This window comes from Prinia subflava, chromosome 1, assembly GCF_021018805.1.
Source record: "Prinia subflava isolate CZ2003 ecotype Zambia chromosome 1, Cam_Psub_1.2, whole genome shotgun sequence".
Classification (NCBI taxonomy): domain Eukaryota; kingdom Metazoa; phylum Chordata; class Aves; order Passeriformes; family Cisticolidae; genus Prinia; species Prinia subflava.
In genome coordinates, this window is record NC_086247.1 from 43,615,943 (window position 1) to 43,737,838 (window position 121,896).

The window sequence follows — 121,896 nt, forward strand, 5'->3', positions numbered from 1 at the left end:
GCATCTGCACCCTGTGCTCAAGTGGAGATGGCTTTCCCTGAGGAACCTGGGGGCTGTGCAGGAGGGTCATCACCTGCCAGCCCACAGTCCTCATCCCCAGCTGCTCTGAGGCTGAGCCTCCCTGAGCAGCCTGGCTGCTTCCCCTCTTCAGTCCTTTTCCAGGCAAAAAATCTTCTGCTTCTCCATTTGCCAAAATAAGGACTTGCTTTTTATGGCATGACTGATTTTAACCTTTAACAAAGACAGTCACCAGGGTGAAGAGACACCTCCAATTTTTCCAGAGTGGCACAACTCATCACAGGTTGTTTCCAAGAAGCTCTTTGCAGTTTCATTTCTTCCCCAGCCTGGACTGAGAGATTGAGACCAAGGCTCACAGGTAGGAGTCGTGAGAGGCCCTTTGGTCCCGTTGGGTGTAGGCACACAGCTCCAATCAGCTTTGGTACAATTTACAACCCTGGGAGTGATGGAATTGGGTCCCAGAGCCTGGTGCTGCCCCGCTCTGACTCACTGAGCACCTCCAGGCAAGACATTTAGCACCAGGCTGTGATTCCTCTCATTGCTCTGCACATTACACCAAAAAGGGTCTCGAGGAAGTCAATGGAGCTACTTGTGGAGCACTTGTACTTAGTAAGTGTGTCACAATCTGGCCTTCCCTTAGGTTTCCCCTTTTATAGGAAATTACAGACTCATTTCCAAGGTTGTGGGGCTTAATTAGTTTATGTTTGCAGAACACATCTTATTGCTGGTGAAAAGAAATAACCATTATGATGATGATGATGTTTTCAGTGCATGGCAAGGTCTTGGGTCTGTCTAGGCTTTGCTTCATTTATTCTGTATAAAATAAAAAAAAAAAAACCACCAACAAAAAAAGGTCCTTCCTTTGCAATTATTTGGAAACCTATTTCTAGCAATGGTGCATTCTTTCTTCAAGCAGTCAAAATTGTTAGGGAACACCCCCCCCAACCCCCCCTCAAACTTCTTGTGCAAAGCTCTCCAGAGTCTGAGCCTATGGCGCAAAGCCAGTTGCCACTGCAGGGTGATGGAGACTGACCAGCCACAGCAGAGCTGTGATGTGAGTGGTGTTCAGACTGACTTGTTGTCTGACACTTTCCCAAACATAAATACCTTTCCTCTTCCTGTACTTTTTTAACCCTCAGATGTATCATATATTTAAAACTTGGCATTAGCAAACAGCTTTTTTATCAGCTGTAATAATTTTTTTTAATTCCTTTTTTTGTTGGGGTTTTTTTGTTTTTTTAATCCAAGTATGGTTCTCATGGTGTAGTAAATGACATTAGGCTTTTGTAAATTCTTGCAGAATATAACAGATCATTGATTTTATAACACAGTCACTGCTTTTGCATTCTGATGAGATTATTAGTAGCAGCCTAGAATACAACATCCCTGCATACTGTTAGTTAAAAAAATAAAAGTTTACTAAATGGTCTCTTGTCAACTGTATCTGAAAATCATTATAGTTTCTCTAGTTTCCTTTACATGGAGGGTTTCTTCTGTGAGCTGTTGGGTTACATTAGTATGAAGTTACAGAATTATTGCAGGGATGTTGTTTATTTCTCTTTAGCTGTTTGTTTTTCCTCAGAAAACCAGTTTTTTAAAGTATTTATAAATTGGTTGTAAAAATTGTTCACGTGCTCAAGACATGCAATATTGTATCTGAGCTCAGTAAACATATTTTTCCTTTCATACTTTACCTGAAATTACATGAGACACTTTTATCTCCTGTCAAAGCAAACACAAATCAAGCCATTTTCTGATCTTTTCACACATCTTGTGTTGTAGCCTTCATTTGCCAATGAAGACATGAACCACCTGATCTTTTCAGGCCAAATTCCTTCTCTCCCACCCTGCACTGCAGCTCTCTGTTGTACATCCAGTGTGCACCTGCCCCCAGCTGTGTGCTGGTGACCCACACACAGCACCAACACAGAACCCTGCTTCAGACACTGCTCACTGGGCAGAGGAGAAGGGAGGGCTTAAGCCTGGATATATTCTTAACAGGCTAAAATGCTGGAATTAAAATCCAGCTACTGGCATGCAGCATTTTCTCTGCTTCCACACTGTTATTAACATACATCTGTATTAACACCATGACAGTCCACCCTACAAATTGATACAATACCAAATAAAGAGCCTGCACTGTGCACCGTAATGACTCTACAGGAGCCATTACATCTGATGTAGTCAATATTATACATTTTTTAAAAATGTATGAATGCATATTTAACTGAGAGATCTGATCTGCTCCAGCAGTTCTGGTCTATCAGAAACATAATATGCATTTTAAAAAACTGCTTGCATACATTTTACGTTTTTACCTGAGAAGCTGCATGCAGGGACATATTTTATTTTCTGTGTCTGCCCCTGACATGTTTGTTTCAAAACAAAACAAAAATAAGCGGAGAAGCTGATGAAGACTGGGCTTTGTTGCCTCATAGTGCCACCTCCAGTGTCTCCATTCCCTTTGCATCTCTCTCCACGGCTTTTGCTCCATGTCTCTGTGGGTGCCTTTGCTGTTTGAACAGGTGTGAGGAGCGAGCATCCCAGCAGAGCATCCCTGAGCCTCTGCTGCTTTACACCACTGCAGCTGCTGGCTGTGCCACCAGCCCAGGGCCAGCTGCATGCACTGCATGCACCCACACAGGCATGCACTGAAGGCAGAGCGTGTTGAGATGCCACCAGCACTCACAGGCCACCTCAGCTGCACGGGGAGAGGGTCAGAGGAAGGGGACCTCAGCTGTAAAATCCTGGTGGATACATCTCTCTCTCTTGCATGAGTTCATATCCCCTGATTCTGCAGACAGAGCAAATGCTGCTGTGGCCCTGCATTCATGGGGTAGGAGCAAATTGATCTGGGGAGCTGATTTTAGGATGCCACAAGCATCAGCCCAGGCTGGGGTCTGGGCTTGAGGACAGGGCCACTGGAGGTTTCCCCTCAGTTTTGCAGACATTGCTTGTGGGAGGCCCCAGCTCTTCTGAACATGCTGCAGCTCCCCCCTGCAGCTGCTGGCCTGCCTGACCTGTTTTCTGTGTTGTGGGCAGAGGAAACACAAGTTCAGCCATCCTCACCAGAGACAGGGAGTGGAAAGAAGGTGTACAGAAAAAAAAAACCACCTATGTATTTCTATTTTTGAAAAGTGACCTTTGCTTTTATCACTATCATGCAATCCCACCTGTAACTGCAGGCATAGGTGTCCCCATATTCTCACCAGCCTAATGCAGAACAGGATCTAAGTCTGAGAATTCCTGGGGACTTGCAGGCACTTTTCCTCCCCCGGAAGCATTCCCCTCCTCTCACCCTTACAGCCCTCTTTGGCTTTACACCTTTACAGAGCTCTGCCATTCACACACGTGCATGAAAGAACTAAGTAGTGCAATCTATAGAGGAGAATACCTTATTAATTATCCCTGTTCAGCCATGGAGATGGATCTAGTTTTGAGGCTAAATATAGCTTGCCCACATAGTGAGGATTTAGAGTGCAATGTCACCAGTGTTCCCAGCTCTGTGGCAAATCTCGCTCGTAGATTTTCCCCGAAAGCATTCCTTCCTGGATTTGGGTGATGATGTGAGCAGTTCAGGCTTCTAAACAAAAGCTGGTTTCTGTCACATGCATCTGTGGTTTGAAAGCATGTAACTGAAAGGCTCTGGCATTGCAGTATTAAGAGTCGGATCTGCTTAGCTGTGTCTGTAGTTGTGGTTCTTTTCACATCAGGCATCATGTGGAGGGGTGCAAGTGCACACTTGAAGGGACACGTGGAAGCCAAGTGTATAGTGTGGGCAAAGCAGGCTGGTAAAGGCATCTCTTCAAGCACGTACAAAGGTGCATTTCAGAACAGCCTGGAGAGCACTGGCAGCTCTAAGTGATTTGGAGACTGTGGGTAAATGTGGATTTCAGAGAAGCAATAAATGACAGTAAGGGGTTCGGGGCAGTTTTAAGGGGAAAGGCAGTTTCTTGCACCCTGCACTTCTTTGCTTCTTGGGTGAGAGGATCTGGGTGTAGAATACTGTTAAAAATGTCCTATGTTAATAATAAAATTAAAAAGTGCTGAGGGTTTGCTCAGTGCTGTTTAAGACCAAAATATAACTGCCCATCACTGAGAGAGCTTCAGCACAGAAATGTACACTAGCTTAAAGAGGTGAAAACTCAGAACAGCACAGAAGAAAAATGTTTTACAAACAGCCCTTAGAGTTATCTTCCTTTCTCTTATCAGAAGGGAAATTCAGTGTGCAAATACTATTAAAGAAGAAATTTATGAAATAATGAGGAATCATTTCTGTCAAATGGATATAAGATGCTAATTGGTGATATGCTGAATCCCAGAGATGCTTGACATTCAAAAAGTGAGTGAAGTACAGCAGAGCATTTGTATAGGCCATCTGGAGATGTTCACCATATTCTACACTTGATGAGAAAGTGGCATCAAACTGAAATTGCTGATTCCAAGACCTAAATATGCATCAATCCAGGCTTCAAATTTCATAGATTGCTGGGAAGATCACGGATAAACAGCAATCTGGCACATTTCCAACTAGAGCGAGAAAAATGTTTTCTGCTTTCTTCCTTACAAAATTATTAAAGATTTGAAGACCATCCATAAACTTTAGTTGCAGAAAGTTCAGAGATCACATTCCCAGTTGCACATATTTCTAACTCCTGGGGTAATTTGATCATGAAATCTCTGTGCAGACAGGGATATCCAAAATTCCATGTCAGCAAACAGTGGCACAGAAGAAATATCTGCACAGATAGAAGTGGCACAGAAGAAATATCATGCACAGCACAGTCAGAAACATCATATGAACCTGTGTGGTGATGTCTTCAGTTCTTCCATGAATTCAGGATTTCTCTGATAAGAGAACAAAATCAATGTAAAAGAAGGTAGTAGCAGTAGCTGTTGAACACCCCCTTCTCTGGTATTTCTCCCTAACACAGGGCACTAAAGAATTTTTGTTCTTGCTATGAGTAGCTGTTACAAGGCACTTATGCAGCTTATTAAACCTTAAGATGATCCAGATGGTAGTGTCGGAGACATCACTTTGCAGAAGCATATATTGCTACTTACTTCATGCATTTCCATCAGATCCTAGCAGTACTGGGAGGCTATTTATGTTCTGAACCCACGGTGCTAGGTGCTGCCCCAACACAGAGCTACAAGTGAATCACAGCCCAGAGAGCCTGCAAGCCAAGAACAGAGGGTGCATAGAGGGGCACTTTCAGATAAAAGCAAGGCAGAGCAGTCAGCACAGCAGCTGTAGAACTGGTGCCAATTTTTATAGGTACCTGAGAGGAAAAAAACCCCAAAACATAACAACTCAAAGAAAACAAAGAAGTGAATCTGCTGATGTTGCCATAGTGCTCTTCCTACTCTTGAAAAATAGCAACAGAGAAAGTGAGGTAATGTTTGCTTGGATGTGGCAGCTGGGTGGGTGGGAGCTTCTCAGATGGGCCAGGGAGCAGTCAACATCTCACAGGGCCAAGGACATATAGGACATCATGGTATTTTTTGGAAGGCAGAAATTTTTAGAAAATTACATGAACACAGATTTAGATATGGCATTGGCACATATAAAAAGAGTTATGTCAAAGCTGGCCCAGGCCACATCTTGATGATGGTGTAGATGAAAAACAGAGCAAGCAGGGAGACATTTGAAGGAAAAAATAAGATCTCTGTTCCTGTCATCTGAGCCTTGAACTGGTGGCTGGTTATCCTTAAGGAGATATCAGAAAAGCAGACAGTATGAAGAATCTGGCATAGAGATGTGCAAAGGACTGAAAGTCAAAATTGTTTGGCCAGGAAAGATGAACAAGAGATCATCTGAGAGGGACAAGAAACTTCTAGATGATGTCTGAAAGAAGAAGAAAGAGAACAAAGGCAAAGGAGGCTCAATGAAAGCAGAGGAGGTGCAGGAGATTTCAGGATAGTGCACTTAAAACTGCTGCCTGAAAATGGGCCCAAAATCTCCTTATTTACTTATTACTTTGGTTACTCCTTAGCCAACATAGTCTTCTCTCCCCACCCCCAGAAACTGTCATGCTGTCTGGGAAAGTGTGGGCTTTGACCCTTTGTGCACACTTTCTGGTGTCACTGTGGCACCCAGGTCATGCCAGCTCATAAGGGTGAGATGTGGGGCTAGAGAATAAAGGAGTGGGGAAAGAATAGACCTTAAGCAGATTATTCAAGTTACTTCTTTCAGCTATAAATAATAGCTATAAGTAATATAGTATAAGGTATATATAGGAAACTATAAGCAATAGAGCACAGCTGTCAGTAAAACTAGATTGCACAAGGAAAGAGTAAGCAATATAAACACACAGTGGACTGAATTTGCTATTTTCAGGTTTATCTGAAGTTGCTCCAGTGCGTTCCTACTTAGCAAACCACCCTTTCACTGTCTCCTCTTACTGTCTTGCAAGTTTCCTCAACAAGGTTCATATCTTACAGGCATTCTGCCTTGTAGAATGGCTTTGCATGGGATGAAGATACAGAAAAAAAATTGCATCATCTGCAGTGATTCCCAGGGACAGAAATCCACCAGTCCAGCAAAGTCTTAAATAAACCTATTGAAAGCCTGGCATCAGACCTTTGTTACTCCATGCAGATCTCTAGAAGCAATATGCAGAAAGGACAGTGTGTTTCTTTTTTAGCATACTTGAAGGCCTAGGACAAAGTGCTCTGATCTTTCCATTTTTGTTGGATTTAGGGATGCTGGGATCTTTGCCTCACAGGCTAGAAATACTTTTCCTAGTATATATTGGATAAATAGATATCCTGGATATGTACTGGGTATATACTAGATGATTACCACATCAGCAGCAGAGGGCTGCACAGTCCCCCTGAGGCTCTGATGTTACCTATGTGTTGATGATGTCCAGCTTTCTCCCAGTTTGCTGGATCAAAGTCCTTTTCTGCACACAGACCAGGTCTGTAGGAGAGCAGCTGCAGAGACCACCTTGCCTGCTCCTCTGCCACAATGAAGGAATAAAACCAGGAAAAAAACAACAACTGGAAAATTTTCCCAACCTCTTCTTTAAACTTCCTCAGTGGTGGCAACTCCATAATTCACTTGAACAATCTGTGAGCACATTTCAGTGCTCTTGTTTCCAGAAAGATTTTCCCCGATGTCTAAATATCATTTTCATTAATACCTGTTGAATTTAGCACTTCCTGTCCTACCAATTAGACTATAGCCTTAGCATTAGGCTTTGATCATTTATTGTTAACACAGATTTCAATGGATTTATAGAGTTGTCAGACACAGTATTTGTGAACAGCTTTCAATTGGGTAATTAATCATTGCCTCTGTTTTCTGTTATTGTGATTCCAATTCTGCATGTGTATACATGATTGATTTTTAGACACACAAATGGTGCCATTAAAGACAATGACACTTGTGGATTTACAGCTGAGCACGTACTTATAGTTTTGCAGAATCAGGATATGGTAGTAACCATGTTGTTCCATAAAAATCCTCTAATTTCAGTCCTGGAATTCAGCTATCTCAGGTCATATATAGTCCTTAAAACTAGAAGTGCTGAAAAATCATTATTGACATTCACTGTCTTTAAAAGTCAATAACTGGCTTATGGCTACACCAAAATTCCTATAGTGATGATATTGTCTTGACAGAGCATATTGTTATATTAAAGATAGCATGTGCAAAAATAACTTACAAAGTACTTGTGCCCCTAAAATATTTTTATAAATATTATCTACTGGAGATTTTAAATATTGTTTCATAGTAATTGCAAATTAGAGCAATTTTTTTTGAAAACAAATGTATTAATGAAGACTGGTTTGCCCAAGACACACATAACATTAGGTTATGACCTCATATTAGCACTTCTGTGTTTGACTTTGAAATATGCATTATTTTGACTATTCCATGGGTTTTAAATAAGAAATATTCAGTCTATTTAGGGGTGTTGCTGAGAGAAGTTATTATAAAACCATTCTGTTGCTATTTGAGCAAAGACTACTGTTCTATGATGAAATTGCACTAACTGAATGGTCTATCTATTGTCCTTTGTTAAAATCTGATCAGAAATGTTGAATTTCCTGGAATCCTTGGTTCTTAATGCTGGTGAAATTTGTTCAATTCATAATTTTGTGACAGAATAGTTCTGAGATTAGATAAGGGGCAGATCCCTTGCTCCTATCATGAGGATATAAGAGTTAAACTCCACAGGGCAAAATAAAATCCTGGAGGACAGCAGAGATGTACCTGAAAACAGCCCTGATTATCCCTGGGGTGGGCTCAGTGACCCCTTAGAAAATGCAGACCCTCAGATTTGAAAATTGCTAGAAAGGTCAAAGAACTGTTGATGTACAGGCTGGCTTATGCAGAGCTTGGGATATAACTCAGAGGTTCAATGCAGTGAAGGTGTCTGCCAGCACAGGCAAGAAACTGCAAGAACCTGTATTTCTCCTGCTTTTCACTTCTCTGGTTCCAAATGGCAAGAGAAACCCTTGCCAGCAAGGAAGGACAAGACCACAGCATGCAGCAAAGTGGCAGATCTGTCCTAACCTCCTCAGGTTTGTGAGGTGAAAGCACATGGTCAGTGTTTTCTCCACTTTAAGGATGGGCAGCTGCAGAGGCTCTTGTGCTGAGAAGCTGCTCTGTTCTGCTCAGCCTCAGCTCCCTGCCAGCCAAGGGCACCAGGCAAAAGACAGTGAGCATTTCCCTGAGCTTCGGGATGTGTCTCTGTTGGTGCACTGAGATGTGTGCGTGTGCCTGTGCTGAGCTTGAGGAAGCTCATCAACAGGCTATGCTATTTGTCTCTCAGAGCCCCAGGGCACAGCAGCATCACGGCACAAAAGCACCTCACTGCTCTCCCGCAGCTCCAGGATGTTCCCACCAGGCAAAAATGCCACAGACCTTAGCTATGAATGGGTTAAATATATGGCTGGTTAAATATATGGCTGGGGCTAAGGAATTAGAAGGACTGACTACTGCCCTCCTCTTTGTACAGCACTGATGGTGGCTGAATCTGTTGCAGTATAGCTTGGGCTGAGCTCTTCCCTTTCCTGACAATTCAGCTGGAAATCCTACTATGCTGATCATCTGCTCCCCTGATTATGATACTGCAGGAAAGAGATGAGGTGTGAGCGAGAAAATGCCATTTTTTCTGGGGCCCTTCTCTGCCCCAGAGGTACTCTGTGACTTTTCACTGCTGTCAGGCAGGAGGGGATACTGCCCTGCCAAGTCAATCCACCCATGTAAAATACCAGACAAAGGCCGTGTTTGCTTCTGCACCACCTTAGCAGCAAATGCTTTTGTTCTGGCCATGAATGACTTTGCTCTTGTAAGTCTCAGGTGCTACTTGGAGGTTGCAGCCTCTCAGGTTTCCCTCTGGGCTCAGTAGAACCACAGGCAAAGGTCCTCCCTTCAATGACAGTGCTAAAAGAGTGAAATAACACGATGTGGTGCAGAGAGTTTGGTAAAGCCCATACCCTTCCATGGTCTGCCAGTGGGCATTGGCCCTGCCAGACCCTCCCAGCTCACCAGCTTGTCTGCAGGACTCTGTCTTCCACCACAACCACTGCACAAAATCACACAGAATGCACAAGTGCCGTGGGGGCCACCAAGGACAACAGAAGCCCCACCACTGCCCTCCCTCCAGGAAAGCACTGCCCCCCAAGCCCAGCAGCACTGGAAGTACCTGTCCTGTCTGCTCTGCAGCACTGCCATCCCCATGGGGATGTCCCTTGCACTGCTTGCCAGAGAGATGTCCTAGCCCACTCTGACATTTATTATCTCACTTTTATCCATGGCTTTCAACGATGAGATGGCCATGACTGCTGCCTCCATCTCCCTCAGCAATATGCTGCCTTAGCTTTCCACAATCTGACACTAAGCTAATGTCTCCCTGTGGAAAAGGGGTAAAGATGGGGGAAAAAAAGCAGGCATGAAATGGAGAAGGGTAACTGGTATTGCCTACTGAGAAGGATAACATGCACAACTACATGAATGTGACACTGAAGGTGTGAATGCAAAAGGGCAGGTAATATGGAAGTTAGAGCCCTTGCTTTTAAGCAAGAGATAAATACTGAATTAAGTTGCAAAGTGGTGATACAAAATACTCTGTGTCACATGACCCCTGTTCATGGATTACTTACTGTTCATGGTACATGTAGCTGGGGCCAGAAAGAAAATCACTTGGAGATCTCTGTTAAAATTTCTTCTTCTTCCACCATTGCTTTATCTGCTTTTATTCTGATGTCATTTATACTTGTCTTTTTCTGAGCAATAGTGACACATCATCCATACAAGGTGCAAAACCAAAACAGTCTCCCAAATTTAGATGCCAATGCTCACTAATAAACATGAGGCTTTTTTAAGTGAGTTGCGCAGTGCTATGTGCTTCATTTGGATATGTTAGATCCAACCTTGCTTTGGTTAAAGAGGTGTTTAATTAAAAGGACAAAATGTTAGCAATTCAGTAAATATCACATTAATTTAAAATCATGTCATTACTAAATGTGCATTAATGAAAGATTCATAAATTGCACTCATAGTTGTTATTTTAAAGATTGCTTAGCTCTTAGGAGTGATTATGCAGTGGTTGCAGTTTGTCTTATTTTGCAGAGGCTGCCCTGCTCATCAGCAGCCATCACATTGCAGCATCTGGGGTACAGCAGCCCCTCCACTCCGGCTGCCACTCACAGCTTGGCACTGCAGCGCTGCCGTGTTGGCTGCAGCACTCCCCAGGCTGCCTGCAGCACCCTTCCCAGTGCTCCCAGTGCTCCCAGCAGTGCTCCGTGCAGCCGGTGCTGTGAGCAGTGGAAAGAGCTGCTGGTGAGGAGAGGATCCTGAAGGTGCCAACAGTGGCATCGTAATGAGTGCAAGACACTTAGGTATGGGTTTCTTAATGCTGCTTTTCTGGAAAAATCTGACATAGGGATGGCGCTTTCCACAGGGCGTTTACACCACCCTATGACATCCTAGAAGAAGTGTGAGCTGTAAATGCTGCTTGGTTCAATAGGTTAGATTCAATAGGTTGGAAGAGAACTTCAGTTCTCCAAAATTTAAATAATTCTCTAGTAAATCCCATCTGTTATTCAGAGCAATTTCTTTGAATCCCATTGGTCTCACCCCTATTATCTTCTCCAGCTTCCACTGCTCATGGTGAGTCAGCATGGTCTAAAAGCCTGAGTGCAAAGAGCCAGAAACGAGACATTTTTCCAGGAGGAAAAGTACATAAGCAGGATGTCCTTTCCAGATGCTGAGTTAGGGAATTTCATCTCGCTTAGCTAAATTCCCCTTGCAGTTTCTGGTAGGTGCAAAATTTTTCTTTATGTTCTGTCATAAACTCCTCTTCTGTTCTGCACTGCTGAGTACTTACCTCCAGCTCCAGGTTGCATTTCAGTGGTAAGCAGAGTCCTATTGGTTTGTGTTTCTTTGTGTTTGCAAATGCTTGGAGGCCCCTCTCCATAAAGGTGGTGCATAAAATGTACACTATATTTTAGTATTATGAGCACCATCACTTGCAGAGGAAGCTCTAAATATATTTCACACTCATTGTAGCCTATCAAATTAATGTAATGATGAACATTAAGACCTTTCAGAAATCAGCTGAAGGATGTAATTTTTTTTCTCAAATGCCTAGAGAATGGCATAAATCCATATGCAGAGATAGTCCAAAAAGCCCCATCTTAGTCTTCCTAAGATCTGTCTCTAAGATTTTTGTTGCTCCTATTCTTTTCCTTACTGGGTATGAAAAGACAGGTAGCTGTACTAGATTTACACTGTGGCCAGGTAGATGGCAGAAAAAGTCACCTCTGTAATTCCTCAGTACAATTTTCAAAGGTGGAGACGTGATGTTGGGCTTGGGGGAGGAGGGTGGTGTTTGTAAACTGGATATATTCAAGTCTATACAATTGGGATAAAGAAGGACCTCATCATTCGGTCATGAAGAAGATGGAGTTGGTCTCTTATATCAGTGCATGGTGAGAGGGCAAGAGACAACAGGGACAAGTTGCAAATATGACATTGTCACATGGATACAAGGAGAATTTCCCCAGGAACACACTGAGGCAGTGCCACAGGCTGCTCAGGGGGCTTGTGCAGTACCCATCCTTGGAGCTTTGCAAGACCATGCTGAGGTCCCTTCCAACCTGAATTATCCTGTGACTCTGTGAAATCTTCCTGGCAGAAGCAGTAACAACTGCATCAATAGTTATGGCTAAACAGACTGCCACATCATGTTTACAAAAAATCCTTTCTGGGATTGGGAAAATTTCTAAATATTTTTTTTCTAAAATCCCTTTTTGCAACTTCTCCAAACTTGCTAAGGAAAAAAAAAGTTTTCCTGTGGGCTGAAAAAGAAACTGTTAGGAAATTGGTTTGCATCGAAAGAGGGGGACAACTAGGAGAAAATCAAACATCGGGTGCTCAGCAGGTACTAATTGGGTGGTTAGTTGTGAAGAAACTGTTTCCCTCAGGTACTGAGATAAGGCAGCACACAAATGACTTGAAATATGGATGTGACCCAATACCTCCCTTTTAATTCAATCTTTTTCCAGCCCATCGCTGGAATTTACACAACGTTTTATTGACTATGGTATCAGAAGCTATCAATTTGCTGCAGCCTCATAAAAATAAAATAGTGATACAGAAGAGAAACTGCTGTGTCAGACACACTTCAGCTATTCCCAGCTTTCCTCACCCCTTCATCTACCCTCTCATCATAAACATCACTATTCTGTTTGCCTCTTGCTTCTCCTAACCATTAAAACAGGGAACCAAAACCACAGCCCATAGGCTGTTAACATAAGATCCAGAAATGTGTCAAATATTTGGTGTCTGAAATATTTCTTGGCTCCAACTAGTAGAAAGGAACAAACAAGAAAGCAAATAGCATAAAATCAGGTGTGTCTGTGGGCAAGAGACAGATAAAAGCAGAGCTATATATTTAAAATGGAGCAAGAGTGTTTTCTCACACCATGATTGCTGTGGTAATTACCATTTTAACGCTTATTAGTGCAAACAGCTGTGCAAATTTCATATAAGTGGTGGAACATTAGTAATACTCTTTAATTAAAAAATTTACAAGGGTTTGTTTTTTTCTTCAATGAGTTAAATGTATTTTGCATATTGTGCTTGATCCCTTTTGACATTAGAAGCTCCCAGAGACCAGTAACAGGATGAACAACAATAATTTACCTCTTGGTTTAATTCCATGTGTATTAAAAATACCTTTGTTTGGTGAATTCAACAGTAATTTTTGGAATAATACCTTTGTTTTGGCCCTGAAAAGTACATATTTTCAGCAATTGTGATGCTGTTTACTGCACATCATGCATGGTCATATGTCAAAAACAGAGCATTTAACAAAAAAAGTAAGATAGGTTTGGGTTGGGGTAGTTGTAGTGCTTCTGTTGTGACTGCAAAGTGGCTCTGGTAAAATATATTTAGTAGTGGAAGCTGTAGGTATTTGGACAAAAATTATGGCCCTGTGTGGCTTGAAGCCACAAGGAACCACAACATATTGTTTTCCATAAAGAGACAATTTTTTTAGGAAAAAACACGAGATGAGATCCTAAAACTGCAGACTTCCCCAGGAAGTTTCAAGTCATTCACTATGGCATTTGCTGACAAGAATTGTTCCCATAAGTATATGCCCAAGGAGATAAACTTTATGCTGTATGCCAACTTTACGATGTGATAAAAGTTTGTGTTTGAGGTACCTTACTGATTATCTATTAGGTGGAAGAAAAAGAATAAAACAACCAATTAAACAGTAGTTCTTGTATCTGTATCTTAGCTAACCTGGTAATTGAAAAATGGCCCAAATTTTTTCCTCCCCCACCCATTTCCATGTCGCATTTCAAGAACTCTGTCCAAGAATATCACTATATGAAAAAAACCCATCATCTCAAAATTATTAAAATCTCTGTGGGAATTCATGATTAATTTTAAGGCCTGGCAGATTAAAATACATTATTATGTACACTCTAGTGCATCCTTTCAGATATTTTCAGAATCTGATTTTGCTCTCTTGATACACACCAATGATTCTACATGTATCTAGTAGATTGCAAGGAATAGATTAGCATTAAAGAGGCAGTATTGTGTTGTTAGGTTGTTATGTGTAACTTGTGCTCATACATTAAGAAAAATGTAGCTGGCATTCCCTTGGACATGACCAGACCCCTTAAAAAAAGGAGAGAATTATTAGTAGTTGGTTGTAATGCATTTGTAGAGCACTTCTGAAATTCTGACCTTTAGTGCATTAACTGGCTGTTTTTACCCAGCTCCCAGGCAGAGTAAGATCTACAGTGCCCTGTTTAGGGAATGGAAATAATGAATTTATTAGTGAGATTTGTTAAACTTTCGATTCCTAAACATTCTACCTTTAGCTCTGGACCTAGCTTTCTAATGATTCTGTTGTTCTAAACAGCAAAATCTACAACATTCAACATTGAGAAGACAGAAGAAGAAGGTGGGTTTTATTCAGGACAGACTGACTGTTTGCTCATTAGTGCAAAGTCATTCATTCACAGTTTAGCTTCATGAATGTTAAGGTTCCCACTTCAAACCTAGCAGCTGTTCTATTTCTGACTAGAAATCTGAAGACCCAGTTAGCATCAATGTTCCATCATTTAGAAACATCTTTATCCTCCATCCTGACCAGGTAAGTGGGAGCTTTCTCAGGTAATTCTAATGTAAATATCTTTGATACTCTTCCACGCTGCACCAACAGCTAGGCCTCAACCTGTGTGAGTTGTGGGCACATAGACAGGACAAAGGACTCTGGCAGCCTTGTGGCTGACTCTGCAGTCTCCTGTTTATGTGCTCAGACATCACACAGGGTTCAGGATCAGACCCAGCTGACCTGTCATCACAATTCCCATCCTTTTGCCTGGCTCTGTTATGAAGATATTCCCTCCCTTTCAAGTATTTCCCCCCTAGGTACAGCATATATGGCTTTCCTGAAATTACTGGTGTTTTGCACCCATTGTCCCATCAATCAGACCCTCCTGCAGCAGAGATCTCTGCAGGTCATTATTTAACATGGCCACAAATGTCACGCCATCTGCAAACTCTTTCGTAATGATTTTATCTTTTCTTCCATGTCACTGATAATGTTAAATGATAGACAGCCAAGAACCAATACCTGCAGAACACCACCAGCTACCACAAACTATATCTTGAGACATATCTTTTAACTAGCTTTAATGCATTTAACATGAGCCATAGTAGTTTTCTGTTGCTGTACTCTGTTCATCAAAATACTTTGCACAACTAAGTAGAATACTTTACAAAACTTCATGTATACTACCTCAATATAATTATCAATTAAATTAGCAATCTCATAAACATCTTATTAAGTTAGTTTTACAAGAATAGTTTCTATAAAACCATGTTAATTGTCACTAGTTAAACTACATTATCTATCAATCAAATTCTCTGTCAGTGGTTCCATTTCAAAACTCAGGGCTAACCTCAGACTGAGAGGCCTGGAGCTAATGGGACCATAGTGTTTTCTCTTTCTTTAGACACTGGCAAAATTATGTCTTTCTGTTTCTCCTCTGCAACATGTCTTGTTTCAAAAATTACTGAAAATCAATCTAAAGGAACAAATCTAAATAAGACATCTGAAATCTCTACATAAATCAACTGATGATTTTAAATATTTAGCTTTCATAATGGCTGTCTACCATCAGCATAACACTTTGCTGGGAATGCTGAAGAACAGTTCTGCAACAGTTTCCTATCATTTGTATATAGATCTATTTTTTCCCTAAATGAAAAAGAGACAACTTTTAATGTTTCCACCATTTTGTACTACAAATCTTTATTCTAATAGCTTCATCTTCTTCATTATAAGCAGCCTTCAAGACATTTTTTTTATTCTTTTAAGTCTAAGAAGATTCTTCTTTTATTTTTCTTTTAATTTTTCATCTGTAAATTTTCTCTTGTTCACTAGCTTGGATTCTAGTTTTTTTTCATTTTCTGCTTAATGTATGTTCATTAATATTGGCATCTCATTTTATAACTTTCTCCTTTTTGTTTCAGTGTTTATAGTGCTTATATTTCCATGCTTTCTTAACTCATATAGCCTTTTTTTCTGGACTTATGTGAATTTGGTGAGGTAACGATTTCTCAAACAGTTCACAGCAACCATTCATATTTTTCTGCTTAAATTACACAGCTCAGATATTTTAGGCTGTGTAAAATACACCTTTTTTAAAGCAACAAACAGATGTATTGGGGGGTTGGGCTGTGTTCTATTTTCATATAACAAACACAGACAATTTACAATCCTGAGCAGTTGTCAGATTTTATTTCAGGCATAAATGTCTCTTCTTCTATTAGATTAATTCCTTTATAACTTTCACCATGTTGGATACAACCCACATGGGTTTTTTTGTTGTTCTGGAAACTATGAAGCTTTCATCCACGCTTTTTAAAAATTCCAAGGACGTTTTTAGTTCTAGCAGCCAGATATTTCCTGCACATGTCAATCACACTGAATTCTGTTCATGTAATATAGCTTTTTTTCTCCTACATCTTATATAAAGAAAGATGTTTAAAGGAATGACCATCCTGTTCTCTTGAGTGATTTGGAAGCCCAGAAAAGTTGTCAATTGTCACTTCATCTTATTCTGCATCTGCTATACTTTTGATCATAAGCACTTGAGATAATTTCCTTCAGAGCTGCCCATGACTCAGAAGCAAGTGGTGGTGTTGTTGATGCAGACCACTTTTCTTCCTGCTCCTTTGGTCATCTGTCTCTTCCTAAAAAAACAAACCAACCAAAAAAAATCCCCAACCAACCCAAAACCCCACAAAAAACACCCCCAAAATTTGAATGCCAAAACCAAAAACAAACAAACAAAAAGCAAAACAAAACCACAACAAAACAAAAAAAAACCCCACCCTTATCAAACCAGGCATGAAATTATTTTTATTTCATAATAACAACTCAGTCAAATAAAAGAGTTATTTGGGTTTGAAAATCACAATTGCTTTATTGATTCACAGAAACATTTTCTACATAGCATTACTTTTGGACTCAGGACATCCCCAAGCCAGGGGGACTGTCCAACATGTGCTTTCACTTCATTGCAGAAAAACATAAGCAATAGCAAAACGCAAGGCAATGCAGGATCAGGCTAAAATGAGAATAAATTACACACACTGTTGTTTTCAAAGATAGTTCCCACTCCAAGTGCCTCAGTCCCTGGCATCTGAGCAGCATGAGAGCATCTGCACTATCAGAGGCACCACACATCCCATTCCCACTGTAACTTACTAAGATCTCTCAGTCTGGAGTTCATTCCCTCCTCTCTCAACCTTAGGTGCCTCTGAGGTAGAAGTCAAGGACTGGCTGATATGTGGGCTGCTCCTCCAGTTCCTACTCATGAGCCCAAATTAGAGACTATTTTTGCTGGTGTGACTATTTTCTTCCCTACACCTCAATGCACCTGTTTGTATGAAGCAGAAATGGTGAGAATAGAGGGTGTGGAGAGAGAATTCTGTGAGGGCTCTGACACCCTAAGGGACATGTAAAAATATGATTATGGAACATGTTTCTGCAGGTCCAGCAGTACCTTCTGAAAATGTATCGTTGCCTGCTGTGAAGGTCAGCAGCACTGATGAAACTTAGCATCTGGCAGGCCCTGATCTATTGTCAAATACTACTTTTTTGTTTGTTTCTTTGTTTGCTTCCCCCTTACCTTGCATGTGAGTTAAGTTTGTTTCTTAGTTAATGCAGATCTGAAGGAAACCTCTCCTTCCTCTGTCACTTTTCTAGTTGACTGAATCTTGGAATTCAGTTGGGCAGCCTCAGGATCTCCAACAATCCCCACAGCTCAGCAGGTAGAGCAGCTTTATGTCATATCACCCTCCCATCATGACTGGGTTGGCTGCATGGGCAGAGAGAAATAGTGTGCACCTCCTCAATCAGAGGGATAATGCATGTATCTTTAAGGGCTGGAGAAACTACTCTGCAAGGCATCAGATATCGGATTAGAACAAATTTGTGACATTTTCTCAGTACCCAGATCTGGGACTTGCATCCCTACTACAGTTGTTAAATGAAAAACAGGAGCAGGTTGAGGGGCCGGTGCAGTATCCTGCACCATGGGGCTCATCTCCTCACCAGCAAGCACAGGAGAAATAGAGAATGGGGAAACACAATGAAATTGCAGGACAGTTATACAAGATCAATCTAGACACAGGAGAGAGAATAAAATCAAATAGAGGTAGTGGTCACCTCTTGAGATGTATCTGAAGGTTGTTCTGGAGGTAAACTTCAAAACAACTGAAAAGCTCTTTCCTTTGTTTTTGTTTTCTTGGCTATGTGGGTCAGAGACTGGAGAAATGTATGCAAGAAAGTAAGGCAAAACTGAATGTGATTAGTCACAAAATGGAAATGAAGATTTAGATGAGAATCACATGAGAATCAACCAATAATGCTTAAAATCACTTTAATTTCTAAAAAAATAAAAACTGGCATTGGTGTATGTTTTACTGCCTTTGACACTCTTTTTTTACTGAAAAAAGCCCAAACCCACAAGAATTCAGGCAGTTTGCAGTCTGCGTTCTTTCCTCAACAATGCAAATGGCAAACTTTTTTCCTGTGTAGAAAATCCCAAACTATCTCACTGCACCACCTGTCCACTGCACCTCAACAGCAGGACTATCTCAACTTCTGAGAGACCTCCTCTTCCTGCCAAACACGTGTGATCACAGCTTTTCCACCAAGCTGTCCAGGTAGCTGTCCTACCTTGGTGGGAGGTAGCATTATTTTGTGCTGCTGCTTTGCACCAAAACTGAACTTCACTTTTGTCTGCCAGGTGGGAAGAAGATGAAACATACGGCATCTGCAGTGACTCAATAGGTACATTTAGTGCTTGGCAGTTTAAATATCTCTACAAGGAGTTTTCTCCTGGGTGCTTATCTGCCAGTGACCCAAATGGGCTAAAGAGGAGGAACTTGGCCATGGAGGAGGTCAGGGTGTGGAAGTTACAGTGCTCATGGCAGGAGGTGATCAGAAAGCTGATGCTGTGCACTTTCCTTCTCCTCAGTGAACTGATTCACTCTGAATGGTTCATTTATTTATGTGACCATCTAGGGGGAAAAAGTCTTTAATTGCAGGCTCCATAATGTGTTCTTCACATTAAATTCCAAAGTGCTGATTTCAGTGAATTCTGTTTAGAGGTCCATATAGTTTTGTTGGTGAACTGTGCTCATTCTTTAACTGTCTTGGTTTTGTTGACATTATATTTTTTATAACACTATAAATCACCTTTGGAAGGCAGCTAACTGTTACTAGCCCCTTTGGACAGAGGAAAAACAAGTTAACAACACTAAAAATAGTAATATACATTTACCCCAGTGAAATCTATGTTGGGATAAAGTATAACTAAATATAGAAATGAGAAGTGAATTCCATATTTTGAAGTAACGATCACCTTCTTAAACCCAAGTGTTCATATTTTAGCAAAGGTAGATATATTTCTTTCTCTCATCTATTTCCCCCTTTGAGCAAGTTGGGGTTTTTCCCCCCAAAATACATTATCTTTCCTTGTCTTCTGACAGCTTTTGTGGCTGTTCATACAACAAAAAGGAACAACAGTGCAAAAAAGGCCATCCAAAAGTTTACAGTCTTTCAGTGCTTCCAGAGATCAGCTTCAAGAGTGCAGAGACCTTCATGAGGTCTAAAACAAAAAGATCAATCTCAAAAGTCAGCTTCTCCACATGTTAGAGATTAGTTCTTCAGGAAAGAAAGCCCTGCCAAGGATTTCTCTGACACAAGTGTGTTTATTACGTGAGTAAATTTGCTCACACCTCTTTTCCAGAAACCCAGGTGGTGTGTATCACACACACTCATCTTCTAGGTTGTGAACTACATTTTAACCCTCTTTCAGAGATGCTTAACTCATGGATGATGGTGAAAAACAGTAAGGTGAACTTGCTTTGCAGCCAAGATTTTAAAAGCATAATAACTCTACTTTTTAGATAGTCAGAACTTATTGGACCATTGAAAATGACCCAGTTCACTGAGCACAGCCAAACAGATGGAATTCCAGCCTTGCCATGCTTGGGTGATTCTCTGAACAATACAAAATCTTCCTTCAAATCTGTCTCCACCAAACTTCCTGCTTCATGTACATAATATTTGGTTATGTTTTGGTCACTTATCAGTTCAGCTCAACATAATTTGGGATAGAGCACATGACAAGTCATTGGCCTATTGTTTGGGGTTTTTTCCTTAGAGCTTTTAAAACTTTGGCTGTTCTGTTTCAGCCTTTAGAAAACATATAAAAAAGGATCCTATAGTATGGTATTTGTTGGAAAACGTCCCACCAGGCTCTGGTCCCTGAAATGCAGTGCCTATTTTCCCATTTTTCATTTGACTTTCCTACCACTGAATGCTGACAAAACATATTTACTGCACTTTTGTGATTTACAGCAAACTCCTTGCTCAGCATCTCGAAAGAACATGGTGGCCCTGTGGCCATGTCTCTGTCTCACCAAAGAGAAACCACCAAAGAGCACTATCTGTGAGCTGCCTGCTGCAGCAGGGAAATGAGGGGGAAGATAGAGTAATTATGGCAAAAGTAAACATAAATACAGTCAGAAGGCTGCCATCACTTCCTATGGGTCAAAAGCAGAGAAAGATGAAGGATGGAAGGCTTAGGGTAAGGTATTAATTTGCTAATTCAGTGCTGAGCATGGCAGAGACCTTCTCTTGTAACTGTAGTGTTTTTTCCTAAGAACAAATTGTAGTATTTTTTCCTGTAGTGTGTTTTCCTAAGAACAAATTGTCCAGACTCTGGTGCTCATGGACTGACAGCAATGAGCGAGCCTGGCTGAGGTGGGCTTCAAGGTAAGTGCAGGAAGCTGTGCTCAGAAGTACTGTAGGGTATAAATATTCCACCATGCCTGAACACCTTGGAAAAAGGTCTCAATTTCAAATTAATTTTGAGGTATCTTCAGCAAGCTTCCCACTCCTCTTGCTTAAAAAAGTAGTAGAATCTCAGTATTTGTTTCTTTCTAAGTGAACTGGGAGTTGATTGAATAGATACTGCTTGGTGTCCTGGTTTTGTCTGGGATAGAGTTTCTTTTTTCTCAGTAGCTAGTACAGTGCTCTGCTTTGAATTCAGTATGAGAGTAATGCTCATAACGCACTGATATTTTAGTTGTTGCTTACCTTGAGCACTTAGTTGCCAGTTGGGGTTAAACCATGACACTTGGGAAAAGAAGAACCCATACCAGTACATCAAAGGTATCAAACTAAGAAAAAACAGCCTGCTGAAGCCATTCAGCCTGGGCTGCATCAGATCACATAGCTGTGGCATGAATAGGGAAATACTCATCCACTGTGCAAGGAAAAGGCATCATCTAAAATAGAGAGGTGACTAAAACGCAAGAAAAGGAGCATGGTCTGGGCAGGTGCAGAGACGGGCTGGGAGGCTCAGGGGAATGAATATCTTTTTGCATGTGAGACCATAGGACATTTATTTTGTGTAAAAAACAAAGGTTCTGAACAGATATTTTCCCACTAGCTGTGTGCATCGATAAGGCAAGTAAAAAAGATAAACACAGGGATAGAGAAGAGTCTACAGGACAATGCAGGCAGAAGTACACATGATATAGTCTGATTAGGAGGGTTTCTACTCCACTGGAAGGTGGCTCTGAAACACTTAAAGAAAGCTCACTGGCTTCCTGCTAAACTGGGGTAAGCGAGGCCAAGCAGAGCTCAGTGGGTATGTCTGGCATGGTTTCAGGTAAGGGGGGGCTCCCTGACCCAGGAGTCATTTCTCAAGTGAAGATGCACTTGTAACTAGTGTTTGCTATTTATCCTAGGAGAGACAGCTATCAGGAGTAAAGACAAAATCTTTCCCCTTTTCCAGGTTGGTGATGGCCCTCTCCCTAGGCAATGCAGCCAGGTTTGTCATCTACTTTTGCTATACCTGTTTAGCAAATGAAGGGCTGATAGTCAAATGCATTCTACCTGCACCTTGTTCACTGTCTTTTCTTTAAGAACATGTCCCTGAAGCCTCTCTGTGTGATAAAGGGGGACACCAGAGGTACCTGTAATCTATTAACCCCAGCACCAATAAGTGGTGATAACAGCATCCTTGGTATGTGGGCAAGTCCCTGTCTTCCTGGAAAGGTTTTAACCAGTTTGTGCCTCCCTCTTTTGTTCCTCTGTGTGTGTACAGTAGTTAGGCTACAGAGAGCTCTGCTGCATGCAAATGGCTGCAGCCACACCTGTAATGGCCCTGTTCATCACACAGCCTTGGTCAGCAGCCCCTCCTCGGACAGGCATCAGCGCTGAGTCATGAGCACATCTGCTCCTTCTCAGGGAGCTGGCACAGATACCTGCTGCTTTACCTCCTGGGTGAACCAAGACGGGAAATAAAATGCAAAGAACTTACCGATCATCAAAAACAGTAACTCACATGAGAGGAGTTGCTGGTAGCTGTCAGCTCAGACTATAAAACACTTGGGGATGCTCCAGTGGTGGGGTGAGGTTTATGTCCATCCCCTGAATACTCCAAGTACTCCTGCTTGTGGTACTCTGGGACTAGGTGCACTATAACACTAGGTGAGCCACACCATGGTCCTGTGGCAGGCAAAGATCACACAGGTTTGTCACCATACACTGGCCAGATGGGATGCTGGGGTAGCCTGACTACTGCCTCACAGAACCATTTTCAGTCCTGTCTCAACCACAGCAATTGCCAGCAGGCTCTCCTGGCTCCATGCAGCCCCTGAACCTTGCAGCAGGCACCCTGGAGTCCAGGGGCAGCCATCCCCTGGCCGCCACCATCAGCACAGTTTGACTCACTGGCTCATAACCCCTTCGATGGGCTGCCCTCACTGTGCAGAGGGCAGGGCAGGTACTGCCAGCCACCCTGGCCTGGAGCACCTTCCCCTCTTGGTAGGGTTCACATTCTCTGCTGAAGGCAAATAATCTTTGTTAAGCCTCTGCCCTAGCCACGGTGGCATCCGTTTAACCAATAGAGAGGCAAAAAGCAATCATCTTGTGTGATCCAGCGGGAAGCTGGACAAGGAGAGACTATTCACAATATATTAATGCCTGGCTTGAGCCTAGTAATTGTTATAATTAGGTGGCATTAATTAGTGCTGGAAAAGACTGTCACGTTTTATACCAAATCTTCAGCTAAAATATAGGAGCAGAATACTTTTCTTGAAAAAAATTCCACATATATTTTCTTGTTTTACTAGTAGGGATTTTTAATCAGTTGAATGAACTTGTATGTACTAGTTAACTTTGCTGGAGTTTAGTGGTTGTATTTAAAGCAGATTTTATCCTAGAATGATATTAATTTGATAGGATCCCTGATCTGTAAAACCATTGGTTATCTTGGTCTCTCCTGATAAGAAAAAAAAAGTGCCGAGGGTTTCCAGTTGGTGAGCACATTTGGGCAGAATCTTTCACACGTCACAAATTGCAGATGGGAGGCAGTGATCTCGAACATGCAGTCACATTGCGTGACCATCTGACACCTTCCATTTAGAAAAATAATACTTTCCTCACAGCATACGCTCCCTGCTGCAACCAGCACCAAAAATTATGCCTGGGAGAGCTGTTCCTCCTAGACTAAGGTCTTAAATATTTCTTAGGCTGCTTTTAAAAGATTCATGCAGCAGCACCACCTCACTCACATCCTGCTAAACCAGAGAAAATACTGAAATTCTTCCCCAGACGGTGTTAATCACAAAATAGCTGAAAAGAACAAAAGGAGGAAAAAGACAGCAGGAAAATTATATACTCACACTAGCAGAGTGAACAATGGAAGGCTCTTGTTGTATGTGTAATTCAAACATGTCCATGTAAAACACCGCATGGAGTTATTTCCTATTGCTACCAGTCTCTCAGCTGCATAAAATCCCATAACTATGTGGAAGTTCAGCTTTCAAATGCCCTGGTTTGTGGATAATTCCTCTTGACCATGTGGTGTACTGATGTTCATTCATTTGAAATAGCAATGACCATTTCAGTGTGTCCTTTGCTATATATTGAGGTGTCAGTAGTGATAAAAAAATCTTTACTGTTTAAGGACAAAGCCATGTGAATTTAAAGGGTGACATCTCACACTAGCCTATTGTGTTCTCTTTGTTACTATGTCCCAGACAAAAAACCCAAAACAAACAACAAGAAGAATAAAAATTAACCAACACTCATTCCTTTTACCCAAATTACAAGACTGACAAGGAACATATATATTAACCCATGTTATTATCAGCTGTAGCTTGGTGGAGCTGAACAAGGAGACAGCTCCTTCTGTTCTGCCTGAAGAGTGTAATCCTAAAGACTTGACCATGTTTTCTTATTCATCTGCCTAGCAGATGTGCCCCACAGCCACACCAGCCAAGTACTTCATTTCTGCAGTGCCTTCCTTCCCTCCTCACACCATTTCAGTCTCAGTGCCATTGAGGTCCGTGAGGAGGAGGTGCCAGTTCAGCTGTTAAAATGTTGATGTTTTCCTAGAGGGTGGGGTGCTGGTGGTTGTTGTACTGGTGACATTTACCAAACTGATGGGAAGGCAAACATCTCACCTCATTTGGTACAGGGATATGCTGTTCTGGCTGCTGTGCGTGTAATGTGAGCCACAGAAAATGCCTGCAAGGACCTCTCACATCTGCCAGCAGGGCTGAGTGAGGACCTAGGGCATGTCTCCTCCCAACACTCTAGCACGGGCTCCTCAGTTTTATTGGCAGTTTTGTTTCCCTGCAGATTTCCAACCATTTCCAGCATCCTGAACCCCCCCTGTAGAAATATGGGTGTTGCAAACACCCATCATGCAGAAATAGCAATTAGTGTCTGCCACCATGGGCCAAGTGTGTGCTCATGGACCAGAGAAGAAAGGCTCTATCTTCTTTCCTGTTTTCTGGCACATCCAGAAGATGCACCAGAAGCACTGGAGAGACCACACCTCGGCACTGGTGAGGTTGTAGCTTGAGGGCTCTGTCCAGGTCTGGATGCTCACTACAGGAAAGACAGTGATGTGCGGGAGCATGTTCAGAGAAGGGCAGTGAAGCTGGTGAAGGGTCTAGAGAGAGATGGGGCTGTTTATCCTGGAAAAAAGGATGCTCAGGGGAGACTTTATCATTCTCTACCACTGCCTGAAAGGAGGTTGTAGGCAGGTGGGGATGAGTGTCTTCCCACTGCAAGCAACAGGATGAGAGGACATAGCCTCACACTGGACCAGGATGGGTTCAGGCTGAGCATCAGGAAAGGGTGGTTAAGTACTGGAATGGGCAGTGTTGGAAGCTGGAGTCACCATTCCTGGAAGTTGTCAAGAAATGACTGGATGTGGCACTTAGTGCTAGGGTTTAGTTGGCATGGTTGTGTTCAAATCAAAGATTGGACTTGATCTTGGAGATCTTTTCCAACCTTAATGGTTCTATGATTCTATGATTTTTTCAATGCCCCAAGCTGTAAACAGGCTCTTTGAAAGCCAGCTTGAGAGATTAAATTCCCCAAGCTCCTGTCTTGTACTTTGCAGCTCAGATCTCCACAGACTTCCTCCTTCCCACAGCATCCTCTCCTGCAAGGTCTTCCTTGCTATGCTGCAGCTGTGTGAAGACTGTGCCCCTTTCACGAGGCACACATGGCTTGTGGGCATGGTGTTACCCACTGCCTCTCTGCTGGTAGAAGAAGGTGAGCTCCCTCCCTGGCACAGTGGCGTGTGCTGCACCTCTAGAGCTGGGGTTGCATGCAGCATGTGTGTCTACACTGGGATCTACAGGCAAGGAAAGCACTGTGCATGGAAGCTGGGAGGACAAGGATGTACTGGTTCATGGCAAACAGGCAAGATGGGCATGAGGGAGATGTGCAGCTGCCTATCTCCTCCTCTAGCCCCCACTGTGGATGTGCACACCATGGTGGCCAGTGCCAGCATCTTGATCCCTTTCAGGTGGGTGTCCCCTGTGTGGTGTTTGGCTACACAGAGGCCCCTCCTGCCCCTTCCACCAGCCTTGCTGGATGTGCTGGTGCCTCCTGGCCCACAGTCAGCTACTCCATCTACCCACGTGGTCACAGACTGCCTTGTACAGCACGGTGGAGAGCAGGGGTTGCAGTTTTAGGGTGTTGCAGGACTGGTTCACTTTGGGCACTGAGACAAATTTTTTCCCCTTGGAGCTAAAATTATCTGATTCTGAAGTATGACCCTCCTGGGATTGTTTAAGCAGAATATGGACTTAAACCTTTGATTTTAACAGTTTATAGGCACTTACACAAATCACCACAGACTGTGACTGTTGCCTTGTAAGGAACACAGGCCTCAGGTTTTCTTCCCAAAAGCGGGGATCAAGTGGTGGTTCTAATGTCCACCACAGGAAGAAAAAAACCTCATGACTTTCCAGAATAAACTCTCCTCCCCGGTGGTAGTACTGCCTGCAGGGTGAAGCCTGGGGGTACTCAGAATGGGAGCCAAGTCCTCCCTGTGGCTCAGAACAGGCTATGCTAATTTGGGGCAGGCAGCTGGATACCCAAACCCCAGAATTTTCCGCCTTGAATCTCACTTTTCTGACCTATTAGATTAAAAGGTGTGACCTGCTTCTTATGTCTCATCCTTGTGCCTGCCAGGAGTCATCACTGTGTCTGGATCAGTAAGGCTGAGCCAACTGGTGAACTTGTCTCATTATCTTCTTGCCGAAAACTTACAAGCGTTACTTATTCTTGGATACTTGTAATTTTTATGCTCTTCCTACCCAGAAGATTAGCTCAGGCATAGCAGAGCTCAGAGCACAAACCCATCTTTTGGCATTAACTTATCCTGGGCTGGCTGTCATTTTACAGTACTTGCACAAAAAGAGTAACTAGCAACAGCACTTACAAATCATAGATTATATTGTATTGGTTTAGCTCATATTGTTTGCCTTAAATTTATATTGTGCTTTAAATGTCACCCATTAAAATTATTAGGGGAGGGTTTGCCCTCAGTTTACAGCCCCTCTCCCCAACAGATCATAAGAGAAGCTGCTGCACAGCTGTCCTCACCTCATTTTAGTCATTCTGTAGAAGTCAGAGAGAGTGTCCAGAGAGTGGTAACACAGCCTGGAGCTGTTTCACTTCCGGAGATTTCAGTTTGTAACTGCAGGTATGAAACCAGGCAAAGTGCCTTCTAAAGATGCATTTCCTTTCATTCACCCCCACCCTCAATTCTTGACTTCTGTTTGGGTACAGCTATGCAAAAGCAGATAAGGGACCAAAAAGCCCCACTTTGCCTTTGGCAATAGATTATTTTAAGTTCCCAGCTCAGCCTAAGGAAGGTCATTCCTTTTTCTAGGAGAGTACTTTAATTAATGTATTCCTTCTGACTGTTGTTATTCTGTCTCATGTGTTGCTTTGCATTTTTTTGTCTGTCCTCATATTTCCTCTAAAACACAGTTCTTAAGCAGCTTCAGCCGTGCATACAGAACTTTCTGTGGATGTTCTTAATCTGTGAAAACAAGATCTGTAGCAGAGACAGTAATGCAGCCCTAAGCACAGAGATGCCAGTGACACTTCTTCAGTGCCTTTAAACTGGTGAATGTGATCTTATTTTGGCTAGTGACAAATCCCAGTGATGAAATGTCAGCAGTGTTTACACAGAAGTCAGACAGTGCAAAATTAACCCTTTCCAGCACTACTCTCAGTGCAGAACAAAGCTGTTGTTTCCTTCTGTGAGGATGAGGCTGACAGAAAATAAAGAAACTGGTATGGAAGGATTGCCATAGGCCCATCTGGAGGGTCAGCAGAGACCATGCAAAGCTGGGCATACTCTGTGTGACAAACTGAACAAGCCATGAATTTCTTTTGAGTTGTCCTGGGCAGAGTTTTCCTGACACACCTGATGAGGACAACATCACAATTTGTGCAGATTTCCTTGACGTGAGTTTGAACCAAAATCACAGCTATCTTCCAAGGTCATCTTTGCCATTACATACATGATGCCCATGTCTCTCAGCTTCTGTAGGACAGTTTAGGTGTGATACAAAGCTAGACAAAGCTTAAGTGAGAAACTGGAAATATATTTTGCCATGTAACCCTCTGACTGCTCATTAATAGCATGGATAAAGCCTTGTGCAAACCTGATGTTGTATTGTTGTTAACCAAAATAGCTGTAAAGCTGAACTGAAGGAATAGGTCAGCTTTGAGTTTATGTGCACAGCAATACACAAAGGATTATAGACTTTGTTTTTTTCTTGTTGGCTTTGTTTAGAGCAAAGAGAAGTGCTAGCTGTGCCTGAGAATCTGTAGGGTTCCCTTCACTTGTAAGAGAAGAAAGTGGAAAGTGTTATTGAGGAAAAAATTATATAGTCTGAGCTATTAACCTGTCTTTTTCAGAGATTTTATTGCAGCAGCAACACCTTTCCTCTTCCAGATGTGCTGAGCAATTCTAGTTCCCCCTGAAGTTCAAGGTATGTGCAGACAGTTGCTTTGAAAATTATGTTGTATCATACTCACCACGTGAGCTCAATCTTTAAAATGCTGATTGGAAGCAACTGCCATGTGGCTCTTGATTCTGAAATAAACATAACCACCGATGGCAGACTTACTGTGGCCTGTGTCTCAGCTCATGCTTTGGCAAAATGCAGCTACCTTTTATACACAGACAAGTAAGATAAGGCATAAAGCTTCACACCTGATGCAATACACACTGAAAAGGCAAAAAACAGTGAGAAGAAAGAAAAATAGCGGAGAGGGTCTGAATGTTTGCTTCCTGGCATAGTTTTCCCTTTTAGGAATTTGATTTAGGTTTCAAATGCCCCTTATAAAGAAAGAAACTGCAGTCTTGTTCCTGAGGCTTTAAAGTAGCCAGACTCCTCTCTCCTTGCTTTTTGGCCATCGGTTGTGCTCTTCAGAGGCCATTTCATCATGTTGTAAGGTAAGACAAGACTGTGACCCAGATTCTGTTCTCTTGGGTGCTGTGGCTCAGCTGTATATACTAATGTTGCTTGGGGTTTCACTGTTTCCACCCTTCCTACTGTTCAGGTAAATTTGATTTCCCACTGCAACACATAAAGAGCAACAATACATGCTCCAAGGCATCATCTCACACCTCTTTGTCCTCAGCCACGAGAAAAAGTCCCTTTTAAAGGCACTTTTCTTGCATTCATCTGGCTTCTGCTCTTCTTTACATTATGTAATATTTTCTTTATGTTTTCCTATGATTCTTTCCCCAAGATCTTAGACAAACCACAGAACACTAAACAGGCTTGCAGTTACTTCCCAGGGCAATAAAAGTTAAGGGTCAAATGAGGGAGAAAACATGACTTCAAGGTAGCCCCATAAAACCTCGCTCATTTCAGGGGCAGCGCAGGAGTCTGCAGTAGAGATGTCTGCCTAACAGCTGGTGTCCATGTCCTACAAACACTTTTCCTGCTGGAAGCATGTTGGAAGGCATTTTAAGGGCAGTGCCAGTTAACAAGAGTCAGCCCAACAGTCAGTATGGAAAGATCATTGGAGTCCTGAGTGCAGAATAATTCCTGAAGGATCCTTTTATATTTCAGGTGACATAGTATCCTTCAGAGTTTCTTGGTGCTTTAATCAAATAACAGTATCTCATGTGCATATGGTGGTGTACATTTTTCGCTGGTTCCTCAGAGGCTCCTCCCTGTCCCTCTTGACTTGGCAAACAACTGGAATTACATATCCCTTACACTTGTTAATTGAGAGAACACATTATTGACTGCACCTCTTGCTGGTTACTTATGGAGTAGGGAGAACAAAACAAGCATGGCTTGAGAGGAAAAACCCCCTCTTTGGAGCAGTGGCCAAATTACTTATTGTGATGAGAGACAATAATAATGCTAAAAATGAAACAGACAATGTAGTGCTGACAACCTTGTTCCTGAGAAAGGGATAAAGGATATGAAAAGGTTCTGAAGTTATTTTCCAACGAGATCATTCTGCTCATGGCAGAAAAGACAGAAACGTGGCAACAGCGGTGGCAGCACACTAGAGCTGGGGAATAACAGCTCATCACTTAATTCCAGTGTCTGAAAGGGTCATATGACCACCTGATTCCATTTCAGCAAATCATCTTCTATGCAAAGCTTGTGCCTGTTTGTTGTTCCTTTCTTAGCAGCAGAAGAGATGCTTCTGAATGTGCATGTCTGCCCTACACTAATATTTTTTAAGTTTTATGCACGACATCTCTGCGTGAAGTCCCTTTCTTCAGACAAATCAAGAATACTTTGCAAATATTTTTTTTATTGTGATTCTGGTGGTCACAGCATAGGGAGCATCCAGAAGGATGCAGCTCACTGGACTGGAGCGATGGGGAGGGTGGAATGCAGCCCCCCGCACGCTTCACCAGGCTGTGCCCTGCCAAGCTTTCTCCTGCCTTGCCTCCTTGGAGCTGCCCTGTGCTGGTGAGTTAAAAGAAAACTGCAGCCGTATCATGGGGGCCAACAATGTGGAGGTACACTGTGAGAAGCACTTGTCACCATGAATAAACATTGAAATGTATTTTTTTTTAAGTTGCTAATTCCGCTTGGCATTTCTGAGCCCGGCACTGAAAGCATCCATCTTGTTAAAAGTGATGTCATTTGTGACAATAGTAGTACTAAAAGAGACTGCAAACGAGTTTTCAACCTGATTTAATAATGATTTAACAACCAGGAAAGTAATCAATATTTTAGGGATAAATTTTCTACCGTGCCTTTAGTAGACTCCATTTTTGCCCATACCGAGCCGTGTCTACAGATCTGCTGGTGCAATATCTGAGTGCATGTGTCAAAAATGTACATGTGAAAAAATACACCTGCAACACATATGGCACAGCACGAGTTTATACTGTGAATTCATGAAGTGAATTAAAAATCCCTTTGTCTTTACCCAGTGTCTGATAAAACCAATCCTATCTATCTCTCTGATGAATCTACAAAATAAATATCTGTTTTCTGTTACATATCCTTGTGTTTAAAAACAGCCAAAAAAAGCTGTGGTGTTTTTGATATAGTGCAATATCTAGTACAAGGCACCAAAATGTCATTTACTGATAGAATTGGATGACATTTGAATTTCACATCCTGGTCACAAAATGAGATTATGGCATTCTAAAGCACTTGGGTAATTGATGTGCAGATGCTTTTTTTAAAAAGTGGATTTTTCAAACTGAATAGTTTACAAAGAAAAAAAAAAGGAAAGAAGCTCAGTTTTCTTTGTTTTTAATGCTGATTCATTCCATAGCTATGCCACTAAAAACAGAAGCCTTTGAAATGGCTTTGGGGTCTTGTTTGTTTCATTATTTTGGGTGAGTGAATTGTTTGTACACAATTTCACTCCTACATAAGAAATATTCATATAAGACCATCTAATCACAGAGAAAGTTCCTGGAAAAGTAGGTTTGGAATCTATGTCCTTCTATCTTGTGAGAAATGGACTAATATTTTCTGGACTGGGTAATAATTAGATTAGTTAGTCTTAAATTAGTCAATATTTTAACTGAGAAGTGCTCTGAAGTTTTTAAAGGTTAGTCACTCAAAATCACTATTCCCCTAAAAAATATTGGTCCTGCAGCAAAATTCTCTGTATGGCCTCATTCCCCTGAGGTTCTTTTTAATATATCCCCAAGATAGATAAATATTCACATTATTATTTATAGTAAGTCACACTAATGCTAATAGTAGCATAATGAACTTTGGTTGGTTTATAAGCAGCTTAAAAAGAAGCTTAGATGATCTTTTAGATAATTAGAAAATAATTAGACACAGAATATCTAAAGGGTTGATTTCTAAGGGCCTTGTTTCATGTATGTTCAATTCATTAAGTCACATTCCCCCTTTGAAGTTAATGGGAGTCTCTTTCCCTACAGCACCACAGATTTGACCCAAGGTCGTGGATGCCACAATACTGATGAATAATTGTGCCACCTTTTTTCTCACAAATAAATCCTTGTGGATATTTGGCCAGTGAATGATTCGTGGTGATAATGTTAAAAATCTTGTTTATGTCTAGCAGGAATAACAGCTACATTTTCATTTTAGAGCACATGTGATAAACATACCTTTGGAAACCAATGCTCAGCTCACCTGGAGCTGGATTAAGGTCTATTTTTTGTGGGAAGGCAGTTGGATTATTCCATGCAGGGGATGCTCTGAACTTCAAAACCAGACATCATACACAATTTTACAAGTGTGAAAGAACCAAATTGACGTCTCCCTTTTATTTTGATTCAGACATTTTCAATCTGGAGGTGGCCTAGCTGTTATAAAACACAGAAAGGGAAGCCAAGACAGCACGGATGGGTTTATGTTGTGGAGGCTGGGAGGGCAGGGACAGGGTAGTGGGAGCTCGTGGAGTCCCCACTTGAGCAGAAAGCCTGGCCCAGAGACCAAGCTGCAGGTGTGTAGTCGTGGGCCAGGCATTATGGAAAGTGCCACACGTGACAGGAAAGGGATGTGGCTGTGGATGGTGCTGTGATCCTCTGCTGCTGTGTGGTGCTCAGCTCTGCGAGGGGAGAAGGGGTTCCTCACCTGCAGGACAGATGTCAGGTGGAGCAGCACTTCCTAGCAAGTGGCAGGAATTATTAGGGAGGTGTGAACAGCTGTGGATAGAGCATGGCTTGAAATGGAGTTACATTGCAAGGGACAAAAAGTGAAATTTAGGAAATCCTGACACTGAGAGATTTTGCTTCAATGATGTGCTACAGTAAAATTGCTCTCTGGTGGGGGATCTGAGATAGAGGTTAACAGTAAGAGTCCCAGAAAGCTAAACATTTCCTTTCCTCTGGTCTTTAATCCAAGTTTATTTCAGATTTGCAGAGGAACCAGACCTGTATGAGAAGGAATATGCATTTTCTATCTACCATCCACTATGCCTCATACAACAATGGTTGTGACCCTACTAGTCATCCCAGATATTACTGACTTGGAGGATCTGTGCATCCATAAAAGCATATGTACCCGCATGAGAAGGAATGTGAGAGTCTGTACTCCCATCCCTAGTGCAAAGCACCAGCCCAAGATTTCCTAGCTGACCAGCTCTGAAATCTGTGAAGCAGAGGAGATACTTCTTTGGGCATGGTGCAGACAGACCCTTTTGGAAAGTAGCAGGGTTTAGGCATGATATCACAGGTATGAAGACAAATGTTTCAGTTGTCTTTATGAGCACGTTTTCAGTAATTTAAGTGGGGGTTACGTGTACTTGTGTACAGTGAAGCCTTCAATGAAGCAGGCAATGGTACTTGCACCTCTTAGAGAGGATGGTGCAGCTGCTGGGAGGTGCAAATAGTCCATGCAGGCTTCAGAGTGCTGTCTTTTTCTCCTACCTATCAATCAGGCTCAGCAGCCAAGCAGGGCGTACCAGTGCACACCAGGGCATCCGTGCTGGGAAGTGGGATGGCTTGGGAAGCCGTGGTCATCTGTGATGCTGAGGAAGCTCCAGCTCCCCACTGAGTGGGAGAGCAATGCCAGGCACCAGGTGTTGCACTGGTGAGCTATTCAAGACACACACAGAACGAGAATGAAAATAAATCTTGGCTCTCTGCACAGGGCTGGTGCGGCTGTCCAGTCAACACTGGAGTACTAGTTTCCAGTCAACTGGAGTCTTATTCTTCCCCTGAAGAGCCCTGAAAAAAGTTATATTGAAATAAACCTGACAAGAACATATGCCAGAAAAGGTTTCCACTGGAATATATTACTTCCATGACTTGATATCTTCCTACAAAAAATATCCCAGAGGTCTTCACTAGCTTTCCTACTTTATTTTCTGAATGTGTGAACCCAGATCCTCCCAAAGCTACCCATTTGCCCATGTTCTCTCAGTCTGCCAAGCAAAACATTTGCAAAGCACCTTGCTAAACCAGAATTTTTAACAAATTCCTCTTCTATATGAAATGAAACACCACAATCTTAGACCCCAGCAAGCACCCAAGTTTGGAAATTTTCATTTTTATTTGGAATAAGAAATATTTTGAATATGTAAGGATACAAACACATATATTTATTTCAGATGTTTTTATTCTTAGTATATCATATATGTGTTCTTAGAAAGGAAGAGGAGTGGGTATGAAAAGGAGAATCATCACACAGATCTAGGGGCTCACTGACGGGGAGGAGAGGAGAGGAGAGGAGAGGAGAGGAGAGGAGAGGAGAGGAGAGGAGAGGAGAGGAGAGGAGAGGAGAGGAGAGGAGAGGAGAGGAGAGGAGAGGAGAGGAGAGGAGAGGAGAGGAGAGGAGAGGAGAGGAGAGGAGAGGAGAGGAGAGGAGAGGAGAGGAGAGGAGAGGAGAGGAGAGGAGAGGAGAGGAGAGGAGAGGAGAGGAGAGGAGAGGAGAGGAGAGGAGAGGAGAGGAGAGGAGAGGAGAGGAGAGGAGAGGAGAGGAGAGGAGAGGAGAGGAGAGGAGAGGAGAGGAGAGGAGAGGAGAGGAGAGGAGAGGAGAGGAGAGGAGAGGAGAGGAGAGGAGAGGAGAGGAGAGGAGAGGAGAGGAGAGGGCCACAGGACTATACAAACATACACCATTAGTTACAGGCTGCAACATTCATGATGGGTTCCCATTGTCTGATTTTGCTGAAGGTGTGCCGAGCCTTTGAAAGCCTGAAAAGTACAGGAGCAGGGGGTGACAACTGGTTTAACAATTACAGGACAGTACAACCACATCACGTGTTCTCGGTCCTTGGTCTGACCCAACCCCTGACCTGTTACACAACTCAAGCAAATTCTTTAACTGTTCCAGTCGAAATCCTGCAGCCTGCACCCAGGCAAAACAGTCCCTGCAATAATATTCTGTCTTGCTGAATGTTTTATGGGTAACCACAATAACACTCTTTCCTTCCTCTTGCCCACAGCAAGATCTTCTGGTACCCAGTCCCCTGAGGGACAAGGCTAAATGTGCCACAATTTGGCAACAGGCTGTGATCAAATCCAATACCAGTGTATAGAAGTGGTGACCCACTTTTCCTCTTTATTTTCTCCTCTCCTCTGTGGTTCTCAAAAATCACTTGCCTCTAGCATTGTCACTTCTTTAACTCCCAGCCTAGAAGATCTGCTGTGCCAGAGCACCCCATGACTCAGAGAGATCCAAAAAGCCTGAGCTTAGCAGCATGCCTACTGAACTGAGACAAATAAGATGAGCAGGTCAGTCTGACGAGCTAATCAGAACTCTCCTCTAGGAAAGATTATGCTTCCAGGACATACTCCACATATTGCAGAAAGCATGTGGAATAGTGCCAAGGCAGAGATACCAACTCCAGCATAACCCACGTTCCCTCAGTCTTGCACATCCTCAAGGACAGTTTGTCTTTTGACCTAAAACTACAAACCTTTAGAAATATAAAATATTTTCCCTTCCTTCTCAGTGACGGAGTGTTTCTCATCCCATCATTTTCTCTGGTCCCAACACTGCAGCTACTAAAGAAATAGCTCCAAGTGCCCTAGACAGAGTAGGTATAAGACAGGCCCTCTGATATTCCTCAGTTCTCCATGTGAGCCCACAAGGCCTACATTTGTGACCCTAGTGAGTCTTGGAAGGTTGCTTAGCTATGGCAATAGAACTGAAGTTATTACCTCCCTGTCTCAGGCAGGAAGAGCTCATGCTGTGACAGAAGAGCTGCAGACGGCACCTATTGAGTCTATGCAGCTTCATGAACATCATTCCAACTTCAATTCCAGAAACATTACCTAGACAAACATTCTCAAGCCTGAAACTCATTGTTCCTCTCTATTTTTTTTTTCTTAATCACCCTATGGCACATTTCTCAGTCTTGAAAGCAAAACAGAAGGTCTCTGTTGAAAGAGCAAATAAACTGCTGATTTACACTCCCATGTTTTCTAACCTGAGCTCGTCTTACCTAGACAACCATACAATGCTTATTTTTACTACTATTCAAATTTAAAAATCACATCATATTGGCTACATGGTGCTCTGGGACTGACCCACTGTTCAGATCTAGCAGTCATTTCCATTCTGTGCATGGTCTGGCCTTCTGTGGCTTTGGGAAAATGGCAGAGAACTGATGAATAGCAGCCGCCCTCTGCTACTGTGCATATTGATCCACATACTGATGGTTAACACATTTGGAAACAGAACTCCTTTGGAAAACAGAAATTACACAGCCCTTCTAAGAAGTACCATTAAATGACATAGCAAGATTTTGCTTTGCTTTGCTTCCCTTATGTTTTACTTAGGAAAATTAGTTTTAAGTCTCCGTTTCCAAAATTTGAAGATTGCTATTTTGCTTTGGGCCACAAGTGAAACAGCCATTTTCAGTTCCACTCTTCTTTATAATTCTTGCACTGGACAGGAATAGTAAGACTTTGCATACTGATACTCACATGCTAAGGAGAGATCTGTAAGAAGAATAATGCTGTTCTTATCTGCAATATGGCTTTTTAAAAAGACTCACCTACCACTGTTCTTTGGTTGTTGTTGTACCAAATTTACATTCAGGTCTAACACTGAAAATAAATAAGCAGTGGCTTGTGTGTGTGTGTGGTGTGTGTAGTGTAGCAGATACTGGGGCAGATCGTCAGCTGGTGTAAATCAGCCTAGGTCCATTGACTTTAATGGAAACTTGCCAACTTACCCCAGCTGAGAATCTGATTATTGTTTTGCAAGTTCTTGCATTAAAGATAAGCATTCACACTCTGCTCTGTTACACCGGTGTAAATGGGAGTAACTTCACTGAAGACTCTGAAGCCTTGCTACATGTACCTTACCTGAAAAGCAGAATTCAGTTCAAAATTTTAATGAATTTTAAAGCAGTCTTTAGCTCTACTACATTTAATCCCTCCCTTTTTCCTTTAAAAATAGAATAGAAGGTAAGAAGGAAAAAAAATATCAGTCTGTCATGGAAAATCTCAACAAAATCTTTTTTTCTCTGACTCTCATTTCCAGGCTTTGTGCAAATAATTTATTTGATTTGACACCTACTGCACAAAAGGTTGCCCCTTCTGTTCTATCAAAGCTGGTATCAAGAAAAGAGAGAGAAAAATTGCACAGCTGGCAATACAGAGAACCCAAAAATATACAAAGATGTACCAGAGGGAATAGTCATCAACATAAAGTGAACAAGCACCCAGACTATTGATTACATGCTGCTCACAGAACACTAGGCATTTCTGCCAACTTCTTTCCACTCTTACGCTGAGCTGCAGACAGCATGTTGTACTTTGCATCATCAGTTTTGATGAATAATGCACTGATAAACACTGCAGCCAATATTCTGGAGGAGCTGAGAAGCCAGATGTCATCTGGACCTCCAATAGTTTTAACCCTGGGTCTCTGACAGACACTGAAATAAACACTAGATATGCACTGCAGTATGGGCAATGCCCAAATGTGAGGTTAGGCACAATGTTACTCTGGCAGGCACATGAAAAACGAAGGGACCTTGTAATCCTTTCCCTAACAACTTCCCGAGGCACTGAGACAGTGAGGAGGCAGCACCCTGGTGTGAGCTGCTCACTGGAAACACCTGCCAGGTGCAGCATCCCGGTGTGAGTAGGGGTGTCTGGACAAAAGGAATGCCATTATCTGTGTCAGCCTGGCCCTGCAAGACACTGCTGGCTCCCCACTGCAGGGACTGAGCGAGGGGCTCGGCAGACTTAGCCCCCTGGGAGGCAGGATCCTCGCTGGGAAACACGGGTGAGCTCCTCGCATGGCTGCGGGCTGCGTGCGTTAGGATTTCAGGATGGCAGTCAGCTGGGCATCTTAGTAATGCACCAGAGTCCTTCTGCTCACAGGCAGCAACACATAGCAAGGGTTCTCAAGCCCTTACACTTTATTTGGTATTTATTTTACCTGCATCCTCACCGGTGAGGCTCAACTGTTTTAAGCAACAGGCCCTTTAGCCCCCCCCCCGGCCCTGCATAAGGCCAATGCTCAGGGGACCTTGAGACCTGTGAAGGTTTCATTTCACCGAGTCTCAGCAGCACCAGGTTCCATTTAAAACTGCACACAGTTTAGCAATATCAGCAGTGAGATTATGCAGTTTTGGAAGTAAACTATTCTACCCACCCACCTCAATAATCCAAGATCTCAGCATGCCATGTAAGAGTAAAACTTACTTTTTTAATAAATGAGGAGAAAGGCTCTCTCTTTCTCAGAATTACAGTGTAAAGGGCTGATTGCTACCTTGAAATTCTGTTTAAGGAAGATCTGCTTATATAAAAAGCCAAATTAGGCTCTCAAAGGCTGAGTGTATGGCTAAGCAATGGAAGAGTGGTTTCTCTCTGCTGGCACTGCAACACTGCTAAGGTCAGGAAGCCCCCTCATGGTTTGCTCACCAGGAGGAGGGTTGTATTATTTGAAGCATCCTAAATGTTCTGTTTTATTTTACCACCAGAATTTTCCAAGAAAAGCTGCCTGATGAAAAGAATATATGTGGCTTAAATATGGGAATGTTTTCCCTCTATTTACGTTCACCACTTTATTTTGCACCTGAGTAACCATAGTTGGCAAATTCTCTAAGACATGCCCTATTCCCACATTGAGGGGAAATCCAAAAATAGGTAAAGTGCTCCTTATAATGCTTTTTCTTTTCCATTCAGCTTGTCAAATAACTGACAAATGTGAAGCATGAATAAGGACCTCTTCAAGGTATGAAATTATCCAAAAAGAAAACTGGCATGCACGTGAGAAGTGGTTAAAACAAAGTAGCAGATCAGGAAATGCTTACATAGATAAGGGGTAAGCTGTAAAAAGGCAGAGGCAGTAACTACAGTGGAATTTCAATTATACTGACATTGATGGGCATAGCAGTAGTGGAGTCATTAAGGATGGATGTGTGCTTCTGAGTGCAGTACCAAACATTTTTTTTCTCAGTTTGAGGAGCAATCAACAAGACCAGGGGCTATTTTGGACTTAGTCCAAGGAAATGAGACTAGGTGAAATGAATAATGTGGAAGATAATAAACCCTTAGGGCTAGGTTATAATATCATCACATTGGAAGCACTTCTGAAAATATTTGTGAATGGTTATAAAAGTACAATAATTCTGAGGACAGAATGAGCTGTAGAAAGTTGATTGGAATCAACTGTTTGTGGACAATAATGGAAAAGCATGCAGTATTTAAGAAATGGAGACTGCTATTTCTATTCAGTTTATTAAAATCAAAGTCAAAATGATAGCAAAAACAAGCTAATGTGGCCTCAAAAATGTAATAAAGGTATCAAAATGCTTTCCTTATTTAAAAGGCCAGGCATCCTTGAAAAATTGGAAGGTTTGGCAGTTTTAAAATGAATGAGAACAACATCGAGAGAACACCAACAATGAATAATATCCATTAAATATTTCAATCAAGACTGAAGCCAAGTTGCTCGACTGTATGCATGCAATGTAAATGGCAAAGAAGAAGAAGAAAAAAAAAGAAAGCTGATAGTGAAACATGGAGCACTCGTATCTATTTCCACAAATAAAAGGACCAGTTCTCAGCCTTTCATTCTGAGGGTAGCTCCTGTGGCTATGGCAGAGAGAGGACATGACTTGGGGCTATTCAGGGAGTACACTCTTAAGGAAGCTGCTGGCAGTGGGAAACCAGGATAACTACTTTCATACGGAAGGATCTGATGCCACCCTTGTGGTGCTCAAGACCCCTTCAAAGTGGATGCATAAGAGTTGGCACAGGTAATATTGTGGCTGTTCTCATTTGTCATGACAACATGGACGATTCAAGAGGAAGAATTGTATCTTGGTCCATACAAATTACTCCAAATGGTTAAATGGTCAGAGATGTGGTTCAAGCACACACATTTCCTTTCACAGAGATGCAGCCAGGTACTGTGCCTCTCCTTGGATGGCTGCTGCACCGAGGTGGTGGGTGCTGTCACCTCTCCCAGCAAGGCAACTCAGCCCTTCCCAGCTTACTTATGCTTTCAGCTGCCATTTCTGAGCAAAGTGGATCTTCTCCTGAACACCACAGCTTCTCATACCAGACAGGTCCCTTTTACTTCTGCTCAGCTAGTTGTGGGAGGATCAGAGTCATATGGCTAAGTGTTACTCTGGGAAGGAACAGGAAGATGTTGCCTGATAAGAGACCCAGCAGAGAGATGGACAGACAGCAGACACATGTGAAAACTGGAGGCTGTGTGGTGGGTAAAGGGGAATGTGCTGAGGGAGGTACGTTGACTCTTCCCAAGGAGAAACAGGGTGCCCTTGGTGAGAGCATGCTGCAGTCAGCAGAGAGAGCCCGGCCAGGCAGAGCCCAGGCTGGTCATGCCTGACTGAGCAGCACTTTGTGCCCCTGTAGGGATGTGTTGTTCAGCTGGCAGCATCTCCTGCAGCTGTACACAGCCTGTGACAGGGGCTGCTGCTTATCCCTGGGAAGGAGGTACCAGAGCCCTCCTTCTTCCTTCTCCACAGTCATGTATTTCTCAGCTTACATCACCAGCCAGCTACACCATGAAGTTGAACTCCAACCTTCTCCAGCATCCAGAAAGGCTGGAATTACCTCTTTCAGTTCAAACTTGCAAAGTGGAGAGCTCAAGATGCCAAGGTACATATTATATCCCAGATCTCAAAGCAGGCCTCATGGCTAGCACCCAAACCCCAAGACAACTCTTCTGATCTTACAGCATGCTTAAGATGAGAACAAAATGGTGACCTCTCCTCTGCTTCACTGATGACTATCAAACACACTCAGAATCTAAAAAAAAAACCAATTTAATTGTGGGATTTTCCTCCAGCTACAAATTCTGGCCTCCATGTTCTCCAAGTACTTTTAGAACAAAAGACTGCCATGTTGTTTCAAAGATCAAGATTAGAAGTGGTTGACTTTGTCTAGTTACACGTTGTGGTAATGAACCCGGCACAAATTAAGCTTACCAAGTCCCCAAGTACATGGAGACCTTTTATTTTAGTCTTGGGGTGTGAAATGTGTCCAGATATGAGGAAAGATCATTCCTTTGTGTGATATCCTTCACCCACCTCCTTGGAGAGAGAGGATGGCACCGTGTGGAAATAGAGTTTATTGCATGAATCCTCTCCCCCTAAGCCCTTTGGCACCTATCAAGCACTGAGCATCCCCCACCTCTCCCTGCAGCTGCTGCACCACTGATTCAAATGCCTCACTGGAGCTTGCAGGACCCCTACTAGCCTCTACTGTAAGCTGGCCTGAGGAGATGGTTCACACTGTGCTCACAAAACCCACAAAACTCAGTGGAAATTTCAGCCCTGAGATAATGATCCAAATTTACATGAGCCCATAAAGCACTCTAAAAAATTAGCAGGGAGAGTGCAAGATCATGCATACCTGTGCACTATTACTTGTCACCTAGGCAGGGAAGCAGTGAGGAGGATGTAAAAGAAGGAGGTTAGTGCATCAGCAGGGCTACATTTCTCTCTCAAGAAAATTCAGAACTATGGAGGTCCAAACAACTGTTCCCAAAGAAAATTGATACCTTTGTTTATAAGTAAAGTCTGGAGAAAATAAGATTGGCAGTGATCCATAAGACACTGGAAAGCTCAAATCAGGATGTCCTCCTTTTCTCAAAGCATTCATATAAATTAAGAACAAAGAAGGGATTGCAAAGGTAGTGTTTTAATTTTTAAAAAATTCTACTGCACAGCCTGGCTACAAAGAAGAGCAAGCCCCAGCCTTTGTGGCAGTAGAACCTGCCACATATTTGCCCTGGGTAATGAGCTCAGAGGAGGAGATTTGAAAGAAGACTTTGCATTGTTCGAGGAGGCTCTGGAGCAGAGGGAGGGTGGAATTCCATCTGTTCACTTCCGCGCGGTTCAGTGAGCTGCTTCACTTTTAATGGTTCACTAGGCTGTGACACTTAGCAGAAATTACGGTAAATGTTTTTTAAAACCTTTACATTATCATTTAAGAAGCCGCATGACAAGATCACTGAAAAGCTAACCCTTTGATCTCTGTCTCTTGTGAGGTTTTTTTGTCTGATAATGGAAACAATGTACCATGTGCCATTGAGGCTGGATAATGTGTTGATGTGCATTCGTTCGCTGTGTCCCCTGTCCTGGTGACATTCTCTGTGGGGTTTTTTTTGTCATGCCGTTGCAAAAATAAAAGCAGATTTTTGCCCTTATAATCTATAGTCACCTCGGCAGTTCCCATATAGCTCTTGGCACGTTAGGAGAGCTGACAAACAGCTCACACTCCAGCTCAGATGGGAAGTACCCCATGTTACCGATCAGGTGGAATTCCACTTTGCCTGCTTGAGTGACTCTGTGAACAATGTAAATCATTAAGTAAGTCTTTGAAACAGTGCAGAAAGGTGATGGGGGAAGGGAGCTCTGTATCTGGTGCTTGTTCAATGTAATTTCACAGGAGGACTGTTTATTTTTCATAAACCTTAGAAAAAGACCAAGTGGTAGTCAACAAATTCAGTTTGACTTGAACACTGGGACAGGAAATCATGGCAAATGCTTCTACTCTTCTGTGTTTAATTAGCATTTAGGACACTTTTTTCTCCTTACATTTTCTCCTCTCCATCAGAGTTTTCAGCACTTTATTGGTCTTTTCCATCTGGAGAAAAGTCTATGGAGTGCCTGGAAGACTTGGAGCAGCCATTTGGATGTCTTCACTGCTGTAGAAATTGGCTAAAAGTACCAAGTGAAAACCCTTATCTTTTTGCAAAGAAGGGAAACAAGTACAAATGAAGTCAGGCTCCCCACAGACCCATGGCTCACAAAGCTCTCTGCTGCCTTTGCCCTAGTCAGAGGAAAAGGTTCACAGCTTCTTCAGACAGACAACACTCCCCCATCAACTACACTGCATAGGCACCACGTCTCAAAAACAGGTAGCCTGAAAAAACCAAAAGTCTACAAATTCCAGACTTTAGAGATCATTCTTATGTTTCAGACCTTTAAGAACTAAATATTAAAGGCTGTTTTGGTGTTGGGGACAACTACGTGCAGATTCAGAAACACTTTTATGCTTTTGTCAGTTTTGTCTGATCCAAGTCATGGATGGTCATGAGTTCATAGCACGAGTTCAAACTACATTACATGAAGATATTCCATAGGAAATAGATATCTCTGAGAGAAGGATTCCTAACTGGTATGGTGTCCACAACACTGACTTCATTCTGTTCACATTTTACCAAGGAGCATGTTTGTCAGCACATTTTGCAAGTAGGAATTTGGCCATCACAAGGAAAAATTCTGCAGCAAAATACAGTTAAATGAACCCAGTGAATTCTCTGCTACTTTGTTGACCCTCTTGATGAAAAACACCCATTTTCTTCCTACAAGGGGGAATATGCTAGAAAAGCAAAAGGGTGCTCAGACTATTAATGAAAAACCTGATAACTATTTGCTGAGAAGAGACAGGTCACAGGAGAAGGAGAAGGAGAAGGAGAAGGAGAAGGAGAAGGAGAAGGAGAAGGAGAAGGAGAAGGAGAAGGAGAAGGAGAAGGAGAAGGAGAAGGAGAAGGAGAAGGAGAAGGAGAAGGAGAAGGAGAAGGAGAAGGAGAAGGAGAAGGAGAAGGAGAAGGAGAAGGAGAAGGAGAAGGAGAAGGAGAAGGAGAAGGAGAAGGAGAAGGAGAAGGAGAAGGAGAAGGAGAAGGAGAAGGAGAAGGAGAAGGAGAAGGAGAAGGAGAAGGAGAAGGAGAAGGAAGGACTAAAGCTGAATTTCATGTGGAAGAATATGATACTTTGGATAACCCAGTAGTAATTGAAAGGGAAGGAGGGAGACAGGCTGGTTGGGATTCTAGCTCTGAGTATCTTAATCTTGTCCCCTCTACCTGTTGACTTCAGTAAGGTACTAGTGACCTTGAGAATTTGCCTAACATTAAAACAGCACAAACAGATTAAACAGAAGCAAGCAGCTAAATGTTGGCACCACAGGTCTGTTTTATATTGCTTTCTGCATCACCTCCATGCTGTCCTTTGCCCCTGATCTGAGATCAAGCACACAGGCTGGGGAAGCCCCCACACAGCTCTGCTCATAATGTGATTGCTTCTGGCTGTCTCTGATTTGTCTCAAGAGGGCACAGAGACAGCAAGACACCCCCATCTACTCTTCCTCAACTGTGCTGAAATGTAATTTCAAATATTTCTTTTTAAGAAGTTGCCAAGTCTTTTTTTTTTTTTTTCCCTCTTGGGGATTTGCAAAAGCTCATTTGAACTCCAGTGTCCCTCTGTTAGTGCAGTGGCCAATGAATGCTTTATTTTACAGGGACATGCTGCCTCTCAAACTAAACGTGGAATCCTTCCTGCAGAAATAACCCTATCTCATGAAATTGGAAAAGCATGGCCAATATAGAGCAAATAAATCTATCTGCATGTGGACTTTGACTGGTATCAAACTGGCTCATTTATTGCCACAACTCTTTGCTGGGAGATTTTTGTTCTGCTGTAGAGCTGCTAAATTCCCCTTGAGTACTATTAGTGTTGCTGCTTTTTATGTCTCTCTCCATGACACTACTCAATGCAAGTTATAATTAACTCAGAGAAACTAGAAGGGGATGGACTCTGTCTGTTTAGGGGGAGAGGGGTACAGACTGGGAAAAAATAATGCCAAATAACCTTTGAGCTTTCTAGTATCCCCTGAACCTCAATTATTTTTAGAACTCACCTTTCTACTGAGAGGCAGCCAAAAGCCTGTTGTCTGCTGCAAACTACAGCAATCAGAAATGATTTCTAGGGCTGAGGGAGGACTTGAATAACTTGACTTGTAAGACCTTTGTACTGGCCTTTTGCATAAGACTAGTTTTTAGCACTGGAGAAACAGAGAAGCCACCCCTGGCTGACATCTTAGTATCAAAGGTGAAAGTGTGTCCATTTTCCAGCAACGCTGGACAGTCTGGAGAACAATTTACTGCTTAACTATTAAAGATTTAAACACCAAATGCTGGACCTACACTAGGCACATGCAAGCCGAAGGGCTCGTATACAGCTGAGGGGTGCAAAGGCAGGCTGAGAGAGGGTAGCACAGGATTTCTGAAGGTGCATGCACATAAGGAGGAGCCTAGCAAAGTTTCTTGCATTTCTTAAAGTACTGAACTGTGGAAGAAGAAAACAATAGAAAAGCTAGCATACCAGTTCATAGTGATCATAAATGCTTTGGGCACAGAAAGTATTCCTCTGGCAGCAAACAGTGAGTGCTAGCATGGTCTTTGTGCTCAGCTCACAGAATCTTTGGAAGTTGACACAGAAAAATAAAGTGTCCTTACTGATTTTGATGTCTCTCCTGCAGGTAAATTCAGCCACAAGCAACTTTGTATAGCTGAGTAAACCTACCAACTTCAGCAGGACCACTTTCATGTGCACATTACTCACACGGGCCTCAGTAAAGCACGATCACAGCCTAAACCGCTGATACCATTGAACGAGTAAAAAAAGTGAGTTTCTGAACCAAGAAGCAATTTGAATAACTAGTGTGCTATTTTGATCTGCATTCTAATTTGAAAGCTCATCGTTATTTACATGATAAATATAAACGGTGCATTTGGAGTTGTTATAGTCCATCATGTAAATCCGTATTTAAGCATTATGAAAAAGAGGATTTGTGACTCAGTAGATCATATTAGCTCTAGGGCAGTTATTCCTGTTGATCAAATCTATTTTCTTACTGCCCAATGTGCATCAATTCCATGTGATAAAAAATCCTTATGACATATTTACTGCTGTGTGAAATGATGAGGTCATTTTTAATTTCTTTTCTTTTTTCCTGTAATATTCTAAGCAGCCGGGCATTCCCGGAGGAGAACAGCAGTTTACTCTAGGTGGCCCTATTTTGATCTCAGTTAGATGACCATGAGTGATGAACTCCCATAGATTTAACAAAGATTCCTAGAAATATATTCCCCTTCACCCAATGATGCCTATGATGTTCTGTGAGCATGCCCTTCCCACAAAAATACCATGCCCATAAAACCATGTCCATATACTCCTTCCTCAGCCACAAAGCATCAATTGCCTACTCTCATTTCCCTTGTTTTGTGCCATTATCCCACTAATCCACCAGACTTGCTCACCCTAATATCCTGGTAGAACTCAGAGCTGGTGTCCTTGCCCTGCAATGGCTTAGCGAAATGGATTCAGTAGAAATGAGCTTGGTGGTCTCCTGTCACCACTGCTCCCTGGGGCACTCGGTCCTCCTGCCAACACTGACTCTACAGCAGTGGCTCACACCACCACTGGGTCTGCTCTACCAGAGGAAAAGGCAGTCAAGAGACACACTCATTTTTTTTCTGTTCCTCCCATGCAGGCAGATGAAAGTATTTCCCACATGCTGGAAGATCTCTACAGCTGGTGCTGAAGGGAGGGACAATCTCTTCTAGGTGATGCACAGGACTACACGCTTTTCTTGCTTCATGCTGGGCCAAAAAGACCAATTTCATTCTTCTTGCCGCTGTTGTCTATGTGGTATCAAATAGATGTGCATTCAGAGGAGGCTTCCCAGGTAAACCAGAGAGATCAGCTTTAGCATTAGATCATTCCTTCTTGTTTCCACCCCACGGGCAATCAGAAAATACCTGCAATTACTGTGACTTCGTTTATGACACAAAGCTTTTAGGGACTGCTAATGAGCCAATATTTTTAGGACAATCTTAATTGCCATCATTTTGTGTACACTCTCCTTGCATGCTTGAAGGGGGAACAGAGATAGACTTTTGTCCCCTCAGCCTCCTGCAGCAGAAGGACCCTCTGTTCTTTCCACTGTCTCCAATTTAAGGCTTGTTTTGCCAACTAAGGGATAACAAACTTCAGTCCAGGTGATCAAAGATTTCTAGAAACCTACACACTTCAGATAGGCAATGCTTTGTTATTAAAATTGAGATTATCTTCACAAAGGCCGAGTGGTTGTTGTTGACAGCCAAAGCTTGCAAAAGACCCCCAGAAAGCCTCTTTCCATCTGATATGAGGATAGCTAACAGTGGGGCCACACCCCATCCACCCCTGGGCATTTTGACCTTCTTGAGTCAAATCTGAATCAATCTGAAGCTGGGAGGTGGGTCAGGGAACACCAAAGGAAGAGGGAAAAGGTAAAAAAATTAAATGCTAGAATAAGGGCAACATTTTGATTAGCAGATGTCTGGTATTCCCACAGTCTTGTTACCTTTGTTTAAATATTTGAGTCAATGCTCTTATTTTAATAAACAAAACAGATGCAAAAATCTGCAGCTACGTGTTAGGAGTGTATGTCAAGGCACAACAGGCAACCTTCATCCCCACTGGGACTGTGTTTTTTGGTCCAGGATGGGAAACTTGTTGTTAAAACTGTTCCCAGATTATATCCCACTGGCCCTGATTACCTTGATGTTGGGAAAATGTCTCAAGGGACGTAAATTGCCTGGAATCATTTGCAACAGCTGCCAGCAACTGCAATTCTATGTTATTACAAAAGCAATCTCCCTTCCTGGGAATTTGACTTGCAAAAATAGAAGAATTAATAGAAATAGAAAGAAAGGTTTTAAAATAAGATCAGTTTCCAAAAACCAGGCACCCTTTTTGACACAAGTATCCCTTATGCTCTCAAATGGGAATAATTATAGAAATGACTGTCACGAGATGGTACCTGCTTATGAAAAATAAATCTCTCCCTTGAATTTAGGCAGGCTCGAGTCAGTACTTCTTGCAGAAGAAATCTCTCTTTTAAGCTCAGTATATTTTCTGGAACAATGGATATTGAATTGTGTCTGTTAATATAATCACTTGACATCTACCATTTTGTATATTTCGTGTTCCAGTGAAACCTTCTCTGTATTGCTAATGAAATAATTTTTTTATGTTCTCAATAATCATTATTCTCTTTAATGAAAAGTTAGGGCAGATCTTTCAGTCCTTACATGTGGGAATAATTTCTACCCTCACATTGCTTTCTTGAGTTACTTAAACTGACTTGAGTGAATTAAAGTTTTGTAGGGATGGCTTGTTCATAACTTAAGTGCTAATTGACATCTATTTCAGAACATGACATTCTGGAATAAACCCTGCTTTAAGACATTATTGCAATTACGTTTTTTATAACAATTAGTGTAATTATGTTTGGGATAGTAACTAGTAAGTCATTGCAGTGGAATGTAAGGCAATATCTCCCACCAGCTGCCTTTGAAAATCTTCTGTCAGAGACAGTGAGAAAGATCTGTCCTGAGTCACATAAAACATCTCCCACAAATATGGTGAAATGAAAGGAGGCACAAGACTTCTGTCTATTGATTATGAGGTACAACTAATTCTAGCTATTGGAAATTTCAGAGTTCCGTTATCCCAGATGAAACAAATTGTTTCATTTCAATGCCTTTGCATCAGAAAAAGAGCCAGGTCTGGGTACAGTGGTCAGCATAACGAGTAACTGGGTAGATAAAGTGAGCCACTAGTACTTTAATCCCCATCCCCTGCTCTGCCTCCTCTTTAACATCCAGGTAACTGTCAGAGGGGGACCCAGCTATTACAGATGACAAGGGGTAAATGCCTTCATGTTGTCCTCCAAAGGTTAAGGTTTACCAACCCCAGTTGGAAGCCACAATCTCCAATAACCATTAATCCACTAAACTCCAGTATGAGTGAACATATTTATGGCTGCAGTCACTAAAGGGTGAAATAAAGATTAGTTTTTAGTTAGGAACGCAAAGCTTTTTAGATCAATACAGACCTACTGCTGAAATCAATCTAAAGTTTGGAATTTTTAAGTAAAGATTTACTGGGCTTCCTTGTACAGTTAATTTTCCAAAGGGAGAATAGTCTCAGCAATGTTACATAGTAATCAAATTGAGTAAACACTAGTCAGTTCGTAAACTGACCTCAGTTATGTGCATAGCAAATGAGTGTACAGCAATAAAAATACCCATAATGTGGATAGTAAACTTGCCAATAAACAGGTAAAGCCAAAATGCACATATAGACTAACATGATAAAATATTAGTAGCTACATTTGCCTATTTGAAAACATAAATAATCAATAGACATTAATAATGAAGTTGTTCATGCATTTCTTTATTACTGTGCATATTAAGTGTTTCAATTATTTCTACTTAGTTTGATAGATAAATGTATATGTACATTTTGTGCCTTGAAAAGAACATAGGATTACTCTTCAAAACAACAGCTACTGTTTAGATGAAAGAACAAGTGGACTGGAAATACACAGCTTGTTATACCCCTCTGCTGTTCATGTTTGATGCATGTATACAATTTATTATGCAATTTCTTGAGATTTGACAAAGTAATTGTCTGGCAAACCATAGCTTTAATGATGGTTTTTCTGCTTCAGACAAAAGGTCTGAAGGTAGAGTAGGAAAATGACTTAATAGATCAGTGTCTATAAATGCTGTTAATGTGTATTATATATATATTTGCAATGGTAACCCAAGTTATTTTCTGAGTTACCGCACAATATGTTGTGAGATTCCATGTGGTAAATTCATTTTTGTCATCAGAGCTACTGCATGAAATCTTGTATGTTGAGCTGTAACTTCAAAAATAACTCGAGTCACTGCCCTAGTTTTAGTCTGGGTGTCTGTCACTTGGAGTTCTTGACAGTGGACCTCAGGCTGGAAAAGCCTGGATATTACAAGAATGCCACAGTGGCTTAAAAAAGACAGAATTTGCATTGTTAACCTCATTTTAAAGGGTTTGTCACTTGGCTCTTAAAATCCATTCAGTTCTGAAACCAAAGTCAAGGAGCAATAAATAAATTTCTTTTAATCTTATTCTTTTTTAATCACTATGGCTATTCTCGAGACAAGCTTCACAGAAATCCTAAGTTTTTATTATTTTGAACAATTTTGCAATCTTTTATAACTAAAATATGTCTAATTTGAAAAAGAAAATTCTAAGCAAAGGGATGTTCTTAATTTTGCCTGTCTCCCAGTTTTACCACAGGTAAAATAGCAGTGGGCCAGATTCACAGCTTGTGTGAGCAGTCATTAGGTCCACCAGGACTGTACCTTTATATCAGCAATGAACTGCCTGCTGATGAACTGTATCCAAATGAAGTTAAGATGGAAGCCTTTTTCATTTTTCTCCAGTGTTATTTCTCAGCTCTAGAATTTCTGGGATGTTTATTTATATCTTGGTGTAAATGAATAACAGGCATTGGGCACACAGGAAGATGTTATCTTGTGAGCAATAGGTACCTGAAAATCACCCAGGGAATTTGAGCCTAAGAAAAAAAAGAAAAGATATTCAATTCTCATGATTGGGCTCCAACATCAAATGTTGCTTTGTTCTATTTCATCACCATTTTTTAGAATTAATGATATCTACCTTCATACCTGCTTTTTTAACCTTTGGTACAGGGCTCATGAATGAGCTTGTTGATATCAGAGAAAACTATAGTCCCTTCTTAATCTTTTGGCACAAGAGAAATAGAGCTACTGTTGATTTCCTCACTTTTCCCATTTGACTCTACGGAAATCTTTGAAAAGGTGCAGGGGAACAATTTCCAGCTGTGAATGGCTGGCATATCCTTCCTGACAAAGCAGACCACCGATGATCTGCTTGTATTCCAAGGCAATGTCACTCAGAGCCAAATATAAGGATATTTTTATTATGTGAACTAGATGCTGGGCTGAAACAGCTGGCTGGTGACACACAGAGCCCTGCCAGCCTTTTAGTGATGACTTCTTTTTGGTTTCTACTGCCTTGGCCAGATTTGAACCAGAGAGAGCTGGACACAACTTCCCACTTTGCTGAGAAGCAGAGAAATACTTGAGCAAAGGAAAGGGATTCTTTTCTTTCTCCTGATTTCCCCCCAGATTATCTGATACTAAATTTATATAATCCCTGACAAAAAAAACAAAACAAACAAACAAAAATGGTATTTTTACAATGCTACCACAACCTCAGGTAGCTTTTTTGCAATTAGACCTGGTGGAAACAGGACTTGTTTATTTGGGTAGCTAGTTGGGTTAAGTTGGAGCCACTGCTGGATGTCAAAAATCACCCTCACCAAAGAGTGAGGGTCAACACCAGTTAGGGGAATAATGCTTGACCTTCACTGACCACATAAAATTAAAAGATTACCAGGTTTTAATCTCATGAAGCCCTATCTCTATGTTTTGTGTTTGTGGTTTTTCTCTCAGTAAACTAATTCAAATGATGAGGTTCTGACTTCAAAAATACAATTTGGCAAAGAGGAGAAGCAGCACATTCACTGTGCTAAGTCTGGTTACTGAGAAAGCAATGACACAGGATCTCCACAGAGAGATCAAGAGTGACCACCTTCTTCCCCCCTGCAGCAGAACAAGACTGCACCATTTAAACACAGCCCTAGTCTTCAAGCAGCCTGGTCAGAAGGTGCTCTGTGTTGTCTTAGAAAGATGGAGAAAACCAAGTGGAAACCATCAATCTGAACTCACCTTTCCTTTTCTTTTTTACGCATATGCCCCCCAAATTGTTAATGAATAAGCATCTTGGTGGTCAAAACTAATGTCACATTTTATTTTACCTCATTATTTCCACATGAGGGACTGGACATACAGGGAGTCCTCTCTGCCACATCCAAAGGGAGAAGACAATCCTGGGGCAGTTAAAATAGAGTAATATGGGAAAGATTTCTGTCCCCAGAGCACTTAGACTGATGGAAGAAAAAAGTCTTTGTCAGCAGATTTTGCTTGAAAGGGATTTAAAAAATTTTTGCAACTCCTCTCTCCTTTAAAAACTGATAGTGCTCTCTTGGGGCTTATGAGAGTCACATTAAACCTATGGATTATATATTTCTTCAGTACAAAAATGTACTCTAGCCACTGCAAAGCAGTTGGGTCCTGTTGCCCTCAAGCTAGCCCTTTCCCTCGTGTGTCTCAAAACACTGCCTCAAGCAACTGGGATGGAACACTTACAAAGCCTGACTGGGGCTTTAGAGCAATCAGCAGTGTCACTTGCCACCAATGTATCCTCCTCTTAGTTTTGCAATGAGTCCTGTGTGCACCAGGCTGGGAAAACTCAGCCAAACTGACTGGCAAATGCACACACACATATCCCACAACAGGAAGCCATTCCCTTTCAAGAGAGTACTTAAGAATATGGTTTAAGAAATGCTTAAATGCTTTCCTGAACAGAAATGGACTTAAGCACAAGAGAGTATCCCTTAATTGGGAGTACAGAGCAGACACAATCACTAAAGCTCGTATTATATGCCTGAAAATCGAGTCCCAGAGCGTAAGCTTTTCCAAGTGATGGTTAGAGGGTTCCTAGTTGTAGCATGGTTCTGTACAGAAGGATTTGCTTAATCCACCTTGCTTTTAGATTGCAATTTCCCCAAGCTTAACTGCTTCTTTTAACAGTTCTGAGTTCTGCCTCCCCCCCAAGTTATTTTAATAACTCTTTCAGAGGAAACACCTTATATTTTGATATTTCAGAAGCTACTGGTTTTTTACAAACTTTATTCATGTCATCTTGATTGCACAGCATTTCATTAAATTATTTTTTTAATGTTGTTTACTCTATCGCCTTTTTGTGGATTACAAGAGGAGAAGCAACTCACCTTTCAGTGCTCTTAGGATCACTCATTTAGGGTACTATGTAGCAGCACCCAGTCCACGCCCATCAGAGTTTTGGGTAAACAGGGCAAAAGTCTGAATACTTAATGGTATTATGACTCTTTGTTACAGTCAAATTTCTGTTTTGTATACATTCAGGCACAGAAACAATACTTCCCAATATAGCTGTGAGTGTAAATAGAACCAGTCAGTACTCCTGGAGGAATCTCAAAGCACTAGGCAAGCATGGATTAACCAGGACACCTCACGCCTGTGACACCTCGGGGCCCAGTTGTGCCAGTCTCCACAGTCACACAGTTGCAGATGCCACTGGCATCACAATGGTGCTGGTAAGCATTTAGAAACACCCAGCTGGGTGTGAAGCTGGGCAGATGTGCTCAGCAGGGCTGAGGAACCACAGGCTGGGAGAGGCTTGGACTGCACTAATGAAAACCCTTTTCAGCATTTGTTAACTCAAGCACAGAGATAGTGAAGAATGCACCTGGGTCAAGGTTGTTACATCTATATCATTAGACTCAAGGCGACTTTTTATTCTCTTGGCCTCCCAGCTCCTTTCAATGGCTCACATCTCCTTGGTTTCCAGGGAAGTGGTTTCCTCAAAGAACAATAAGGCACTTAGAAGCTTTGAGTGGTTCCCAGGTGCTAAACAAAGTGTGCAGACCAGCGTAGGTACAATTGCTGTGCGCCAGTGGTGGGAATCCAGATGTCCAGACTCGTGGGTCTAACAACCACTACCACGGCCTCCTGAAATATTCCACTCCTGCCCTACTCCTACTCTGACACCACCAGTGATAAAGTGAATAGTTAATGTGTACTCCAGGAACAGTGCAGTGGGATGCCAGGTCTGTCTTCAGAAGGGTGAACTTACAGACTTCCACGTCAGAAGCTTCAAGGTGGATTGTACAACAACATTCGGCAAGAGCAATGACTTTGGCAACTGCCAGTACTGCTCTTGTTCATCTGTTTGTGCAGCACTTGTACCTCTGTGCAAGAAGGGACCTCTGTGCTCAGGTCTGTCCAGACAATTGGCATGGCTCGTTGCCCAACAGAAACCACCCAGCCCGCCCGTAGCCCTTCCCTTTCTGGAAGGCCCCTGGAAAGAACTTTCACTTCCTGTGGTGGCAGATCCCATCCACATCCAGGCGGCTCTGGTGAGTGCCAGAATCTCTGTTCTACCATTTGAAATGCAACAGTGGCAGAAATGCAGACAGTTGAGAGAGCTCAGCAGCCAGATGACTTGCACAAAGATATATTCTGTGCCCCAGAGAGGGGAGGCAGCAGAAGCTGTTTCTGACAGCAGTCTCAATGACAAAAGGGCAGGTGTTCAGAATTGACACTTATTTTGGTTCTTAATAATAAAAATACTCTGCATGTAACTTGATTTCTGAGATGTACCAGGATACCAGTATACATCACAACAAAATCTCCAAAAAAAAAACCCCCACAAACATCGTTTATGCAGTGATATATTTTATATTACAAGCACAGACAAAAAAGGCATTCAAATTTTCTCTTTTTTATAAAATTATTCCTACTGAAAAGTATTTACTTTGTTTATCTACTGAGCTTGTTCTCTAGGATTTCAATGACTGCGTATTCTCCTGTCTTGATAAAAGCCTCTCCTGCACCAGGACCTCTTCTTTTAATGGCAAGATGTGATTTGGAACTTGTAGTATTGATCTTCCTACCACAAGTCTCTGCAGACTTTGGGAAACTGAGGAATCTGCTGGGATTGAAATGAGAGATGTGAAGTCCCTGCTTAAACCAAGTGTCGAGTACATCTACTTTTGCTCCAAGGAAAAAAAAATAGGTAATTTTACATGGTGCAGGTCTGGGAGTAACAGAAGAAGAAAGGTAGCACATAGTATTTTCCGCCAAGAGCTGCCATCTCTAAGAAAAGAACTTTAATTTTTCACTTTGAAATCAAGCACCCAACTTAGAAACTTTGATGTTTCCCTTCAAAATATTTAAGATCATTTAGAAAAAACCATACCCATGACTTTTGGAAATATTTCTCCAATGTAACTTATAAGTGACCACAAATCATACGCGTAAGTTAAGACTGAACTTTATTTCAACCCGAGTTAGTGTAGCAAAGTTAAATAAAAATTAACCAGGTCTTTTCACTAAAGAGCAAAACATACCAGTATGCTAGTCCAAGAAACTTGCTACCAGGATGTATTTTGGCAGCTTGCAATGGTGTAAGTGTGTGTGACACATTAGTCACTGCAAACTGATACAAAACCCCATGGGGTTTATTTACAGCCATCACGGCAGCAAAGTTCAGCATGAAAAGCATGATATAAAAAGCACTCTTCCCATCTACTACAGTTGGGAGACAACTCACATCACTGAAGACACTAGCTACTACCAAAATGGAGGCATCTTGTAATTCACATTTCTCTTCATCTCAACAGGGTGAAAATCTGTGTGGCCAACAGGATACAGCAGGGAGGAAGCCACAACTGGAGCAGACCAAAGAACATGGTTTTAGAAACAGCATAGGATGGCACCATTTTGGGAAGAATACCATGTCCCACACCACCAGCTGCCTTACCTCTCTTGGAAGTTTCTTGCACAAATACCTGGCATCCAAGGGAGGGGGGAAGGATCTATCTGGCAAGGAAAAAGAGAGAGGTATGGCAGAATTTCTTTATTAAGGTCACCTGAAAATAAATAAAAGCAAAAATTGCCTTGATGCCTTTCAGTTCCAATCCTTTGCATTCCTGAGCAATCTGACTACAGCTCTGTAAATGCATTGGCATCCTTGGCCAAGTCAAAGAGAAAGACCATGAGACCTGGCATTCAAAGTCCCACTCCTGGTGTGTGCTTTAATTAACAGGAGCCTGAGCATCATCTGTGAAAGGGGATGGGGCTCGAGGCTTTCATACCAGGTAAAACTTTCTGTGAGTGCTTGAGTGCTTATTCCAGTTTCCTTTCATGCTTTCATGTGCATTTCATTCAAGGGCATACATTCCACCTTTTTTTTTTTTTTTTTTTTTTTTTTTTTTTTTTTTTTTTTTTTTTTTTTTTTTTTTTTTTTTTACAATTGGAGGTTTGACAACAGAAGAACAGAGCTATAAATGTGAGGGTACAATATATCATGAGATAAAGTGTGGAGAACATGTCCTCTACCAAAATGTCCCTTGGTGGAAAGAAAAAGCCCAAAATGTCTAGAATAAGAATTCCCAATTCCCTCTGCTTCTTACAACTATAAAGGAGCAAAAACCAAAACAAAACCCCAACCCATGGGCTCTACTATGCATGTTTTTAGGGTATCAGCTCTGGCAGAAAGTTGAAAGGTTATGTTTGTGAAATAGCAGCTGCTTTCCTGCCATTTGGTTCAGGCTTCTGCTTTGCAAAGTCTCGAAACCGAAAGACAAATCTGACAATATGCTAATCTTCCAATAAAAAAATGTGACTTCTGAACCCTTATCTGTTGAAGAGCTGACAGTGAAGTTCAGAGACGGTTGTCTAACCAGAAAAAACGATAGAGAAAATATGCCTTCAAACAAGATCATAAATCTTGAACAGTGCAAGGGAACAAATGTAAAAGGAACCTTTTACCGCTAACACCATTTAGTAGCCTCACTTTCTCTCCCTTCCACCCCTACAGCCTCATCACACTTGCAAGGAAGGAGGATGTATCCTGTCAAAGCAATAATATGAATACAAGGGGACGGGGGGTGACAAGGTATCAGCTACTGAAACCAGACATTATTTCCATCACTCCTGGGGTGTGGGGGGAGAGCAGAAATACAAAACAAATACTGTGCAACCTGAATACAAGACTTACTCCCCCCCCCGCCCCCCCAGCAACAGACACACAAAAAAGTTTGCATATTGCACAGGGCCCTTGAAGATCATAAATCTATGCATGAGAAAGATGTAGTGGAAATTTTTGGGGGGATTAGAGTTTATTTTTGTCATCTCTGTGAGACAGCTACTCATTCATCCAGATCACAGCTAAGAAAAAAGCTGGTCACAGAAATTAGCAGTTTCAGCTCAGCAGCAAAGTCGCCAGCCTGTGAAGGCAGAGAGAAATTGACTAATTAGCAATGCGCACTAAAACTTGACGGTTCTTTATAGAGAGAGAGAAGAGAGAGGGAGAGCGAGAGGGAGGGAGGCGGGGGGGGGGGCTCGCTTTTTCCCCTTCTTTCTTCCAAAGATGTTTGAAATCGCAGTCATTTACGCTCGACAATTTTTACAATAGCCTTGAGCCATAATTTTGCGAGTCTCTCCAGCATCCATCCCCCTGTATGGTCTCTCTCCACTGGCCATGCACGACCGTTTCTCTCCCCAACCGTGGATTTCCTATTACTCTCGTTACGACTCACTGAGCCCCAGGCCCAAGGATAATGATGTGTTGTTTCTTGGTAGCATAATTTGTCACACGTACATTTTTTCTTCTTCTTCTCTTGCAGAAAGCTCTGCGCGCTCTCTCTCTTTCTCTCTCTCTCCTTCTCTCTCTCTCGTACATTTTCTTGCTGTTGCTAATTCATGGTGATCAAATGATGTACGACAAAATAAATTGTAAAGAGTGACTGCTCCGAGTTGGGAACCAGAAGGTTTTTTTTCTTCTTTCTTTCTTTCTTTCTCTCTCTCTCTCTTTTTTTTTTCTTTTTTTTTTTTTTTTTTTTTTTGGAAGGAGCGAGCAAACCTTTAAAAAGGAAGGACAATTGATTTTTTTGGGGGGGAGCTTAAGTGAACCTTTACTTTGGCAGCTGGTTGTGGAGCAGGTAAGTTTCTGGCCTTGTGTCTAACCGTCTCCGTGCATTTTCTAGTGCCTCCTGATTTGTTTGCTGCTGGGGGAGAGGACAGGGGTGTTTGTGTGTGCGGGGTGGGGGGGGCAGTTGTGTAACGAACGCGTTTGCAGAATAAACTCCGATTGCAAGAAATGGGCAAAACGAGAAAGAAAGAAGGGGAGGGAGAAGAGGAGGAGTGTGTGTGTCTGTGTATGTGTGTGCATGTATGTACGCGTGTGTGTGTGTATGCGGTGGGGAGGGGGGGGATTGACCGGGTCCACTTAAAGGGAGAGGCTCCGGGAGGTTTCTGTAGCCGCCGGCGGGGCGCGGAGCGGGGCTAAGCGGCGCCGGGGCAGGGGAAGCGGCTGGAGGGAGCCCCTCGCTGTGCCGATAAATGGGGCGAGGCGGGGGTGAAGGGAGGCACAGGAAGCCCAGTATTGGCGAGAAGCGACCGAGCGCGCTGCAATGGCAGGAGCAGGTCTCGGCGGGATCCCGCTGAGGAGGAGGAGGAGGAGGAAGAGCGGCGGCGGCGCTCCGCGGGGCGGGATGCGGTCAGCGCGGGTCGGTGGCTGCGCAGCCTCCGCAGGTGCGGCCGCGGCTCGGGGCAGCCTCGCCGAGCCCCCTCCCCGGGCCGGGCACGGGGCCGGGGGCACGGCGGGGTCCGGCCGGAGCGGGGGGCCGCCGGGCACGGCCCCGCTCCCCGCCGCCCACTCCAGCCTCCCCCGTCCTTCCCCCAACTTGAACTTCACGTAGTTACCGGAGTTACGGCCGCGGCGCCGTCTGCTGCGAGGAGAAGCAAGCCGGGCAGGACAGCGCCGGGGGGGCCCTCGCCGGGCCCGGCGCTGCCGCTTCCATCCCCCCGCCCCGCTCCATTGAGAAGTATTGCAACCCCCGCGCTGGGCCGAGGAGCGGGGCTCAACTTCGGTGCCGGCCGGTGCCGGGGCCCCCGCTCCGGGCACGCCGCCCCCGGGGAGGGAGCGGGTCCTGGCGCCGCCGAGTTGCCAAAGCGGCCGGAGGGGACCGGGGGCTGGCGGCGAGCGGGGCGGGCAGGGCTGCCCGCCTGTCCGGCACAGTTTCAGTCACTTGGTAGTTTCTCTGGGTGTCGCGGAGTTGGGGGGCGGGGGGAGGCGGCGGTGTTATTTGGAGTGTGTTTGATTGCTTGGGTGTTCGGTAGGGGGGTACCTGGGGGGTGGCTCAGCTTTGAAAACGTCCCCGTTTTCCTTGCTCCTCCCCTGGAGAAGTGCCCGGTTTGCACCGAGGAGGGAGGAAAACGGGGGCGGGAGTGAAGAGGGGAGAGGCAAAAAAAAAAAAAAAAAAAAAAAAAAAAATTCTCCTCTAGCCCTCCCAAGTTGCAGGCGTTCCGAGAGAGCCCGTCCGTGTCCCGGGCAGGGGGGGTGGCTCGGCTCGGCGGGCAGAGGGGAGCCCGTCCCCCGGCTGCGCCCCCCGCCACCCTTGCACACACAGCCGGGATGCGCCCTCCGGGCCTCTAAAGCTCTGTGTTTATTGTTGTGTCGTCCCGTGTGTCCCCCCACCCCGCTCTCCTCCCCACCCCTCTGCCCAGGTTGGAGGAGGGTTTAAAAGGCAGGTGTGCCGGAGGCCGCTCGCCATGTCCAGATCCGGGGACAGGACCTCCACCTTCGACCCCAGCCACAGCGACAACCTGCTGCACGGCCTCAACCTGCTGTGGAGGAAGCAGCTCTTCTGCGACGTGACCCTGACGGCCCAGGGCCAGCAGTTCCACTGCCACAAGGCCGTGCTGGCCTCCTGCTCCCAGTACTTCCGATCCCTGTTCTCCAGCGGCGGCGGGAGCGGCGGGCACCCCCACGCCCTGGGGCTGGGGCCCGGCGCCCAGGACGGGCTGGGAGGTCCGCCGAAGGAGCCGCCGCCGCCGCAGACGCAGGAGGAGCCCGGCACCCCGTCCTCCTCCCCGGAGGACAAGCTGCTGGCCAGCCCGCGGGCCATCAACAACCTGGTGCTGCAGGGCTGCTCGTCCATCGGGCTGCGGCTGGTGCTGGAGTACCTGTACACGGCCAACGTGACCCTCTCGCTGGACACAGTGGAGGAGGTGCTGTCGGTCAGCAAGATCCTGCACATCCCGCAGGTCACCAAGCTGTGCGTGCAGTTCCTCAACGACCAGATCTCGGTGCAGAACTACAAGCAGGTGTGCAAGATCGCCGCCCTGCACGGCCTGGAGGAGACCAAGAAGCTGGCCAACAAGTACCTGGTGGAGGACGTGCTGCTGCTCAACTTCGAGGAGATGCGCGCCCTCCTCGACTCGCTGCCCCCCCCTGTCGAGTCGGAGCTGGCGCTCTTCCAGATGTCCGTGCTCTGGCTGGAGCACGACCGGGAGACCCGCATGCAGTACGCCCCGGACCTGATGAAGCGCCTCCGCTTCGCCCTCATCCCGGCGCCGGAGCTGGTGGAGCGGGTCCAGTCGGTGGATTTCATGCGCACCGACCCCGTCTGCCAGAAGCTGCTGCTGGACGCCATGAACTACCACCTGATGCCCTTCAGGCAGCACTGCCGGCAGAGCCTGGCCAGCAGGTGAGGGACGGGAGCGGGGCTGCCCTCACGGGCGGCGGGCGCGGGGGTCCCGGCGGGCACAGAGCCCGCGGGGCCGGAGCGGCTGCAGGGGGCGGCGGCGGGGCCGGGTCGCCCGCCCCCTGCACCACCAAACTTTTCGTCCCCTCCCCTTGGCCCTCTGGCTGCCCGCGCGTTGGGAATCTGGGTTTGGGAGGGTGTTTTGTTTTGTTTTGACCATAACTGATTTTTTTTTTTCTCACACAATGTTATTCCTTAACATGGGGTTATGCCTTTAAACTGTAATAGCCAAGTCCTAGATCTGTTGTTTGCATAAATAACTGCATCATCTATGAACACCATGGTGTTGCTGATGGTGGGGTGATGTCCCTGTTTGTGCATGGAAACTTGTGACTTCATAGTCCTTACATCTATGACATGTCAGTTATTTTCATTTAATAAGGTAATGAATCATGATGTCAAAGATTGACAATATCAGGTTGGTGTTAAGAAGTGAACGCACGGCACGTAGTTTAACAAGGAGTAAACATATCCAAAATGTATTTATCTTCTTTTAAAATATGCTTGTACTTCATTCACAGATGGAAAGATAATACTATCTTCTAGTGTTGGTATAATACAGTGGCGTGGTAGCACAGAAATCAAACCACAATTTGTATTATTCAGGTTATTATAAGCTTTTTAACTAAGAGGGGCATATTACTAATGATTTGACAGCAGCAAGAAAGAAACTAGTACATTAATAAATATTTTAGGTAATATACTCTATTAGCATTAGTGCAGAGGATTCTTTATACTCTATGTAATAGACACTCAGATGGTTTAACTTTGGAGATTGTGTGCCCTCTTTTATTATTTCTGGCTAGCTCACTGTGTTAGTGTCCTGTCATGCTTATCACCTTGTTGTCTAGCTGATTTTCACTCTGAAATCAAAAACATCAAATACAACTATTTGTCATCTTAAAGTGTTTCTGAGATGCCAGTGTTGTAAGTTGGTGCCTACCCTTAGCATTTCGACGCTCAGAAGTGATGACTTTCAAAAATGCAAACCCCACTAACTCCTCAGGCAAGATTCTGCACGCTGCCGGGGGCAAGCTGATGCTCGTGTCCTGGTGGATTGCTGAGATACCAGCCGGCTTGGTTCAGTGAAGATACCTTTCCAGCTTCAGTGGTCCATGTCATTTGAAGGATATGTAGTGGTGTTCTGACCACTGAATGCTTACAAGTGTCATGGATGCTGCAAGAATCTGATACTGCTGGTGCTGGGAGCTGCCTTTCCCTGTAAGCGGGAGCGTACACAAAGGGACTGCATTTTAGGGAGTCCTAGATGAGTCTAAGTTGCACTTAATGACTTACAGGAGATTCCAAATACCACAAATGTTACTTTTTTCATTTGTAATAGATCTCCATGTCTGTGCAAACAATGGTATTTCAGAAACCCTTAGCCACAGTGGGTGAAAACGTGCTGTCACCTTCCCAACTTTAATATGTGTCTAATAACAGTCTTTTAACTAGCTTCTCTTGATTGAGTTCTTTAGTGGCAGTGAAGTGGGAGCAAAACCATTCAGATTTATTTATAAGCAGGCATTAGAACTTAGTCCAAATGTTAAAGTGTTGGAGATATTGAAATGCTTAGTAATGCAAAATGAAATTCTTATCTTTTCATTTTTGGTCTTGGGTGATATTCCTGGAAATTCATAAAGGTCACGAAGGCCCATCTTTGAATCTTAATCACTTTAAGGTTTTGCCAGGCTGCCTAAGTGTACAAATGCCTTCTTAAAAATGAAGGAGGAAAAAAACAAACATTCAAGACTACAGAGATTTCCAGATTTGTCCTCTCTGTTGCTCACAGTTTCTCTAAAGTAGCAATTTTAACAGGTTGACATTCATTGTGTAAAATTTTATTTTAAGGAAGAAAATCTGCAAAGAGTTCCTTAAGTTACTGAATTGCAGAAGGAAATCTTAAAAGTAACTAACAGTGAAGTACATGTGCAAGTACATAAAAATTATTACACAGAAAAAGACTTCAAAACTCTGATTACTTTTTTCTGTGAGTAATGGTGACTTTGGTAATTTGGAATTTAATGAAAGGTCATTCGCCAAAGATTCACATGTCTTTAGAAAGAGATTAACTGTTCCTCTTGTGCAGTGTAATAGCTCTGCACAGTACAGTAGGGATTGAGAAATGCAAGCAGCCCAGTGCCATAGCCACTTGCTTCCTGCATGTTCAAGAAAGGAGAATGGCAATCAGTGTTAGAATTCGCCAATAACTTTCCTGCATTTTCAAAAATAACTTTTTTTTTCCTTTGGAGTACATTGGCATCAGGGCTACTTCTATTTCTTAATGGAAATGAATGTATTGGGAAGCTCAAAATATGCTGATTCTTCTCTGAAATGTAACTATGAAATTAATCCTGTGGAGGAAAGAGATTTGGGCTCACAAGAGCCAGTCAGTGCTCTGTGAGCAAAGGTATTTAGAATGTTTGTGCCACAGATTCAGATCCTGCAGTGCAAGTGATGCTGGGGCTAGGAAGTACCTGAGTTGTCTTTTGTGCTGCAGTGAAAAACACTACCTACAGAGAGGATAGGGTTTTTTCATTAAATTTCCTAAGAGAAGGTAATGCTTCAGTGTCCTGACGTATTTTTGTAAAATTAATTTTCAAGGTACAACAATTAAATGATCAGAATTTCAAAAGTTGAGGGATCATGTTCCTGACTTGTGAGCCTTGCTGTGCACTCTGAGGTTTAGGACTTCACCACAGGGGATGGGTGTTTTGGCCTTGATTTGACCTTTAATCAGGTGCTCAAGTCTAAGCAAAGTTAGTAATTCTGTTGGCTCAGTGCTCCTCACCTCACCAGGGCCTCAGCGTACAAGCTGCTGTTAAAGCCTCTGAGACACAGTCAGTTTTGGTGGCACTAGGAAAAATCATGGTTGATTTCAACTTGGAGTGGGGTGAGTGACCCTGAATATTAGGCTTATATTATGTTTGTCTGTCCCTGAAAGAGACACGTTGCTCTGTGCTGTATTATCTTCTGCAGTTCTGGGAAGAAATACATTTAGATAAAGCTCATATTCCAGACGCTTGTTTGACTCTCGGATCTTCACCAGAGTTGATTAAAATGTCTCTGTGCTTTATTGTGCATTATAATGTATTTTATATAATACATGGTATGTGTTTTCAATTTCTTAAAAGTTTGGGGATAGAGCATTACCACCTGCAGCTCCTCTCACCAGCAAAGTGTGTCTGGGCTGGTCTGCCCCTCCCAGGATCTGCTGGCAGAGCTGCAGATGCAGCTGCATACCTGAAGGCAGAGGAGACTGAGGGAAGTAAAACTGGGAGAGAGGGAAATGCAGGAAAAGAAAGGGGTTGAGATACTCCAGGGGAGAAATGGGATGTAAGTAACGGAAGCAAGAAAGTGCAAATGAGGAAAGAGGTGACAGAAGGATAGTTTTGAAGGGAGAAAAATGTAAGAGTAGGATATCAGACAGGAAAGGAAACTAACAAAACAAAAAATACCCTGGCAGATAAAAAGAAGATGGGGAATGAAACAAAAGGGGGAACACTAATTCTTGGCAGAAACAGCATCTATTGTCAATAACAGCTGAGCATTGCAGTTTCTGGAAAAGCTTTTTCAGATTTGGGGGAGGAAAAAATGGATGGGGATCAACCAACTGACATAAGATAGGAATAGTCCTAGGCAGAAAATACAGCATTAAAGAGCACAAGAGAAAAGAGGAAAATAAGGAGACAAAGAGATAAGAAGGCTAAGCCTGCCCATGCTGTTTTATGGGTTCAGCAAAGTCCCAGCATGTACAGACCCAGCTGGTTTTTATTCTTTTGTTCCCTGGACTACCAGACCTTGGGGAGATTAGAAGTGCAAATTCTGGTCCTCTTAAAGCTAGTTGTAGAGGTGGTTTGGTTTACTGTTTGGTTTTTTTTATTTCATTTCAGTGGAGAGCGGGTGTCATCGAGACTGTTTGCTGTTAGGCAGTATTAGTGAAAGTGATAGCAAATTAAACAGTGACGGGTGATGAAGATGATATGAACAGTTTTCATTCAGTAGGAAGATGATAACAGCTGATGAAGAAGGAAGATGTAAGGTGCTGAACAGTGTGAGACAGTGGCATTTATGTGGAAGACATATATGCCTGGTCTGTTTTACTTTTTACAGAGGAGATTAAAAATTTGAAGAAACCAGTTACATCCCTTGGCAATTAAATAATTTCCTTCTTGCATACACTATTTGTCTCCAAATCTCACAGACCGTAGTTCAATTTGACTTCTTTTTCTGCTGAGATTTTTGTAGAATCTTGGCAAGACATGTTTGGTGGTTGTAAAAAAAGTGTGTTTTTTCATTGAAATGCACTCTATGTTCTGGTTACAACCACCTACCTGTCCCTGTGTGATCATAACAGCAATATTTGGATTTTTAACTAATATTCTTATTCATGATTAATTGCAAGTGAGAAATACTACAGATCCTGAATTTACATTCTGGTAAGAAAAAAATCTTCAAATGTATGTGAATTATTAAGTTTTTCATTACAGTATGGATGAAGTGGATGTGAGGCTCTGGTTTATTTTAGTGAGCTTTGGATCAGTTTTTATGTGCCTGAATTAATATCAGGAAATTGTACATGTGCCAGGACTCTCTCAGCTGAGCTGCAGAAGGGAGACTGACACATTAGAGGCTGTAGAGTAGTGAACCACAGACATGTAGTCAGTTTAATCCTGGTTAGTCTCACCTACTTTCCTTACTTGCCTCCTGTGCATTCATTTGCCACTGAAGACAAGCTCATGCTGAAGTATAAGTGGAGAGATGTGGAATTCCCAAAAGGATGGGGGGGCCTGGAGCTCACAGTATGGACAGAGAAAGTACCGCTGTCCTAAAGGGACTTTTGTGGCTCAGGAAGGTCCTTGGGAGCCTTTTTAAAGACACTTATGTCCTGGCTGATAAAACCCTTGAGAGCTGCAGAGGCATAGGTGATAGCTATTTTTTTGGGCTCAGTTATAGTATTTGTTAGGAGAAACATAATTTATGAAGAGCATCCAATGGTCTTTTTTATGGACAACCATCTTTCCAGCAGCTGCAGGTGAAGACAGGTTGCCAGGCACCACTGGTGTGCGGGTACTTGCCCTGCCAGCTGGTTTTCCAGTCAGAGGCACTACTTGGAATAGTGTCCTTTGAGAACTGGCAGTCCCTCCTGATCTGTGTCCTTGAATGTGTCACAGGGCTTTTCCCCAGATCAGTCTCTCTCTGTCCCCTCTCTGGAATCCTCTGTTACCCTGAGCGCCCCTCCCACCAGGATCCTGACCTCCCACACACCAATCCCCACTGCTCCACACCCCTGTGCTTGGATCTTCAGAGGCTGCTGCAGGTTGCTGAACTGTGTTCCTCCTTGGCTTTGTCACCTTGCCTTTTTAGCACTTGAAACAGCTTCGAATACCTGCGTCTGCATCTCCAAACTCTTTTTCTGAGGGGAAATCTTTCACTGGATTTCAGAACAGCTTGTTCTAGAGGGAAAATTAAACTAAGTTTAAAAACAAGTGATCTTACTAAGCCACTCAAAGTGATGACAAGGTGCCTGTGAAAAGGGAACTTCTCAAATGCTGGAGCAGAAGTGCCCCTTTCAGCACCTGTGACAGTCTGTATAGCGGATCTACAAGTCATGCAGGTCCCTAAAAGCAGAGCTGTTCCCCATGAGTTCCTGTGCTGCTCTTGCCCATCCTTTGGCAACACGATCCGTCTCTGTCCTGTTGGGAAGTACGTAGATCACCAGCGGTACAGAGCCTTCTAGACAAGGAAGTCCCATTTCAGACAAAATCCTCCTGCAATGATTTATGCTTAGGGTGTACCTTTTACAAATGGAATGTTGTAGGATCGTGGTGAGCGTCAGACATGTATATCTTGGCTACTGGTCTGAGGTTTTCTGTTGCTTCTATGCCTGATGTGCATCCCCTTCATGTGGAGAGAGAGATAGAAAGGAGAAGGTCTTAGAGGGCATGTTGTGGCCTGGGGTCACTATAGTTTTTTCTTTATAGCAGAAGAATATGGAGGTTCTGAGTCTGTAACTGCTGAGCAGTAAATGGAACAGAGCTGTGATGGTGTAATTGTTTGGATTTGTACTTGAAGAGAAAGCAGAGGGAGCCTTGGGGGCAAGGGGAGTGAGGAGAGCTAATGTAGAACACAAAATCAACAGAAAATAGTTTGCCAGGAAAAAGCTTTGGTACTGTTAAACTCATGTTATGAAAAAATCCGTATAATCTGTAAAAACACTGTTTCATCTTTTAAAAAAACTCCTGTGTTTTAAAAACCCAAGATGTTTTCTAAATCAGAGCAAGGTTTGTTATTGTCCTTTGCTCAGCATGGCCTGAAAGGATTGCACAGGGAATAGGAATCCTAAAAGAAGGGTTTGAGCTGGACTCCCTTGCCCTGTAAACATCTCTCATGTTGCTTTTGTTGAAACAGATTCTGTCTGGTATTAAGCATTTACCAAAGGACCATCTAAAGAAATTGAAGACTATGGAAAGTTGACAACTATTGGTAGATACTTCCTGGCATCATTTTTCATATTTGCTGCTTCCCTGAAATTTTCTTTAAAGACCGTCATGCCTAGTACTTAGTAGTCAACACTTGCTGTATTCTTGGAAAGCAGACAATGAACTGAGCAAATATTGTCAGCTGCCAAGTTCGATGGAAGCAGACGGTTTGCAGTGAAGCTGGAAGTAAATAGAAGTTGGTGCCACAGTTGGTTCTTCCTGCATTTCCCCAACTGATGCCTTCTTTCAGTAAAAAAAAAACAAACAAAACCCAAACAAACCAGTGGAAAAGGTAACAAGTCATACCTTGAGTGAGATGGCAGCAGGGTGTGTTTCTTTCTTTTGGCTTCCTAAAGAAAAGGAGCCTCAGCTGGAGAGAACACAGCCTCTGATGCAGAGACCTTCTGTTGACATGGACATCAGACACAGGATCAAACAAAAAAGGACTTTCTTGACTTTGCACAGTCTGGAAATTAAAAAATAAGAGATGGTTGAAATTTCCTAGGGGAAAAAAATTAAAAATATGATTTGATGACTTTGAAGCATTCTATAAAGCATTTCCATTTTTGAACCTCTGTCAGAAAAATAAAAACAAAACAAAAACAAATGGAACCAGTCAACAAACCAACCCCCAAACAAAATTAGGTGAGGAATGGAAAGCAATTTGTAGAAGCACTTAGCTTTGACTTTTTGTATCCAGAATAAAGGGAACTACTTAAAGGTTTTTTAGAACTTCCATCAGTGAGGAAAGTCTGTTATTTGAGTAGTTTTACCAAGAAGATTCATGACACGGGAGGTTTTGTGTCTCATTCATCAATTTGCTTTGCTAGTACCATTCCTTTGAATTCACCTGCCTTACAATGCTCCAGATACTCTGTGTGTGGCTCATAAGGATGTCTTTAGCTTTCAAATCTGGTAGTGCAAGGAGGCAAAAATGAGAAGGACACTCCTCTGTGTTCTTCCCAAAGGAGCACTGGATAGGTGTCACTTGTAGTTGCTAACCATTACATTGCTAACTATTACATCAGAGGCTTTTACCCCAAAAAGGAAGGGACATTGACTTCAAAAAATCTTCCAGCTAAAAGCTGGAAGCTAACTCTTAAATATTAACTTAGAGATCAACAGTAGTGGGATTGGTTTCATAAAGAAAAATGGGGGCTTCAGAGCTTCAAACAGATTCTATGTTATTTCAATACAGGATATGGAAAATTGCCTGACAACTTTAGAAATAAAGGACCATTTAACTTGTAAGGTAACTTTGTAACAGTTAAGTGTGACCTGCCAGATAAAATAGACACTTACCCTTAGACTTCTGCTTTTAGAAGGAAAAGGAATGATTACTGTTAAAGCAAACATTAAGTAATTCTTTGCTATGCTTTTTTTTTTTAAGTATTGGACAAAAAAAATCTAGTAGATACAGAGGAGAAAACCAATAGTCAATGTCCGCAGCAAATCATTCTCAGCTTAGTACTTGTCTTCCTAAACTTCACTCTGTCAGTGGTCAGCAACATGTATTAAATGAGCATCATCTTCAGTGAACATTACTGTGAGCTCTGCTGCAATGAAAACTGCTACTTGGGGCCTTCTGCCAAGCATGCCTACGTGGAGAATGAAAAGATAAGGCCAAATCTTCATTATAAGTCTGGTTTCCAGATTTTTTGGTATTTCTAGAAAGTTTTTTCACATTCTAATGTGCCTGGGGCAATAGGTCCAAATTGGAAAAGGCAAAAAAATCCATTCATAAAGCAACTTCCATACATTCAGCAAATTTTTGAACATTCTTTGAACTGAACAACTAAACAATTTATTGGTCGTAGTTTGCAAGGAACTTCATTGTGCTTTATGTTTTGACAAAATCAGGATATTCGTAATGTCTGTACTTTATCCTTAAGGAGAAAGACATTATGCAGGACTTGGTCTGTTGACTGTGAGAACTTAGGTCCTTCCCCTAGCAGTGCTGTAGGGTTAGGAAGAGATTCTGGATGCCTATTCACCTAGAGGTTATGATGTTTGTTAATTCATTTTATGTGATAACAAAACCTCATAAAATTCCTTTGTCCAAAATAAATTTTACATTGTACCTTATGGCTTTCATTGAGTTCATCGTTAAACTCCCGGATAATTAGATTTCCTCTCTATTAAACATGTGTTACTAATCATGGCTATCTTTGCAGTCAACTATGGAAGCCAAAATCCATTGAAATAAGCAATTTTCATATGACACTTTTGTTGCACTGAAATGCTCATTCAGGAGCTGGAGAGGTAATTGTTGAAGATCACATCCCATGTTCTCCATGGCAAAACTTTTTTTTTCAGTTATGGGCAAATGGATCCTTGCAACATTTGTTCAGTTTTGTAGACTGCAACTAGATTGTCAACTACTTTTTTGTTGAACACAGTATGCCTCCAGATGCCTTTTGTGAAGAAAAGGATTGCTAAAGACCATCCTGATTTCTGAAGATGAAATTAAGTTTTTGATGCTGACAAACAAAAGATCTGCAACTGAAATGTTGATTGGGATAGTATGTATCTCTTTTTCTGTTACCTCGAGGTTGGTATCTAAACCTCTCTGAAATAGTTTGTTTCTGCTGCAGGTTAATACAGCACCCTTTTCTGAGATTCTTGCTACTCATTTTGACAGTATCACTGTCAGACTCCAGATTCTCAAATCCTTTGATGTAATGAGATATGAGGATATAAGTAAAACTCACCTTGCATTCACCCACCCTTGCTGGGTCTGTGCTGGTCTTATGTCTGGTTTTTTGGGGTTTTTTTGTGCCTGAGTTCAGTGGGCAAACACCTGGAGTTCAGTTTGGCTCTGCTGTGTTTCAGGTCAGCACTGAAGCAGGAGCAAGGATGCCATCATATCTGTCAAGAGCTACCTAGCTCTCTCCATACTCAAAGCTATGGTGATAGCCTATATGAAAAGACAATCAATGATCCAGACTTCTGAGTTTACTGTAGCCCTGAGTTAAGTGAAAAGTATAGTTGAATACTTCTTTCTTTTTCTTTTTTTTTTCCTTTGATGACCGTGATCACTTATATGTCTTAAGATGCGTTTCTTTTTCTGATGGGTTACACTACACTGGATGCATTAAGAACCCCAGGATTGCCACTTCATGGTTTGATTCTTTCCTTTTCTTTGCATTCCCTAATGCAGAGAGCAGAACCTTAGTGCATTGTTTAAAATCTGGAAGAATCTGGAGCAAACCTGTTGTAGAGGCTTGTTTTCTTGCCAGCTTTTGTAGAATGAACTTCTACTAATTGCCCAGATAAGGAAAACCCACCAGTGCAAGATTGATGGATATGTTAATAAAGAAAAACAATGTACAAGAAGAGTATTTCCCATTCATGCACTTTCTATTAACTTGAGGCTATCAAGGTTGCAACAGAGTAGGAGTGGTTGTCAGGAGTATTGAGGTCTCTTACAGCCTTTTCTACTGATTTCTTCTGATTCTATAAACTCTCTTGGGCTCAGCCTCTTGCCGTGAATATTCATGCTTAGTTTAGACCATGGACTGGCGATCTGAGTTTTAGAGCTGATGAGCATCAGCTGCTAGCTTTGAAGTGAGTAGGATTTAGTTGTGTTGATGGGTATCTGAAAATGAGGCCACTTCTGTGAGTATTCAAATTCCTGGGTTTGTCTGCCTGAGGAAAGCTACACAAGTTTGAAAATGCTGACTTTGAAATACACTTTGGTTTCCACTCTACTTTGTAAGTAGACAAAATAAATTTCACACCACATGAGGTACCCAGGAACTTAATTAAGGTGAATTAAGTGTTTTAAAATCTTAGCCAAACAGAAACTGCAAAGTGTGTGCAGAATAATAACAACACATGCATGTTTATCACTGAGAACTGGAGTTTTAGAGTCTAAGTAGTGCTTTCAAGATAACATGTGGGTGAATTCATCTCAACTTTTTTGCCATGATATCAGCCTGCCTGTCCAGAGTTTAGCCTTCCCTGACCAAGGCCCACTACTGTTAAGGGAACCCAAGGTGATCATAAAATCCTTGCTGGGGACCCTGTGAACCACAGCATGTGACTGAATAATATATTAGACTGTAAAATAAGGACTGTGAAAAAAAAGGAGTGTGTCAGATATAATGGAGAACATTTCACGATGTAATCTTGAGTTATCCAAACAGTAAGCATGTATTGATACAAGAAAAGGAGAAGCCTTATATTGCTCAATGTATTAAATGTATTTTTAAATCCTGTCTTCCTCATAATGTTTCACTGAATTACATTTTCATTAATATTTGGAAAATTCTTCTGCACATAATTAGTGGTCACTTACATATTTTAGAAAGCATTGTAAGATTCTAAAAGTTCTGCTTAGTGAATATGAAACATAAATATGACATAATACAGAAAATAATTTTTCAAAACCTAAATTGCAGCATTTCACATTAAAACTTTAAAACCAGATTTAGCTCCAAGGAAACATATCAGTTTAAAACCTGCATGACTTTAGCCACTGTATTATCTTTACTTGGTTCATTGGAAGAGCTCTCAATGCAGACAGAATTAGATATTTTGCTTATTAGTACCCATCTCTGCTTTGCCATGTGAAATTTCCCTGTGCCTTTGGTAGAGACTTTGCTGACTGTTAAGTTCTTACTAAACTTTTAGTAAAAGCCTCTGTTCTTGCTCCTTACCTTTTAAACATATTTTAAAAATTAATATTTTTAAGCATACCAATATAGCAGCACTGCTCCTTTTCAAGAAACAGTAGCTTCTCAGGCTGTTTAGCTGAAAAAGTAATGTTAAGGATAGTTGCAACTGCCAAAGTCTGGAAACTCAGAGTTGTATCTGACATTTCATTCTTCACCTTAACTATTGAGCCTTGGCCATTCATTGGATTTTCACAGTGCTTTGGAGTTAGAAGGGAGTTTTACAGATGAAAGATGAAAATCAAAATAAACTCCTTTATCAAGTAAACCTTGCAAGGGCATTCTGAATTTTACAATGCACAGGGAGTTGATTGTGATATAACATACAACACCAGGAGGGTTGGAATAAACAATTTATTCTCTATCGTTAGGGATGGCCATGCATAACTGACTTATGGCTCTGGCTTGCTCTGCCACTTGTTACATGTGCAGTCATCCCTAACTCATACCAAAACCAGTTTATCATACTCCCATGTTGCATGGCTTTTATCAAATGTTCTCTCATTAAAAACTTCGCTGGGGGGACTGAACGTTAAAAGACGCTGGCAGTGCTTTATAAGCTTTCCCCAGAGCTTGGTCTCACTATGGAATCTGTGCTGACAGTGATCACGAGACGGTTCCTGATATCCTACACAGCCACAGTCTGCTGGGCAGGTAACAGTCCTCATTTGACAGCACGTAGCAAGTGCAGTGCAGGCATCAAAAGCTGGCTTGTCAGAAAGACCGAGGGACTGCAGGGGCTCTCCCCAAGTCGGGAAAGAATCAAGGGGAAGGACAGCATGAGACAGTGTCACTGTCCCCATGGTTTAACTCCTGCTCCTGCACTGAGGGTTTTGTTTCATCCACTGTGGATTCATGACCTTCTCTGAGCCCTAAATCTGTTTAAAAATCAGACAAGGCCGTATAGCTCCCTGGCCATCCTTGTCATAGATGTATCTGTAGTCTATAGTTGTCTTTGGGACAGCCATTTGACAAATTTTATTCTGGAGCATTGTGTGAATCAAGCCCTCAGCTGTGTGTTCCCTTCCTGAAGGATGTTCCCTGTGGTTGGTGCGTGGCTACAGCACAATCCAGTTAATTTGCCCATTCTTCTCAAGAGAAGATGCAGTCCTGCTACGAATGTAAATCATTGGGTCGCCAACACACATTCTAGGTAGCAGCTGGAGTGAAGCCATGAGTGTGCCTCAGTCGTAAAGCTCCCACTGCTGGAGTGCACCGCTGAGGCTGGAGCTCCTGGGTGGTGCTTTGACCCTGCCATGAGCATCTCTGGTGGCAGGCTTTGGTTCGTGGTGTTCTGTGCCTTTCTTGGCCAGGGTGTTTGCTGCAGACTGGCACACAGAGTGCCACATAGGTGTTGTCATTGTCATGCCTGGAAAAATGGTGTTTGACAAGGGTGCTTTCCGTCAAATGTGTGGTCATTCATATGTGTAGATGTTTTCCAGGCTACGTCACCTTCCTACCTAACGGGAACATTTTGAGCCTAGACCTTTATTTCAGTGTTATCTCACCCAAGCTAAGTATAGCTGGTGAAAAAGTTCAATTATATGCAAAGTGACTATTAAAGCATCAGGGCTCATCTGGGGGTCTGGGCCTCCCCTCCAGTTTTCACTTACAATTGTGCTAAATCCCTTAACGCCGCAGAGAAACGTACGTTCATCAGGTGGGGCACTGGAGGCCAGGGTGCAGATAACCACTTTTACTGCAGATGAGACATTGCAGTCCTGTTCTTAAGAACTGCCAGGCAGATTGGGAATCACGGTCACGGTTAATAGCAGCGAATTGCCAGCTCTTGATGGGTGGGTAGTCACTCCTTTCAGTGGTTGCCCCCTGGGGGAGAAGGTAGAAAAACAGAGGGAGGGAATTAGAGTGACTTTGCACAGTTGAGCAGGTTCATGCCGCTGGATCAGTGGCAAGCATTGGCAGGGCTCCACTCTGGGGAGGCTCACAACAACATCACAGTCTCATTTTTACCAATTGGTGTTGCTAAAGCCAGTGGTGCACAGGGGGAGAGCAAAGACGAGGGGGAGAGCCGGGGGGAAGAATGAAAGCAAGAGTCTGGACTAAATTAAACAAACAAAAGTGCTTGTAAGTAGCATTTAACCCATAACCATTAGCCCAATGCTGCTAATTGTACTAAACTATATATCTGAAGTTCAGTGTGTGATTAAAGAGTTGGCTCACAAACTCTCTGCATAACCTTAATTTTTTCAAGGTTCTTTGAGTGTAGAATGGCTTATAATAATGATTTTGACTAATACGATTTTTGACATGCAACTTTAATGCTTAACCTTAGTACAACTCCAGAGCATTTCATGTGTATTCAGCTGTAAAGAGTGATGATTTAAAGGGATAATATAAGAAAAAGGTCGTTCTAGAATGAACCTCTAACAAATTGCATAAAGGAAGCTTATTATTCCATGAGTAGAGAGATACGCAGCTTTTCTGATCATTTTTCTGCTTGGTTCAAGAAATTGTTGAGACATGATTGGGAAAAGAAACACAAAAAGATGAAATAGAAAACTGCAAGCAGTGAACATTCTTTTGATGGTTATGATTGTGGTGCCACTAAAAATACTCCTCAGTAATGTGGCTGTTCATCTTTCCTCTTGTTTTGGGTGAAGAATTCGTTCCAATAAGAAAATGCTGTTATTGGTTGGAGGATTGCCTCCCGGACCTGACCGGCTACCCAGCAATTTGGTTCAGTATTATGATGATGAAAAGAAGACGTGGAAAATACTGACAAGTAAGTGGTTTATTTTTGTACAGTTGTCTTGATGAATTTAAAAACATGGTTAATCAAATTAGACACTTTATTGATTTGTTTCTCTTCAGAGATTTGTTTATGTATCACAAGGGGCTTCACAATGGAGCAATAAATTGAGATTGCAGAAGATGCTAATTTTATAATAGGATAGGCCTAAATTAACATTGGCTTAAAATCATTCCAGTAAGTTTTTTTTTAAGTAAACTTGTAAGTCTTTCAAGCTGCAACATGAACCCATGCATATTTATGTATATATGAATAAAATCTGGTTTAGGGAAAGAAAAAAGGCAGATTTTTCAAGACATTTTTCTCGAGAGTCAGATCCCTGGTAAGCCATAGTACTAGAGCACACCTTTGATTCTCTTTTGCATTTTCATTTCCTTCTTCCAGCTTTATCTGTTGTCCACAATCATTAAAGAAAGGTTTCCTCTGTACTTCCCTGCGTCCATTGCTGACAGAAGCATTGGTGGAATATATCAGCTACAATAAACAGTGCATGGAGGCTGCTATCACAAAATTCTTTCCCACCTTCTTTTAATAGTGGATTGGTTTTAGAGTAAGTATTTTGCCTCGAGCATCGAGATTTGGAACTTATTGTTATGTTGGTTGTGATTCCCAGTCTGACTTGGTCATGGAATCAAATCATAGCTTCTTGAGTGCAGCAGGCTGTGTGTGCATTAGTCCCCTTGTGGCTAAACTGGCTGCATTGGTCAATAAAACTAAATTTTAACTGTCAAAATTGCCCAAAGCAGTATAGATAAAATAATAAATGAGCAATTTTGATCCATAAATCAAAGCCATACTTCTAAAACTGGACAACTGGTAAAACCTGGATTTCCTATTAGACCTGCTTTTTTTTTTTTCCCCAGTAAAATACATTTTACAGAATTCTGTTCTTCTCCCTTATCCAAAACCCTATAATGGCATACATCCACATTTAAATTACATGCACATGTTAGGATGAAAAAATTTTTTTAATTGCTGTGATGCAGGACTTGAAATAACGCCCTTGCAGAGTGATTTTTTCCCATGGAAGATTTAGGAGCCTTTCACAAAGTAGTGCCATATAAAGACTGTTTAGGTATAGATGACCTGGACTAATAGTTGAGGGTGTTGTATAAGAATGACGATTACAAAAGGTTATATGAAGTGTACATTATAAAACTTCACAGGATCTCTGCTAGGGAATATATTATGCTTCACATTTTTCAGAATAATGAGTTACAATACCCACCTCTGTACACTACTTCTAAGAAAATTCTGAAGATGGTAAGTCAGTGAAAAATCAATGCTACTGCCTAAGGCAGAATTGTCCAGGTGTTTTTTTTTTCATTTGCTCTGTCTAATCCAGTGGCTCAACAGGAGAGGCGGGAGGAATGGACCTCTTGTTTCAAGATCTGAACTCTTAACTGAATTAAAGTAAAAAGCTTTTTTCTGAATCTTAACTAGCTTTAGATTGTCAGATTTTGTGAGAATGGAATTTATTCAGCTCTTGGTCATCTGCATTGTTTTGCAGGCTCCAAGACTGTGGGAAGCTACCCAGAGGCAGGATACCTTAGTGCTCTGGTTAAATGTCCATCTCTGGTGTTGGAGTAACTGTTGGTGAACTGTCTGTGGTGGTGTTGAGAGATATTTCAGGATAATTTTATAGAGTTTAGTCTTTTCTGTGTTACCTTTAGAAATAGGGAAGAAGAGCTCTCTGTGCATCATGGTAGTGCATGTCACACTCTGCTGCGGTTACAAACAAGGCACCTGTTGCAGTCCTGGCCCTCTCGGGTTCAGGTGCTTGCTGCTCGGCACTGGAAGTCCTGAAGGTCCCAGGATCTGCCTCACTTCTGGCTGAGACAACAGCTGTCAGATACACAGCCCTCTCTTGACAGGAGTAATCCTGTTCTTGCAAGTCCTGCCAGAAAAGGATGCCCTCATGGCCTGGGCTAAAGTTTGAAGAACACAGAGGACGATGCCTGTCTTTTCACACCGAAAAAGACAAAATGTTAACAAGCGTTATTTCTTAGAAAATATTTTACTACCACAAAATGGTAGCAATAACTATTTAAAAAAAACCACAAAAAAACAAAAAAAAACCAAACCACTTGAAATAAGAGTTTCAAGTATCCCCTTTTTTCCTAACTTAAGAGAGAATGGGACATAAGTCCAAGCAGATCTTTTGTCCTTTCTGTGAAACATTGAAGAACTACAGCGTAGGAGTGCAGGGACTTGAAGAACTGTGACTGAAGAGTCTTAGGGAAAACAACGAACTGTACAAGCTTAAAACATAGTGGTAGTTCAGTGCAGCCAGGTGTAGTATCAACATACTATGACATTTAGGGGGGGTTGTGAATTTAGAGGGCATAGTTTTGTATTTATCATGTAGAGGTTTTTTTGCAGTTGAGGAAGGAGTTTTCTTTCTTTACACTTTTACCTGTGTCTTAATCCCCTGTTGTCTTATCAGAGATATACAATCAGCAGCAAAGGCAGAAGACTTTTTTTCTGGTTTTGTTTGGTTTTTTTGGTTTTTTGGTTTTTTTCACTTATTTTGATAAAGCTTTCAGTCCTGATGTTGCAATTTATTCTCAACTTGTCAGTACAAGTGAGGATTTTGCTCCTTAGTGAATAGGGACAGAGCAAAAGCTATGTCCTGCTCATGAGGTTCTGCGATGGGAAGAATTTCAGTTCCTGTAGTCTGGTTGTTCTATTTTATAACCACCTTAGGTGTACTTGATTTCCTCCTGTTACAGAGTTTTTTCTCTAAAGTTCTGGCCACCAACAGACTCCCCCACACATGAACAAAATGCCACATTTTGCACTTGGAAGCTTACTGATTCAATGTAAGTGGACACAGAAATTCCCCCTCCCTTCCTCCAAACCCACCTACATTCCTCATTTTCTGCTGTCTGTACCAGTGGCGTTTGAGGATAGGGATGGTGGGAAAGGAGCAAATACTCAATCCTGGGCCCAGTGGCAGGGCCATTGAGGAGGAGGTGGGTGAGAGGAGCCTGAATCTCCTCTTTTCACTCTCCACTGAGAGGAGCCCCAGCAGTTACTCTCAGGACTTGCAGACCCATTTGAGAGGGAGCTGCTTGCCTGTTTCCTTTTTCCTTCTCAGCACTCAGTTGCTTAGGGCTCTGTGTGATGCATAAGGAACAGGAGAAGATCAACCATCAGGAACTGCTGACTCCATGGCACTGCAGTTGGAGCTGCGAGGACGGATGCAGGTGGAACAGCACGAGCTGTCGAGTATGACAGCTCAGCACAGGAGCAATCTCATCTTGTTCCCTAGACAAGACTAGATCTATTGGCAGGGGATCCTGCCCACCTCTCTCTGCCTGGGTAGCCAAAGCACCAAATGCATCAGTACTAATGGGAGTAATTCGAAAGGTATCAGGAAAACAACTTGCCTTGTTCATAGACCCAGGAGAGGAGGGGAAGCATGCACCCATTTCCAATTTTTTAATGTCATCATCTATAGGCAAGAATGCTATGGCTCAGGGGATTGGTAGATTTTTCACAGTCTAGTATTACTGTGTATTTTTCCTGTCTGGTATTTCTCAGAGAGTTATTGTTTCTATGTTGACAACATAGAGGCAGAATAAAGAGGAAAAAGAAGGAGTAAGTAAATGGCATTCTACAAACATTTTTTACCATTTAATTTTGCTTGATGTGGGCACAATCCTAATCTTAGATTATAAATAATATTATGCACATCATAATGTGCACATTGGTGTTTAATTTGAAACACTTACTGCATAATTGTGCCTGAGCAAAGCTGAGGCTTTTACAGACTTTATGGCAAAGTACAGCAAATATCTTCACTGCATGGGTTCTTATCAGGCTTGCCTTTGTGTGCACAAACACCAGTTCACTTTTTAACTGGGTACTGCATAGGTCACATAGCAGCAACAGGTTCCGATTGCCCAGTGACAGAAATGGAACACCTGATGGGTGTGTGACAGTCCTCAGTAACAGCAAAACTTCTGCTCTGTTAATGGGTTTTCATTATTCCATGATATTTTGTAGTCTTCATAACTACTTACTGGATGTGGGGCGCTGGGGGGGGTCTCTGTGTCACCACCTCATGCCTCACTGCTCAGAGCCAGCCACTGCTGCTTGGGTTTTAATTACCAGTCATGGTCCTGCCAGGAGTCCATGTTTAATTCTAGAACTCCTTTGGTTGTTTGTTTTAACGGCAACGTTTAAGATTAATTAAACTTTAAGGAAGTGAAGCAATGTTTTGTGTGTTAGAATTATTCTATAATAATTGCAAAATCCAGAGCCTATAAAGATTTTTTGTGTTCAGAATTGCATAGCTTTCCCAAAAACCCTACTGCTAAGGCAATGATGTATTACTTTCACTTTCATTATATGTTTTTAATCAGAGCGTGACTTCACACTAGACAAAGCGATGCTTTATGCATGGTCTCCCTTGTTTTTGCTAAAATCTTTTGACATGATTAATTTTACTTTAATGCTTTTGTCTTGTTGTAATGGTAAGGATGATGGGTATAAACCAGGGCAAAAAAAAATACATGCTTTTCTGTCACAATGCTTCTAAGCATTTAAAAATATATTAAACGAAAGAAAAAAGTATCACAAGAGAATGATCTAACTGGAATTAAATTTCTTGCTATGTGAACAGAGAATGCAAGAAATAAATAAAAATGATGCAGTCATTGTTTTAGGTAAGGTTTTTGTGGGTTTTTTCTATAGCAATTTATCCATCTGTCTGATTAGAAGCAATGACTAAAAGAGAAATGGTGTCTTACAGGTTTCTAGTATACAGAGATTCCTTGCTTCAGTCTAAAATTCCTTTTTCTCTGAAGCACAAAAGGTAAAATGTTGGAAGCATTGCTGAACTCTTACATGGCATGTTCCATCCATGTGAAGCAGCAACTGCAGCAGATACTGTTTTCATATCAGTATTTGTTTTTCAATAAGATGTTAATTGTAACATTGCTTAACCTCCCTAGTTCACCACATCGTCTGGGTGAACCACAGAGAGAATTCAGTAATGTCACAATAATGGCAAATATGTGCATGGACCATAATGCATTTATGCTTAGGGATTGCACTAGGTTTGCATTTTAATCCAGTGTAAAAGCCATCATCATTGTCCAATGAGAATATATGGGAACTGTCTCGTATTTTTTTGGGAAAGACAGGGAAATTGTCCACAAATTTTCCAGACTGGAGAGTTTAGTCAGGATGACCAGCATCTCTTTTCAGGTTTCTTCTTCTCCTAGTTATTCCTTAGTCTCTTTTTCTGTTTGTCTTGTCCTTCCTCCCCTTTGCTAGATATATTTAAGTCATCTCTGTTTGGTCAATGTGTAAAGACAAAACAATGAAGCAGGATCTTTGATTTCCTTCCCAATCCCTCTCCTTCCTGTCAGCAGCAATCACACAGTCTTAAAGAGTAGTCATCTTCATCTGATTCCCTGACCATAATGAGCAGCCAGAAACCTTTCCATCCTTGATGCTCTGATAAAGGCAGTCTACCTTTTCCTTCCTTCCCCAGGTTGGCTGTGCTTTCATTTTTACATTAAGCAGTCCCCTGCAGGTAGTTGGGTCTGAATACAACATATGTTATTTCTGTCGTTTTGACTTTTTAATTTTCCCTTGAATATGTTCTGTGATAGTGCAGCAGTCCTCTTGTTATTTTCAGTAACAACATTTTTGCATGTCAGTCAGCATTTAGACATATTGATGGTTCTCAAAACCCTTTGAACATCATTATTTATGTACTTTATCCAAAGGGAAGACAAGTAAAGGAAGGCAGAATGGTTTACTTCAAAGTCAGCATCAGAGAACCCGGGTCACTCCAGTCCCCAGCCTGCACTGTTTCTGCTGGAATAGGTTATATTTCTTTTTTCCATGTTTTCTTTGGCAGTTCTATGGTGCTCAGTTGTATCAGCCTTTCCTATACTGAATGATACTTCATCTTTCCTGAGCAAATTAATAACAGAGCTCATGTTCCTCTTTTTCTGAAATGTCTTTGGAGTCTCTGAGAACTTCTCAATCCTTCATGCTTTGGAGTGTTTTATCCAGTTTTCTATTTTCCAGGTTGGCTACTTATAAGACAAACAGTATGATTATAGCTCACCTCAGAGGGTCTTGGAAGAAGTTTTCAAAGGCTTAAATATCAGCTTGAGTACTACTGGATGCCTAGCACACACTGTGCCTTTGGAAATGTGGTGTCTTTCAAGAAAATACATTCATCCACTGTAAAGCTTTTACTTTTTTGAAGAATGATAGTGTATTAGAAGTGAAGATTTCCTCCTTCAATTTACCCCAAAACAATTGGTAACTGAATAAAAGAAGTGATGTTTGCAAAAATGTATGAAATCAGATGGACAGGTTGTCTTGATAAATGCTTGTTCTAATTTCTTCTTCCCCTTCCTTTTTTTTTGTACTTGTGAGAATAGTGCACACTTACGTTAGTCAAAAAATGTGTCATGATGAGCACTTCTTGGCAGCCCTGATAAATTTCATCTCTCTTACTCCATTTATCCAGCAGTTGGGGATGCTGCAGCTTCTGCTTCAGTGCTGTGTCAAGGATGGTTTCAGCACAGCATTGAAAAGCTTGAGCAAGCATTAGCATATTGCTAAGCCAGTAGTCTTTATATTACCCACTAGACAGGTTTAATAAATGTGGTAGATGTATGTAGAAGTTGTACATGTACACGTATGCACATGCTTCTATGTATCTTCCTTAAAGAAACACATGGATTGCACTGAAAGCTGATTTTCAACATGAATTCCATCTATAATTTTCATCCTTATATTTAGGCCCTTTTAAAAGGTGCAGAAGCAGGAAAACATGGTCACAAAGGAAAGAAAGATTCACACACAGAGAACTCAGCTGATTGGTATGACTATCCAGCTTTAAGCTGGATTTAGGAGATTAATTCAAGGTGGGCATACACACTGCCAATAAGCCACAAGTTTTACACCTATGAGGAAGTAAGAATATAGAAGTGAGAAACAGGAATACAGTGAAGAGTATTTTTTTACTTGTGACATAGCAGAGGTTAACCACAACTCCCATTCTGAGGGTGATGCGTGGGAGTTCAACTGTGCAAGTGCCATTAATGGCTCACGCCTGCATATCCGAGAGCAAGACAGAAGTCTGGGAATGAGTAAAACATAGCGGGTGAAAACGTAGCAGGTTCTCACAATGATTGCTTTATTTATGTGTTAAAGATTATTTTCTTCTACACTGCCATTTGAGATAACTTTCAAGAAATGTCAGCCCTCTTTGTATACATTTTTGGTTTTGATTACAATGTCGTCAGCTTCTGTGTTTACACAAGTGTTACTTGATTGTTTCTTCCATTCCCTGTGCCTTACTTGTAAATGTGGTGTGTTGTAAATTCTGGATAGCTTTCTATTCCTGTGTTCTGTTCCAGTCCCTACACATCTTGCTGTGATGTATCTTTGAAACAACTCTTTTCACTGCATTCATTCTGTTTGTGCTAAAGCTCTCAACAGTCTTTCAGCTTCTCTTGGCTGTTCTCTGTCTTTTGTTATGAACTTGTGAACACCCACCTCTGTGGAAACCAGGGTGTTCATTTCCTCTTGCATATACAAAGATGCCTGAATCTACCTACTCATCTTCATCCTCAAAAATGCCATTGGTAAACAGTTACTTCCAGGGAGAGTCCAGAATGTCCTGTTCCCTGCCTGTGCTTCAGCCAGGACCCTTTGTGGTTCAAAACCTGAGTTTTCAACCACGAGTGGGATGAGATAATAGGGCACAACCCCCTTCCAAAAGACTGAGGAGTGCCCCTTCCCCAGCAGGGCACTGAGACAGTGGAGAACTGAGTAAGAAGGCAGCAGGTGTAAGACAGTCGAGTTACCCCATGATCGGTGCCATTTTCACAGCAGATGCTGATGTCAGGCTGCTGTGGGGACATCTTACAAAGAAAGGTGCTGGCTCCTGGAGATGCCACTCCTTGCTACAACCTTGCAAGGGCATCAGAACCTTTGACTCAAAGCCTTCCTCCTGGATCACAGAGCTTATCTTTTTCCCAGCTATCTTTCAACTTGAGTTACATATCTTTACAGACGACTTGAGGATGACAGTTCCATTTTGCAGCAATTTCTATTGCTCAGTTCCAAAGCAAAATAAAAAGAACCAAAACACTTCAAGTGTTTTGGCAAAACCATAGTCACATTGGAACATCCCTTCTCTTCTCAACATCTCTTGTGCAAGAGGGTGGCAGTTAGAGCACAATCTTTTAGCTTGTGAATTCTTCATGTATGTCCCAAGGGGTATTTCACAGCTCCACCAAAGAAGGTTTTGTCAAGCTTTGCAAGGCTAACTGCAAACCAGAAACTGCCTAGCTACAAATGACAACTTGCTGTGACTTCACCAGGTGGTCAACAGAGCGTAGATACGTGGGCTTAATGTGGGACGAGCCCACGTAGATACGTGGGCTTAAGCCTGGAGGCTCTGCAGCGCTTTGAGTCCATCTCGGCCTGTGGGCATTGTCTGTCTGCTCTGTACACTCATCTGGTCCAGCAGGAACTGGGAGCTGCGTTGTTCTCTCTCCTGTCCAAAGCAAGTGTCCCATCTGGCTAGATGCAGAGTTCAGTAAAGTCCTGTAATGTCTGCATCATCAAAATGTTCTCACCAGACCTGTTTGTGTAGGTCCCTCAACACTATTTAGCCAGTGTCTCTAAAAAAAAAAAAATCAACCATCTGGAATAACTTGAACACAAAATTATATGTCACTGTGTAAATTCAGTGCTCCTTGCAAACATTGCTTTCTGATTTTTAGATGATTCCAGGTAAAATTTGTGTGTTTATTCTTACATACTTGCTCTGGGATTTATGTAGTGTTAATGGGATCTAGGCATGTATGGAGATGAAAATGAACTCAGGTGTGTTTCTAGTACCTTACTTTGGAAACCATTTCCTTTTCCAGTGGCTAATGTGGCATTTATATAAAATGGGTTGCAAACAGGATGGCAGAACTCTGCCAGCAGGGTAAAATGTAATAATAAAAAACTCTCATTGAAATCCTCTGATTTCTTTGAGAAATTGGTACATTTTACAAATTTTCTCCTCACAAATGTTCTTAAAAGGCAGTTTCCTTCTCAGAAGTGTTTCGAACACAATTATTTGCAATACAGATTTCTGAAGCCTGCCTTAGCATTCTCCATTTTTCTGAGTGCTTTAGTGGTAAGAAGTGAACATTTTGCATCCTCGACTTTATTTGTTGTTGTATGTTCTTACTGTGTTGTAGAGGCGCATTGTTTATAGGAAGTCATTCTCTTTTCAATTTTCCTCTATTTTCTCACAGCTTAAATTCCTTTCTCCCTTCCCTTCCCCATCCCTTTCCCCTTCCCTACTGCCCCCCCCCCACTACCCTACCTTCACTCTGTTTACGACAGAAATAAAATTTATTACATACTTGAGAAAGGGGTTTTTTTAGCTTTCTGTCTCATACCAGGTGTTGTATGAGCTACTGCTTTGATTTAGCTGAATGCTGGAGTATCTGCAGGAACAGACTAATATGTCTTTACAGGGATGGGTTTTGGTATGTTGTTTTGTCATATTTATATATTGTGATTCTATTCCCAAATGGGGATTGTGCTACTATACAGGGTATGCAACTGCAGAATGACTGTTCACACCGAGAAAAGAAGTGTTAACAAATTGAATAGTAATGAATTAACCTGCAGAAAAAGCATTTTGCCCTAGTACACAGAAACCCTGCATAACTAGAGCATATAATTTTAAATGAAGCAGGCTCTAGGAATGCCTCAATGGATGTGATGTCGACAGTAGCTCATAATTCATGGATATGAATTATGGCTGAATATCAGGAAAAAACTTCCTGACATTGAGATCTATTAGGTTGTGGAATAATCTCCCATGGGAAATGGTGGAAGTCCCGTTGCTTACAATCAGACTGAGCACTGGGAAAGGGACAAATCCTGGCCTGGCCTCAATCTTCTGGGCAAATTAATTAATTGCTTTAACATATGCCTTCCCATCAGTCTAGGCAAGTGGTCTCTTCTGGTGTTTGCCAGGCAGGAGCAACAAAGGCAGCTGTAGTACGAGCTGCCCTTCCTCGTCCCACAGCTCTGCTGCCTCTGCTTTTGAATTGATCACCCTCAGGCTGAAAAAAGGGGTGCCTTTGAGCCCCTCCAGAGCTGTTCTGGAGAACTACTCTGATGGCTTCTTGGGGGCTGAGTGTGAAATAAACTGGGCTGTGTTTTTGGCATGGAATGGTGGCTGGTTTCCTGCTGCAGTGCCCTGGACTGACCTGCATGCGAGGGCTAAGGTGGGTGAGCAAGCCCAGCACTCACCCCAGCTGTTTGGCATGAGAGATGCCACTCAAGATCCCTAAGACCAGGAAAGGGAACAGGAATCTTTTCCACAGTGGAAACTTCTGTTTTCCATGAGGTGGGTAAGGCCACCCGAGCATTCCCTGGGCTCAGCAAACGCTCAGAGCGGCCAGTGGCTGATGCAAGCCTGTCGTTTGCAGCAACAAATTATCTGTGACTGAATCATTTTAAATATTCCCATTTTATTACAAGTAGATAATGTATTTAATGCACACAATTTAGCTTTAATTTGGAGGGGGGCAAAGTCTTCAACTCTTGAGATGGCTGTGGCTAAAACTGTTAAATCAAGCTTGTTTCCTTGTGAGCAGAAACTGTGAATAAATGCAAGTGATGGTTCTGCAGTGATGACATCAATGTGTATGAGTAGGCCAATGCTTTGAGTCCTGATTATATATATCTGTGTGTGTGTATATATAGATATGGATTGAAAAAAAAGTTTGACTCCAAAATTTACTAGAAGATGGTAAATGTTCCTCCTAGGCTAAGCAGCAAAGGAAAAAATGAGAGAGAGATGTGCTTGCATCACTTTGGGGTGGGGAGGCTTGGCAAATTATGTTGTTAGAAATCATTAAAATATATTTAAATAGAATTACCATGATGAGTGATGTAAGAGCCGTGTTTCTTCTCCTCTCCTCCCACCCCCCCAGTTTTACATGCAGAATAACAAAGTGTGTGGCTCCAGTCTGCACTCAACAGCAGCTGCTTGCATGCTGGTCAAGAATTGCAGCTGCTGTGTGTGCACGGCCTTAACCAACACAACATACACACCATACGTAAAAGATACTTTTCTGATTGAATTGACATGAAAGGAATGTCAACGAGCTGCAGGATCAGAAAGAAAGAACCAGATTTGGCATTTTTTTCTTGATTATAGCCTAACAAAAAATAAGTCCAATTAAAAAGAAGTCTTCTGCCCTCATGCATATGAAATGTATTGTGCAGGCATAACTAAGGCAGAATTTGACTCCCAAATTAACTCATTTGCTGAATGCAAAACTGAAAGAAAATCCTGATGTCCAGTTTATAAGTGTATATAATGAAAAACTGCAACAGCAGAAAAATGTATTTGTATTATATCTCTAATTCAGCAAAGTATTAATCACACTGATGTTCAGCAGCCTGTTTAAATACATGCTTAAGTACTTTACTAAGTGCTGCCTGTAAACAACTCTATATGATGGTGCATTAACATAGGACAGCGTTTATCTATATACTCTCTCCAGAGGACTGCAATTATTTTAAGTACCGTGGCAGCCAGTAGCACAGAGCTGTGGTGTCCAAATCCCAGCCTTCTGGCTAGTCCCCGTGCAGCCCTTGTCTCCCAGCTGCATTACCACTAATGTCTGCACAAGCTCGTTTAAACTTTGTTTTATTCAGCAGAATCACGACTGCTGGAATCAGCTGGGCATTTACTGGCTCCCATTAACTTCAGCTTCAGGAAAGAAAGACATGTTCAGGGCAGAGATGTCCCGTGTAAGGGTTTATCCAATATCAAGCCTCCAGCTGAAGTCCTGTTAATGCGCAGGGTGTTTTAGGAGCTTTCTGCACCATGACATATTTCACCCAGCAAGAGTGGAGCCACTGTCCTTCTGTCAGCTCCCATGCTGTCTCCAGCACTGCTCCAAGAAATGATCACTTCAGCACTCAGAAATTTGATTTTTCTTAACTGCAAAGATTTACAACATCAATAAAGCCCTGACATAGCATCCGTTTTCCTGAAGCCATGATTTGGCTCCACTCCAGCAGCTTTATTTTAGCAGCCTAGCTTTTCCTCAGAGAGGCAAGGCTGCCATGGGAAGGGGTTCCCCCCCAGGTAAAGCATTGGTGCCCACCTGAAGTAGTTGCAGTCACTTCAGGGCTTTCATTTGAAACTTTCAGTATTGGAAAATAATTCATTGTCATCAGAGAAAATAACAGAGGGAAAAGTGTTCTGGCTTTACATGGCACAAAGCAGTGCTATTCAGTGGGAATGAAGCTACAGCTTGATACCATGATTTTTTACCTCTTCTTCTAAAGTCCCTAATTACCTTTTAGCAGTATGCAAAAAATGTTCTTGAGGGCTCTATGTTTCCCCTGAGGCTCAAAGGTTTTGCAGGGTTAGGCAGGGTTAGCACCCCTGCTGGAGTGGCCCAGGGATGCAAAGCCAGGGATGGGAATCCTCTTCTTCTTCACAAAAGAAAGGCTACAGAAGTAGCACCAAATCACTGGGAAATGAATGATTACACACCAGTTTGGGGTGTTGGGAGCCCTACAGAAGGTGCAGCTGGGGTTGAGGAGTGGCTGTTTTTGGTTGGTTGGATTGGACAATGAGGGCAGACACCTGAGCTGCTCACAAGTGCACAGCTGGAATCCTTCTTGGGTGGTCTCCAGAGGTTGGTGCAAAAATGTCAGGCAAGTGTAGCAGGAAAAACAACAACAACAACAACAACAAACCACCAAAAAACCCCCCAAAACCCCACAACCCAGACAAGCAAAGGAGAGTCTGAGCTATTAGAGGTAAGCAAAGAGAATTGTGTAAACCAAATTCATATCACTCTGTGAAATCTATGGGTGAAATATATTAATAATTTAATGTCTGCTCTACTTACAAACGATTTGTGGTTATCCAGTAGAGCAACCCACAGACAGATACTAAAAACTGAGAAGCAATATTTAATTTACCCATTTTTGATCATTTCTATATCCCTTTTTAATGCATTTTTTCCTGCCACTGGTGTATACAGTACCTAGTGAACTCGGGCCCTTTAAAACTGACTGGGACCTTTAAAACAAAGGAGAACTTGAGAGCACACCAGCTGGGGCTAGGTCAGTAACATGAAGTTAGTTCAGTTATCACTATGCCACACTATAACAATTTTGGTACTCACAGTTCTACCCTGGGACTGTCCCCTCAGAGCACAACAATAATGCTGCCCTTTGTCATGCGCCCAAATAAAGCGTAACTGAGTAGCTAATTCTGATTACTTCAGGGAACTTGCTGCGGAGTTACATTAGCTGTGTTGCCAACAACTTTATCTCTGATCTTGCACATTTAGTATATTAAGACAAAGCTGTGTGATTCAACTGATTGTTTTCAAATGGGAGGTTTTGATCTTATGGTTGAAAATTAAAAGTCAATTGAAAGCAAATTGAGGAAAGTAAATTGAAGGGGCATCAAGCATATGTAGTGTCTTGGATATAGTGGTCTGGGTTGTAATTTTTGAAAATGTTTTGGGTTATCAGCACTTGTACTGTAGAGTAGAGAACAAATAACTAAGCCTTCAAGGTAATATGATCTGAAGACAAAAATTTTGTAAAATTTGCTTAGTATTGGTTTTTATCAAAACTATGTTTATGCACCCTGGTGCTAAAATAGGAATGAATTTATTTGTGAAGATCCATGAAAAGGATCTCAGCAAGTGTCCCAGACAGGTTTCTGCAGTCAATCAGATGTCCCACATATTGCAGAAAGCAGAAAGTTCTTCTAGAAAGTACTTAAGAAAACAAAATAAATCAGAGGACTTAGCCATTTGAAAGCGTACATACAGCTGATCATATGGAGCTGTCTTTGCAGACTTAATGGCTAAAATTTGACTTTAAGGACTCTACAGAATTGTAATGAAGTTATTTCTGCAATAAATATTCCATTCTGCTTCTTGGGATATGTACAGTCAGTGCAAAATTTCAGAGTTTTAGTACTGTATGAATAGGGTGCACTGGCATAAAGAGTGGGTTGCTTTCATCAGCTCATTTTGCAGGTGGTTGCCATTCTTTTTCGTTTGTCACCTGTGGAAGTTTATTGAGTCTAGGTCTTTTGTAATTCTGTTGTGGCCAAAGGATTGCAAGAGATCCAGCTGATCTGCTTTTCCCCAAGGTAGCATGCAGTAGTTGAGCCACAATGCCTGCTAGTGCTCCTGTTCCTAAGTGATTACAAATGTAAGGTAAAATGTGCTCATTTAAACAATATAATCAGTGCTTAAGATAGTTTAAGCTAGGGGCTTCTAATTGTAAAGACTGGGAGCAATTACCACAGCCCAGCTGATAAGTGGTGACTTCCTCAAGCACAGTGCTGCACCAAAGCAATAGTGTTGATCATCTGTTCATGCTCTGTAGTATGAACCAAAACTGTTTATATCAGTGGTAACCTAATTTGTGTAAAAGCACATTTATTTTAGCCAGATGTGGATCAGCAGTCTCCATATTAATATATATGATCAAATGCACTGCACTTGGGATTATATTCTGTCTATTAATTTATATAAAGACTGCAGACTCCTTAGGCAGGATCAGTCTGCATTAATGTCCAGCAGTGATGCACTGCACATTTTATCAGCATTTTTGCAATGAATTAAAAAAACAACAGCCCAAATACACTTTCTTATTTTATTTCCTTTGTGTTTCTTTTTCTGCCACATTTTTTACATCTGCTTCTCATTGTGAAAGTCCAAATTCATGAGGAATGAAAGTTAAATTGAGTTTTCACCTGCAGGGTATGTGACAGGACACACAGTTGGGCAGGCACATGTGCTCCTCTCCCAGTCCACAACTCAAGTGCAATCCTCTGAAATCCAGGTGCTGCACTGCCACTTGGGTATACCCCTGGATGTGGCTCTTTCAAGGTGTTTTTTGAGACACTTGCAGGGAAATCAGTCTGTGCAGTATTGTCTGTGACAGACTGCAAAATTCAAGTTGTTCCATTGCTGGGGTAAAGAGGCGAATGGAGGGTGTGGTTACCTCTGCCTGTACTGCTGCCCCTTGTTAGGAGCATCCTTAGCAGCTGCTCTCAGTGGTCTTTCTCTGCTGAGGCAGGAGAGCTTTCCCCATTCATACCGTACAAGGAAAAGACTGACTTCAAAATCATCCTGGCTTTTTGCTCTCCTTCTTTTGGCCATGGAGAAGGAGTCTGTAGGAGCTTACAAGGCCGGGCTGGGTCGTGAGAGGGAACTGTACAGGGGATCTCAGGTGTTGGTATTTCTGTGGAAAGCTGGAAGAAGATTCATGTTGGGAAGGAGTGTTTGGTTGTATTTTATATACAGGTTTAATGTAAATATTGTTATTGGGGAGGATGGTGCCTTCAGAGGGACAATTCTCCTTGTAAGCTGTTGGGGAAGAGAGAGAAGGCATAATTCAGCAGTGGTGGAAATGCAGGTAAATACAAGTCCCCTCTCTCCTTCCTGGATGGACTAGACGTGCTTCAGCTTCATCAGGCTTTCCCCAAAAGATCATTCTTCAGGAAGAAGAGAAGAGAACAATAATCTGGCCACCATTATGCAATTAAATTGGGGACAACTGTGTAAAGCACTGTTTTTCCATTGGAAAAGACTGACTCTCTTAGAAAAGATTTTTTTTCCTTTAATTCTGTGGTTATCTTTTTGTGTTGCAGTTTCCTCACGTCCTGTTTCCTCTTCCTTACCCCCGTAATGGGGAAGCATGCTCGCTGCTAAAAGTGAGCACGTTGTTTTTACCCAGCTTCCAGGTGATTTTTAAGAGAGAGAGGGAGAGAGATTTGGCGGCGTATTGGTGGGGACGGGAACTGTTCCTGCTGTGTTTCACTGGGACTGGCGTGTGGAGTAGAAAAGCAGACGTGTGTGGACTGCCAGAGCAATCGCTGAGTGATCCCTGCGCAGTCTGGGTGCGAGGAGCTGAGACAGGCCGGGCCAAAGCAGGTATGACTGATACCCGTGCCAGAGCCTGAGCCCCTGCCGTGCCCGCTGCGGGGAATGGCAGCCCCCGCCAGGACTGGTGCACCGAGCATTCCCGGGGTTTGCGTGCTCCGTTTGATTTCTCCCCTTTCACGCCGAACACGCAGAAGTTAACTGCTTGGGAGGAAGCTGGCTATGCCCCCCCTTCCCCCCCTTTTTTTTTTTTTTTTTTTTTTTTTTTTTTTTTTTTTTTTGTGCCGCGTTTCACCTCTTTTGTTTTTTGGTTGGCTGCCAAAGCCGAAGCCAGCAGATGATTGAGGCGCCTCTGGCCGGGGAGGGGGGAGCCCAGCACCCCATCTAGTGGCTCAGCCTCACGCTGCCGGCGGGAGGGAATGCGGCAGCAGCAGGAGGAAGAGGAGGAGGAGGAAGGCTCCTGGAGCTCCGGCCGTGGGCTTCGTAGACTTTGGACTCCGCGACACCTACGTGGGTGATCCGGAGATGCTGAAGCAGCAGGAGGGTGTTAGCTGTCTGTCAGACCTGCGGTGAATCACACACCGGGGACTCGCACCCAGCCTAGGAAGTGTTAGACAGCAATACTAAGCCCTCTGGAGTTAAGAAATGTGAGAATTAAGCTACCTCTGCAACCTTAATTCGGCCTCTGTTTGCATAAGCACTAAGATAAAATCTCCAATGATATCACACTATTCTTTGTCACACGTCAGTGCACAGAAGGGACTGCACTGAATTTCTGCTCACAGCATTTCTCCTCTGGTGTTCAGCAAGTAGATCCTGTCTGTCACATGCTTCTGAAATATTCTTCAGAAGACAGAATTTTTTCACAAGGTTTTCTTCACAGACTTCACAACAACAGAGGCCAACAGCTTCATGGACATTCATTGTGATTATTTTTATACCATCCTCTTTGGGAGGAGCATGGTCTATCATTGTTCCTATTTTGCAGATGGGAACAGAGGTGCAATGTGATTAAAGTAAAAGGTATTCTTTATTTTGGAGTGCCTATTTCAAGGCCTCACAGACCATGCTTCCCAGATGGCCTCTCCCACCTACTTCTGTTACAGCAGCGAGCACAGAGCTCCTGCGTATCAGGTACAGGGATCAAATCAGGCTCTGAAAATAAAGCACAGATAATTAGTGTTCTCAGAACAGGAGAAATAGGTAGCTGTAGAAAAAAACCAGTTTAAACTAAAATTAAAAGATACTTTCTGTTTTTCAGGATCATTTTTCTGCCAGATTCTTGCTTTGAAAAGGACTCAGTGGGGGGTTCTGAGCAGAGATGGTGCTAACATGAGGAGTGACCTGGATTGCCTGGGCTGTAGGAGGGACAGGGCCACAGTAACCCTGGGTTAAACCCATTTCAATGGCTTGGTATTATGTGCTGAGGTTATAGTTCCACAAGCATTACAAGCTGATCCAAACTGGTGCTGCTGCTAGTACATCAGTCCTTCCCTTCTTCTTGTGGCCTCGCACTCCTGCTCACTCCAATTTGTGTGGCCTGGCAGGGAAGCCTAGTGGGGAACAGATCAGAGTTAAATTCAGTGCACCTTAAAAAAATAATGTGGTTTCCCAATTGTTATTTTCTTGGCTTCCTGCATGCATTGGCCATCACAAAGATTGATGGATCCTGAGATAAGGGGCTAAAGTGTTTTTTGCAGCGGCAATTTCCACAGACCTTTGGTGTGCATGGGATGGACCTTCAGGAAAAAGGTTCTCCTGGGAACCAGGGGGAGTAAATACAACTGGGTTCCACCCAGATGTGCTGACAGCAGAGCAATGCGAAGACTGCAGGACTCAAGGAGTTCTGAATCAGTATGTACTGCTGTGTTTGCAGATTTTGCTCTTCCTTTAGTCCCAGTACTTTTGCTGTGTCCCCTCTGACCTGTCATGATCCATCCCTGCCCTTTTCAGTTTCATTCCCTTCTTCACTTCAGTCTCCACCAGAATCTGGTCCAAGCTGTGTTTACTAGCACAGTGAGTCCCAGTTTTGTTCTTGAAGACTCTGTGTCTCAGTCCTTGCTTTCCTTCACCTAACCAACTGAAAATGATACCTTTCTGAACAATTCTCTTTGCAAAATAAATCATCTTTCAACAAAAGATGCAAGCTGTTTGAGGATATTTATATTAAATATATTTTTAAATTATAAAATACACAGTTAGGTATATTTTAAGTCTTTGGGATTGATCACAACAGCTTTACTTTAGTCTGCTGTGTGTGTTGAATCTGGCAGTGCCAGCATGGCCAGTGATTTGAATTAACATGACCTTTCATCCTGTTTGTCAGCACCCCATGACCATGCACTAGTGTGTGATTTGTGAATTACTTGTGATTCCGGGTGAACGTGGTTCAGACCACGAATTCTGACACCTCTTGGTTTAAATAGAAGATACCTGTGCTGTGATACTCAGCTTGGTAGTCAGTTTTGAGAAACGTGATTTTCCTTCTGTTTCCTGAATGCTTTCTAAATCCACAAGAGGTTTTCGAGAACACAGGTGTATGGGTACTTATATGGAGTGAATTTTTTTGATTGTTAGTAGGCATCACAACACGTTTTTCACAGCTGTTTTTTTATGAAAATATTAAACAGTGCTGTTTTCATACAAAGCAGAAGAAAAATAACATAAATTTAGTCCACAACTATCAATGATTTTTTTTTTCAGCTATACATTCTGATTTTTCCTTCTGTGTATAGATTTACAAGGTAAATCTGTGCAAATTTTACATAAGAGTGTGGTTTTGCTGCCTAGGTCAATTCCTGCCCTGAATTTGAAAATTTTCTGTGTGTCTGTCTCTCCCTTCCTTAGTAGATCAGCTGTGGAGAAAGGTCTAGGAGAGAAACATTTTTGCCTTGTTTCTGTTGGAGAAATCAGTCTTTGGTGTTGCTAATTTATGTGGTTCAATTCCTGTGCTTCCTTCTGTATTTGTGTTTGTCTAGCTACTATGTGGACAGCCCTGCTTCTGCATGCTGTGATTGGGCATGTTAGAAGTTAGGCATGTTGGAATTTCAGGCTTTTCTTCAGATACCCATATGAAGTATATATCTTCTGGGAAAGGAAGATTTTTTCCAGGTGAGAGGCATTGGACAGATCTATCCACCACCTGCTGTAGGTCTAGTGTAGTGCTTCAGGTATGGACTGGACTTTCTTGTAAACAAAACCTTTCATTTGCAAATATTGAAATGAAAACTTAAAAAATTTTAGCAGTGCGTTCCATTTTATCTGTTATGAATGAACTTAGGTGTATCGAAACTGCTTTTTTAGTAGGGTGAAATATGGGTATATCCTTCCTCCAGGTAGAGTTTTCCAGATGGAAAATCACATTTTTCTTTCCCTAGAATGACTTTGAGAGTTAGTGGGAAGAAGCAAAACCCTAAATAACTCTAAAGTGGTATGTCAGTTGAGCTGAGAGCACAGTAGGAAGTAGTGAGAGCGAGAGAGAAGATTGTGGAAGACTTGGGTTTTGGGGCGGTAGGGGCCAAATAAGACACTGCTGCATGTGGTGAATGCCTTTAAAGACATGGGTCCCCAAGGAGCATCAACAGGATCCAGCCAGGGAAACATAAGGAGGGGCTGTGATTGTTCTGAGCTTGGGAAGTTGCTTTCAGAGGAGACCAGGACAATGTGTGCGTCTCAAGGTGAGGTAGAAATTGGGCCATAAATGAATACGGCTGGTCACAAGCGGTTGACACACAATTCCTGGTTACGGTTTTCTGCCCTGTGGCACTGTTGGAGAAGGGAATGCATGTCTTTGAGCTGACATCTTGGAGAATCTGAAAGCCCCCAGTGGGACAAAATAGTATTTCTTTCCAGAGCTTTCTAGCAACTCTGCAGTGGTTTTCTCCCATCAGGGACTACTCATCATTTCGTCCATGAGAAGCTTTTGTTGTGCAAAATGTCACATCATGAGACTGTCATGATGTGACAAGATGTCATTTCCCAGGAATACATGTTGGGCTCCACTTCACCGACTGTAAACCCAGGCCTGAGTAGGTACACAAGATATTCTACTGGGGAGCAACCATCACTGAGGTAACATTGCATAACTCATGGTGGTGGACAAGTGTCTCTTGATAAATGGTCTGTGGAAATCCATGGGGCATCTGGATGGTGAGGGGCAATCTTCAGCTGGTAGGTGGGTAAGCAGGGAATAATAAAACAAGAAAAATTGTAACTTGGAACCTTTCCACAGGACCAGGCATTATATCCTCTGCTCCAAGCTGTGCCAGGATTTTTGGCGTACTCACTTACAGGAGCTTCTCAGACCTGCACCAGCAGCTGAAATGCACATGGGGAAGGCAGTAGGGGAGCACAGCAGAGTGTGTATAGGTTTTCTGTGCACTTCATGGAGAAGATTGTGTTGGGGTTTTGATACAGGAACATCAATTTTTAAGGTGGGAGTGCAGTATTTATCTACCTTATTTAATCACTGTTGATCCAAGTAGGCAGCTTTATTTAAATGAAATCCAAATGAAATGGGTGCTTGCAGCTTTTAAAAAGTATGGATAAAATTTGTTAATGCGAACAGCCAAATATATATGTTACTGAAAACCCAATAGAACCTTCTGCCATAGGGTGAATTTTACCCACTGAAACACAGGTCTGTACTCAGAACCTGCATCCAGGTAACTTTAAAGCAATTTATTTCCGGAGGGAGCCGAACATGCCAGCTATTCCTGATGTTATGTTTTCCTGATCTGGTGTGTCAGCATGAATTTAAGTGTCTTATTTTGATGGTCACATATGAAAATTTTAGCTCACTAAAACAACTAAACCAAGAAACTCCCTGACCTCTGGAAAAACCTGGCTGGTGTTACTCCAGAGAATGTATAAAAGAATAACTCTTGACATTTGAATGAAAAAAAAAAAGACTTTTCATTAAGAAATATTTTCACAATGAGAAATACTATAATTAATATGAAATGTGATTCACTGGGTTGTGAATGGAATTTGATCTGCTCAGATAACTCTTTCTTGGTGCTTATGTTATCCTGCACACTCAGTAGAAGTATGGACTGTATCCTAGATGAACTCAGCAGCTCTGTGCCCCTCCTGCTTGTGATGGCTTGAATGAAGTTGCCACAAAGCTGTCATGGGAAGGAAGAGGCAGTGAAGTTTCCAGTTGAGCTGATGTTGTTCTCAGTGGTGCAGCTGGACCAGAGCTGTATCAGTTATATTACCTCAAAGGTGACTTTGAGGCACAGTGCTTCATCGTGACACTTCCTGCTTATGGTAATTGCTGTTGGATGGTCTCAGGCTTCCCCCAGTGAGTTGAGCTCAGACTCAAGGCTGACATTGGTATGTTACCAGAAAAAACATCTCACATGTATTTCCTTGAATTTGAGGTGATAGAATGCAGTTTGGCCATGAATATTGACAGGGGTATTTTCCATCTATGTTGATCATTCTCTTAACTTTCTTTCATTATCTTTTGAGTAGAAAATACCAATGGATGAATATCTGATGCCTTTAAAGCCAGTGCAAAACTACCACCACATTCACCGAGGCCAGAATTTTGTACTTCTTGTGGTCAGTCTTTCCCCATAATTATTAAATAAAAAACAATTGAAGAGAACAATTCACAGAGGAATCGTGGTGTTTATTTATGTAACCTCCTTGGTGAGAAATAACAAGTAACCTTCTATAATAAATGCATAATCTTTCTGCAAATGATGTATGAAACACAGAAAGGTGAACAGTATCTGATATTTTGTTCTCAGGAAATAATTGGACCAGCTGTGGTCTGCCCAGCATTTTGCCAATAGGGTTGGGAATGAAATGAATGTTGTGTCTCTGCATGAATATTGTGTCTCTGCCATGAGCAAATCACAGTCCCCTAAAGTGAGTCTGTAGGAGCTTTCTCCTTTGTGGAAAGAGACATCTCTCATTGCACTGCCCTCTGCAGAGCTGTAGAAATAACCAGGTTTCAAGAAGCAGTAGTTGAATGTTATGTAGTCAACAGGATAGGCTGTTAATATTGTGGAAGGTCATCACTGAATCCATATGTCCTCTGAAAATGACATCTTTGTTCTGGAAACACACTCTTCTCATGCGTCATATGCACAGGGGATTAGAGATGCTGAGCATGACTTCTTGGTGTGTACTGAGTCTTGAAGGAGCTACATTCAAGCTGTGCAGTAGTTGAGAAAGAGATTTCTTGGCTTTTCTTCCAGTACCTCCTGTGTCTCAAGTAGCTGACTGATTCAGGACAGTGAAAAATCTGTGGGGTTGGGGTTTTTTGTTGTTGTGGTTTGGTTTTGGGCTTTCTGGTTTGGGGTTGTTTTGGTTTTTTGTTTTGTGTAGAGGAATTGAGTAGAATTTCTGAAAGGAGTATTTAGCAGAGCAGGGGAATGGCTATAGCCTGTATCACAAATTTCAGGTCTCCTGGGACCAGAGCTCATTCTCCTTCTGTCTTCTTCCCTGGTAGTTAGTGTTGAAGCAACAATAGCCAGGGAAAGGTGTAAGGAGAAGTAGGAACTGATGACCCTTTGATTAATTTACGGAGAATAACCAGGTGCTGTTTCCTAAATGGGCAATAATTGGCAGAAACTAAGCAAAACTGGGTGAGACAAAGAGCACACATTGTTGCTTGTTAGATGCATGAGGTGTATCATGGAGGTGCCTTTGAAGCAAAATTGCAACTGGTTGACCTCACAGGCTTCACAGTTGAGAGTGTTTGATTTCATGAGCATTTGGCTATAACCTGTGGTCTCTGATTTTGAAAGTAGGTCCCAGAACATTGTCTGGTGCTTTTTATTAGCTGAGCTTTGGCATATATCAGGAATTTCTTCTTGGGATATCTATACTGGTATGCAGTGCTGCTGTGTCTTCCACTTGCATCTCTATCTGTAGAACCATGGTCATCTCCTGCACAATGTCACTGATGTTTGTGTAGTGGAGTATTTCTTAGCAAACACCACTGCAGTCTTGGACTCCACTGCCTTCCAGATCATTCTCAAATATAAATCTTCCATTAGGTTTTGACCTAGACAGCTTTGCCTGTTACATATTTGTACCTGAGAAATTCCCTCCACCTTACTGAGTGTCTCCTACCAATCATACATCAAGTGCATGGGAAGGAGGCTGGTGGGAGTGCTGTCTTCAGTAGGGCTGTTTGCACTTGTTTATTCTCTTGGTGCAGGAAAGCATGGGCATCCTGAGCTTTGGGAAATATGTGTGAGGGGCAGGGACTTAGGAGAGGTTGTTTCTGCCCACTCCAACTACTCTATTTATATCTGTCTATCTCACATATTTCCCTGGCACCTATCACCTTGGCATGTTTCTCAGATGACCATGGCTTTTTTTATCTTCTCCTCCTTTTAGTAGTGTTTTCACTTTCTTTTTAAATCAGTTTTTAATAAAGTTAAGAATTTTTGCACAGGGTTTTATAAACATGTGTTATTAAATTTTAAATCTGTTTTGAAAGTGCCTCTATCCTACTCCCTCCTAGTAAAGTGACCTTTTTAAATGGAGGGAAGTGGGTTTAGATGACAGTCATGATAAATGCGGTCATGTTCACTCAATAAAATAAGGCCCAGTGCATTTGAGGATAAATCAGTGAAATGTACAGCCCCACCTGTCTGTCTCCATCATTCATTTCCACTGTCACTTTCACAGTGGCTGATGGATCACAGTTGCTGTAAAATTAGACAGCCTTTAATCTCATTTCATCCTGATTAGCTTCTCCTTACCCTTTCCCTCTAACTCACTGACTGACACGCTAAAAACTCACGCCGGGCTGTGTTTGAGCGTGGCGTACCAACTTCTCTTCAAATACCCTTTTTGTGGGGCAGGCAGGTGTTCCAATGAGTTGAAATAAAAAAATGAGAGGATGGGATTTTCACACTATTAAAACCAAACAGCAGACAAAGACTCATATGAAATTAATGAAAGCAGCAGCCTGGGCAGACTGTGTGATGGGCCAAATTCCTCCTGTTACACCCTGGCAAGAGCAGTGAGTTTGAGTGCTTCTACCAGATACTGAATTTAGCGTGCTCATTGCTATGTAATTTTGACTGTTGTCTATGAAGAGTTAGATCCTATCTGGATGTATGTTCACAAAAATCATAGGGTTTAGTGCAAGTTTTCTGTGCTCTCAAAGGACATTTTATACCAGAAAAAAATATTGTTCATTCACATAGTTTTGATTTCTGTGTATAACTCCTGATTCTGAGGGCTGAAGGAGAAAGACTTTGAGGTGGTTGATTTCCCAATTAGAATTCCTTCCCTCTTACATGTCCACGGTGTTGCTCCATCCTCCTTGTTTTGTCCAGCTCCCTTCAGCCCCATGGGTAGATTCATGAGACTAAGAACAGAGTTTTCCCCAAAGCTCTGAGAGAAACAAAGGTCACAGTAAAGGTCTGCAGTGTTTTATTGCAGTCACCTTTCTTTCTGAAGGCCAAATACTACCCTTCTTTCTAAGGCAAGCTTCCTTTTAACTTTCCTGTGAGTTATGGATGGTAGTTTGGGTCATCTGGGCCCAATCCTGTATCAGTAGGAATGTTGCCATCAATTTCAGTAGGAGCCAGGATTAAGCCATTAGTTTTCAAGGTTTAATTATCATAATAATTATGGGAGTCTTACTGCATACCTTATATGCATGGGAACAGCAGAAAAGCTTAAAGCCAAATTTCTTCCTCTACTGACCCTGTTTGTGTCAATATGGTGGATAAATAAACACAAATGTTTGCAAAAGTGAAAATACAACGTGAAAAATATGCATGTTTGCTGCCTGCAGACAATTTTTTCTATAAATGCTGGAGCTCTCCAGACTGACCAACAGAAGAGGTTGAGGGTACAACCACCAGCTTGGACCTAATTGGAAACCATAACAGAGCACTGTATTACTTAAAACTTGGAGCTGTTACAGACTGATCCTGGGGAGTCTCTTCTTGAGAGGAAGGGTCCCAAAAAGCATCTAAGGAAGGCAGCAAATTTCTCATAGGAGACCAAATTCCTTATTTACTACAAGCATCCACAAAATCAAGAAGAGTTCTGTGGTTTTGAGAGAGAATATTTTAAAATAGGAGAATGTCTAAGACCAAAGAGTGAGGTGATGATGATATGGTGTCTCAGAAGATAGCAGAAATGGACTTCATTCTTTCATCCTACTGTAGGAATCTCTAGGTAGTATAAAATCTTCTGCAGTGTCTAGTATAAGATTAGTTCCCAATTAATATAAATTGAATCAGTAACAAATAACCGTAATTAATGAACTTTCACTGTACCTGGCTGCCTAATTTAAGAACTGCTTCACTTACATGGCTTGTAAGAACATGGACTATGAAGAAGATACTCGACCTTTACTAGAAACTAAAAACATACCTTATTTATTCATCATTGCCTAGGCAAAAACTTCAGTAAGAAGCTTAAATGAGCCCACTTGATCTTTAAGAAAATGTGTCCTAGATAGCAAAGCTGTGCGTATTTCTTATTATTATTATTTGCATATGCTATACTGCACAACTGCATTCTGAGAAAAATAAAAGATAATAAAACAAATGAAATGAGAGATATATCACCCAAAATAATCCAAGTGTGAGATAGGCTGCCTCTTTTTTTTTTTTTTTTTTTTTTTTGGCATTGGCAAAAGAGCACAAAGTAAGAGCTGGCCCTGAGTCATATTGATTTCCCACTGCACTGGTTTCCTAAGTGCTCTGTTGATCCGTGTCAAGCAATAAGTTCCCTGCCTGTACATGCACATCACCTCCCCATTTGTCCTCACCTAGATTTAAGGTGCCCATATGATGAGCTGAACAAGGACATCATTTTTCCTACTGGTGTCACTGGGCCAAAACTACTCTGTGTGGTATAGTAACTAATGCTGTATAAGTTCACATTTTCTATATAATATCATTATACTGGCTATGGCACTCTGCAATAATATGTGTGTATTATGTACATGTAATCCTTGTTTTTGTGTTTTAGCATTTGCAGAGAAAATGTAAATTTTAAGAAATAGATGTTTGCATCTGTAGCGGGTCCAGAGTAATCATGATACCTCCCCCCATAAAAAAGGGATATTGCAAATCTAATGCCACAGTTTTGATCTCTGTTAACAAAGGGCTTCCTGATTAGATGAATAGAAGATGTGTGATTGTGCTGCTAATGACATTGTACAGGAAATTAAGCGTATACATTTGGAAAAGGCATTAAATCAGCAGGACCTTAATTTAAAAACTTAAAACTGTATGGAAATGCAGCTTGCTCATTGCTGTGTAATAGAAAGCTACTGAACATACTGACTCTTGTTGTGGAAACATTACCAGCAGAACAAAGCTGGGATGAGGGGTTTTTTTAATGTTTTCTAACATACTACGATTCCTAGCATCTGCTTATTTTCAGGGAAATATCACGCAACTTCACCCCTTTTTACAAGTTCTTTTTAGATCAGCATGTACAGTACTTGGGCAGGTAAGGGGGCACTGAGGGACCAGAATTCCTGATTTTTTCCTTAATTATTTGCAAAATTGAATTACATAAGTTCACTAATGAGTGGCTTTGTCTGCTGCTACGTCAGTGTTCGTACATGCCTGGGGTGACACATTCTCATATTATTTCATGCAGATGGTAAAGAGGAAATATTTGATAAAATCAATGTCCTGAGCTGACAAAGAATTCTTGCTTTGCTTGCAGTTATGCCATACAACAGTGCCCATCACTGTGTTGTGGAAGTGGAAAACTTCTTGTTCGTGCTGGGAGGAGAAGACCAGTGGAACCCTAATGGTATGTACAGAATATTAAAAGGCAAAGGGAGCATCTGCCTTCCTGCCTTCCTGTGCCTTCCTGTCGGTCAGGTCAGCTGATGTAGTAATTAGCAAGGGATTTTGAGGACCTTCAGTCTAATTGTTGAACCTAGTAAAGGCTACTCTTTAGTACTGATATAATAAATATCTGATACTTTAGCATTAGCATCTCTGTCATTCATCAGCTCCCACCTCCCTTGAGAAATGCCACAGGCAGCAGAACAGACTTCAAGTGCATGCACCAGGCAGCAGCTGTTAAGAATTTTAACCTTCATTTCCAGGCTCCTTCCAGTCATAATATAATAATGCAATTGCAGTAGATGAATGCTTCTTTTCTATTGTCAAACAAGATACTCGCGGCTCAAGTTGTTAATGTGTTAATTATCTAGACTTTGAGATTCTTAAACTGATCCTTTTTTCAGTCTTGTGCAAGAGCTTCTCATATAGATTATCTGCTGCTACCTTCTTTGATTTGATTACTTCATAAATTTACCGCAAAGAGAAATTAAACAATTTAACAGGCTTCTGAGCAAAGCAAAAGGAGAATACCATGCCTTGCAAAATTCACAGAATTGTCAAGACATTGTTAAAAAGCTTGCACACGAAGAAAGAGTTGTAGTTGTAGCAGTCTGTGTAACAGAGATAATTATGACTGAGAAACCATAAAACAGCTTGCAGGTACACATTTTTACTTTAAAACACCAGAGGATCCAGCTGAAATTACATATACTGCATATATTTTATTGTGAATACCCCATTTCAGCATCTGCACTAAACCAAATTATAGAAAATTGTTACATCTGTTCACTCCCTAAAACCTGAGACAAACAATCCAGGCCACCCTATAAGCATGTTTCTGGTGTAGTTAAGAATATCACTACTTGTCTTAGGAGAAGGGCCCCTTAGTTCTATTGTGGAATGTCCTTTATTTGAAGCAGGAGACAGTGCAGTATCACTAATGACAATTTCCTTTAGGATCCAGTGAGGGCCCTGTTGTATTTAGTGGTAGGCATATCGATAGGCAGACCTTGTTCCAGACAGTTTATAATTAAATGGCCATGTCACATGAAGGGTAAAAGAACAGAAGCGGAAGTACACACATTTTAAAGATGTGGAAACTGACTTGCAAGGTGATGGAGAGATGGTAAAAGGGGTACATATCTTGCATCTGAGATAGGAGACAAGCACAGTTGTTTGTGAGGTAAATAGTGCCTAAGGCCTGAGATTGCCTAGATCTGGATCAGCTCCTGGGCTGAGGATGTTGCTGAAGACATCTTCCGATTTCCCTGTCCTGTGAACACCAGTGCTGGGATTTTTTTCCGTAGATAAGATAGCAATAAAAAAGGTATGAGCATTGCTATACTGATCCCTTTATCAAATGGATCTTACTTGTCACTGAAAGTGGACCTGAAATCATAAACTACATCCTGCGCTACTGCTGGGGATATTCTTTCTTGAAACCACTTTGCTCTAAGTGTGCAGCTACATGGGGACAGCTCACACATGCCCATTTGTATTTATGTAAAGGCCCTTGTCTGCTGTCCTCAGAGCACAGGGGGGACTTCAAGTGGACCTGAACCATCTTGCCAAAGCTTTACAAAACTTCTGCTTCAAATGAGAATAATCCAGGGGTTTTTCCAGTGTAAAGAATTATCTTGGAGATGGTGGCAATGGAAAGACATTGCTTTAGCTATCAGACTGTCTGAGAAATTCTTGAGGTTCTTGAGAAACTGCATGGACTCCAAGGAGTGCTCACGCCTCCTTCATGCTCCACTGACTTCCTGACAACCCAGAAAGTATGGGAGACATTTTTTCTCACTTTTTTATGTCCTCCAGTAGCTATGCCTCTCCAGTCACAAAGGGTTCTTGCATGAGTAAACACTGATGAAAGCAGGGTGCACAATATAGGCATGGATTTAAGACCAACCTTCATAACCTTCAGAGCCCATCACCTTCTAGCATGGCTGCAGAGCAGAGAACAGTATCTGCCTCCTTTTGTCCCATCACCCTGACTTGCAAATCCTGATTTTTGTTCGCTTGTCCCAAGTTCTGTGTTCTGACAGAACAGATGCATCCTAACATGTGCAATCTCCTGACTGATGCACAAGGCAAAAAATAGCCAGAGTTCTCTTTCAAACTGAAGTCCAGACTTAAACTGCAGTCGAACCAGTTACACCAGGCAGATTAAGTAGGTCATCAACTCCTTTCCCTGCGATCACAGGCATCATACAGTCCCATTTTGTAAATTTTCTAAGCTACATTTGAGAAGCAGTTGGATTTCTAGCCCCCACTACTCTTGTTGGAAAGCTGTTCCAGAATCGAATTGCTCTAAATCACTAGAGCCTTATTCTGATATCCAGTAAAATGTATTCTTTGACTGTCTAAATCACCTTGTTCTCATGCCAAGGCTGGCCTTTAGTTTAACAGTTTTTTCCCCTCTTGGAGATTTGTTCCTCTAAAGTATTACAGACAGCACTCCTATCCCCTTTCAGCTTTTGTATTTCTAGGTGCAACAGGCCAAGTTCTTTGTCCACTGCCATAAGGTAGACTTTCTGTTCTTCCTGTTGCCATAGCACCTCTTCTCTGTGCCTGTTCCAGTTTGATTTCATCTCCCTTCCTGTGAAGGACCCAGATTTGTATCCTGCATTCCCACTCTAGGCTTACAAAACCCTTCTTCTACCCTGTTACTCTTTACAGTCTTCCACATACATGGTGTTTGTATTGAGTATGTGTATGACACGTGTTGGGCAGCCAAATTACAGACTTGTATGACAACAATGAACAAGCTGCTGTATAACTAATGAGCACTGAAGTCCCAGTAATGCTGCAGGATGTAGTGAATACAGCAGCATAAAAACCTAGAAAAAAATTTAAAAATAGAAGTTTAAACTTAGGATCAATATTTATATTATTTTGAATTCTGTTTTTTGAAATAGATTAGTAAATGTCTTAGACAGTGAAACCTAGCCTATTCAAGCTTGCTGTTACTGTTTTGCTGCTTACTGAATCTATAGCTCTCGATGCCTCTTTTTCTGAACTGTGTGTGTAGACTGAAGGAATCCAGATAAGGACCAAAAGCAAAGCCTCACTTCACTAAGCCCAGTGGCAGAATGACCAGTTGCCCTTACAGTATGGGAATCTCACCCTGTGTCTTGAGATGGTGCTGAGATGGTCATGTCTTTGAGTGGTGCTCAGTGTGGTCCTCGTTAGGCACCATTCTGGATTTGAAGGGAAATGCTGCATTACTCATCAGTCTTCTGCTTTACCCTCCTCATATAGAACATGCTTATGACATGGCGAGGAAATCAGTTTACTTCCAGAGTGGTCAGTGTGGTTTCCTTCTCTGTTTCCTTGTAGAACATGATCTTAAATTACTACGAATACAAATTCTAGCTGTATTGTTATTCTTCTCTACAGTCTTGATGGTCTATTTACACATGCTGAAGTAAGTGTGGAATGAAGCAGGCAAAGTGAGACAATCCTGCAGAGGCTTGTCTGATGCAAAAATATTCGCCTTGTAGAATGCCCAGTGACCATTTATAGAACTGTGACATATGCAGTTAGGTTATTCTGCTGGCCTGTGAAGCCTCTAATTCAATTTTTTAGTCACACATACATAAACAAAGGTTTCTGTTTTCAAAATGCTCATCTATTGAAGTCTCAGGTGTTACAGGAAATTGCCATGCACTCTCTTGCTTCAGTTTTCTTGCTTTGGTGTCAATCTGCATGTAAAATAAGGTGAAATCTTAATATCGTGAAGACATGAACACAGTTCTTGGGCTTGACAGCAGGGAGAAGCTAGTTAGCTGGTGTATGTTGCTCACGCTTTATATTTTAGCTAACACAGTTGGAATAAAACTCTTAAGAGTGTATTCCCCCTTCGATGCACATCTGTAATTCCTCCTAACTCACACTGAAAGTACATGGTAGAATAAACTATCTAGTGCAAACACTGCATACCCCATGCTGGTGGCTTATGCAGCTCCTGGTTATTTGCACAATGGGTTTTTGCCATGTTCCACACAGAGATGATGTAAGGAGAAAGAAAAGCACGTGTTCTCCCTTTAATTTTTTTTTACCTGACAAAATTCTAGTCATAAAGATATTGTGGGGATGCCCTCTTTGGGCAGTAATTTTGTTTAGTGCTGTGATTTATTGTGGCTGTGAAAATACCACAGCATGTATAAGTAAATTTAAATACACATTTTCAAGATCTTATTACAAAGACCAAGAATAATCGCTATCTGCTTTTACTGCTAGTGACTGCTAATTCAAGCCTTGCAGTGCCCCATTTGTTGAATTATTACTGTACACATAGTGTAATCATGCATTGTTGTAAAAGGGGGAACCCTTCATAAAAGGTGTCAACTTGTGAAGTATATGTAATATATATTACAATCATGATGTTAAATACATGAAACAAACAGCTGAGTGTCAAAATAATCTATCTTTACAGGGAAACACAGTACAAACTTTGTTAGCCGATACGATCCCAGGTTTAACAGCTGGATACAACTTCCACCCATGCAAGAGAGGTAAAAACCTGCTATGTGTTTTTCAATTTCTGTTTTCTCATCCTAGGAGCAGCTGAGGTTTGGCTTAGTTCTGGGAGTAAGGAGGCCTATAGAAGTATTGAAAGCACAGATAAAACTGCAGCATGCAGTTGTGGCCCATTTGTCTCCTAATTTTTAAAACTTTTCAAATTCAGAACTCCAGATGCCAAGTCCTGCAGTGCTAACTCATGCAAAATAGCCATGGACTTTATGCAATTACTGGTTGCCCGAGTACGGTCTGAAGGATTTTCCTGAAGTCTCCATAGTGTCCTGTCATGTTCCCTGACTGAAGTGTCATGATGAGTTTGCAGTAAACAAGCGGTAATTACAGTCAGATATCTTAGAGAGAACTGAAACTTTCATATGTTGACTGCATCCTGTTTCACCACACCAGCTATGAAAAGCTCTTCTGAACATGTCTCCACTTGTCAGAGGACTCTTAATCCTAGGTGGTCTTTGAGTGAAATTGCTGTCAGTAAATGCATATTAGAGAAGCTCATGTTTTAATCTTGCTGTGTACCAAGGAGCAAAGGTGGATGGAGACTTGAGCAATGACTCATAAAGATGACGTAAACTTAACTGTGGATCTTAAATCCTACCCTGACAGGAAAAAATCCTGTAAACCTGAATAATTGTGCACATTTGGTAAGAAGAACCTCAAAGGCAGAAGATCCAAAGTTACAATGTTGTTTGAAGAAAACATTCAGTGTCCTTCCTTCAGTTCAACACTCATTTTCCCTTGGATCTCATGTACAAAAGATCTCACAATGTCTCCCTCAAATGATTTCTTTATTCTATGTCAGTATAACAGTTCTGGGTTTTTGTTGACTGTCTATACTATTCAGGTGTTTGGCAGTCATAAACATACTGAATTCAGTACAGCCTTGTGATTCAGGGTGTATCTTACGAGATGCTTGGAAATATGGCTGTCTTCAAATTTCCAGGGGTGAAATGTCAGTCTGCAGAATTTCTGAAGGACCTTTGTTCAAGATTCAGTTTAATTGACCTAAGTCCGTACTTTGGCAGCACGAAGCCTTCTCCCTCATTCCCACCAACCCTGTGGGATAACCTTCACAGCTGTGATTGTTTACTTTAAAACAGAGGGATACCTTCCCCTCTGCTTCAGCTTCCTAGAGTGAGTCACCGCCGGTTTAGGTGTTGGCATGGGGGAGACAGGTGGTGAGCATCAGATTGGGCATCACCATGCAAGTCATCCCTTCTGAGGTGAGAGACTGACTAGGAGACCAACTGGTGTTTGTATGGAGCCTGGACCTCCTCTGTGGAGCCTAATCTGAGTCCTGATTAGGTCCTCTGGGTATCTCCAAGCCAAATTCCTGAGGGGTGTTGGCAGCTGGCTGAGCAGTTGGGTTTATTTGGCTGACAAACTACAGAAAGCAGAACCAGGCAGCTGAGGGTTGGAGAAAGGAGGCAGTAGGAATTTTTCCACCTCCACATTGGCCAGTTGTGTTTCCCTGGAAAACCGTGTGGCAGGTGATTGGCCTTGTGCTCTGGTGGAAGCTGCTACCTTCAGCCAGGAGGCCAAAACTCAGCTGTGCCCCGTGCTCCTGCCCCTAATAAACTATAAGGTATGAACACCACAGCTCCTTGCGGAGGGACTGAAATACAATGGTCCACTCATACATAGTTCCTTCTGCCTGGGGCTTTGCTATGACAACGTTAATTGTCACCTCTTTTGTTCAGGATACAAAGCTCATAGCCTTGCCCTTTGTTTTTCTTTAAAGGCTCCTAAGCAGTAGGGCTGTAGCTGGAAAAAGGAGATTTTACACTCGCTCTCTAAAATGTTTTTGATGGTTTGTTTGCCTAGTCCTAATGACTTCCTCAGAGTTTTTACAGCTTTCAGAGGTATGGACTGGCCCAGTTTGTAGAAGATCATGCAAATAAGAGTGAGCTTTTATGCAGTTTTCTTTCCCAGCTCCTTTAGTGAGATAAAGTTCCCATTAAAGTCACCAGGCTATTTTCCCCCTGCTAGGAGTACAGGGTCATGCCCTGTCTCTGCTGGCATAATGCAGGCACCATTGACAAGACAGACTGTTAAATGGGTTTTTCTGAGTCATTATGGTCCATCAAGTCAAAACCTATTTAGGAATTTTAGTCTGAGAATAATTGGCTGGATAGACTATAATAGCTCCTTTGAAATGACTGCTAGGTAAATGTGGGACTCGTTCACATGCAGTATATTCTCGAGTCAAACATCTGTATGAAATATTTGATAAGTAAACTTTTATCTCACATGCCAAAATCCATACCTGATTGATTTTACTGTGTGAGCTATAAAGAAAAGTCTAATCCCATTATGGATTCAATGTCACCAGTGTATTTTCTTTAAAGCCAAGTTTACTTTCTTTTCATTTGAAGAACATCTCAAATATAGATGCTTTTGAAAAGTATGTACTGTTTTCAGGAGTTTGTTGTTTGGAGAACCAACAAGTGACTCATAAGCTTTGGAACTACACATCTGCCTGATGATGCCATAACAACAGGAAGGTTTTTGCAGAACAGTTCAGTTAGACTGTGATGCAGTCTTTGTAGCAGCTGTATCTGAACTTGTGGTGCGAGCCTCAGCCGGACACCTCAGTCAGAGCTGTTGCACTTTGCCAGCTCAACACAGAGCTTTTCAAGGTGTGTGGAGCAAAACAGCATTTAAAACAACTTGCTTTTTCTTACATTCTGAGTTAAAAAGTGTTGTTTGGAGACCAGCAAAAAGCATGGCATTGTATCAGGTTCCGAAGAAGTGGAAGTGAGCAGGTCAGTGTATTCTCTGAGGCTGAGTGAGCTGAGAAAAGGCACAGAAAAAGAGATAAAATTTTCACATTTTATTTTTTATCTTTGACTATAATAATAGTAATGCCAACCCCTGTTAAGATTATTTATTTTTTAAAAAGCAAAGCATGCACTCTATAAGGGACTCTGAAATCAGGTGCAGATACTGCAACTATCAGTAACAGCATTGATAACTTTAAACCTCAGACTGGTAGTTCTATTTGGTGTTTCAGGGCATAAATTCATCATGTGTGAAAATCATGAGGAAAATCTTCCCTTTTATAGGTGTACACTTGAAAGGAGAAGTTGGTTGGGTTGATGGTTGGGTGAAGGGGTGGGAAGGAAAAGCATTTAGGAGACCAGTGAACATCGAGTATTTCCAAGTCTGGAGAAAATCACACAATAATTGTCTTATTGTCCATATCCTGAGGTACATTCTAGTTATCTCATTAGAATGGATAGTGTTTTCTCAGTATTGAGGGGAAAGTTGCCATGCAAAGATTGCTGTATTATAGTTTAATCTGAATCATATTTTGCAGCAGTTTAAAAGTCATCAGTTGACAGCATGCCTTTGCACACTGTAACAGCATGCCCTTACACACTGTATCACTGAAAACTAAAAAAATCCCAGAAAGCTTAAAATATTTGTGACAGAAGCTGAGTGAATGTTCACATCCAAGCAGAAGAGTGAAGTATGCTGATGCTTTCATTTTTGCTCCTTATAGTGACACTGTGTGGATGAAATCAGGAGTACACATACAGAATATCATCAGTGAAATCCTAGTTAAGAGAATAATGCATGCAAGTTGTGTCCACCTCTGTTCATTAAACCTGAACTAAAAAAGAAAAGAAAGAAAGAAAAGAAAAGGCAAAACATGCCAAGAGCAGTTTGTTAATGGGCTCACCAGAGAAGGTGCTCAAGGACAGAAAAGTGGATGTGGGAGCACTGACAACAGGCATCCTCTGGTTTTGTGACTTGTGGTTGCTGGACACAGGAGAGTTGAAAAATGTGTACCTGCCTATGCAGGCTCTCATGTATAACAGGAGGTGACCTCTGCAGCTTTTCCTACTTTTGGGGGCAACTGTGGGCTGTGTTGCCTCAGGCCCATCACATATTCTCAGAAAGCTTATACACACTTGATTGCCGGTAACACCTACAGCCTCTGTCAAATTAGAGTGAAATCAGTCAGCAGGGGTTTTTTTAGGAGACAACAGCAGGCAGATATGGGTACATGTACAGTGTAATCAAACTAGCTTTGTTTCCATAGAATATCAGGCTAAAAACATAGATGCACAATTTGCTGCCTGACCATGCGGAGCAAAATATGCCATCAGCTTCTATCTGCCCACTGACAGATAAATTAAATGGTCTTTTTTAATTCATCAGTTGATCTGGAGACACTTGCCAGTATTCCTGTCCTCCTACTTCCACGGGTTTTATCAGAAGTCTTCCCTGTGGTATTGTTCCCAGCCCACTCAGAAAGGGGCTCTGTCCCACACCGTCCAAGTTGCCCATGTGCAGGCAGGGTGAAAGCAAAGAAGTGAACAGGAGATGTTCAGTGACCCTGGCTGGTGAGGAGCCCTGTGCATACCAAATTAAAAAAGTAAGGTCAGAAACGAGCCTGATGCATCAAATCTGTTCCCTGAATGCCCAGCCAGCCCTGCTGCTTCTATGGCTGTATCTCTTGGTGTCCACTTGACTTCTCTTTCAACTTACAAACCACCTGCCAGTCTCAGACACTTTTAACTAAGAAGAAGACTTCTCCAAAATGTTAAAGGATGCTACAATTTTTGTGAAAATAGGTAGCTGTGCAAAAGAGCAAGATCTTATTCCTGCCTTCTCTGAAGGAAGTGCTCCTGAACATGCCTGGCTAGATGTCAGGTTAGGGACAAGGCACACCAGACTTTGCTAGCTCACCTGGTCATGGAATGGCTCTTGGGAAGCATGGGAAGGAGCTGGACGTACCAAAGCTGTTCATTAAGGTTGCTGTGCTCTGTGTGTACCCCTGCTCATCCAAATGCTTTGCAGAGGTCTGCAAGTTCAAGTCCTTGATGGTGCAGGTGATCATCAAGGCCCCAAGACTTAGTGCATGATTCAGGAGTGAAATATGCAGCTGCTCCCAGATTTAAATTAAGGCATCTGGGCAGAGACCAGAGTGCATTGAATCAGCCACAGAGCAGGGTTTGGCAAGCTACAGCCACACTTCAGAGTGCCTGCTTTTCAGGAGCTGTCAGAGCTACACTTTGCTGTGCCTGGCCTGCCTGCTCATTGGGCTCCCATGTCATTCTGGTTTCACCCAGGAGAAAATCTTATGCTGGGGACTGACAACTCTTGTAATTCAATCTTTTGTACAGCTCTTCATTCTAGCCCATCTGTGCTCTTTTGCAGTTTACTTTCTCATGTTATTGCAGCTTGAAATAGAAGGTCTCTACTCTAGCAAACCTTCCTGGTACTGAATGATCGAGGGTGCTTTCCCTGAGAGTAGATTACACCAACCATCGTCTCTCAAAATCATCTACTGCTCAATTTTTACTTCAGCAACAAACACTCGCCATAATTTTGGAGGCATGAGGAATACAAACTGATACACGCACGACAGTCCTGGCCAGAGGACTTAATTCTTTTCCTACACACCTGAGTTGCATGTAAAAGCAGACATGTGGCCAAAACTTTTCTCAGGGTTAGTTGGATGGAGACAGACCTCATTTGAGTTAAAGGGTGGAAATGTAGTGTTGTGGCTAGCATAAGGAAAGTTGTTCTATTTGCAGTACTGCAGAAAGAAGAAAAAAATGATAATTGAAGAAAAATTTTGATGATGTGGTTCTCTTAGTAAATTGGGAACAATGACCCTTGAAGGACCATAAAGAAAGTGAATGTCAAGATAATTTATTATTGTTACATTATCTACCTCATTTTTCACTTTGTCTTACTGAGTTGTTATATCCCTTACAAGGTAATGCCCCATACATTAATGAGCACCTTTTTATCTTTCATGGGTGTGAAAAAGCAACAAACAGCTTTGAGAAGGGGTATTTCCTGGCAGTTTTGTGTGTGCCTAATTGTTTTGACACAAAAATGAAGTATTTTCTTCATGTGGAGTATTGTGTATTTGCTTGGCAAAGCAGCCAGAGTCTCTAGGATAGCTGTAAGCATGTGAAGTTCCTGGACACTTCTCTCTGATGCAGCATGTGAAGGAGCAGCTCTCTTAGTTCAGGGAGCCAGCTGGAGAGGGGAAGGAAAATGTTTGACACGGCTAATTGGTTTGTTGTTGGCTTGTTTTGTTGTGTTCTGCCCTGTCCTCCAGGAGAGCCAGTTTCTACGCCTGCCGCCTTGACAAGAACTTGTACGTCATCGGTGGAAGAAACGAAACTGGCTACTTGTCCAGCGTCGAGTGCTACAACCTGGAGACAAACGAGTGGCGTTACGTGTCCTCGTTACCACAACCCCTGGCAGCCCATGCAGGAGCCGTGCACAATGGCAAGATATACATTTCAGGCCAGTGTCTTGAATAATTCCTGCCGTATGACAAGAAAACCACCATCAAAAATCCCCAACAAACCGCAGAATCCCAAAACCGGAGAGGTAGATTCCTGCAGCAGCACAGTGTTTTTATTTATATTAATTAACTGATGTGTATTTACTTTGCAGGAGGTGTTCACAATGGAGAATACGTCCCCTGGCTGTACTGCTATGACCCTGTGATGGACGTCTGGGCCCGAAAACAGGACATGAACACAAAACGAGCAATCCACACTCTGGCTGTAATGAATGATCGACTGTATGCCATTGGAGGAAATCATTTGAAAGGTCACATTTTTAACAGCGAAAAAGTATCTCAGTGTCCCACGTCTCTGATAAAGAGTATTTTTGTTGGACAGTCACTGTTAAATACATTAAAAGCCAAGCAACACAATTTAACAGGACACTTGAGCCAGCAATTTTAAAAACATTTTATGCAAATTATTTTAAAATTATAACAGTACATTAAATATATGAGTAATGAATGCTTTAGATAATAAAAATGGGAGCTTCCATTACTCAAAGGCATGGACAATTTGTCATTACCAAGAATTCAATGAAACAAACAGATTATTCTTTGACCCAAAAGTACCAGCAATATTTTCCTCTGTAAATCATTTTCCAAAGTGTGCAGTTAAAGAGGGCTTTATTCAGAGCAACACACAAAAAACAAGCTCCTGATTTAATGAAAGAAAAAAAAAGCAAACTTCCAGCCATTAAATGTTAGGACTAGTCTCTTTTAATCCCTTTTTAGTATTAAATGTAGCTTGTTTATTATAATTCTTTTTAGATGTCTCTTGTTTCCATCTTTTGAAAAGGTCTCATATTAAAATAACTATTGCTTAGGCATCTGGTATTTTTATCTTAATACCTGTATGTCATTGCTGTTAAAGATGCTTCTTAATCCGGCCACTGAGAAAAAGCACACCTCCTGCTCCTTCATCCCACGATAATATTTGATAGTTTATATTCACTTTCTTTCTCCATTAATGTTTAAAACAAAAAAAAAAAAAAAAATAAAAGACTCCCAACAACAAAAGAGAAAATCATCATATAGAAGAAAAAGTTTAAAATGTGTTAACTGCCAGTAAGACCAGGTCATGGGTTCCCATGACACTGAAAAGCCACATGCTGCTTTTGGAGATCTGAGTGTCTGTGGAGCATGCAAGGGACAAAGTCCCAGATGTAAATTTTCCCTGATAAACAGTACTGGTGCATAAACCCTGCAGGCAGGTTCAGTGCTGCTGTGCCTCCACTCCCCACCCCCAGCTGTGATGGGTGTTCATGGACTGCACCTTGTAAGGTGAAGAGGGCAAAAGCTGCTTGCACATGAACACCTGCAAATTTTGTAGGTTTCAGTGCTTCACGGTGTTGGCTTTTCTTCCTACAAAAGTAAAACCTGTCACAGCTCTCCTCAAGCTAAAGCACATGCTTTGGCTTGCAGAGGCTTGAATTGCTTCCATTCTGCCACCTTTTTTTCCCCACACAGTTTCACCTACTTCTAATAAGCCTTGCATTTCTGCCTCTACAACTTTTGTCCTGGGTGCTTTTGTTATGCTTGAACTGCTCACTGTTGTGAGAGGTATTTAACATCCAGGTTTCTGGAAAGATGTGGCTGGCTGGTAAAAGGACTTTTGGGAAAAAAAATGATTTCTCCTATACAGTGAAACAAAAGGAAGAACTGCAAGGACGGGGAGGAGGGAGGGGACTGAAGTGTGGATGAAATGTTAAAAATTCTCCATTGGCAGGGAATAGCAGGGCTCCATGGCAAAGTCCCCCTTTCTAAAGCTGAACTGTGAAGTAGTGTTAGCTGTGCATTTACCACATCACAGCTAGTCATGTGCATACTGCAGTTTGTTATAGAGGATTTGACAGGTTCTAGGTGCACAATGGTGACCTTTTAATGGCCTCTTGAAACCCCTAAAGCAGAAAATAATTTTTTCATATTATTATGAATTATTTCATACTATTTCATTCCAGACATAAATAATACTGGAGCAAGCAGCTCCCTTGTGAAGTGCCAATATCACCAAATACCCTTTTTTACAGAAAATCTTACCTCTCTTTGCTGTCATACATTGAAGAGAAGACAGAAGGGTTAAGAAAAGCACTTCAACATATTAAGAAAGCCATACTTTTAATGCAGTGCTCTGATAAAGAAGGTAGTTTGAAATAGGAAATTGCCTAAATATTAGAGCAGGAACAGGGACTCCTGTATTCAGTGTCTGTGTTCAGCTCACTTAATTCATATTAACTGATACAGCTTGAGAATCTTGAGCTGAGGCCCCTCTGCCCTTTGGTGATCAAACAGCAGCAGTTGCTTGGAGCATGTTTTGGCCTACCAGGGAAAGATGGGGCCACCATTTTTGTGGTTACATTTTTTTGTTACCTTAAAGACCTTACCCCAGCTGTGTGCTTTAGGGTACACCTTAAATGAGCTGGAAAATTGAAACTGGTCCTGCACATCATGTCCATCATGCTAAGCACTTTGTCCTTTCAGAACCAAGTGGCATCAGTTGTCTAAGCTCTCCCTGGACTTTTTAGACATTGATTTCTGAGCGAAATTCAATCCATTCAATTTTGAATAGATTGGATCTGCTGAAGTTTGAGAAAAACTGCCAGGACGGTCTTTTTCTACGTGTTCAAACTTGTATTAGCGCTGACAGAAAAGGAAGAATTTTGTTTGAATCTGCTTGTGTCATTGATAATTTATTACTGAGTGTTTCCTGATGTGGTCAGGATTTATATGGACTCATGATTTGTAGAAGACTGTAGCACTAATGGTAAAAACCTTCAACAGATTTATTTGAATTGAAATAACGAAGCATTCGTGTTACAGAAGTTGGCTTAAATGTATATGAAAATATTTTTTAGAAAAATGTTTGAAAATTGTAATAATATAATTGTAATTGTCATTTAATAAATGTAATATATTCATTTAAATAATTCATTTTTAAAAATTTAAATTTTACTTATTTCATGTATAAGTGAAATTACTTATTAGTAAAATAAGTAACACAACAGCGTGTCATAACACGTTCTCTTTTCTTGATGCCCTCATCCAGGTTTCTCCCATCTTGACGTAATGCTTGTGGAATGCTACGATCCAAAAGGTGACCAGTGGAATATCCTGCAGACTCCCATTCTGGAGGGTCGCAGTGGCCCTGGCTGCGCAGTCCTGGATGACAGTATTTACCTGGTGGGAGGCTACAGCTGGAGTATGGTGTGTACCTGCTTTCCACAATCACCCTTCTGTTCCTTCTGGGTTCTTGTGTCCATATAATATGTAGATAGAATGGAGAGGAGAGGGGAATTAGCTACAGGGGCAGCTTCGGGTTAGTTTTCAGCTTGTGGAGAGCATGGAGTGTTTTTTCACCTTTGTGCTTCTCCATTTAGATAAGTTATTATTACACTCTATTCACTGATATGGAGTAATTTGAAAATCAGAAGGAATTTGGAAAAAGTGACTGATGGGACTATATGCTTACAGTTCTGCTTATGAGGTGCTTGTAAATGAGACTGATTTTCAGCAGCTGGTTGCTGAAAAAATCAAAACCTCTTAAAGAGCTTTTAAGTTAGAGTGGCCTTGAGTCACTTTCAACTATCTTTAGAGCTGATGTGTGACTTTGTGGATTTTACCAAAGCCACATTTGACATTTTGACACATATGACATTTTGTTCTACTACAGGGAGCCTACAAATCTTCTACTATTTGCTATAGTCCTGAGAAAGGGACCTGGACAGAACTGGAAGGTGACGTTGCGGAGCCCCTTGCAGGACCCGCGTGTTCGACCGTGGTATTGCCGGCCTGCGTTCCGTACAACAAGTGATGGGCCGGGAGCACTGACACGAACTCTGAGTGCATTTGGGAAAGTGATGACGGGTGACGTAAATATTTTATTAGAACAGAATTCCTGTTAAAACAAAGCTACCATAATTGACCCCTCATTCCATATTTATGCTTTAGGAGCAAACTAAAAGAAAAGAAAAACAAGCGTTGTCCCATCTCAGATAGGTGCCGGTGTCTTATGAAGCAAGAAGCTAAAACACACCGAACATTACATGCTGACAGACTGCCATTTCAGACTGATTTAAACTTTTCCTGCTGCAGAGACACTCCTCACATTAAATTTAACTTAAAAAAAAAAAAAAAAAAAGATGGCTAACTGTTCAAATAGAGCCTGAAGAGACAAGATCAGTATTGTGCATTGTATCTACCTGCATGTGATCTGTGTTGAAGTCATGAGGATGTTGTTTTCATGAATGTTTCAGAATTCAAATAGTGAAAAGCTCACACTGCATTGCAGAATTGTTTCCTCCTCTGTAATCCTAACCTACAACTACTTCATATGCTCTGCAAGCAACACAGCATCAGAAGATTATAAAAGGTAAAGAAATATTCAGTTTTTGCACAGCTTGGCAACTAATACACTCTGCCTTCAAAGTCCCCATGTGCAAGTGCAGCAGAAAGCAGACTACAATGAAAGCTATGCTTTACAGAGCACTTCTTGCAATAGCAGCTTAGGGATTAGGATCAAATTCTTCTAATCACACTTGTGTAAAATCAGAGTCATTTCACTGAAATCACATGGAATGACTGGTTCTACATTAGTATAACAGAATTTGGATTCTACAGCTTAAAATCTGACTTTGTAAAGTAAGTTATTTCTGTGACCACTTAACAAAGCACCAGAAACCTTACTTCCTTTTCACTAATCTGTTAGATATCAACATCTGTGCAAGTTCTTTCTAAAGACTGCATTTAATCATAACTTTATTGCTTGGGACTCTGAAATGCTTATGCACATTTTTGGAGAGACACTGGTAAGTAGTTAAGGTAGTCCTGTGTGGTTGATCTTAAGATGCACTCTGAGAGAGTTTTAACTGTTGATCCAAAGTAATATAAGGCTAGACTTTCCACTGCCTTATAGACTGTGTAATTATTTACACATTGCAAAGCGAGTTCAGAATGCTCCCACACAGGATCAGTAGTATTTAGGACTTGCCTCATGAAGTCATAGTTGCTTGCACAAATCAGACCGTCTATGTGTTAAGCTTATGTCTTTCTGTCCTGGCTTTGCAAAAGCAGTGACAAAATCTGAGCCCGATTCTTCATCATCTTGCAATTAACAGACATAATCATTTGCACCTCATTAAAGTATGTGCATAATTCTTCCACTGTGGCTTACTAGTGCTGCATCCATTACTCTCAGGACCATCCTCTTTACTGGTGTAAACTGACATTGCTCCATTGAAGCCAATGGATGTACTTTATGTCAGCTAAATATCTGGCCTTTAATTTGCCTAGTTGTAGCTGGCTGCACCAGATAAAAGGCAAAGGACACTCCAATCCTGCATTTTCAGCCCTGCACATACAACAGGACTTAATGCTAGTACATTAAGTAAGGAGCAGGCAGCTACTGGAGGTTGGTTTCTGCTGCAGAGGCAATAGATGGGAGAAAGACTTCATTATTTGCTTTGCAAAATAGAAAAAGGGTGAATGTACACAGAAATTACACTATATATTGATGCTTGAGAGCAATATAAATAATGGAGAGCAAATATCATGGAACTGTTTCTCTCTGGCATCAGTCCAGTTTTATTGCAACTCCCTTGCTTGCAGTAGAATTACACAACTTGTAAAATTGGAGTAATGCAGAAAAGACTGGTACCACACAAATGCAATAATCCAATTGATGAGGTAGCTGCACACCTGGAAAAAATGTTTAAACAAAATAATTATCTGAAGATGCTAATATTTGAATGTGCCCTTGGGGAGTTTTCCAGTGAGCATCACTAAGGAACTCATAAAAGTGGAGTGTATATCCTGAAATCTCAATCCATTTCTCCTACATAGTGCAATCTTAGTTGGTTTTGTATTTATTTATATTGTTCAGATCCAAGGGATCCCTTGTAAAATATATTTGGTGCAATCATGACTTTTTTTTCCTTTCCTGTTGAAAGTATATAAATATAAATATATATAAAAAAGGAAACTGTTAAGATACTAAATGAGGAAACCTTGTATGACATTTAAAAGGTCTGCCACTGAACACTGACTGTCACCTGTCTCTACTAAAATGTACCATTTCTAAAGGATACTTCTTGTCCTTTCAAATGGTTCCTTTTTTTACCAAGGTAATTTAAAGATTTATGAGGACTGTATCTAAATCTTTGTATCTATCAGGAAGGCATGACCAAGGAAAAAAAATGCTAACTAAATAAGTCACACAAAGAATGTAAATTTTGTACAGTACTAGACTGTGTAAATGAAGCTTGCTTGTAGGGGAGAAACTTTAAATAAAACTTTATGTACTAATTCAACTGTCTGCCATATTCCTACTTATAAAGTGTATGTATAAATAATATCTACATTAAATTCTTTGGAACTTTTTTTATCCTGTAGATGTGTGAACTTCCTTTGTTTTCTGGTGTTACATAACGGCCTCATTGTTTTCCAAGTGTCGTAACTCAGGGCTTGTCAGTGCAGTGACTGCAGTGAAACACGGGTCTGTAGTGAGGCAGTCTCCCCCTGAGCACAGTGCCTGGCCTGGGAAAGCAGCACCTCTTTCCAGCAGGGAAAGCTCCAGCCCCGTGCCTGCTCTCAGCCCAGTGCCTTGCACTGCTCCCTCTGTTCCTCTGTCCCACAGTAAGTGAAAAGGACTCTGCTTTGTTTAGCCCAGTCTTGCTTTGGGCAATTGAGTGCTTGTTGTGGCAACTTCATACCTCTTCAAAATGTTCCTCCCATGGAAACTGCCCCTTCTAACTATGGGTATTTCAGTTCCTGGAGGGGATGTGCTGGCATGGGCGTGCTGTAGAGGAGTTGGGACAAGAGGTATTGCCAGGCTGAGAAGGCGAGGTAAAAGCAGGAGGTTGTACCAGGAAGCAGAAGCACCATCAATGCCAGTTACTATTCCTGTATTGTTTATTCATGCCTAAAAACCTTTGTCAGGGACCAGATCCTGCCTATGCAAACCAGGGGGGTTCACTGAGCAAACTGGCTCCTGTGTTTAAAGCAGGTGTGAGCTGTACTGGATAGCACTAAGATAGCACAATTAATAGAATTCTTTCATTAATGAGTTTATTTCAGCAGAGGAAGGATGGGAGATTTATGCAGGTTTTTCTAAGTAATGTGGGAGGAGGATGAAGAGGAGAAGCTGGAAGCAATGGAGATATGATTTAGAGAGGAAGGGAACAAAGTAAACAAAGGGGAAAACCAGAAAATGAGATTATGCGAGGAGAAAGTGGGAAATTTTTGAGGATCAAGAGCACAGAAAAAATCAGGATTAATGAGGAAAGCAAAGATGGTTTTTGAGAAGCACATTATCAGAGCAAGGCTGGAAAAAATGAGAGGAAAGGCAATACAAATGACAGAAGAGAAACATAAGAAAATTCAATACAAGACAACATGAGATAAACATGAAACTAACTAAATAAGCCCTTGGGTGATGGTATTCAGCTAATCATTTTCAGTGGTCAAGCTGCCAAGCAGAGGGATAAATCAGCAGAGTACTTAGCTGTTGCAGTGTTCAAGCTTTAATGCACAGACTTCAGCACAACAAAACCTGTCAAAGAGATGCCCAGTGACACCTCTCTGCAGGGCCTGGGCTGTGGCAAACACCCAAACACAGCCTGCACCTCTGACAAGGGAGGAGAGCTGATGCTGGTAGTGGGAAGCACAAAAAGAGCAGACGAACCACAATTCCTGGTCCCGGCTGCATTGGAGGGAAGAGCCCTGTCCTTTTCTGATTCTCTGATGAGAGTCATCTTTGGAAGTTGGACACATGGACTATTCCACAGTTCTCTTTATCTGCTGTCCTTCTCCATTTCCTTTCTCCATGCTCAGAATGGCAGACTTGCCTAGGTACTTTCGCGGAGCGGGACCTGGAGAACAACAGGTTGGTGACTGAAGGTATTTCCCTGACCTTGAGCTATGGTCCCATCCACTGGCTGAGAAGTGTGAGAAGACTGATTTGCTGGTGACTTGCAACCTGTACCCATGCCCTTAAAAATGACAAAGACGGCATTTGAAAAATATGCTTTTTATTAATTACGGTGCTGTCTTCGAAGGTACTCTGCACCCACCTCTCAAGCAATGCCACCTCCCTGGCATCGCTTTCCCTCATGTGTTTGTCCCCCTTTCTGCTTTTCATACTATGATTTCCTCTGCTAGCTGCATCTGTGAGCCAATTTCTGAGAAAAATCCATGCCAAACCTCATTATATGTACTGGTTTCTATTGTATTATAATCACTCATCAATAAAGTACTCTAGTTCCCTTGCTTTTAAGGGAGAGACCACATTTCAATTTAAATAAAGCTTTCAGGTACAGACAAAGGAAAAATAAATCCAAAGCAGTGCTCAAAGGCAAGGTAAGTGCCAATGCACACACTCCAGGGCAGTTTTAAGATACATGTTTAATTTCTGTTATTAGTGCAGCAGTGGAAAGGAATCAGCGTTTCAGCCTCTCAGGTCCAGTCCAAGGAAGCAGTGACGGCAGCACTGGAGGTCAGAGTGGTTTGCAGGAAGGGAAAGCACGCTAATGAATTCTGGAGGGCTTGTAATGCCATAAAAGATTCAGTTAATCTGCAGCATAGATGTTGATCAGCGAAACTGAACCTAACTCTCTGGACCTTGTCAGATGTATTCTGTGCATGTCAGTGTTCCACACCAATTACAGATTTTAGAAGATGCTCTCATGCAAAACTATGCACCCTAATATATAAGCCAGCTCAGATGTAACTAAAATTAAAATCTGACTGTGGCAAATCTCTGTGATCCTGATATATGAAAATCCAAATAAATGATTTGTTCCCAGAAATGAAAAATAACTTCAGCAGGAAATTTCAAAATTACTTATGCAGGATTAATCCAGTTCAATGAATGCATCTTGCGTTGATTAATAAAGCAATCCTGAATTGCAAACTAAAACGAGAGGAGACTTCTGGTGCTGATATATTTGTGTATTTCTGAAGCTGGAGAGAAATGCGCACTTGCGAGAGATGTGGTCAACCAGTGTAAACAGAGATTGAATACAAATAGTGATTTTCTAATTGTCTGTCTTCTCCCTGCAGCAGAAAACTACCTTTTTGTCATTGATCTTTTCTTGAAGAACATAGGTGCTATGTTACCTGCCACATTTTGAATGAGAACAGGGCATCTAACATGATGGTACAATGACTCCAATTAGTATCCAAATGACATCTGCAGTTTTATATAGCAAAGAAAAAAAAATTGAACTAGTTTCTGCTGATTTTCTTGCCACACAGAGTAAAAATTTTGGTCTACTAGCATTAGCTTTTGTGATCTGCTGCCCTTGAATTTAATTGGGCTTAGAGGTGAACAGATACAGGGAACCTATTTGGAAAGAGAAAACAAGGGAAGGAGATTTAAATGAATGTAACATTTTCTCCAAATTTTCATCAGCATCTACATAGACAAAAAAAAAATTATTTATTTAAAGGGGTCTCATCATTAAATCTAAAGTTTGGAGAATTACCTTCAGTCATTGCAGTATTTTTAAAAGGAGCAGTAGTTATGAATGGTTGTGGTGTTTTACAAAATATAATTAAAATCCTTATGGTTTTAGCTTTAAAAAGGGTTTCTCATGTCACCCTTAAACATCTTCCAGAAAATCACATTTGCAGGATCAGATTTGTAAATATTTTATATTTTATAAATATTATAAAGATTAATATCTCGGCATGTTATGTGGTATTCAGTTCCTGATCTTTGCAAACTCATTTCCATTTTTGTTTCCATTTGTGCAAAATAATTCAGTTTTCAAAAAACTTTGGCTGACCAAGACTATTTTGTATGAATGGAGGCTGAACTTAAAAGGTACTTCACTGTGAATAGTGAATACCAAGACTGATGATTCTTCTCATAAACACTAATAGAAAAAAATGTTGCTTCCTGTGTATGTAAGGGTTTTGCAAAATGTATGCAAATATACATGTACACATTTGCACCCAGAAAATGACAAGTTCATAGGCCATAGCAAGGACTGCTGTGCCGTTGTTTTTGCTAAAACTGTTAACTCAGTAACAGCGCTGAAACTTGGATGTTTTTCTTTAAAAACCACCTCTTCAACTGCAAAGATGCCATTAGTCACAGCAGGGAGCATAACCAGAAGGAGGATGTCTGTAACTATAGCAAGAGAGCACATTAAACTGTAGGTCAAAATCACGACTGACTGATTACCTTCAGGGTGAAAGTAAATCTTCAGACTAGCCGGAGTGAGAGGGGAGAGGACTGGCTGGGGCTTGCCAAGGTCATCCCCTGCCTCCCCCGCAGCACGGCGGGGCCGGCGGTGTCCGGCGCGCTCCCAGCAGACGTTTGCTGACTCGCCTAACCTTCGTAGCCATGTGTGACGGGACAGAGTCACCGCCACCATCAGAAAATGCTTCCTAAAGTCTAGCTCGAGTGTCTCATTAGTTTGAAGAGGTGATTCCTGGAAAAAAACTAACACAGAAAACAAATATTTTCCAAAAATCTATGCCCATAATTAAATAATCTAAAACTTTCACAACAGGCGGAATCTTCAAAGCTGCTTTTTCTTCTGCTGCTTTCAGTGGAATAAACAGGAGAATTGTTTATTCCCACTCTGAAACAGCTTTTTTTGCAAACTCAGAGAATATCAGTCTTCACTTTTCTCTAAGCCTGTGACTCAATCTCTCCCTGACTATGGAATTTA

At 41.9% G+C, this 121,896-nt stretch overlaps 1 protein-coding gene across 3 annotated transcripts; it reads left to right on the forward strand.

Moving 5' to 3' along the window:
- Positions 1-56,458: 56,458 nt before the first annotated feature.
- KLHL14 (kelch like family member 14) lies at positions 56,459-117,606 on the forward strand. 3 transcript variants are annotated; one of them, XM_063394819.1, is made up of 9 exons: positions 56,459-57,087; positions 58,655-59,637; positions 73,474-73,595; positions 100,238-100,327; positions 104,804-104,882; positions 110,987-111,177; positions 111,331-111,489; positions 114,267-114,424; positions 114,891-117,606. In XM_063394819.1, the coding sequence occupies exons 2-9, from the start codon at positions 58,700-58,702 to the stop codon at positions 115,029-115,031; spliced, it is 1,878 nt and encodes a 625-aa protein (XP_063250889.1). In that variant the 5' UTR covers positions 56,459-57,087; positions 58,655-58,699; the 3' UTR covers positions 115,032-117,606. The 3 variants fall into 3 exon arrangements, with proteins under 3 accessions (XP_063250889.1, XP_063250888.1, XP_063250887.1); XM_063394818.1 differs by lacking the exon at positions 56,459-57,087 and adding an exon at positions 57,542-57,679; XM_063394817.1 differs by lacking the exon at positions 56,459-57,087 and adding an exon at positions 58,048-58,179.
- The last annotated feature ends 4,290 nt before the right edge of the window (positions 117,607-121,896 follow it).

Coding starts and splice junctions, on each gene's coding strand:
- KLHL14 (XM_063394819.1), top strand. CDS start 58,700: ATGTCCAGATCCGGGGACAGGACCTCCACCTTCGACCCCAGCCACAGC. Junction 73,596..100,237: donor GACGTGGAAAATACTGACAA/GTAAGTGGTTTA, acceptor CTTTGCTTGCAG/TTATGCCATACAACAGTGCC. Junction 111,178..111,330: donor TGGCAAGATATACATTTCAG/GCCAGTGTCTTG, acceptor TTTACTTTGCAG/GAGGTGTTCACAATGGAGAA.